Source organism: Girardinichthys multiradiatus, chromosome 6, assembly GCF_021462225.1.
Source record: "Girardinichthys multiradiatus isolate DD_20200921_A chromosome 6, DD_fGirMul_XY1, whole genome shotgun sequence".
Classification (NCBI taxonomy): Eukaryota; Metazoa; Chordata; class Actinopteri; order Cyprinodontiformes; family Goodeidae; genus Girardinichthys; species Girardinichthys multiradiatus.
In genome coordinates, this window is record NC_061799.1 from 7655377 (window position 1) to 7757218 (window position 101842).

The 101842-nt window shown below is 41.2% G+C and overlaps 5 protein-coding genes across 8 annotated transcripts; 2 read left to right on the top strand and 3 right to left on the bottom strand.

Moving 5' to 3' along the window:
• Positions 1–8923: 8923 nt before the first annotated feature.
• LOC124869697 (alpha-2-HS-glycoprotein-like) lies at positions 8924–10956 on the bottom strand. 2 transcript variants are annotated; one of them, XM_047367737.1, is made up of 7 exons: positions 10670–10956; positions 10348–10458; positions 10141–10222; positions 9907–10061; positions 9741–9836; positions 9579–9662; positions 8924–9504 (listed from the first exon to the last, which is right to left on the bottom strand). In XM_047367737.1, exons 1-7 carry the CDS (start codon positions 10865–10867, stop codon positions 9121–9123), a joined length of 1110 nt encoding a protein of 369 aa, XP_047223693.1. In that variant the 5' UTR covers positions 10868–10956; the 3' UTR covers positions 8924–9120. The 2 variants fall into 2 exon arrangements, with proteins under 2 accessions (XP_047223693.1, XP_047223694.1); XM_047367738.1 differs by having other exon boundaries at positions 9579–9647; positions 10670–10953.
• Positions 10957–13474: 2518 nt separating this feature from the next.
• LOC124869785 (sentrin-specific protease 5-like) lies at positions 13475–31378 on the top strand. Its single transcript, XM_047367908.1, has 11 exons — positions 13475–13502; positions 19500–19652; positions 21295–21360; positions 24062–24167; positions 24259–24406; positions 24523–24570; positions 25342–25419; positions 27165–27302; positions 27402–27485; positions 28514–28564; positions 30893–31378. Exons 1-11 carry the CDS (start codon positions 13475–13477, stop codon positions 31007–31009), a joined length of 1017 nt encoding a protein of 338 aa, XP_047223864.1. The 3' UTR covers positions 31010–31378.
• A 5-nt stretch (positions 31379–31383) lies between these two features.
• Positions 31384–50360, bottom strand: LOC124870283 (protein crumbs homolog 1-like). The gene is made up of 8 exons (XM_047368878.1): positions 50190–50360; positions 47650–48621; positions 43941–44491; positions 43702–43867; positions 41457–42363; positions 36804–36845; positions 36592–36714; positions 31384–33495 (listed from the first exon to the last, which is right to left on the bottom strand). The coding sequence occupies exons 1-8, from the start codon at positions 50236–50238 to the stop codon at positions 33243–33245; spliced, it is 3063 nt and encodes a 1020-aa protein (XP_047224834.1). The 5' UTR covers positions 50239–50360; the 3' UTR covers positions 31384–33242.
• Positions 50361–51478: 1118 nt separating this feature from the next.
• Positions 51479–67968, top strand: zbtb41 (zinc finger and BTB domain containing 41). Its single transcript, XM_047368195.1, has 11 exons — positions 51479–51803; positions 54326–55515; positions 55671–55878; positions 58360–58429; positions 58521–58668; positions 58833–58962; positions 61421–61516; positions 61619–61725; positions 61836–61941; positions 62060–62148; positions 66887–67968. The coding sequence occupies exons 2-11, from the start codon at positions 54348–54350 to the stop codon at positions 67510–67512; spliced, it is 2748 nt and encodes a 915-aa protein (XP_047224151.1). The 5' UTR covers positions 51479–51803; positions 54326–54347; the 3' UTR covers positions 67513–67968.
• Positions 67969–69813: 1845 nt separating this feature from the next.
• Positions 69814–80992, bottom strand: LOC124869939 (complement factor H-like). Of its 3 annotated transcripts, XM_047368196.1 has the most exons (9): positions 80891–80992; positions 80621–80812; positions 80182–80361; positions 79910–80101; positions 72781–72831; positions 72384–72545; positions 72143–72307; positions 70143–70168; positions 69814–69995 (listed from the first exon to the last, which is right to left on the bottom strand). In XM_047368196.1, exons 1-9 carry the CDS (start codon positions 80946–80948, stop codon positions 69984–69986), a joined length of 1038 nt encoding a protein of 345 aa, XP_047224152.1. In that variant the 5' UTR covers positions 80949–80992; the 3' UTR covers positions 69814–69983. The 3 variants fall into 3 exon arrangements, with proteins under 3 accessions (XP_047224152.1, XP_047224154.1, XP_047224155.1); XM_047368198.1 differs by lacking the exon at positions 72781–72831 and having other exon boundaries at positions 80891–80963; XM_047368199.1 differs by lacking the exons at positions 79910–80101; positions 80182–80361 and having other exon boundaries at positions 80891–80963.
• Positions 80993–101842: the final 20850 nt, after the last annotated feature.

Sequence of the window (101842 nt, forward strand, 5' to 3'; positions counted from 1 at the left end):
TAAGTTTCTGGGATTCTGTGGATTTTTACAACCTCCAAGTCAAAGTTTTGTTTTGCCACAGTGTCAACAAGGTGGTACTTGGAAAACTAAATATTTACTGAGGTGGTTAGCTGTAGTAAAGAGAACCAGTGAACGAGACAGGAGATAAGTAGGTGGTTATTAGAACATATTTAATGTTTCTGTCTAACCCATTCTGTTATTTTATCTAATATTTGTGGCTTCCCCTCTTATTGTTTTAAACCATTTTAGAAGGAACCATCCTAAGGTCATGCACCATATGGTAAGATGGGTTGATCATATTACATTTTATTGGAGGTCCAAAACAGGTTGCCAGATAAGCTTTTGCTTTCATTTTGTCTCATGCATCAGCTGTCATTTATTGGTAGATTGGTGCTAATTAGCACAATTGTCAACACCTGCAGCATTCTGCTGTGTAACAGATCATAATTAGGACTTTGGTATCTGCTGGGGTTTCAATATACCTGCTAGGTAAAGGGTTGACCTTATGTGGGACACTGCTGAGGCTGTTTGCCTGTGTGCTTTCTTTTTCCTTCGCTCCAATGGCGTGCAGAGAAAGCAAGGGGGGTGTAATTGTAGCATGTTTAGGTCTTCTTGTGTTTGTAACGTCACTATGCAACTGTACAAAACTGACAAGGCTTAAGGCATTGGATAAATCTAGAGAAACCTCGGTGCACACCAAAAGCCAACCTCAAAGAAGACATCTGCACCATGGAAGACTTTTAATTGGACAAAGCTCCCTGAAAAATGCTAAACTCAGTGGAACCAACTCTTCAGAGACAATGCTGGATATTGAAGCTGACTACCAAGCAGACATGGGTGTGTTGTAGAACTTGAAACATGTTTACATCTGTAAAAAAAAAAAAATCTGTTAAATGTGGACAAGCCTTTTAATCATTGTAGTATACGTATACTTGATTGAATTCAGTTAAACTTTATTTAAAGGCTGGCAGTTCAGGCCACTAGCTGAAAAAGGTGACTGGCAAAAGATGGCAATGGAAAGCCTTCTTAAAATGGAGTCAAAGGTTGAGTGCACACAAGACTCCATGAAGCTTCTTGTTCACGATGTTTCCTCTACCCCTGCATCTCTCATCTTCGTGGACAGAGGTATGCTTTTTTTCCTCTCTGCAAAGCTGTTCCTAGGTTCAATATAAAATACTGAAGCAACAGATGATAGCCATGATATTTTGCTTTTTCAGGTCACTTGTCTCCTCTGTCTCTGACAAAATTGCCCTCAAGCTGTGGTTACACCATCAGGTCAACCCAAAAAAATGTGGTCTTGGTGGCACCTTATGATGGTTGCTTTGTCATTATTCAGGTGGGTTTTGTGTTATGACTGCCTTCACATTTGCATTGTCTTTGCAGTGCTTATCAGTCTCTCTGGTTGCAGGAAAACTATTATGTGCTTCCATTGCTCTGGTGGGGCCTACCGGTGAGAATGTCATGTCCTTTAATGGGACATGTGCCACAAAACCCTCCAATGGTTACTTGTCATGCTGAGGGCATGGTTGTGAAAACCGAGTGGACCGCCTCTGCTTCAAAAATCAAAGCAAATGGTAAGTATTTGCCTCTTGCCTTCTGTTGTGTTGGCTGTGGTGCTGTTTAGATCTGATAATTTAAAAATAAATTGTTGCGGCTTCCCAGGAAATTGGCTGCAAATTTAATACTTGAGCCCAAGCCACAATAAAAATGTCCTTGGGGTATGGAGGACCAATCCTGCAATACATAAGCATACATATAGAAAAAAATAACTATACTGGTAGCTAGAAATATAAATTAGTGTGCCATTAAATGCAACAAATAATAATAAAACATTCACCCAATAATTGGTTTTATTTATTTATATAGATAGATAGATCTATAGATACTAATCTCAATTTTTATTTAACCTCTATGTTCAAATGTTTTTCTTGAACCATTTTCCTTTTCTTTTTTTTTTTTAGTCACCTCAACATGCAGCTGGAAATGTAAAAAGGGATTGGGGAGAGGCAGAGACAAAGGGGGTGGTCTTTGGAACAGCATTACCACCTCAGCTTCTCTCCTATTGGCTGAGGTCAGGCCTCTAGGAAGAAGGGGCTGAATTTCATTATGGCTGCCTGCCTGGTTCTGAAAAGGAGCTAGCAGCAGTTAACTTCTGTTACATTGTAGGAAAAAAGTCAGGAGTGTTGTGGATTTGGTGGTAGATGGCGCTGTTAGTTGGGATAATGTACTGTATCCTGTTGACTCTGAGGGAATACTGCATTAGAAGTACTTGGATGCATTCACATTTATGGACCTGCTTTCAAAATCAAAGCATTACTTGATGATGATCTAACCAGAGAAAATCTATTTTAAGAACTTCAACGTTAAATTAGCATCTTTAAACATTTACAATGATACTTCCTTAATATTCAGGTATACATTTTTCAAAAATAAAGCCTCATAAATGTGGCCAATAATATTCACCATATTAATAACCTTTTTTTAAAGTAAATTGTCATTCAAGTATTATTTCTGTCCTGATTAAGAGTTCAATTTCTATAGAAGCCATTGTATTAATTTTCAAGTGAGATTTCTAAATTAAAGCCTCACAAACATGGGGGAAATGAATTAAATCAGCATTTTCATAAAACAAATCTGTCTTTTATTTCAGGATTATTTTTGTCCCAATTAAGAGTAAACAATTTACACGTTACTCAAAAGTATTGTTCATTTATGGTGCGCAGTTCAACAATGTAATTTCTACATGAGGGTATTGACTGAGTCACTAGATTAATATTCTTTAAAGAAAATTGTCCATAATCGCAGGCTAATTTCTGTCCAGATAAAAGGTTTAACTCTGATGTCCTAGGCTGATTCTTCTCTGTTAAAAAGGGTTAGCCACATCTAATGTGAGATTTCAGAATTAAAGCAATACTAATATGGCAATATCTCTTAGTCTTTTAGTAAATTTATAACAACATTAAAAGTAAATTGTAGCTTTGTAAATGACTCAATTCCCCAATGAATCATCTGCAAATGTTACTTCATATATGATGTGGAAATTCCCAATTGCATCTCTGGAATATTCTAATAAACTATATTTACACTATAATTATCTTAAAAGAAAAATGTCTGCCAGAGACCAATTCCTGCTAAGGTTAAGAGTAGACCATCTATCTCATTAAAATGATGTAATATCTGCTGTCAAAATGTTAAATATGCCAATATATTTTTCAGCATACATGAAATATTTAATCCAGGGTGTAACACCTGTAGGGTACACAGGTTTGCAAACATGAGTTCCAATTGTACTTTGAAATACAGTACTCTCTACATGTAGGCCTACTCTGACTGATGCAAGTCCTTTTTTTGCCTTTACCTTTCCATGGGCTAGGGATGTAATCTTTGAATAAAATTATCATTAGACATCTTTGATGCTTTTAGAAATCCCATATGAAATGTAAATATAGTGGCATAGATGGATAAAGTTCTAGAAACCGAACTCCTAATCAGGACAGAAACCCTCCCTGAATGACAGTTGACTTTAAAAAGGTTATTAATATGGTGATTAATATTGGCCAGGTTTTATTTTTAAAAAATTGATGTTTTAATATTATTCAAGAAGTATCATTATAAATGTTTAAAGTCTCTAATTTAAGATTGAAGTTCTTAAAATGTTAGTAATGTAGTTCATCTGAGTCATGTTTTTTATTTTGAAAGGGAGTCCTTAACTGGACTGCTTAATAGTCAAAATTTAAGTATTGTTAGTCAACAGGATACCAAATCCACAACGCTACTGACCTTTTAGCAACAACATGACAAAAGTTGGCAGTTTCGCTGCTAGCTCCTTTTCAGAACCAGGCAGCCATAATGAGACTTGGCCCCTACTTCCCAGAGGCTTGACCCCAGCCAGAAGGAGAGGCAGAGTGGTGATGCTTTTGCAAAGACTGCCCCCTTCTGCCTCTAGGTTGAGGGGGGAAAAAGACAATATAGCGACCAGGGAATGTAAAAAAGAAAATCTGAAATGAATGGGCTCAGAAATTCATTGGATAAACTACAACAGGGATATATTGGAGGAGAAAATATATTGGTGTTTAACAACTAAAAAGTACTGTTAAAATTTGAAAACATTACTTATTTTTGAGGGGAAAAAACATGTTATAGTTGTTTAGTAAATATCAAAGGGCTATTTCATCAGATATCTTTACAAACAGCTTTGAAGATTTATAAGATTTCCTTTTGACACTGGTATTGTGGTAGTTTAGATGTAGAATGAAAAACTGACTTCTAACCTTCCTGTGTAAGAAAAAGAACAATTGAATGGATGTAGACCCTGGATTATCAGTCAACCTTGAATGTACTTTTTTTTTTTTTTTTACTTGCAGTAAATGGAAACTGGGAATCCCTATTGACAGCTGCACAGCGCTGTATATTTGGTATAGTTGAACATCCTGATGGTGTTGTTATCTCTGTACGCTATGCACCTTGCATGATGAAGAAGGTATAACCTTTTTATAATTAAACACGCAAGTCACTCTAAGGGGGGAGGGATGTTAACCCACTGGTAACCCACTCATTTGTTTGCAGGATGGAATGTACACCCTTGAGTTGGCTGCAGATGTAGAAACAAAGGTTTCATGTCCATCATTGTTGGCAGCTCAAATGAAACTGACAGAGAACCAAATAAAGGGTTCTGTGCTGGAAAAAGGCATTTCAGGCAAATGGCTGTATCCCTTTCCTACACCATCTCCAACACTTCCTCTTGCTCAAACAGCCTCCCAGATTCCTAGTTTTTCTCTGAACCCAAAGATCCCCAGCAAGCCAAATCAGGGTTCAAATCCTAGGCAGTTTCCTTACTACAATTATTTTCCAGGTTTTCCTTATGCTTACCTTCAAAATCCAGATGATACACCTAATAAACAGCCACAGTCCCCAACACATGCAAAATCTGTAGCTACTCCATCTGCAGAGCTCTATCTTCATCCATTCTATCCCCAATCACCTTTTCCTGTAATTCCACAAACGGCACCAGTGTCCCAATCACCACTATCTAAATTGGATGACCATCAGCTACCAAATAAATGTATTCTCTGTTTTGAGCTTCCTCAGAAACCAGAGTCACCTGCCAGCTACCCTGAGGTTCAAGAACAGCAAATCTATTACACAGGGGCTTTATTCCAGCCTCATACATATCCACTGTATCTTGAAAAATTGCCTGAGAGACCTGGGTCATCACATCCTACAGTGTCTGAGAAAGATCGAGGTGATGACATGCCATTCCGTCTAATCTGCAATCAACAGTCTGGACTTTCTCAGTCACCATGGTCAGAAATGTATAAAGGTGAAGTTCACCAGCTATTCCAACTTGTGTGCACCCACATGGAACCAACCTCAAAACCTACAGGTGTTTTCCAGCCACCACACCCTGAAATGCCAAAGGGCCAGGTATATGAGCCATTCTACCTCTTATGCACCTTGGAGAAATCTTGGCTGAAACATTCAAAAACTTCTCAAGGCCTAGTATACCACTCATTCTCCCTCCTCTGCAACCAGCAGAATCAAGCCTCAAAGAATGCTAAAGTTACAGAGGCATTGCAAGAACCCCCCAAGGGTCATCTATACCAGGCTTTCTACCCCTTATATTTTCAGTCGACTCAGAAACCCACTGGGGTTTCTGAGTCCCCACAACCAGTAACTACCGAAGGCCGGAACAATCCACCTTTTTTTCCCTTTTATCCCCGCCCAAAACCAATTCAAAAACCTGCTGCAATTTGGCCACTACAACCAGCAACTCCTCAAGCCCATGAATACCCACTGTTATTTCCTTTCCATGCCCACCCAAAACCAACCCAAAAACCTGCTGCAATTTGGCCACTACAACCAGCAACTCCTCAAGCCCATGAATACCCACTGTTATTTCCTTTCCATGCCCACCCAAAACCAACCCAAAAACCTGCTGCAACTTGGTCACCACAACCAGCAACTCCTCAAGCCCATGAATACCCACTGTTATTTCCTTTCCATGCCCACCCAAAACCAACCCAAAAACCTGCTGCAACTTGGCCACCACAACCAGCAACTCCTCAAGCCCATGAATACCCACTGTTATTTCCTTTCCATGCCCACCCAAAACCAACCCAAAAACCTGCTGCAACTTGGTCACCACAACCAGCAACTCCTCAAGCCCATGAATACCCACTGTTATTTCCTTTCCATGCCCACCCAAAACCAACCCAAAAACCTGCTGCAACTTGGCCACCACAACCAGCAACTCCTCAAGCCCATGAATACCCACTGTTATTTCCTTTCCATGCCCACCCAAAACCAACCCAAAAACCTGCTGCAACTTGGCCACCACAACCAGCAACTCCTCAAGCCCATGAATACCCACTGTTATTTCCTTTCCATGCCCACCCAAAACCAACCCAGAAACCTGCTGTAACTCGACCACCACAACCAGCAACTCAGGCCCAGGTATACCCTCCATTCTTCTATTTCTATACTCAACCATATGCAGCTCAGAAACATGCTGTTAGTCAAATGCCACATCAACAGTCCTTTGACTTCTACCCCAAGCCAAAGGCAACTACAAAGCCCAATGCTGTTACTCTGCCCCAACAGCTACAACTTCCTCAGGGTCCGACACTATCCCAGCCACTCTACCCTTACCACCTGCATACTCAACCAAAGCCACCTTTAAGACCCACAGATGAACCTCAGACATTGCAGTTAATAGATTCTAAGGGCCAAGATTGGCAACAAATGTGCTTTTATTCTCAGCTGTTAGCTGAAAATCAGCTAGCAAGCATCCCAACTAAAACTGCTGAGGGACAAGTTTATGGACCCTGTCAACAATTACAGCTACCAGCTGTTGATCTAAGTCGAGTGTCTTCTATGGGGACTCTCCAATTTTCACATCCTCCTGTTGCCAACTCTCCACAGAGCCAGGTTAAATACCCCTTCAACATTTTCCACTACTTACAGAAGCCCCAGTCTGCACAATTGTCCTCTGCTGCTGAAGCAAACGAACAGAAGATTGACTCTCTCAGGTCAAAACATGATTACCCTCTGTACTGCCCTCAGTATTGTCCTGCTGGTGTTTCTAAATGCTGCCTACAAATGGCTTTTCATCAGCATCTTCACATTTCTGCCCCTGGTGATGGTAAAGCTGAACCTCAGTTTTATACAAGTTTCTTACCAGTGCCATATTCTGGCTTTAGCCAAGGCTTGGAAACTGCTGAAATTCTCCAAAAGCTTTCAGCAGCAGCGGTTCTGCCGGCTGTAAGAACCAGTGCTCCAGCTCAAATTTTTCCTAGGGCACCTCAAACTGCTGATGCCATCCTACAACCAGATGGCAATGCTCCACTACCAAGGAGTGGTTTCACCACGATTGCAAGTCAAGAACAAGAACCAGTTCACCCTTACTTTGGAAGTGAATCTCTAAATCCCCAGTGGAGACATGTATCACCAAACGTCGAGCTACCAGGCTTGGAACAAGGCAAACCTGATTCTCCCAATGACCCCTTTAAACTGTGGGCTTCAAGCAATGGACAAGTCAAGGCAGTGTTGCAATATGAACCTTTTAAAATTCAGTTTCCTGAACATGCTATCCATTCTAGGCCTAATTACATGTCTTATCTTGGCCAACATGGTCTACATATAGGAGAGCAGGAAAATACACCTGCTGATGAGCAGCAGTCGTTGCACAAAACTTTATCACATCATAACTTTAAACGTGCAATTGACAGGTTTTTCTCTCCTTACTACATGTCTGGAGACTCTCCTGTGGCTAATTACTCTGTAGGCCCTAATAGCTCTCAAGAACAGCCTTCTGAGACGGGCTCCAAAAATTCCACTAAACTAGACAAGATGCAAAATTTACATTCAGAGCTACAAAGTTATGTATTATTAGAACATGGCCCACCAGGACGGGAGCCCAATCGTTTTAAGGATTCTCAAGTGTCTTTTAGAGAGTTTGCTCATGGTGCAAACTCAAAAGCCTTAAAACTCCCAAGACAAAATGCTGGTCCTCAAACTTCTGAGTCCTTCCAGGAAAAAAGACAAGAACTGAAGAGGCTGCGGGAAGGAACATCTAGTCATCCACTTGGTAATATCAACTATATGCAGAGAGATGGTGACACATCAAGTTCAACACATTTCTCTGACTCAAATTCAGTGAATTCCTACACTGAGCAATCTTTCAGTGCTGAACAATTAAACCCTGAAGTTCTAAAGTCATTTGAAAGCCTGTGGAAATCCGTGACTCCTTCAGACTTCAGCCAATTGTTTCTAGCCCATGTTCCAGGAAAAACTGAACTCTTCCAGGAAAAAAAGAACTCTGCATTGAACCAACTAGCCAAGGGTATGTCATCAATTTTTTATTATTTATGAAAGTCCTTTTCACCATTCTGTTTAACTAAATTTAATACTGTTTCTTGCAGAAATGGACAAACCTCTTCAGATGGAAGAAATTAGTTTTCTTTAATAAAATGTGAAAACTACTCGTGTTTTTATTTGTATTAGAAAACATGTGTGACATATGTGTTTTGTTTTTTGTAAGCTTGATGGTTTATATCCTAAACTGAAATTGCAGTCTGGGCACATTAAGTGGCTTAGCTGTCCAGTGCAATCTGCATTTAACCAAAATCTTCAAATTGTCTAGTTGCAATCAGGTATAAGTACCAGAATGAAGACATGATTGTTTTAAATGTTGGGATTGGATGGCTGACCTTTTGAACTACATGCCTCCCCCACATATTCACCTCTTTTCCAGCTATTGGAAATGCCCCTGGGTACAAAGGCATTCTGTTTGTGTGTCAACACACTTGACAAACAGGACTGTGCACTTTATCAATACATGTTGAGTGCCCTCATTGAACCAGCTTTTCTTTGCCAGCAACATCAAATGTGGCTTTTGAAGGGTTAAAAAAAACAACATGTTGAGTTAAAAACAAGGATTAATCTTTTTATTAAACAGTTGCATGCAAATCTAATTTCTAGTAATCTAAGCTTTTTCCAATGTTTGCTTTGCTTTAAATGCCATTCCTAACCTAAGACTCATGGGATATATCGAGACACTTGCAGTATTTCCTCTAGTACCAGTGTAGTTGAAACAACTGAGTCTTTAGGAGCTTAAGACATTTAGAAGAATCTGATCCTTCCTGGGCACACTTGCACTGGAGCAACATGATCTTTTTGAGCTGCAGAAGCACTGGCTACAATAGGTGCCTCTCTCTTCACCACAGTGATTGGGACCTCCATGCTGGCTGAAGCAACTGATGACGAATCGCCAGCAGGTGGAGAGGCACTGGCAGGCTCAGCAGCAGGGATAGTTGGAGCAGGAGCAACAGGGACCACTTCATCAGACTCTGAAGATTCTCCTGACAATAAGCCACTCGTGTAGGCGTTGTGGTGAGCGGTGAGTTTGTGGTGTCCAAAGCCGTGCTTGTGAGAAACACTACCCAGGTGGACGTGAACCTGTGGTGGCAAGGCAGGCCCTGTGGTGTTGGCATCCACAATTGGCATCTGAAAAGTAAAAACATCTTTTAGATTTCTGTAGTTTAGGTCAGCCAAAATTGTAAGGATTTATAGTATTTTACCATAGTGGAAAACATCTTGCAGTTCACACTGGGATCGTTTATACCTTCAGAAGTACAAATTCCACGTGCCTGGAAAAAGTCAAGCTTATCCTTTTATAGTGTCATTTACCAAAAACAAAATTTGCTATTTCTACATTCTTTAATAACCTCATTTATACTTACAGCCATAGTGTCATTCAGGGGCACACAGGTGTCATTGACACAACTGGCCTCAATTATAACAAATTCAGTTATGTACCTCTGCCCACCAGCCACAACCTGGAAGACATTTAAAAAGGTTGATACATGCATGACCTTGATCAATGTTTATGGATTTGTGGAGGCTCACCTGTGTAGACATCCTTCCAACCTCCAAAAGGGCATACGTTAAATTCTGTGTCACATTGTTGAGTTTTGTCAGTGAAGCTTGAACAAAGTTCAGTCCTTGCGTGTGGTTCAGAGGAAGGAGAGTAGAGCAGCCAAGACACATGTCCTCTGTTGATTCTGGATATCGACCGAAGAAAAAACGTCATAAATCCATGCTGTTTTTGTATCTAATGGGATGCGGGTGTGTTTGCACTACCTTCTGTTTTACATGTGAATGCTGTGACCGTTAGAACACCAGCAACCTTCTTGAGCTCCACATCACAATCCCCTTCAATCGCCTGTAGAAGCACAAAGAGTCAGTCCAAACAGCAGCTGATCTGTAACAAAGTCTTACTGTTTGATTATCACCATGTAAGGTTGTGTCGCTGTAACTGATCTGTGAAAGATGAATCTGAATCCTCACCGTAAGATGTTTGGGCCTGACTGTACAGTTGGCAACAGGTGTTGGGTCCAGTACATGACAGTCTGTCTCCAGCAATTCAATTTCCAGGACATGTGTATTATTTTCATCAGGCTTAGCAAATAAGACAAAATATTCTTTAATTTATTTTTTCAATGTGCATCAGTATTTTTCTTTAGTTCTTAATATGATGTGATTATATATTCTAAATCCAAAAAAATACACAATGATATGAAATTTAAACCCTCCAGTTCCCCAGCCATAAAATCTGAGAATCTGACCGTCTTTGACTGTAAAGAAGCAACATGTACACCGGCTGACCTACCACAGTGTAGATCTTGATCTCTTCGATCCTGTTCAGGGCATACTTGTAACCATGGGTGTGTTGGGCATTGAGGTAATCCCGAGCCACCAGCGCAGCCTCCTCAGCCTCGGGGGAGTCGCACTCGGGCCGCAGCAAATTTATTTGAGCCCATATGCCCCCCAGTAGTCCCAAAGCCACAGTGATGCCCAGGAGATGCATTTCTGTCCAAGACACAGTGAGGTATCAGAAAAGCGAGCAAAACAGACGATGGAAATAAGAGACAGAGCTCTAGATCCCTGTGTTGTATTTATCCTGAACTTTAAAATGAGTTAAACACAGTGATCCCCCCTCCTCCTGTGTCACATGTGGGCTGGACTCTGGATCAGAAGAGCTGCCAAGACAAATGGACACAAAGTCTAGGACGGAACAAGTGACCACCAGTTTAAATCAGTAGGTAGCACTTTACAATAGAGTTACAAATCATAAACTGTCTGAATCATGATGCAAGACATGGAATGATTTCCTGTCTCTCATCATGAGCTGAAGATCAATTCTCTACTGGATTGATGGAATTACTTCTCAAATAACAGATCATTAGTAAATAAATGTCAAGCTACTGTTACGTCCTATATTAGCAGAAATCAGTGGTCATTAGTGGCTTAATTGCCACTAATAGTGGCTAATGGCAAAAATGCATGAATAGAGAGAAGTAAAAGAAAGCTAAAAAGTGGTCAGTATGCCATCCAGCAGCCTTAGATTATAACCATATAACTACAAGGATAGCTCAGCATAACCTGAACAACTGTAACTAGGAGTTTCACCATAAAGACTAAGCTACTTCTAAGCCTCCTGATAACTAAAATACCTGCCTCCCTTTCTGATTTTAGAAGCTCTAGGGACCACCTGTTATATCAGATTTAATAAGCTCTAACTTTAATAATCCCTAGTTGGGGGCAACAGCCAACCGATACAAAGCATAGAGCAGATAAAAGATATATGCAAAAACAAGAAACAAAGAAATATAACAAATATTAAAATACAAGATTTATACACATCAGTGCCATTGAGGAGGTGCAAATGCTAAAGGCATAACAGCAGGGGTGTTCCCTCAGCTCAGAGCTGTTTGTAGTCCTCTGAATGATCTTGTGTGGCCCCCAGCCACAATTGTCGGATGGGGAAAATCCAGCGTGGAAGTGCATGCAGTTGATGCAGATGGATACTATTTTATATTTTTACAAACAAACAAAATCTTCTTGAAAAATGTTAAGTACAACAGTAACTGTTTATCATTCTGGTCCTCATTGCAAAAAGCTTCCATTCTGGATCTAACAGGGAGTCAATGAACAGAAGCTAAAATAGAGTAATACAATCTATTCTCATAATTTTCATCAGGACACTCACTGCAGCATTTTGGATCAGTACGACGCATAAAGAGATAATCACCCGCAAACTGTTGCTACATGTTTTCTTTGCTAATGTCGATATTCTTCTCTAAATCCATGATGAAAATACAAGTAATAAGTACTGATAAAATGAGTTCAAGAGTTTCAAGCTATATTCTGCATTAGTCAGTCTTTAAATTCTCCATAATCATACAATAACTCTTGTTTAGTAGTTGAATCCTGATTCCATGGTTCCACAACGGTCCTGTTGTGTAACCAGCTGTCTGTCTCCACCGAGGTCAGAGAGGAGAATTACGAAGCGGGGCCTCTCAGTGAGCGGGGTTTCAGCGACTGAACTCTTCAGAAGAGGATGTTTGTCAATTGCAGGGGGCATATTTGAGGGCCAGCGACATTCACCACTGCCGTCCTGGATGTTTGTTTTGTATAAGACCATCTGCACAACACACAAGTGTCACTCCAGGTCAGCAGCCGGCTGCAAACAGAGGTACTGATCCGTCTTTTCCTGGTAAAATTCCGGCCTTTTTCTCACACAGGCAAGCTGCTAGTAAAGGAGATGGTTTTAAAGTTGTCAACTGAAAGGACATTTCAGATGCAAACACCTGAGAATGCAAAATCTTGTTTTATCATCGGAAAGGGCGACATGTTTGAGGGCCATAGAAAAACTGATGTCTTCTCAGATGAGCAAGGGAAGTTTAAAATGTTCGCGTTGCATCCAAAACCTTTCTGAAATGAATGCCGTCTGTAATGATATGAAAAAGACAGCATCTTTCAAAAGTATGCATACCACTAGGATTTTATTCACATTTAATAATGTTACAACTGCAATCTTTAATGTATTGTATTGGAATTGTATGTGAGCCCAGCACCAATGAATACATAACTGTGAAGTGAAAGGGAAATAAGGCATGGTAAAGAATTTTTCAAACTAAAGAAAATCTGAAAAGTGTGCCATGCATTTGTATTCAGCCCCTGAGCTAGTACTTTTTAGTGCGTCATGTTGTGTACATAACTACTGTTGCCTGAAGCAGAGGAACGCGAGACAATAAATGTATACATGCCCCGATGAGTGGCTGTCAGACTCGAATTCTACCAGAAAAATAGTGCGGCATCTCCGACCCGGCAGAAAGATTAGCGTGAGCCACAGATGTGGCCGTCACATCCAAACAATTAAACCTGATAAAAGTGCGTGGTGATGACCATTTAGTTGCAGCTCCTATGTCTACAATAGAAACCCCTGTCAATAACGCTCATGAGGCAGCTATACCCCTGGTAGAGTGCGCTATCCCATCCTGAGGCAAAGTACAAACTACGGCGATGTGAGCAATTCATCGAGAGCTCCTTGTTTGGACAAGGATCTACTCCTGGCAAGGTTGGCAAAGCTCGCAGACAGCCATAAACTTTATGTACAGTCAGATTGGTGAGCATGGAGCTCACCAACCCGTTTCAAAGAGGTCAGGGCAAAAAGTAAGGCAGGCTAGTCTGAAACAAACTTCACATCAACAAGGTCGATTAGCTCAAATGGAGGACAGAGAGCATTTAGCACCATAGTCACATCCCATGACGGGATAGTGGGTTTAACAGGGAGGCCTATCCTACACACCCTCCTCTGAAGGTTCATGGCAGAGGGAAGGGCTCCTTGCATCACAATGTTATAACCCTCATGAAAAACTTTGATTGTAGAAAAGGAAAGACCTTCACCCTTAAACGTTTGCAGCAACGGAGCAGTCAAACAGGACCATGGATGTGTCTTTACAGCATTGTTCCAAAGCACAGTCAGGGTGCAGTGACTACCACCAGCAAGACCAAAGAAGCTAACTCCAATTCGCACATCCACAAACTAGCAGCACATAGTTAGTGTTTGAAAGGACTTCTTAGTGAGGTGAGGAGCATAAGAACTGAGGAGGAACATCGAAGATGATGTTCTTTGCAAAACCCTATGAACGTTTTATAATTTTCTTAATGTTTTATGAAATTTTTGCACCAACTTAAAATGTTTTGTTAACCTATGAAGGAGAATTTATAACCCTGCATTCATTATCATGTATCACAAGATACACGTTTCTTTGTAATCAGTAAAAAGAACTTTGGAAAATCTGCATTTACACTTACTACCCACTTTTATATACACCTTGCTGTTAGAAGCTTCGTCCTAATTTTGCCTTCAGAACTATCTTAATTCATCATGACAGATTCAACAAGGTTTTGGAAACATCCTTTATTCATTTAGGACCATGACATGACATCATCACACAGCTGTGGCTGTAACATCATAAATCTGTAATTCCACCTCTTCCCAAAGGTGCTCTTTAGGATTGAGATCTGGTGACTGAGGTCCTCTGGAGCACAGTTGAACTTCAGCAACTCGTCTTCACCATGTCTAGATGCCTAATTACATTTAGTTGCTGACATGTAAAAAACTATATATTTTTTTACCGAACCAGCTGTTTATTTTCAAATTCAGGTGCAAAATGCTCTGATGAAATTAGCTAGTATGAAAACTTTCCCTCTTCTGTGGGCTACCTCAGAAAAAAAAACACCTAAAAATGTAAGTTTCTATCAAGGCTTCACAAGGTTAAAGTGGCAGACCCGTCTGAGCATCTGCTGTTTTTAAGCAGGCCTGCCCAGCTGAACAGCTGCAAAGAGAGTCAAAGGGAGGTCAAGAAAGTGAAGAGAACTAATCAGGGGGGGAAAAAAACAAGATGTCAAACCAGTTAAAATTTAGAATTATCTGGCCTGTTCTGACACAAAATATACGCAAATTTTAACTCCCTCTGAGAAATCTAAATAAGTTCCCCAAACAACTGAAAAAACATAGTAGATTTATCTGTAAATAAATTATAGAGTACAAAATTTCAATAAATGATGGTAATGAGCTGTACTGAAGAGACATCAAAAGGAAGGTTTGTAATTTTTTTTTTTTTATTGAAAAGCTGAGCTTTTAGAAAAACAAAACGACCTTTTGCAAAGGAAACACTTTACAGGTCCTTCTCAAAATATTAGCATATTGTGATAAAGTTCATTATTTTCCATAATGTCATGATGAAAATTTAACGTTCATATATTTTAGATTCATTGCACACTAACTGAAATATTTCAGGTCTTTTATTGTCTTAATACGGATGATTTTGGCATACAGCTCATGAAAACCCAAAATTCCTATCTCACAAAATTAGCATATCATTAAAAGGGTCTCTAAACGAGCTATGAACCTAATCATCTGAATCAACGAGTTAACTCTAAACACCTGCAAAAGATTCCTGAGGCTTTTAAAACTCCCAGCCTGGTTCATCACTCAAAACCCCAATCATGGGTAAGACTGCCGACCTGACTGCTGTCCAGAAGGCCACTATTGACACCCTCAAGCAAGAGGGTAAGACACAGAAAGACATTTCTGAACGAATAGGCTGTTCCCAGAGTGCTGTATCAAGGCACCTCAGTGGGAAGTCTGTGGGAAGGAAAAAGTGTGGCAGAAAACGCTGCACAACAAGAAGAGGTGACCGGACCCTGAGGAAGATTGTGGAGAAGGGTCGATTCCAGACCTTGGGGGACCTGCGGAAGCAGTGGACTGAGTCTGGAGTAGAAACATCCAGAGCCACCGTGCACAGGCGTGTGCAGGAAATGGGCTACAGGTGCCGCATTCCCCAGGTCAAGCCACTTTTGAACCAGAAACAGCGGCAGAAGCGTCTGACCTGGGCTACAGAGAAGCAGCACTGGACTGTTGCTCAGTGGTCCAAAGTACTTTTTTCAGATGAAAGCAAATTCTGCATGTCATTCGGAAATCAATGTGCCAGAGTCTGGAGGAAGACTGGGGAGAAGGAAATGCCAAAATGCCAGAAGTCCAGTGTCAAGTACCCACAGTCAGTGATGGTCTGGGGTGCCGTGTCAGCTGCTGGTGTTGGTCCACTGTGTTTTATCAAGGGCAGGGTCAATGCAGCTAGCTATCAGGAGATTTTGGAGCACTTCATGCTTCCATCTGCTGAAAAGCTTTATGGAGATGAAGATTTCATTTTTCAGCACGACCTGGCACCTGCTCACAGTGCCAAAACCACTGGTAAATGGTTTACTGACCATGGTATCACTGTGCTCAATTGGCCTGCCAACTCTCCTGACCTGAACCCCATAGAGAATCTGTGGGATATTGTGAAGAGAACGTTGAGAGACTCAAGATCCAACACTCTGGATGAGCTAAAGGCCGCTATCGAAGCATCCTGGGCCTCCATAAGACCTCAGCAGTGCCACAGGCTGATTGCCTCCATGCCACGCCGCATTGAAGCAGTCATTTCTGCCAAAGGATTCCCGACCAAGTATTGAGTGCATAACTGTACATGATTATTTGAAGGTTGACGTTTTTTGTATTAAAAACACTTTTCTTTTATTGGTGGGATGAAATATGCTAATTTTGTGAGATAGGAATTTTGGGTTTTCATGAGCTGTATGCCACAATCATCCATATTAAGACAATAAAAGACCTGAAATATTTCAGTTAGTGTGCAATGAATCTAAAATATATGAATATAAAATTTTCATCGTGACATTATGGAAAATAATGAACTTTATCACAATATGCTAATATTTTGAGAAGGACCTGTAGGTTACAACATTGTGCAGGTACCATCATTGTTTGAGGAACAACCCGTCTTAATGAGAAAGGAAACACTGCACTTACATCAAAATATGGTGGAGGTACCATCATAGTTTGCTGCCTGTGGTACTGGAGCTACTGAATGTGTCACATGAATGATATCTGGTGTCCTTTAGATCAGTGTTTCTCAACCCTGGTCCTGAGGGCCCACGTGTTTGGCCCACACACGGTCCTTCATGTCCAAAATGTGTCTCTGCTTCAGCACATCTGATTCCGATGACTATATTACCTCCTCAGCATGCCCTCAAGTTCAGCAGAAGCCTGTTAATCACCCATTCATTTAAGTCAGTTGTGGCAGTACAGAAACACTTAAACCATGCATGACAGTGGGCCCTGAGAAGCACTGCTTTAGATAAAAGTGCACTATATTGCCAGAAATATTGGTTTCACCCCTCCAAATCATTGAATTCAGGTGTGGTGAACAATTATAAAATCCAGCATATAGGTAAGCAGACTTCTTCAAACATTTGAGAAGGGATGGGTTGCCTCTAAGGAGGGCAGTGAATTCAAGCGTGGTAAGGTGATCAGATAGGAACAAGTTCATTAATAAAATCAACAGTCCCTTTTAAATAACTGTGACTAAAATATTTGTTTTTGTATTTAACATTTTTTTACAATGAACTTCGACAAATAAAGTAATTCAGAACAAACTGTTTCACAGGGCTATAAATTTGACATAAGATGCAGGTCTGTTCTATTATACATTTGGTTTTACAAGTCCATTGAATCTGCTGATGATGTCTACTTCTGTCGTTTATCAATGAGTTTTCTGGCGGCTGCTCTCCTGGACCCACAAGTACTTCTGCATGTGTTGCATGTAAATATGGTAGTGTTGTTACTAGCAACCATAGGCTTATTTCCTCTCTTCAACCTTATCTGTTGTTTCATATCTGTGCTTTCATCTCCCAACCTTCTGATCCAGATGTCATTATCAGCAGTCATGTACTTCACATCCCCAGGCTTTATTTTGCACTTCTTCAGCACTCTTTTTTTGTTGATCTTTTGTACCCCGACAGAACTGATCTTGATATAATTGCTCATACAGAGCTCTGACAAGAAGCCGACCATTGAGCATCCTTATGGCATGTTCTAGACATCAGAGATGGTGCTTTGTGAGTATAGCCTCAATAGTTCTGCAGCCTGCTTTTCTAGATTTTTTAGAATGAGGTGTGCGGGCACTAGCGACCCCCAGGATGCGCTGACGGTAGGGTATATCAAAATGTTCCAGAAAAATGTTATGATAGCTATGAGTCATCCATGATTCACAGTCATACATGATGCCTATGATCAAGTTTGGTAGACACCCACTTTGGAATGGAGATGTAAGCTCTTGTTTTCAAGGACGTGATATCTAGTCTCCCTAAAATAGCTGATGTCTCATGTAGTCTGTTTCAGACCATTTTTATTAAATAGCTTTGGAGGGAATCCTGCCCAAGTATCTGAATAGTGAAACTACCACTGGGAGTGCAAACAGTTGGTAAAGGTTGGAGGTTGGCACTTCTTTGGCAAACCGTCTTTGTTTTTGAGGTATTGATAGTTAATCCCAAACCTTCTAGGTGCCCTCAATGGTGTATGAAGAACGAATTGGAGGTTTCCAAGAGTGTGACACTCAGTAGCACAGTCCTCAGCATACTGCAGCACATGGGTCTTCACCCTCTGCAGTTTGGCAGTTGCTTGCAGTCTTCTGATGAATAGTTTCCCATTAAGCCAATAGGCAAACAGATGGATGTCCCACAAAATATGAGCAACAAACACTCAAGGTGGATTTGGCATGAAAAGGGATACATATGTGGGAAAGCACCTCATGCCCACTGTTAAGTATGGTGTAGGATATGTGATGCTGCGGGTCTGCTTCTTTTCCAAACACTCAGGAAACTTTTTGGTCTTTCTGCAGAACAATTATCCAAAACAAACGGCCATCTTAGTTCCAGGACCTAAATCAAATTGAGAAACTATGGGCTGAGCTGAAGACAGAATAGCATCAGAGAGGACCAATATTTCTAGATGATTAGAAAGAATGTGAAAATATACAGTTTCAAAAATCCATCTCTCTGAATGTTTCAACCTTGGGAAATGTTACTAGAGAACACTAAATGGTGTCTGTCCTATTGGTGAAGGGAGTTGTACAAAGTATTGACAGCAGGGGTAAAAATATCTGTGCCACTAGTGATTTTGATTTAAAAAAATTTATTCGCCTGGGACCTTTGTTCTCAACTGAATAAATGTACTATAAAAATGTTGGATGCGTTTATGATTATGATATTGCAATGAAAGATACAATTATTTAGATTTTTTTTTTTTTACGCAACTTTACCAGGGTTGCCAACAAATGTCCATGTTAAGTCCTTACACTCCTAAAAGCCTACTCTGTAAAAGGCAAACTCTAAGCTAATTATTTTATTTAAGTTGGATACAATTGGTGTCATGCCATTGTTGATCATTAGTAAAAAGTATCTATCTATCTATCTATCTATCTATCTATCTATCTATCTATCTATCTATCTATCTATCTATCTATCTATCTATCTATCTATCTATCTATCTATCTATCCATCCATCCCTCCTTCCCAGTTGGTGGTGGTAATGCTTGCCAACCGCCATTAAATAACAAGAAGAACTTGTGACTGTTATTGAATTGGCGGTATCTGATTGGTTGGCTGAGGAACGACGCATTTTGTGTGCGACTCTCAAAGTGGAGACTCTTGTTGCTACAGTCGTCATTGGTTCAGATGGTCTAATTTGATATTTAAGAACAAGAACCAGACTTTTTTTTTTACTCACGGTCCTGCTGTGAACCGAAGTGCAGGTCCAAAGCTAGGTCCAAGCGGACGTTTCATCCACGCAGTCAGAGGAAGTGCAGGCAATGCCGAGGGTAAGAAGCTCCCTGAGAGCCCCCATGTTCTGCTGCTGTGTCGGGAGAACTTAGCTCTGCAGCTAGCTCAGCCGGGTTCACCGCTCGGTAACACGTGGCGAGCTGACAGCAGCGTCGGCTGACAACCTGGAGAAAACCAAACACTAGCAAAGCGTCGGAAGAACAGTACGGGACACGTGGGCTTTCACGGCGCCACGCAGAGCTTCGATTAAATACGAGCTCAGCTCATGTTTAACGCTGTGAGGCAGTGATATGTCACACAACGGGGACGAGGGAATAATAGACATTATTTGTTTATAGAAAGTCAAAAAGGAAAACCCAGTTTTAGGTGATAATTCAGTTATTAACATTATAATTCAGTTATTAACATGTAAGAATCAGTTAAACTGGAGACTTGAAGATGCGGGGCTTAACTATGAATATTAACAGTTTCATATGGAGCTCAACTGGAAAAAGTAAAAATGCTTTTCAGAAACACTGCAATGAAATTTAAAGTGGAACTAAACACATACAGGTATTTCAGTGAAATACCTGGTCTAGAGGGTGGAACAAAGTGAGCTGGTATACAGAAAGGTCAAATAAAACTGTAGGCGAGACAACAGTTAGATGATTCAGGTTGTTTCTTCATTCCTTCATCACATTCACTAGAAAGGTCATGCAGTTACCTAGTAGTAACAGTATTACAAACATCAATGTTAATGTGCTTTATTTTGTCTGATAGCCAAAAATATTAGTGAATAATTGGTAAGAGGACAGAAAATACCACAGGTTTTCTACCAATTTTGTATATATACTGATTGATTTTATTTTTGTCCATTCCTCTTTCCAAAATAGACATTCTGTCAAATTGGATGGAGAAAGTCTGTGACAATGATTTTCAAGTCTTACCACAGATTCCTAATTGGATTTAGGTTTGGACTTTGACTGGGCCGTTCCAACTCATAAATGTTATTTGATCTAAACCATTCCAATGTGGCTGAAACTTTTATGACGTTTCAGTGTCTCCAACATGGCGTGTGGCAAACAGCTTTTCTATGGCCTTCTTTTTGCCACTTTTCCATTTAAGCGTAGATTTGTGGAGTCTACTACTAATAGTTGTCCTGCCTCCCACCTGAGTTGGGAATCTCTGCATTGTCTTGGTCACTTCTGACGACAACTGGTTTCACTGGATTTTATATATGGCTATGAAAGTGAAGGGGGCTCAGCAAATACGCAACACGCCTTGAGATATTTGTTTTCAGTAAAAAAGAAAAATGTTGAAAACCAGACTTTTTTTCTTCCACCTCAAAAATACACACTACTTTGTTTTGCCTGTCACATAAAGTCCATTGAAGTTTGTGATTATAAAGTAAAAATCAGGTCACTCTTCTGCAGAGTGCACCACATACATGCTTTCTTGAGTAGTAAAACATTCTACATGGCCTCTGTTGCTAGTCAGTGGATCCAGAGTATAACAAGTCAGTAAAAGACCAGGTTCTGTTGGTCTCTGCAGATATTCTTGTAATTTCAATGGGTCTCTCTTAAAGTCAGAGTGGTTCTTGATAAGTAAAATGCAATAATGAGTAATTAGTGATGACATTATTTGATCTCTGGAACTTTTAACTGGAAAAAAAATCTGAGCAGTGATGAATTGTATTTTTGTCCTGAAATAATGGTTCTGTTTTGCAGTGTCGGTACCAAGGAAAACCCTTGAATTACTTCGGCAACCAGCTTTCACCCTGATCTGAAGCTGCTGTGATACCCCTGGGAGCAGCTGACCTGGAGCATCCAAGAGAGTCTGAGAATCAGGACTATGGTGTGAAATATTGGAGTCAGTCTGTTACATATAAGAAACCAGTAACTCCAGCTTCCCTGCTGCTGGGTGTGAGCTGCTCCTGTCACATGTGTCAGTCTCTCAAACAAAAGGCTCCCCCCAATTGCACGCTCACATGTGAGCCCACGTGGTTCGGTTCCTGCCAAATGCAGCAAACGCGGAACAACTGGAGGAAGGCAAAGTGCCTTAACAGGAGACGGGGATTTATGTCATCTGTAAAAGGGGTGTCCCACCTGTCCAGGCGAGACAAAAGACGCTTCTATTATAAGTTACAGTTTTGGCTGTGGAGAAAGCGGAGTGAGAGGTGCCGTTTTTGGATATTCCGAAGTTGGAGGCGTAGCTCGGGGATCCGTGCCGCCTCCAACCCTCACCTTAATTTGAAGTCTCAGAAAAATCAAGTTTTCACAAGCCACTTAAAGAACAATGAAAACTCAAATGTAAGAACCTCAGCTCCCGTCTCACCCCCTGGACATGAAGCTGGAGGTTCTCGGGGAGCCTTGAGGTGTCCGAATGGCCAGCTGAAGTGGAGCCAGTTGGACAGTCTTTCAGTGGCTCACTCAGATTCCTCTGAGTCAAATCTGTCTGCAGGGACCATCATCAGTCAGACCCCACCAACAACAGCACGGATGTCCCAAAGCATTGAACCTTCTGTACAGCAGGAATGTATTTCTTGCCCTTCAAACCTTTGTCCCACTGTACGGCCTCTTGCAAACAGTCCTGCGTGTTCAGGGAGTGAAGAGTTTGGGTTGCAGAGCGCGCAGAGGCTTCAGATGGGTTGTTCATTAGAACAGCACAGTCCTTGTCTTCAGGAAACTTGGAGTGAAAAGACAATATCCTGTCTGAATAACTCCTCGATTTACACTCTGACCAGGGAGATCCATGGTGAGTTCACTGCCCTCCTGATGGTATTGGTTGCGTTTTCACAGACAGCAATGGGCTTCCAGTTGAAGCGAAAAGAAATGCTGTAATATTCTCCTCTAGATCCAGAATACCAGAGCAGAGCTTCGGGTTTACAGCAGAAACTATCTGTGATTATATTTACATATTATATAGAAATATCATTAACACTTTGAGCTGGACATTGAGTATTTAAAATATGGCTGCAATCACAGCTACATGAGTCAAAATGAGGCATGTCTAACAGCTTTAGGGACCTACAGACTGGAACTTGTGCAAATTGTTTTGCAAATTAGCTTATTTGATGGATGTCGTTATCAACGTTTATCTCTAGCCACAGATTCTCAAGGATATTTAGTTGTGGACTTTGACTGGGCCATTCAAACCCATGAATATGCTCTGATCAGAACCATTCCAATAGGACTAGCTGTATGTTTAGGGTCGCTGTCCTGCTGGAACATGTACAGGGGTTGGACAATGAAACTGAAACACCTGTCATTTTAGTGTGGGAGGTTTCATGGCTAAATTGGACCAGCCTGGTTGCCAGTCTTCATTGATTGCACATTGCACCAGTAAGAGCAGAGTGTGAAGGTTCAATTAGCAGGGTAAGACCACAGCTTTGCTCAAAATATTGAAATGCACACAACATTATGGATGACATACCAGAGTTCAAAAGAGGACAAATTGTTGGTGCACGTCTTGCTGGCGCATCTGTGACCAAGACAGCAAGTCTTTGTGATGTATCAAGAGCCACGGTATCCAGGGTAATGTCAGCATACCACCAAGAAGGATGAACCACATCCAACAGGATTAACTGTGAACGCAAGAGGAAGCTGTCTGAAAGGGATGTTCAGGTGTTAACCCGGATTGTATCCAAAAAACATAAAACCACGGCTGCCCAAATCACGGCAGAATTAAATGTGCACCTCAACTCTCCTGTTTCCAACAGAACTGTCCATCAGGAGCTCCACAGGGTCAATATACACGGCTGCTATAGCCAAACCTTTGGTCACTCATGCCAATGCCAAACGTCGGTTTCAATGGTGCAAGGAGCGCAAATATTGGGCTGTGGACAATGTGAAACATGTATTGTTCTCTGATGAGTCCACCTTTACTGTTTTCCCCACATCCGGGAGAGTTACGGTGTGGAGAAGCCCCAAAGAAGCGTACCACCCAGACTATTGCATGCCCAGAGTGAAGCATGGGGGTGGATCAGTGATGGTTTGGCCTGCACAGTCACCAGATCTAAATATTATTGAGTCACTTTGGGGTGTTTTGGAGGAGCGAGTCAGGAAATGTTTTCCTCCACCAGTATCACGCAGTGACCTGGTCACTATCCTGCAAGAAGAATGGCTTAAAATCCCTCTGACCACTGTGCAGGACTTGTATAAGTCATTCCCAAGATGAATTGACGCTGTATTGGCCGCAAAAGGAGGCCCTACACCATACTAATAAATTATTGTGGTCTAAAACCAGGTGTTTCAGTTTTATTGTCCAACCCCTGTACCTCCATTTGCTTCTTGCCATTGTTCCATATAGGCCAGATTTGCTGAGTGCTCAATCATCAGCTGTCCTGTTGAGAGGATTCTTTGGGTTCTGCTGGGTTCTTTGGTCTTCACTAACCTCTGAGGTTTTCATGTAGCAGCCGTGCAATTGTTGAAGACTCCTAATCACATACACAAAGGTTTTTGGTTATAACATGACAAAATGTGGAGAATACTTCTGTAAGGTGCTGTCTGTCTGTTCCTCACAGCTTTTTGTGGGATGTCTTTCTGTGTTTCCCCAGACTTCCTGGAAGGCTTCTACAGAAGTTATGGAAGCTTCATCCCACTCCATCAGAGTGACGTGTTGAGACATCTGAATAGGAAGTTTAACTCTAATTTCAATGACAGGTAAAGGCTTGAATTGAACCAAAGAAGCAGTGTTGTGTTGATAGATGAGTGAGTCAGAGAAAGATCTAAAAATCAATGTCTACCTGTGCAGGAAAAACTTGATCTTCTCTGTAGTCGACAAATACCGAACTGCAATCATCAAGACATCTGCCTCCCTTTTCCAAGTCGTCCACAAGAAGCACATTCTGAGTCTGGAGGACTTGTTGACGCTGGCTGATGAGCACTGGCTCAATGACCAGGTTATTACCAAACAACCCCAGGAGGTTCAGTTTGTTATGTAGACTTTGTGTTGAGCTAAAATCTCCTTTTTATTCTACATATAACTGGTAAACATTTATTTTGGTCTGGACTGAAGGTCATGAACATGTATGGAGAGTTGATCATGGAGTCGTCCCATCACAAGGTAACCTACATTATAATCAGCATCAATGTCTTCCTGACTATGCCTTAGTTTGACTTTATTTTTACTTAAGAATATTTTTATTGCACCATTACTCACAAAGTATTGAGTTTAGTGAATGTGTTCAGCCCCAGCGAGCAGAATATGAATATGCCGCATATTCAAATGTGCATGCAGAATTACTCTTTAAATGTTCTGTTGAGCACTGTAGAACGTTCAGCATCTAAAGGGTCAGACGTGACCTGGGAGGTCTGGTTTGGGTGTCACTTTAGGTTTGCAGTCTTGCCTTGCTTTAAACTTCTCCACAACTTTCTGATACTTCCTGCACTAAATATACTGATCCTTAGAAGCCTGATAGTTAGAATTTGAGAGCTGCAACCACTTATCGAAAATCGTGGAGTAAAATAAATCTTTTTCTGCGCAACCGTCACATGGAGAGGCTTAAAACTATTCGATCTAAAGCTTGCAGCAAAACATGGATTTCAGGAGACAAAACAGAAAACAAAAATCTGTTGATTTCTATTGATTTTACTTTCAGTCTCTGCCTCAGAAATATTATTGATGGTCATGTTTACTTGTCTAGTTTTTGGACCTAATTCCTAATTGTTTAGTAAAATGTTCTATAATTTTCGGTAATTGTTGCAGGTACAGAATGTCATAATTTGTTCCCAAATAAATGTATGTTTGGGTGTCATAGTCAGTTAGGAATGTAGATACAAACCCGCTCGTTTTCAGTTTTTTTCTAATATTTTAACATGTTTTTCATTTTTTCAGGTCCATTTTCTCAACAGTTTCTTCCACCGGCAGCTCATGACCAAAGGTTATGATGGTGTGAGGCGATGGACGAAGCAGGTTAGACGTTACATAGAACTCCTACAATGGCAAAGTAAATAAAGGCAACATGCAACATTAAGTCAAATCTATGATATGAATCTATTTCGGGTTCATATAGAAGAAAATAAAAATGACAGCATGTAGACAGGAGGGGCTCCTCCAGGTTGACGTTTCAACCACATAAGACGCATGTATGGGTCCAATATGACCCGGTTCTAACATCACTGCTGGCTGGTAGTGTCATGTTTCACACATAACTCCAGCGACACTGTGCCATTCACAAACTGATCTCCTTGGTCATCAACTGAGCGTCCTCAGACGAGGCAGTCGGATTGGGCAAATATCTGCCTTATGTATCAGCTGGCCGATAAACAGGTGCTCACTAAATTAGAACATCATCAAAGCCAATCTGTTTCAGTAAGGTAAAAACTTATACAGACTCTATATGCACTGTGATATATTTTAAAACTTTATTTCTGTTAATTCTAACATTTATGGTTTACAGCTTATAAAAAGCTAAAGTTCAGTTCATCAGAAAATTGAAAAATTAAATATGCCCAACAAAAAAGCTTTTTGGATACAGAAGTGTATGCCTACCGAAAAGTATGGCCATGTACTATAACGGTACATGCCCTCAATACCGGGTTGAAGCTCCTTTTGCATGAATTACTGCATCAATGCGGCATGGCGTGGAGGCAATTAGCCTGTGGTTCTGCTGAGGTGTGATGGAGGCCCAGGTTGCTTTAAAAGCGGCCTTCAGGACATCTGCTTTGTTGGTGTCCCTCATCCTTCTCATGGCAATAATCCATAGTTTCTCTGCAGAGTTCATGTCAGACCAGTTCGCTGGCTAACCAAGCACACTAACACCACGGTCATTAATGCAGTTACTGGTACTTCTGGCACTGTGGGCAGGAGCCAACTCCATTCGTGTCCTTGGAAGATCTGTAAACATCTAGCTACTTTAGCAGTGACCTCAATGACAACTTTCAAGTCAGCATTTTCACCATGATTGTGTAGGCCATAGCATAACCATAGCATTAATGTTCTTGCAACAAAAACAAGTTTTTTGTTCAAATTTTCTAGGAAGCAGAATTTTAGGATTTTATTAGCTCTTAAGCCATTTTCTTCAAACTAACCTGAAATAGATGTTTGAAATATATGACGGTGTGTTTCATTTTTTGAATAGAATTCATGGAATAAATTGTTTTTACAATGATGCACAAATTTTTAGAGATGTACCTATATTGGCCCACCTGTAGATATGAAGGTATACGTCAGGTTAAAGGACCAATGGAGATGGCAGTCCATCACTCCTGCTGGATATACAATCATTTGCTATCATTTTTTACAAGTTAATAGATCTCTGACAACTCGGAGAGTATTAAAATATCTTAAGAATCATAAATTAATTAAATGAAATGACATGGACATCATACATAGGTAATCCATTGGCTGAGGGAGAATTCAGGCTTTTACTCCTGGAAAGCGGATTTGTCAACCGTTTTACAAAAAGGTTTGAACCGCTACATTTAGGTGGGATATATCTGGGTCTCACTGACTGTCAACTGGATTACATGCTGTTATTTGCCCACCAAACTAGTTGGGTTTTAGCTGTTCCTTTCTGAAAGATGGTGCATGTTCCTATATAGGTCACTTTTGCTATTTGATTTCAGGACTTTATGCCTAGCTCTTTAGCCCTTGTGGTTCTTACCTTCTAACTAATCAATGACGGGGGAAGCATTAATCCAGTCTTTCTGCCACAGGTAGACTTATTTTCTAAGCGTCTTCTTCTGGTGCCCATCCACCTGGAGGTTCACTGGTGTCTGGTTACAGCTGACATTTCCACTAAGAAAATCTGTCTTTATGATTCTCAAGGGCATTTGCTCCAGAAGGTTGCAAGGGTAATAAAACCTTTTTTACTCACTTTCTTCTTGTATGAATGTCTGGGAAAGATTCTGGTTAACTGTATCTGAGTGTGGAGCTTTTCTTTCTTTGAATAGAACATCCTGAAGTACTTGATGTCGGAAGCAAAAGAGAAGAAACAAGCTGCTTTTGAAGATGGCTGGACAGTCTCATCTGATGAGGTATAACAAGCTCAGCCACATTCTTCATGAAATATGAACCAGAGACCCGAGTTTGAGACTCCCAACTGCAAAAATAAAAGACTTTGGTGTCAACTTAAATTTGTGCCATAAAGGCCTAATACTTGACGTGGACTCCTGGTCTGAGACTCGAGTCCTAGTAACAGTTTTCATCTCATGTAAAGAGCAAAAGGAAGCCGGAATGTGAGCTACAGACTGCAGCTGCTTCTCATGTTTTACTGTGAAAGGACAAGCTTGATTATTTGCCACAGTTGTTGGTGGATTGCAGAAAGTTATTGGCTCATAACAATCTGTTCATGTTAGCTGTAGCTTCACAATAATGACCTCATGAATATCTCACCAAATGAGCGCTGAATGAAATGACTTTAGATTAGTTTAGAACAAAATAAACGTAACTTACCTCAAGCATGTGTTACTAGGACACTTGTGGCTGAAAATGTCCAAATAAAAGCACTTCCTGTTCTGGTCATTCAGAAGTTTAATGCTCATGTATTTACTTACTGCTCTTTGTCCCATTCGTTATGTTGTAATTTATACCTTAAATTTGAATAATCTTTACTAGTTAGAACTGAGAACAAGAGTTTTAAATATGGATTTTCAAAATAGTTTCCCGATATTATAAAAAAGGGAAGGGAAAAGATGCATAGTTGGACGGCATTGTATTCAATAACACACATTGAAGTTTGTGTTGTAATGGGAAAAATGTGGAAAAGTTCACGCGGTGAGAATACTTTTGGGATGTCCTTGTATGTACCCTGATGGATGCCCCAGTCCTGTCATATATCAAAGTGCAGCATTACTGTACAGGCTTGTGAAATGTTGTGTGTGCATCATTTGCATTCAGCCTAGAGGGATGTGCTCACAAGTCTTCGCTGGAAACATTTGACTCCTTTGCTCAATGCCAGGTGTGACCCGATATATACAGAGCTCTCCGTGAGGCAACACAAATGATGATGAGCAGATTCTCATGCTTTATGTGATGTTTTGTCTCCCCCTGCTGTTCTTCACAGAATATCCCACAACAAGCCAACGAGAATGACTGTGGAGTTTTTGTCTTAGAGGTATGTCCTGCTTTTTAAGATCAGCATACTTTTAACTTCTAGAATATGTGGAAAGGCAAGTTTACCCATTCTGTTGTCAGAGAAACTAAAAGGGCGCATCAAAGCTGGTTGCTGGTAATCAAATGCTTTGATTTTAACGATCACCAGCAAGCATGAACACCTCTGTAAAAGAAGCGGGTTTTCATGTGTGGAGTATTAACCCAATGCCACGGAGGGAAGACATCAGGGAAACAGTTGTCCTTGAACCTCGAAAGCAGCAATTGATGTTTTTATTTTAAATATTTGGATATTTTTTGTTTTATAGTGAAAAAATATAATAAAATATTTATTGTTATCACCGTTTTTCCCAATGTTTCAACTAATGCTAAAGGCTTTGTTTACCATAGAAATATTATGTATTGATGTATCTTTTCTAATTTTGTTTCATTAATTTTATTATTACATTCAGTCCAAAGAGTCCTCAGTTTTCATAAATGTTTTTTAACAAATGAGCTGCATGGTGGAGCAGTTGGTAGCATTGTTGCCTTGCAGCAAGAAGGTCCTGGGTCATGCTGTCTGTTTGCATGTTCTTCCCGTGCATGGGTGGGTTCTCACCGGGTACTCCAGCTTCCTCCCACAGTCCAAAAACATGATTGTTAGGTTAAATGGTCACTCTAAATTGCCCTTGAATGAGTGTGTGCATGGTTGTTTGTCGTGTGTGTGTGTGTGTGTGTGTGTGTGTATATGTGTTGCCCTGCGATGGACTAGTGACCTGTCCAGGGTGTACCCTGCCTCTCGCCTATAGACTGCTGGAGATGGGCACCAGCTCCCCGGTGACCCACTATGGAATAAGCGGTATAGAAGATGAATGAATGAATGTTTTTTAAATAGTAGTTTTAACAAGAAAATACTAAACAGCTGTTTTTAATGTGTCAAAGACATTTTATAGATTATTAAAGACATAAAGAAAACAAATCAATATTCATCCCAAATACACAACCAGGCTTGTACCATTTTATTATCCTAACTATAGTTACACAAGAATGAAAATGAATAAAAAAAATCCCACAACAATATTTATAGACCCCAGAGGGTTAACAGTCACGCATGAGTGGAGAGGCCAAATTACAAAACCTCCATGTCTGACTCTGCAAGCCTCAGTTGGCATGTGGTAAAGTTCAGAACAGGAAAGTCAGGAAAATGCTGAATTTAAAGTTTTATCTGAACAAACCAAAACTCTTCTGTAAGCATGTTGTTGGACCGAACCGAACCAAAGCGACCCAGCCAAGTTTAGACATCCTGAGTTGGTTAAAAGGCTACTGCAGGATGGAAAGAGAGCCGTGCTGGAAGAAATGGTTGGAACTCCAGTAATGTGAAGCAGGTAGAGCAGGAAGTGCTCACTCTATCAAAGGTTTAGTCCTCTGTAGTCATTGTAGTTTTAGTCGACTATTTCCTGTTGAGTGAAATAAGGTGTTGAGGAATGTTCTATAGGGGTGTTCTTTAAGAAAAAATCATTTCTTTACACCTAGAAAAACATTTTATTCTTATTTTATTATTAATTAAAGTTAAATTGTCCAATACAGGAACAATTAAACTTACTTAAAACAAATTCATTTGGATTTTATTTTCAGTAAAGTTTCCAAAAGTCAGTCAGTCATTTTCTACCACTTCTTCCATAGTGGGTCGCGGGGAAGCTGGTGCCTGTCTCCAGCAGTCTATGGGCGAGAGGCGGGGTCACCCTGGACAGGTCGCCAGTCCATCGCAGGGCAACACACAAACAACCAAGCACACACTCATTCATACACCGGGTTCCAAAACCAAAACTCCTAAATATGACGTGTGGCGTATTCAAGGGGTGTATCTTAGTTAATGTTTTTCCAACTCCTTCCGACTTTTTCACACAACTAAAATTAGATCGGACTGGATTTCATTTCCCTGCAATATTTTTCTCATTTTTAGCTGTCGAATATACATCATTTCCATCCTTTTTAGCCATTATTTTTCATTCTGTTTTCATCCAGTTTAGGATAGAAATTATAGCAAAACGTTTTTATTAAGAAAATATTATTATTATTAAGAAAAACAGAGTAAGCCAAAAATGCCTCAGCTTCAAGTTATTGAGGAATCGGGTGTCTCTGAATGGTTGTTTCTTTTTGATAAATAATGAAAATGTTACGTGATGTTCATTTGTTTCTTTTTAAGACCTGTTAGGGCTCATTTGTCCCTCTGTCTATATATCACTTGAAACCATGCTGTGCTTTTACTTTACTATAATGTAATTATTATACTTATTTTATCCAGCTTCTCAGTTAGAAATCCTTTCCTTTTTTCTTTTTTTTTTTTTTACAGTACTCTAGATGCCTGGCTCTGTCGAGACCGTTCCAATTTTCTCAACAGGACATCCCAAAGATACGAAAACGGATCTATAAAGAGCTCTGTGACTGTAAGCTTCATGAACAGGACTGACGAGGCTGTTGGAGGTGGAGGTGATGGTACAAGCACCTTCTGATCAGTTGATGAGCAACCTTACATGTCTGAGGTTGGCCCTCCATGTGAGGCTTTAGTTTTTCACAGCTGCTGTCAAATCCATAATTCTTGTAAGATATCAGTATTTATGTGATCACTAGTTGATCAGAAGCATCTCTGAGGTACACCAGAAAGCCTTAGTCTGTCATGGCCTTCCTGTATATCCTCTGTTTTATCTGTTAATACCTCACTTGCAGTTTGACAAGCTTGATTTCTGTTTAGGTCGTTAGGTCTTAATCTGGTTCAAAAAATGTATCTTGTTGAAGCTTTGTCTTTCAACCCGAAATGATTATAAAGTTTTACAAACAACTCGGTAATATTTCACTTTTATTTGATGTTTTCATCTCAAAAATCAGATACTGTATACACTGCATGTAGAACAACCTATACCAGTTTATATAAGTTTACATCAGTATTTGTGAATATGTTGTCCTGGCTTCACATGTGCCCCTGTCCCTGAACATAAGACAACGATGTTAAGAAAGCACAGCAGATGCAAGGTGGACGTTTAAGGCACACATGGAGCTCTCAGATGTTTGGTTTGAGTATCAGAACCAGATCTAAAGAACACAATGAAACATGTCAAAGAACACATTTCTGTTTTTGACTGGATAATACATAACAATTCGGTTCTTTGTGTGAACAAGTCATACAAGGGTATAACTTCATTAGATGGTTCTAACAGGTCTGCCATGTGCATATCAGACATGAGGAAATGATGGTTCTACATGCATATAAAAGAGGTGGTTCCCCCAATCAATTACAGTATCACTACACTATGTTTCCCATGCAAAAAGTAAAAACGCATGCAGAATAGTTGCACAAGGAGTGATGCATTTCACATGTTTATTTCTGATCATTTTTGAAAATTTGAATATTGCACGAGACCAACATTTTCTTTTAATACAGAAATGCTAAAATTTCTGTATTAAAATGTCCATGTGCTGAGAGAATTTGTGATCACGTGGTCAGGGCTCCTGTTGCATGGATTGCTTTATCAGCAGCGTGACCTGGAGATCAGTCACTGGTCCTGCTGAGGTGTTCAGGAAGCCCAGGTTGCCCTAATGGCTGCCTTCAGATCCATTGAATTTACAAAGCTCTATAGATTCTCTGTGAGTTTAGGTGAGGCCAGTTTGCTGGTGATACCTTGGTGTTAAAAGCAGGTACTTTTGGCAGTGTGGGCAGGTACTACATCTACATGATAAAATTAAATCAACGGAGGGAACCATAAAGTTCCCAAAAAATGCTTGTTAGATGGCAACTCTGACTTTGGATTTGATAAAACCCGGTGGACCAACACCAACAGATAACGTGACTCCCCAAATCATCTCTGACATGGAACCTTCACGTTGGACCCCGAGCAGCTTCGATTCGGTCTCTACACTTCCTCCAGTCTCTGGGACCTTGATTTCCAAATGAAGTACAAACTTTACTTTCATCTGAAAAGATCATTTTGGAGCACTGAGCCCTGGTAAGATGCTTCTAATGTAGTCTCTGGTTCAGGAATTGTTTAACACAAGGAATGTGATGGTTGTCGGCCATATTCTGGATGCGCCTATGGGTGGTAGCTATTGAAGCTCTGACTCCATCTGCAGTCCATGTCTTGGACTGTGTGAACTCTTGAATGAACTTTGCTTCACATTTCTCTCAAAGCTGCACTTAGTCTGTTGCACGTTTTCCTTCCACTCAACTTTCCATGAATTTGCTTGGCTGCAGCTAGCATCTTTAGCGATGACCCCTTGGTGGCCTAGCCTCATTGCAGAGGATGTCTTTGCCTGTTGGAGAGCTGTCACATCTCTGTGTAGCATATTACATGGACATGTGTTTCTGTATATAAAATCATTTTTAGTTGGTCTTATGTGATATGTAAAAGATTTTCCGAGAAACTGAACTTTGGGGATTTATTAACTGTAAGAAATAGTTATTAGTATTAACAGAAATAAAAGCTTGAATAGCCAGATTGGGCATAATAAATATAATGTATCTAACCCTTTTGAGTTGAATAACTGAAATATGTTAATTACTACATTTAAATGTATAGAAGTTCATATGGGTGTATTTCTGACAACAAAGTCATTCTAGCTGATGAAATATGTGGCCCGTCCAGTCTGTTTGTCGAACCATCTGATTTCTGAGTGACCGTCCGCACACAGTTTGGTCCCTCTGGTTTCGTCTAATCGTTGATGTGAAACCCCCACTCAATCTCCGGCTCATCATCGAGGCGGATGATGAGGTAGGACACAAGCTGGAAGAGGTTCTGCCACAGGCCCAAAAACAGGTACATGTAGAAGTCACTGACATCCATTTGGCAGTACACGCCTGAGTGATTCATGTCACACACGCAATCAAAGCTGTTCACGTAGTTGATGCAGAAGCCTCCGTTCATACACGGGTCTGAAGCACATTCGTCTATATCTTTCTCACACCTGAAAGAACAAAGAAGGTTTTTAATAAAAGGCATGCAGCCGTGATTGACCAGAGCCTGCTGTGGGAAGCTCTGGACCCACAAAGAACATCCACCCATCAACAATAGTGGGCAAAGCAGGTGGTGAAAGACATTTATTTTTTCTTGATTTACTGAATAAATTGGGCAGCATTTGACATTCTTCTGTCTCTGACGTTAGTATATGGAATTGAGTGTAGTGATGACTCAACTGCTTAGTCAAACCATCTGATCTGTACCACTGCAGCTGTCATGGAAGGTTTTTAGTCCGCTATTTGATTTAGGTTGTTTGGAGCAGGAACACCAGCCCTTAAGGACCAGACTTTCCACAAGGACATTTGTGGCAGTTAGGGGGTACAGGTCCTTCTCAAAATATTAGCATATTGTGATAAAGTTCATTATTTTCCATAATGTCATGATGAAAATGTAACATTCATATATTTTAGATTCATTGCACATTAACTGAAATATTTCAGGTCTTTTATTGTCTTAATACGGATGATTTTGGCATACAGCTCATGAAAACCCAAAATTCCTATCTCACAAAATTAGCATATCATTAAAAGGGTCTCTAAACGAGCTATGAACCTAATCATCTGAATCAACGAGTTAACTCTAAACACCTGCAAAAGATTCCTGAGGCCTTTAAAACTCCCAGCCTGGTTCATCACTCAAAACCCCAATCATGGGTAAGACTGCCGACCTGACTGCTGTCCAGAAGGCCACTATTGACACCCTCAAGCAAGAGGATAAGACACAGAAAGAAATTTCTGAATGAATAGGCTGTTCCCAGAGTGCTGTATCAAGGCAGCTCAGTGGGAAGTCTGTGGGAAGGAAAAAGTGTGGCAAAAAACGCTGCACAACGAGAAGAGGTGACCGGACCCTGAGGAAGATTGTGGAGAAGGGCCGATTCCAGACCTTGGGGGACCTGCGGAAGCAGTGGACTGAGTCTGGAGTAGAAACATCCAGAGCCACCGTGCACAGGCGTGTGCAGGAAATGGGCTACAGGTGCCGCATTCCCCAGACCTGGACTACAGAGAAGCAGCACTGGACTGTTGCTCAGTGGTCCAAAGTACTTTTTTCGGATGAAAGCAAATTCTGCATGTTATTCAGAAATCAAGGTGCCAGAGTCTGGAGGAAGACTGGGGAGAAGGAAATGCCAAAATGCCAGAAGTCCAGTGCCAAGTACCCACAGTCAGTGATGGTCTGGGGTGCCGTGTCAGCTGCTGGTGTTGGTCCACTGTGTTTTATCAAGGGCAGGGTCAATGCAGCTAGCTATCAGGAGATTTTGGAGCACTTCATGCTTCCATCTGCTGAAAAGCTTTATGGAGATGAAGATTTCATTTTTCAGCACGACCTGGCATCTGCTCACAGTGCCAAAACCACTGGTAAATGGTTTACTGACCATGGTATCACTGTGCTCAATTGGCCTGCCAACTCTCCTGACCTGAACCCCATAGAGAATCTGTGGGATATTGTGAAGAGAACGTTGAGAGACTCAAGACCCAACACTCTGGATGAGCTAAAGGCCGCTATCGAAGCATCCTGGGCCTCCATAAGACCTCAGCAGTGCCACAGGCTGATTGCCTCCATGCCACGCCGCATTGAAGCAGTCATTTCTGCAAAAGGATTCCCGACCAAGTATTGAGTGCATAACTGTACATGATTATTTGAAGGTTGATGTTTTTTGTATTAAAAACACTTTTCTTTTATTGGTCGGATGAAATATGCTAATTTTGTGAGATAGGAATTTTGGGTTTTCATGAGCTGTATGCCACAATCATCCGTATTAAGACAATAAAAGACCTGAAATATTTCAGTTAGTGTGCAATTAATCTAAAATATATGAATGTTAAATTTTCATCATGACATTATGGAAAATAATGAACTTTATCCCAATATGCTAATATTTTGAGAAGGACCTGTATGTACTTAATAATATCAAGCAAGTTGTCATAATGTTTAAACTGAATGGTGTCAAATTTTCATCATTTAAATTGATCCATCCGCGATCTTTTTTTAAATATTTTCCCAGCTAGAAGGATATGTTTTGGTAGTCCTGTAAAAACACATAGTACATTAAATTGTGTTTATCATTTTAAAAAGTTTTTAAATAGTACCTCAGAAAATACTTTTTTTCTATATATTTTACATTTTTCACACTGTGTCAAATATGTTTTGTAACATGTTTACTTTCCATGGAAGATCAAAATAAATGAATAATGCTTTACCGTTTTCATATGCTGAAAATGATATCTTCCTTTCTCATATCAAGACGAAGGGGTGGCTTATCTTAGGTATTTCTCATCATTTGCAAAAGCAGGAGGGGCTGCTGCATTTTGTTGGAAGATGCACAAAGTGCCTTGATTTTTATTGTATTTCTCATCGCTATCACTAATGAATTTGAAATCATCTTTCCGACAGATGTTAAATCACAATTAATTCATAACAGTAAAGGGTAGAGGAGATTATTTTTTTACATACAGTAGGTCAGGGTTGATTTATATAGATTTCTTTGCTTAAATGAATTAAATGAAACCATTATTTGAAAACAGTTGTTGCTTTCACTGAGGTTGTCCTTGTCTGATAATAAAGTTTGTTTGATGATCTAAAACTTTTAATTTTGAGGAAAAAAACAAACCCTAAGCTGTACCATGTCTTTTTATATTACTGCAAAGTATCACAATTACCACATTTTCATAATTTTTCCATAAAACGTTTAATGATATAAGTTATGTGTTGTATTGTTCTATTAAGAACCCATAAAAAAAACAAAAAACAAATCGGGACAAACCAATCACTTCCTGTCAAGTACCATCCCAAATAAAGGACAATTGGCAAAATTTGTGTGCAGCCATCTTGGACATGTTTCCTGTAGCACTTAGATCCTCCACCAGGGGGCAGAATACACATACATATACGTAGATAAAGTAGGATATTGAGGATAGTGATAATTTTGTTAAATAGCAAGATGTATGAAAAATTTGGTTATGAATAACTGATCAGTTTGGTTTTATATGGTTAAGCTGCCTTCATTCAGTGTTCCAAGAGGCAATAAACATCTTTGTGTATTTCCTACCATTGACCGGTGAAGCCAGGCAAGCAGTAACAGGTGTTTTCTGCTTCAGAGCAGTTTCCTCCATTAAAGCAGCTGTAGTTCCATCTTGTACCCACACAGGAAGAGGCAGGCAACTGAGGAAGTCTAGGCAGATGCATATGGTGTGTTAGCTTGCTTTTTAGTACTTACACTGCTTTGCAAAATGTGTTTATTTTTTATATAGAAGCACTCACGGATGTGTCTCAATGTACCAAGGAGTTTCAGGGATTTTCACACTGTAAGACAAACTGAGTCAGTACAGCTTGGTAATCTGTTGTTAGCTATTGTTTAAATACTGCTGTCACACTATTCCATTTCTGCCTTATATGTTGAAAGACATGATGCCGTAGTACAATTCCACTTTTCCACAATTCCAGCATTGCTTTTTATGTATTTGCCATTATTGATTAGATCATTTCGTTACCAGATACAAAGTCGAAGCAATTGCAACTCAAATACCGCAGCAATGACCCAATAATAAAATCTTAATCTGACGCTGCTTGCAATGATAACGATTCTCTTAACTGGCTTACTGTATGCTTTAAACTGAAGGTAGCACTGACAGCTTGCCCTACTTTCTGATCAGCTTGGCTAATAGTTATCGGACCACCTGGGATGAATCATAAGGCATAGAAATTTTACTCCTGGATAGTCAGCAGATCCATAAAAGAGGCAAAAAAGAAAGCAATATAGAAAAAACTGTGATGTCACAGCCCTTTTATGAATTTCACACATTTGATCCCAATATACCTGCACTATTCAGAACAAGAGCACATCAGAAGTGACACACCTGCTGTCATGTGAAAACATTAGGACATAAAGAACAATGGTCAACAGCCTGTGTGTTTATCATATTTGCATATATGGATTTTTAACATTAATTTTAACAGAAAGTTTTACGTAATATAACTAAAAACAGGAAAACCTCCGCTCAACTTGGGAGTATGGCAGGAGAAGCAGAGAGGAGAGACGCTGCTGTCTGGACTGGTGATGCTCCAAAGTTTGCCTGAAGAAGTTCCAATTTTGTTCTTTATGAGGAAGTTTTTGTCTCAGCCATGGCAATAATAAGGACAAGGACTTTAAAGCGCAAAACTGCAGACTACTGACCGCGGTGAAGTTAGCTGAATATTTGCGCTCCGGGGATACAGTGGGACTTCCTCCCGTTTGATCCGAGACAGACAGTCTGATTATGTGCAGCTGTTCTCTGCCTGCTCGCTCTTCCTGCAGAGGTTCGCTTAAAGGCCGTCAATAAAATTCCGAACTAAACATGTTGTTTCAAGGTGGTATTGTTTTGTGTGTTTTGGGGCGAATGTTTGTTGCTGATTTTATGATAAGCTGGTTTTGGATGTTATTAAATACAGCACTCTACCTGCGTGTAACTCAGAAAGGTGATGTGTGCTTTTTCTTTTCTTTCAGCCTTCAGGTGTGGTTTATGATTTGTAAATAGTTAATTGTTCCTTAGTCCCATCATAAAATATGTCACTATGTCACAAAGCTGAGCATCTGTAATTGGTTGACCCGCTGTGTCCATAAGTTCAGATTTACCAACTCTAGCATCTGCCGCTTTGGATACGTTGTACGCGCGTCAGTCTTGGGCAGGGACTGTGGTAATTCTGGGTGATGCCTTTTGGACTGTAATGCACCAGCAACGTTTGAACGACTAATGGAGAAGGTGTTGGCAGACATCCCTCGTTGCACAGCTGCTTTTAATCAGCTCAATACTTTTCTTACAACGGCTCCAGTTCTGGCTTACCCTGATTTCCAGAAGTCCTTCATCTTAGATTCAGATGCCAGTAATGTGGATGTTGGGGCTGTCCTCCCCCAGCATGGAGAAGATGGGGAACGTGCAGTGGCCTACTACAGTCGAACTCTGAGCCGGGCAGAGATAAACTACTGTGTAACTCGGCGTGAGCTGTAGGAAGTTGTCCTGGCAGTAAGACACTTCCAGTCCTACCTCCATGAAAACCACTTCACCATCTGCACCGACCATGCCTCCCTTACCTGGTTCTTCTGAGTTTTAAGCATCCTCAGGGCCAAGTTTCTCATTGGCTGAAAATCATGCAGGCCTATGACTTTGAGATCCACCACCGTCCAGGACGTCAACATAGCAATGCTGATGCGCTCTTCCGACGGCCCTGTGCAGCAGTGTCATGTCGCTATTGTCAGAGACAGGAGGAACGGAGCCAAGCTCTGGTGACTGTTACAGCCCTCCAAACCTCCAACAGCAGTGAAGAGCAGCTTCCACTGACTGTACAGCAGCTAAGACACCACCAAGAGAACAACATCACACTGAGACTGATGAGGGGTTGGGTGGAGGCCCAGAGATGCCCTGGGTGGCCAGAGATTTCAGCACATGGACCTGAAATGAAGTCCTACCACTCTCAGTGGGGCCGCAATGAGCTCCATGATGGCCTGCTCTACCGAAGGTGGCAAGCCCTAGGGAGGGGGAATGACATTCTGCAGCTGTTGGTGCCTTGTGAACTCTGTTTACTGGTTCTCCAGATGGTTCATGGTTCGGTGGGGGGCTGGACACTTTGGGAACACAAAGACCCTCCGTCGTCTCAGGAGCCGGTTCTACTGGCCTGGCTGTCAACGGGATGTGGAACTGCATGTGCACTGCTGAGACACTTATATTGCTCACAAAGGACCAACACAGCGCTCCCATGCAGCAGTATCTGGTGGGGGCCCCAATGCAACGAGTTGGAGGTGACATTCTTGGCCCCTTTCCAGTCACTGATGCTGGTAACCGCTATATCCTTGTGGCCTTGTACTGTTTTACAAAGTGGCCTGAGGCATATGCAGTGCCAGACCAGAGTGCCACCACCACTGTGGTAAAGTTGGTGGAGGAGATGTTGACTTGTTTTGGGGTACCTGCAGAGCTTCACAGTGACCAGGGGCAAAATTTTGAATCCCAGGTCTTCGGTGAGGTTTGTCGGCAGCTCAGGGTAAGAAAGACAAGGACCACACCCCTCCATCCCCAGAGCGATGGTTTGGTGGAGCGATTCAATCGGACCCTGGCTACACAGCTCGCCATCCCCACTGTTGAACAAGGTGGTGTACCGGGTCGCCATACCTGGTCACAGGCGTCCGGTGGTGCTACAGCAGAATAGACTGGCTCCATACTGCCCTCATGACCCATCTTCTGTGGGGTACGCAGAAGGTGCCCCTGTGTCTCCTCAGTCCTCTGGCTCCCATCCACCAGGGAACCATGCAGTCCAGCCTGCCAACGACGTCAATCTAGATATTTGAGAGACTATATGTTAAGTGATGGGGCTGTCGGGGACGACTAACCCCTTAGATGGGGGCAGATGGGGGCTATGTAGCAACCCATGGGTGCTGCTGCTGTATTTTGAGGGTTTTGTTATAGTAGGACTGTTCTATTGGCCTCCATTTGTCAGATTAACTTATTTTCCTACATTTCTATTGGTGCAGAGTTGTTGAGGGGTGGAGTTAGATGGAGAGATTTCTGCACTATGAGTTACGTGTGTGTCCCATTTAGTGAGCTCCACAATGTGTTCTTTGTTTTTGTCAATATAAACATGTTACTTAACAATCAGGAACAGTATTTTAAGCACACCTAACTAGAGTGTGTTTTATTCTGCATTCACCATGCAGATCACCACACAGTTTGCCACAATTTTTTAGAATTAGCCGTTCCATTATTTCCAAAATACCAACTAAATGCACATACGACTAGATGGACATTTAAAACAACAGCCAACATTCCCAGGTCTGGCCTTCTAGGCAAGTTCACCCTGAATGCAGACTGCAAGATACTTGAAGAAGTATCCAAAAAGCCCTAAAATGTCATCACGGGACCCACGGAGGTTGGAATGAAAATGCATGCCTGTAAGATGGGAGACCGCACAAGTTGAACTTTCTTCGGAGGTATGAAAGGAGGAATCCTTTTTCTCTCCAAGAAAAACACGAAGGCCAGGCTGATGTTTGCCACTGAGAATGTAGACAAAGATCAGGAGTTTTGCAACAATGTGCTTTGTCTTATAGCAGACAGAAAACATATTTGGAACAAAACAAATGCAGCATTCCAGGAAAAGAACCTCATGCTAATTGTGAAGCATGGAGCTGAAAGTATCTTGATTTAGGGATGCTTTGCTTCAGCACAACATTGCCTGCTCACAATCAAAATTTACTATGAATTCTACCATGTATTAGACGGTGCTTGAGGAAAATGTGTGGCCATCTGTAAAACCATTAAAGCTGAAGCAGAGCAAAAACATCCCAGTAAATCCACAAGGACTGGTTGAGGATTAAGAAATGGAATGTCCTGAGCTGAGTCAAAGCCCAGATTTTGGTCTCATTGAGGTCCTGTGTGGTGACTTCAGACAGCTGTAAATGTAAGAAACCCCTGACACCTAAAAGTGACGAGTGGGACAAACTTTCTAATTTTAGAGATGGTAGATGGCTAGAAGAGGTTTCTGACTGAAGTTAGTTTAAAGTAGTTTAGCTAAAGGGGGTATCACTAGCTGTTAGGGCGTAGTTGTCTCTTTACTTGGCTACAAAATGCTTTTTTGTTAACATCTTTTGAGTAAAACAAAGTAAATTTCTTTTACCGTTTTAATGAAATCATTTTATTTTCCAGAGATGTAAATAAGATTAAACAACAATTTGTAAACAAATTTCACCGAACAACTCAAGATTTAACATTCTAATGCTCTAATTTTTATCACATGACTACTTCAAAGACACAACAGGACTTGATGTTCCACAAAATCTTCTTTGTTCTTCACATTTAGACCTATGTCTAACGTGTATTTTGATACATCAGCATATATGGCAAAATAGGAAACAGTGTGACAGCAGCCCTTATTTGATTGTATCAAACTCACTTGCAGTAATGGCCTGTCATGTTCCGGGGGCACAGACAGGTGTAGCTCTGGAAGCCTTTGAGGCAGGTGGCACCATAGCTGCAACTGCTGTTTTCACACATATCGACTTCGACCTCACATTGTTCACCAGTGAAGCCCACCTCACACTCACACTTAAAGCCCTTGGGTAAGTTTGTACAGGTACCATACACACAAGGGTGGGAGTTGCAGGTGTCTGTTTGATCTTGGCACAGGGATCCTGTCCACTCAGGGCGACATGTACACTGATGCTGGTCGAACAGGTCCTCACACGCACCACCATTCTGGCATGGGTTTGGAGCACACACACTGGCTCCCCAACATCCATACCGTAGTGAATTATTGCTGTTACCCCTAACAAACTGCTCCTCCTGAGGTCTGGGGAGGTTCAGCTCTGTGTCTTGGTGGAACGGTAGATAAAGACCCCCAATCTCCACTGGACCTAAACACCCTGAAAAGGTCATTTCTGATTCCTGGCTTAGGCCTCCCAGGAAAATGTCTGTTCCATCCCTGAGAAAGTTAAAGTCCCCAACAGCTGCTTTTGAAACACTGATATACTCTTTGCCTCCATCTACAGCCATGATCCACCTGGATGTTGACTCCTTGCTGATAGACACAAAGTGCCACTCACCATCACTGAGTGGAGCCAGGCTTTGAGCTGTCACTCTCAGAGAGTCTTTATCAGTACCGGCCTGGAGCTTCATAACCAAATAAGAGTTAAGGAGAGAGACTGTTATGTGGTCAGAGTCTCTGTGAGCATGAAGCAAAATGGCCGCCGACTCTCTGGTGCGGAAGCTAAGGGAGACTCTGGTGAGGCTTCGCTTTATCTTCCTGTTACTGTGGTACAACAAAATGCTGTTTTCAAGCCGCAAAGTCACGTTGGACAAACCTAAGGTAGACAAAAAGAAAACAATGTAAGAGAAGTTATTCCATTTTAAGTATGTTAATTTTCAAACATTGAAAAATTTTGTGACTGCAGTAACAGATTATTTTTTGAATCTATTCATCCTATACCAAGGAAGAACATACCTCCGTCCAGATGGAAGCAGCTGTGACAGGGTGATCCTGTTGTACTAATTTCTATTTTTCTTTTAGAGTTGACCTAATCTTGTATAGGTGAGTGAGATACCTCAGGTTTGTCTCAGCAATTTTTGTGCATAATATATTTGGTAGTCTATTCGTATCTTTGACAGCTAAGTCCAAATCAGCAGACAATGTTAAAAGTGAAAACAGACTCAATGAAACAAGGATAAAACATGCACAAACAAGTAGAAAACCACAAAGCTTACAATAGAAGAACATCTTCGGAACCTTTTTACATACAGAGTCCACATGAGGTGCAAAGGTCAACCTTTCATCTATTACTGTCCCCAGGTACTTGGAATTATTTGTAACTTTGACTTTTTGTCAGGAATTACTACAGGTTATGGTACTGGTTATGGTTGGTTTAGAACAGGGACAATGACAGAGTCCTTCCAAAAGCCGAGGAACCTTGTGAGTTTGGAGTGACATATTAAAAAGAAAGAAACAGATATCTGCTAACTGAAGAGTGAGGTTCTTCAAAATAAGCCCTTCAATACCATCAGGGCCAGGACTTTTCCTTTCTTCAGTTTTGTAAAAAAGAAAACAGTGCTACTATCAAGGTGCTCAGAAACATCTAAAGGCGGCGAGAACCGAGAAGATTTACTCTAAGCATCTACTATAAAAGATGGACTGGCAACCTGTCCAGGGTGTACCCCACCTCTCCCCCACTGGCCACTAGAGATGGGCACCAGCCCTCATTTGATGGATAGATGGATGGATTTATTTTCTTCCACTTCACAATTCTACTTTTGCAAGTACTTTACCAATAACTGATAGAGAAAATCTCATAGATTTTCTAAAGTACACCTGCTTTGACTTGTTACAATTGCACTGTCAGGTCCCATAGATCAACACCATCTTCGCTTTCCTGTCAAGAACACGTGACAAAGAAATCTTGTCATCTCACACTACCACAGACATGTGCAGTAGACCTAATCTGGGATTACCAAGGATTACCACGTTTTAGAGGAATCCTGCATAGAGACTCAATTAGGCACTGAAATTAGGCACATGGTAATAAATAAATCTATGTTTACCTATGAGTCCTAGTCAAGTTAAGGAATAGAAATTCTGGCTTGAAGGAGTACATGTATTTTAAGACAGTAATGTTGCAACAGGAGATCTTTGAGGAAAGGGTACTTACACTCAAAGCCTTGGGAGAGGGGCTGACAGATGGCTGTTGCAGGGCATGGTGACAGCTCACACCATTTCACCTCCTCACATCTTTGCCCTGCTGTGTTGGAGGGGCAGCTGCAGATGAAATCATCCCACATGGAGTAACACTCCCCCCCATTGAGACAGGGGTTGGCCTGATGGGTAAAGACAGCAGTGTCAGTGTGAAGCTGAAAGAAGTTGAAGTTAGTAGCATTGCTTTTAACTTACAGCACAAGTGTTGTCACTGCTGCATCCTTCTGCAACAGATTCAAGCTTCTCCAGGTTGTATGACTCCACAGGAGTTGATACTGGATAGAACTGCAGGTGTTTGCTGTTAATCCTTAGATCCTGGATGCATCCCTTGAAATAGCCACCAAATGAGGCTGAGGCCCTTAAATCTGGTAGCCCCCCAACATAAACCAAATCGCCAGGATGGACTTGGACCCGCCTGATGGCAATAGAGTTCTGGATCTGAGCTGACTGGAACAAAGTGGCTGCTGTTCCTTCCAGCTTCACAGTGAGCAGTTGGAAGTGGCCATTGCTGACAGTATTCCGACCAACAAGGTTCTCATAGTTGTTGACTTGAACTTTGATCCTGCCCTCCACTAGCCAGAGTCGTAGGTACTGGCTGGTGGTGTTGGCCAGGATGAGAAGCAGGCCGCTGGACTGTCTGGTGCGAATGAACATGGTTATAACCACAGAATCACCTGGGTCGTTGTCTATTGAAAACATGGCATAGCTCTCAAGATCTTTGTTTCCAAACCTGGCAATGATATACTCTGTCATGAAGGAATAAGAAGAGATAAATATTATTATTATCAATAATTATTATGATTAAGAACGATGCATTTTATTTACAAGCCCCATTCATTATACTTAAAGCTGCAGTAGGTAACTTTTGTAAAAATTTATATTTTTCCATATCTGTTAAAACTGTCACTATTTCCTGACAGTAGAATATAAGACAGAAAATTTGTGAAAAAAAAATCAAGCTCCTCTGGCTCCTCCTAGTGGTCCTGCTGCCATTTGCAGAAATACACTGTTCCCAGTCAGAAAAAAACCAATCATAGCCAGGAGGAATGTCTTAGCAGTATAAATCACACTGGTGTACGCGCTGCTCACAACCCTCCCCCGCACTGTTGTTCAAGCTAAAAGGTTGCTGGTGTGCTGCAGTTGTGCCAATGGCACTGTGCTAATGATTTGAGGACCACGTTTGTAGTCAAAGTATGGGCAGGCCATAGTCAAAGTAACATAGTTGATGTTTTCGTCCACTGAATGTGCCATAGCTGTTTATCCGCTGTCATCAGTGGCCCTGCATACTGGCCTGCTCGTTCACGGCAGGGCCCTCCGTGGGGAGAGGGCTGCAGCACAGCAGACAGCAAGAAGGTACCTGTAGGGTCTACTTGTTTTCAGGCTAAGTCCACGTTTTCTCAGAACTCCCGACTGCAGCTTAAAGGTTACTGTACAAATGAAAACTTAAAAAAAAAACATCAAATACATTATACAGAGCAGTGTAATAACATCGGGTAAGTAGTCTTGAACAGGTTGCTTTTAGGTCTGGATTTGAACAGGAAAAGAGTGTCAGTGGTTGGATATCTGGTGGAAGAAGGTTCCAGAATTTGAGAGCAGAGTGGAAGAAAGCTCTGAAAGGTAAAGTTTTACTTATTTTACATTTAACATTTCATTTTACATTTAATTCTAGCGTTGTGTGTATCAGGACACTAAAAACAGTTCTGGTCAAGTGCTAAAAAACACAAGAAATATCAAACATTCATTATTAATTAAAGAAAAAAAGCCTTGCTTTGTGGTTAAAACCAACTACACCTCATGACCCAGCAGCTTGGAGAAACAGTTTTAGCAGCAACTTTGCAATTTTTCTGTCTGACTTAATCATCTCATTTTCAATCCGCTCAGCAACATTGCTTCAGTTCAGATTTGCAGTTGTTTGGTCATCAGCAACCCACCAATGTGTGTGTGTGTGTTAGCAACTTTTTGGAAAAAGTTACAGATGAATTCTTGTGGATTTGTTTTTACCAGAGGTGTGTCTTAGACCACCGCAGAATCCATAAAATGTTGGTGGTGATCAGGATCACAATCCTGATTCGGGACTTTTTTTTTGCTATGGCATCTGTGTCCTTATGTTGGGTGGTGGAGGCATACAGCCTCTGACGGACATGTTTCCAATCATTCTATGAATTTTCAAAGCTATATTGCTTTAGGTGAAAAAGCAATGTATCAGAGTTACTGAACACATGATTTTCATTATTTTCTAAAACATTTTTTTTTGACAGGCTGTTGATTTTATGATGGAACAACACTATGGTGAAAGAATTGCTGAATTTGCCAGAAAAACGTCAGTGTGTCCCAGACGTTTAAGACTCCCTGATCTGGCAACCTAAGAGCATTCCCGGTCAGTTAGTGAAAGCCACGTTTTTTTAATCCACGCTGCAGGTGTCGGTAAATAGTTTCTAATTTGACGTCTGCCTGACTGGACTTTGGGATATTTTGATCTACCCTAAGCTCCTTTAAAATCTGCTGTCACTTTACCCTAGTGGTTGGCTCTATTTAATGCGATTCATTGATATTTCTGCTGTGTCACCTGCTAAGTCTGAACCTAAGCTTTACCTTCTTTAACAGCCTCAAGTTCTGCTTACAGTTGGCTCATTACTAAAGGTTAGCATGCTGGAATCACATGCACACACAGTATTTAAAGGGTCCATCCCATAAAAAAAACAAATAACATCGACATTGTGAATGGCCTCAATACCAGGTTGAAATATTGTGCCGCATTTTGTGAAAGTATTTGTACACTTTAAACTTTCTCACATTTTTGTCACATTACACCCAGAAACTCTTAAAAGATTTTGTTTGACAGGCCATCAGAAAAGGGCACATATCAGTCAATTGGAAGAATAATCATATGTGATTTTCAGGTTTTAAAACAATACCCCAGGCTTTGAACATCTCACAGAACTCTGTTTAATTCACCTTGCAAATATAGTGTGGCACAACTGCAAACCTACCAAGACATTGGCACCCACCTAATTTACAGGAGTTAAGGTGCCACAAAAAGGGCATTGGTAATTGTGGAGGAGCTGGGGAGATCAGCAGCTTAGGTGGGAGATATCTGTCCACAAGACAACTTTTAGTCCTGCTCGGAATAAATTTGACCTTTATGGAAGAATGGCAAGCAGAAAGCCATTGTTGACAACAAGCCACAAGGAGTGCTGTTTGCAGTTTGCCACAAACCCTGCAGGAGACACAGCAAGGTGTGGGATGGTGAACACACCATCCTGCATGGTGGTGTAAGTATAATTTGTCTTCAGCAAGGACAGGACTGCTGATAAGAGTTGATGGAGCTAAATACAGGGCATTCTTGGAGAAGCTGCAAAAGATTTCAGACTGGAGCGGAGGTTCACCTTCCAGTAGAACAGCGACATTAAACATACAGTCAGAGGAATGGTTCAGTTTAAGCTTAAGCTATTTTGCAAAGAAGAATGGACACAAATCTTGTTCTCTAGATAGGTAAAGTGACAAGGCCCCCCCAAAAAGGTTTTCTGCAAAGCATCAACTTTTCAATATTTTATTTAAAATAACTTGTGTTTTAAACCTATGTATCAATTTCCTTCCACTTCACAATTATGCACTACTTTCTGTTTTTCTGCCACAAAAAATTCAACTACAGCACATAAAAATGTGTGGCTGTATTGTGATAAAACATAGACAAGTTCAAAGGGTGTGAATACAGTCGCAAGACACTCTCTCTTTTCAAAACCGACCATGTGAGATAAATGTTTTAGTTAGGTGATGTCAAAGAAGAGTAAGAAACATCTTTATTACCTGCTGTGGTAGGAGTGATGTTAAAGGACATGCTCGAATGGGCTGTTAAGTGCTCAATTTAGAACAGTATAACCTGATTGGTGTGTGTGTGTTTTACCCTCTGTACAGTTGTGTCCTTCATAGGGCCTGTGGCATTTACAGATGTACCTCCTCCAGCCCTGGCTCACACAGCGCCCTCTGTTCTGACACGGGTTGTCCTCACATTTGTCTTTGTCACTGCACCCAGCTATGATATTCACCTGGATGTTTGAATCTTTCGGCACTTCAGCAGGCAGCACCAGATGTGAATCTACGAAGACATCCCTAAAGCAGCCCAGAAAGGCAGGTGGATGGTCTGCACCGTCCTGTGCTCTGCCTGAAACCCACTTCCCACCAATGGCTCCAACAAAGAGGCTTTGACGAAGAGCTCCTGGCTCAGGCAGATGGGCAGCTTGATCCATCAGCTGGATTTCAATACTGTAGTCTCTGGTGCAGCTCCTTTCACTGCAGAGCAGCCTTATGAGACTGACCATGCCATCCAGCGATGCTTCAACTGTGTGCCACTTGTTGTTGGACAAATACTCTGGGAGTTCTTGAACCAGTGTGCTGGTACCTTGATCTCTCAAGCTGAGAAGGCAGAGGTGTCCATCTATCAGCTCGATGGTGAGAAGCAAGTCGTCCACTCTACGCTGAAATAGGGTGCCAGTTGGATTCTCTGTCCTAAAGCTAAAAGTTACATTAAGAGGAGTTTCAGGGTCCAGTTGGTTTGTGTCCATGTACATGTAACCCTGAGACTCAAATGAGAAGGTGGTGGAGATCTGGCATTTAGGCCCTGTATAACCCGGAGGACAGATGCACGTGTAAGTCTGTTGGTCATTCACAAGCAAGGGGGAACATATTCCTCCAGTCTCACACTGGTTTTCATCACAGCCTGAAAGAGGAACTGTACAGTTCGCCCCACCATACAGGCGTCCATTTCGGCTCTGCTGCGAACAAAGGCATTGGAATCCTCCCGAGTGGCTCTCACATACTCCACCATTTTGGCATGGCTGCTGTTCACATCCACTGATGTCCTCACTGTAAAATGTTCCTGCAGATATTTAAAAAAAGATCTGTGTGTTCTTACAAAATATAAATACAATGCAAACAAGTCAATTGTGCAAGTTAAAAATGTCTTTGTATTTTATATGGACTTTATGTGATAGACCAAAACAAAGAAGTGGATTATTTGGGAGTGGAAGAAAAAGTATTCATGATTTTCAAAATGTTTTGCAATAAAAAATCTGAAAAGTATGGCATGCATTTCTATCCACCCCTCTTTAATCTGATACCCTTAAAAATCCAGTGCAACCAGTTGCCTTCAGAATTTGTATTAGTAGAGTTCATGTGGATGTAAATTAATCTCAGTATAAATGCTGCTGTTCTGTCAAGGCCTCAGAGGTTTGTTAGATAACATTAATGAACTAATCATGAAGACCAAGGAACACAGCAGAAAACTAAGGGAGAAAGTGGTGGAGAAATTTACAGCAGGTTTAGGTTATAAAAACAATATCCCAAGGTTTGAACACCTCATAGTGAAGTGTCGAATGCACTATTTCAAGACCAAAAGATAATGGCCCAGCTGTAAACCTACCAAGACATGGCCATCATTCTGAACTGACTGGAGTTAAACAGAACAATCAGGAGGCCCATGGTAACTCTGGAGGAGCTGCAGAGATCCCCAGCTCAGGTGAGAGAATCTGACAGTTGTGTACTCCACAAATCTGGCTTTTATGGACGCATGTCAGGGAGCAAACCAGAGTTGAAAGAAAGTCATAGGAAGTTGTTTAGGGTTTGCCATAAGTTATTTAGGGAACATAGCAAACATGGAAGAAGATGCTCTGCTCACAAGAGCAAAAAATGTAACTTTTCTGCTTTTATGCAAAACATTCTGGCTAGTAGAAAACTAACACTGCAAACCACCTTAAACCATCCCCATGGCAAAACATGGCGGTGGTAGTATCATGCTGTGGGGATGCTTGTCTTCCCCAGAGACAAGGAAACTGGTTAGAGTTGACTGAAAGATGGATGAAGCTAAATACAAGGCAATCCTGGAAGAACACTTAATAGAGGCTGGGGTTGAGGTTCCAACAGGACCACAGCTACAAAAGAATGGTTTAGATGTTTGTGTGTTTGATCAAATCCCATTATGGAAAGTATTGCAAGACTTGAAAATGGGTGTTCAAGGATGTTCTCCATTCAAACTGACTGAGCTTGAGCTTTTTTCAAAGAAAATTTTGATGAAATTTCATTCATTACATATGCAAAGCTGTTAGAGACACCCTACAGGACTAGTTGATCTAATTGCTGAAGGTGGTTCAGCAAAGTATTAATTTAGCAAGACTGAATTCAAATGCACACCATTTTGAAAACTATTCATGCTTTTCCTTCCACTTCATGTGTGTGGTTGTAATATGACGAAGTTCAAGCAGCATGAAGACTTTTACAAGACACTGTACATAGTTGAAAACGCACTCACAAATACAAAACTCTGGCCGATTTATAATAAATGCAATAATTTACTACATCCCTTATGATGCACCTGGGCTGGCTACAAAATGTTACAAATATCAGCAGCCCACAATAAGCTCTGGGCATAAATGAAAGACTCAACATTACCTGCAAAAAGCAACAGTAGGATCCACGCACGCATGTTGAATCTCAACATTGTCCTTTAGAGGTCCTCCAAATTGTTAGATGTTGGCAGAATATTCATGTTAGATTAGACATCGGAAGAATACCTGCTCCACCGTCATCTGCTTCCCTTAATGCCTGTATGTGTTTACTGAAACATTTCCATCGCTGCATGTTAGATAGAAGAGATTAAGCTAATGCACTTACACAGTCTTGAACATTAAACATGTTGGAGAGGGGAGGGGTGCACCTACGATGCTAATTTCAGCAGCTCCAAGTGTGTTCCTAAACACAACTGAGATATGCTGTTATATAAGTGACAGCCACACGATATGGGATTCGTGTTGCAACAGAGTCACAAACTAAACCTCATCCTCTGTGTAAGATTAATAAGCCATGTTAAACTATATGAACTTCAACTTAGAATGTTTATTTAAAGATCCACAATGTACAAATAAAAAAAAAGAGTTTTACCAGATTATAGCTTTTAGCTAAATCACATCTTCAGTCCCTTGGCAGGTCAAGATTGGAAATGAAAGTTTAAGAATAGGTTCATAAATGTATCAGTCTCATAATTAAAAATAATTTGTCAACAAATTGTCTGATGCATAAATTATTAAAATAATCTGGTATAATTTTAAATATGAAGATGTTTTTTTGTGTTTTCTGAAAGGATATATGTCAAGCAACAATAAAAAACCCCACCAAATATTAATGTAGTCAAGGATTATATAAGGAAAACTTTGTTAACTTATAGTCATATTTGTACTCCATTTCTAAACAGAAAATGCAAGTTTTCTAATTAGGGAATGAATGTTCAAAAATATTATTGGGGTGATTCAAAATCCAGTTTATTAGTCTTTTAGGAGTTTAAAGAAACAGCTTTCAGACAATTTTTTTGTTTTAATCTTTATTCAGACAGAGGGCAAAGAAAAATTACTTGAAAATCTGAAAAATAAATTAACATTTGAAATGTTATCTATGCTATAAATCTAAAAAAATCAAAAATCTAAAAAATAAACTTTTATCAGACATTTATTGGTCTGGCAATAATCCAGTCAGTGTGGTGACTTATTTTTTTTTTTATCATGAATTAATAAAAGGGAAAGGAGGTGGAGAATTTGGAGAACTATGGAGCATCATTCCAAACCTTTTAGTCAGCTGGAAATCAGTGAATTTGGCGTGACGTCATTCCCAGATTGAAGTTCTAATTTCCGAGGTAAATGGAACGCAGCATAACTTCGAGTAGTCTGAAATCGTTCAGACTACATTACCCATGATTCTTTTGTTTCACCGAGTCTTTCTTAATGTCAGCACAGTTGAGCTCGTCAGCAGTAGCCTAACATGCTAACTATGAGTTGCGGCAACCAGTGTTGGTATTCTTATAGTATTTAAAAGTTTTATTGAGCTTTACGTAACTTTAAGTCTGCATTGGAGGACAATAGGCGCAGCAGCCAAAGGGGGAGTGCTTTGTTTCGGTGCCCGACGTTTCTGGTGGGGCGTTACAGCTAGTTGCTCAGGAAATTATGCCGTCTTTATTTTCCATTATTTGACCTCTGTGCTAAAAACGTCAATATGGAGGCCTCTCACCTGTATTTGGTAAGAATATTTTTGATACGTCTCGATAAAAACGTGAGTTCATGAGGGAACGATAAAGGTCGTTTGTCGGCGCTCTCCTCGGAAGGGGCCCGCCCGTCTCGCTGATAATTTGATGTTAGGGGGGTCCTTCAGGTGGTGGGGGAATTGTAAAGCCAATCATCTTGACTGTGAAGAATGCAGCATGTTCAGTGTTGGTTGCTAATGTTCTTCATTCTTCGAGATTCTCGACAACAATAAACTCAAAGAACGTCTAAAGCGTCCATGTTGCATTGTTGTTGAGCAATTTGTACATTTTACTTAATCTTGGCCACAGTGTTACACTTCTGCTGTTGATACCATCACTGTTTTGCTCAAGTAACCATTTTTTTAAGAGTTGTGTAAAAGCTTCTGATGCAGTGACAGCCAGGGCCGGACCGAGGTTGTCTGGGGCCCAATGCGGAATTTCATTTGGGTGCCCGGTAAAAGCCATTAAATACCAGCCATCACATTTCATCCCACCCAACACATATTTAATGTGTTATGTATTAACGTAATAATACCGCATGATATGTTTTCCCATCATTTTGGACAGTTTGCTGTATTTATGAAAAAAAATTATTCCTGGGATTAGGTATGAGCTGATATGAGATTCCCAAGGTGTGAAAACATTGAGTAAAAAATACAAAGTTTTCACAGTATGTACACAAAAAAATATTCCTGGCTAAACTAACACGTTGATTATTATAGTTAACAATTATATATGGTACGATCAGGCTTTGAAGCCTGACCTGCTGATTTAGATTTTGACAGATGCTGATTTCAGGACTAGTAGATGACGCTCTTTTAGTTTTCACACTTTGACTTTCTGTTCTTTTTACTGAAACATTGGCAACCTCCTGATTTTTTTTTTTTTTTCCCCTTCTTGTACGGACGGAGAAACCAGAGTACCCCTTTCTCAGTCTGCTGACCTGCAGTGTGCAGCAATCCATGGGGAACGGACGCTTTCTGTTATTCTACGAGCTATAGAGCATGAGAAACCTCGGCTCACTTTCTCTGACGTCTCATGAGAAGGACCTTAAACTGTACAACCTGTGTGACAGAACATTTGATCAGTTTTGAATAATAAAACGTGACTGTTTGATGACCTCATTATACCTTAATAACGATACACAGCCAAGCCTTTATCCTCAGGTTTTCACAAATACAAGTACAGGTCAGGCCAGTTTGCTGGCCAATCAGGCAAAGTAACACTGTGGTCAGTGAAGCAGCTTTTGGTATCTTTTGGCAGTGAGGGGAGGTACCAAATCCTGCTGGCTTGAATGGATTTTGCTTGCTAAACCTGTCAAGACTGACGTTATCCCTGTTTCCAGATGCAAGCTTTTTCTAACAGGCTTTTTTCTTTCACTCAACTTTCTAAGAATATGCTTTGATACAGCACTCTGTGAACAACCGACTTCTTTAGCAGTGACCCTTTGTAGCTTATCTTCCTTTTTAAGAGTGTCAATGGCTTTCTGGGCATCTGTCCAGGCAGCAGTCTTCCCCATGATTGTGTAGCCTACTGACCCAGGTTGAGAGACCATCTAGAGGCTCAGGAACGGGTGTGACACCATGAGTTTTCATTATTTAACTTTTTCACAATATTTTACGTTTCTGAGCCAAAGCATTTTGGATTTTCATTATCTGTAAGCCAGAATCGTCAAAATAATACAAAATAAAGGTTTAGAATATGTCACTCTGTGATGAAGCTATCTAATATATGACTTTTCTGAAATGATAAACAAGAAATATATTACACTTTCATGGTATTTAATTTTTTTTAGATGTATCTGTATAATAAACTACATTGAATCTCTATTTAGTGTAGAATTATCCAGGTCAGTCCAGTTGTCCAGATGCAGTCCACAATCATTAGAAAGTAGGAAACAGCCCTTAGTTTTATTTAGAAATTAGTAGCTAATTGTTTGTCAGTCTTGGTGTTTCCACTGTTTGCGAATCATTTGTGTCTTGTCTCACATTTGTCGCCCTTGTACCCAAAATGTTGTTTAAAAATGAATAAAAAACGTATTTTAAGCCTTCACTTAAACTTAAGTAAAGGCTTCTTTAATTCTGTCAACGACAGCAAGAGCTGCTTCCTTCTAAACTTCAAAATAAGAGTCTCAAACATAGATACATACTGTTAAGCTTAAACACCCACCTTCAAATTTGGTCCTCATAAGAGATTATTTGCAATACAAAGTAACATGCTAGCATATTTTCACCAGACTTTCTTAATATAGCAAGATCTTGCTGCACAAGATCTCAATCTTAAAATCCAGTTTAAAATATTTTTCATTTGTTAGCATGTTCAAATTTATGCTTGCCTGACCCACAAATAAAACTGTAACATCTGTAGTCTTTTTGAGATTTAAAAGGCCCATGGGGTCCTTAACAGTTGCTTAATTTGTTTCTTTTTAGCCTCTGGTCAGTTTTGCTCGGAGCCATCAGAACTAAACCCTAGTATTAACTCCTGTGTCCAGTTTTACTGCATTTCTTCTGTTTTCCAGCACTGATCTATCAAGCTCCGTGATGAAGAAAAAGCCAAACAGGGTGGTTCTTCCAAAGCATGGGATGCTGGTCACCGACACATCCACCACAGAGGGGTGCAGTATCCCGTCAAACTCCAGATCCGTCCAGGAGTCACCCCTTCCTCTCAGACACCTCAGTATGTCACTGCACAGTGAAAACCTCCTTGCGTTTCTGAATGAGGACCGGACCCGGCAGAAGTTCTGTGATGTGTCTGTGTGGGTGGGTGGGAGGGTTTACAGAGCCCACAAAGCAGTCCTGGCCCATGGGAGCAGCTACTTCAATGCAGAACTGTCCAAGAGCCCAGCTACAATGACTCACGTCACTCTGGACCATGTGGAAGATTCAGTTTTCCAGTACCTGCTGGGCTTTCTGTACACATCAGAGTGTGTTGTTGCAGAGACGGACCTTCCAGCTCTAGCAGAAGCAGCCAGGTTCTTGGATATGATGGACATATTAAAGCTGTTATGTGAGGATGGTAAAGCTAAAGCTACCCCTTCCCAGGCTGAGATGAGGAGGCATTCTGAGTTGGAAGTTCCTTCGTGTGACTCTCCAGGGGCAGACACAGAGATCCAGAGCACCCAGTCAAGCAGCACAACCTCTCTGCAGTACAGTGTTGCTGAGAGTACGAATACAGGACAGGTAAATTCAAGTGATGAGGTGAGGACATGTCAGAAAAGTGCCACAGCGCGGAGATCAGCTCGTACAAGAAGAACACCCACTAAATATAAGAAGGATGATGGAAAAAAAAGTGTCAGCAGTCTTAAGGAGCAACAAAGATCTGAATCACCAGGGAAACAAGATGACACCAAAGTGTACAAAGTTTCAGAGGTTAATCTGTATGTGAAGGAGCCCTCCAAACCATCTCAGGGTGATGACGTGATGGAGGAGGAAGCAGAGGAGGACGAGCACGGAGATGTTAGTGCAGGTGCTGTTTCGCAGAAAAAGATTTCTGAGGCTTCTGGAACTGACAAGACTGGTGGAGAGGAAGATTCACCCACTGAGAGAACAGAGACACCATCTGGGCGAGATCAGGAGGTTCACACGCCACCAGCAACAAGCACTAACCAGAGTCCAGAGTATCCTGAGGGTCTGGCTCCAGTCATCATCCAAACATCCAGCAAAAAGACCCTTAAGTGTCCCAAATGTGAGAAGACTTTTGATCGTGCAGGTGAGTTCCTTCAGAGCCAGATCTTAGTCAGATTTAGAATGTTCCTCATGTCTTTAGCCTATACGTTTCCGTTTAAGCATCTCTAATGACTTGGGTTCCAACTGATAATTGTCTGAAATAATGTTTGGCTTGATTCCCTTTCCTTACGTGTGTAGGGAAATATGAGAGCCACACCAGAGTCCATACAGGAGAGAAGCCTTTCCAGTGTGACATATGCCTCCAGTGCTACTCCACCAAGTCCAACCTGACTGTGCACAAGAAGAAACATGCAAGTGATGCTCCCATTCCAAAGAAGGAGCACAAATGTCCCTTTTGCAACAAACTTCATGCCAGCAAGAAAACCCTGGCCAAGCACGTCAGAAGGTAAGAAACCAGCATCATCATTTCAGTAGCTCAGTTCTGCTGAGGTCTTATGGGAGTTTAGGGAGGTATGTCCAAGCAGAAGGCCTCTGCTTCCCTTCGGTTGTGAGAGTGAGGGGCAGTTCTTTACAGCTCCGCTGCCCATCAGTGAAATATTTTAAATGAATTTATCTATCATGTCAAATGATTTGTACTTACTTGACACACTGAAACCAAATTCTAATTCCTTGTTCGTGTGCACAAACCTGGCTGGTAAAGCTGATTCTGATTTATGTCAAATAAAATCAAATGTTACACATCTATATATTGAATATTCTCTTTATTGAGTTTAAATGAACATTTCAAGTGATCTAAACAAACCTTTCCAACTTAAGAAAAGTGCTTTTAAAAATGTTTGTTTGGTGAAAATAAATAAAACACAATTTCTGGTGTGGAGAGATTAGGACACCCCACTTCTGTTCCCACGTTAAATGGGTGAGATACTCAGATAGCCGTCACATCAGGTGCACATGATTGGAATATTGTTACCCTGCATTTTGAACGAGGTTTGTCCTGTTTAGGCTTCGTTTAGTTTGGTGCTGCTGACTGTTGAAGTGAGAGTGAACACCATAGAGCTGCCTGAGGCCTTCAGAGATCAAAGTAGGGAGAAATTCTGAAACTTGCTGCGCACAAAAAATTCTGATTTACGCAACTGTGCGTTGACACGTCACCACACTTGTAGCCTTCATATTTCCCAATTTGCTTTGAATTCTGTGCAGCTGCATGTAGCGCAGCTGCACGTGGTGCATCACAAGTAGGTTGCACATATATTGAATAAAGATGCTTTCTATTCACAAAAGCAGAGGGTGTCCTTATAGCAGTCCATAGCTCTGATTACATTTAGAAATTGGCAAATAGCTGCAAATTGCAATGTAATGTTTACCATTTTGGCCACAGTTTGGGGGAATTTAATATATATCTGAGCAACATCTGAATGAGGCTGTCCCATATGGCTGGCATGGCCCGGCTCAGGGATGACCGTTTAATACCCGACCTGTCAGTCTGCTCCGTCTGAAAAGCTCCAGTAAAGGAGCGCAGCGTAGGGAGAACTGGAACTGGCACCGACGACGCACGGTTCCTCCTGGTTTCCCTCTGCAACACTGAGTCCTGCTCTGTGCAGAGCTCCAAAATAACTGCCCTGGGCAATGTAAAGCGGCTGATAAGCCAAGCATCATCATGTGCCAGCAGATCAGTATGATCCCTGAAAAAAACGCTCCCTCCAACTTCTTTTATTGGCGATGTCCTCCACCTGAGCCAAAGCTGCCATTATTCCACAATAACACGCAACTTTAGCAGCTATTTTTGAACATGTGATTATCTCCAGCTTGTCCACCTTAGGAATCATCACTGCTGACTGGTTTGGAGTTCAACTGCTGATCCGACACTGTTTTCTTTTTCAGTGAGAATGAAAGAGCCCCTTAGAGGATTCACATGCATTTTATGTTCCTCAGCACACAGACTGATGCACTATTACATCTACAGGTGACAAAAACAGGACGTTTCCCAGTTTACATCCAACTGAGGTTGTTTCCATCATTTGTTGAGGTGTGTTACATTATTGTATGAGGTTAAATATTATTCTGGGTTACGGGTTTAAACCATAAAAGCTCAAACTCATGAAAAAACATCAAGTTTGATGCTCCATGAATTAAATAAAACTGAATGGAGTCATATTTCAGTGTATCTAGCTGAGATTTAGTTCTCTATAGTTTATTATACTCCATTGAAAAAGTTTGCATGACTGCTGCACATTTTCCCAGCAGGTCAAACGTTTGCGTGGATTACCACACACCTTCACGCAGCGTTCATTTTTGTACATTTCGACTTGTACGTAAGATCGCTTCGTGCATGAGGCCCCAGGACCTCTGGAATAATGTTCATTGATAGATCAATGGATCTACCAATGCTTAGATAAATGACTAACTGGATGGATGGGATAAGTGTAGATATATCATTATTTTTTCATACTCCTTATACTTATCCAGATGTGGAAGATATTGAAAAGACATTGTAAGCTTTATGAAAACATGCTTTTAAAGATTAATCAGGCAGGTACGCCTGCGGACGTTACATTTCACAGAAGTTAATCAGAACACCTTCGTCTATTTTTCTTATAAACTAGTTCTTCAGTGGTGCCTACTTGGCGTCCTGTCGGCTTTATGGAAACATCGCACGAACATCCAGATCATGTGCAGACAAAAACATATAAAACTGGTTTGTGAAGTTGACTAGTGCAGACTATAAAAACGTTCACCTTTTTTGACATGAACCCCAGTTCCATGACTAACTGGCTGTAGTAGTTGATCAATTTAAAGAAAAAAAGATCAGCTGTATGATCTATCTAAGAAAAACCAAAAATGCCCCTTTTCCCCTGAAATGACTGATAACAGCTGCAGCATACTCCCGCAGTATAAAAGTTTTAACTGTGTTGCCCAATTGTTCTAGGTTTCATCCTGATCACACGCAGGAGTTCTTTGCTGCGAGGAAAAAGAAGAGCGAAGGCTGGAAATGTGCAGTAAGAGCCAGCAACTAATTTTATTGATCCATGTTTTCACATGTTGGCACTGACAAGTCTATTAGATCGTAATAGAACAACTGTTCACCAGATATGTTCAAAGACGTTCAGCCGCAGGCCTCATCTGCAGGAGCACATGATCCTGCACACCCAAGACAGGCCCTTTAAATGCTCATTCTGCGACGAGTACTTCAAGTCCAGGTTTGCAAGGCTGAAGCACCAAGAAAAATACCACTTAGGTGAGATGCATATCAAGAACGTTGTTGTTTTTGCTTGACCAAATCATTTTCCATAAAACAAAAAGCATAAAATAAGTTCTTATGTTAAAAATGACTCTACAGCTGACGTCGTACCAACCCCTCATGTTTTTAAATGCTTATAAAAAGTTTCGTCCCATGTGCAGGTCCTTTTCCCTGTGAGATCTGTGGACGCCAGTTCAATGACACCGGCAACAAGAAGAGGCATATTGAGTGCACGCATGGAGGCAAAAGGAAGTGGACTTGCTTTGTTTGTGGGAAATCAGTGAGGGAAAGGTACACTTTTATCTCTGCACAGTATCAGGAAAATGTGAGAAACTGTGATAACGATATTGGTTATGATTAATCAACATTTCTTTTTGACTCTTTTTCTTGTTTACTCTAACACAGTGTCCCCACCACTCTCTTTGAGCTTTGCTATGCATCCTGCTAAAAATGTACATCAGACGTTGGCTTTGTGGGCAGTTAGAGCACATCCATCAGGCCAAGTATACTATTGATATACAGAGCAGGAACACATGGCACTTGAAATCTAATATCCTACCAGATACCTATCAATTGCATCTAAGCACTCCATATGCACACAGTGAAATTTTAATGTATAAAATTATGCAGCTCAAGTTTCTTGATTTTCAGTGCTTTAAAAAAGTTGTTTTCTTTTTTATGCTTATAATCAATGTTATTGGTCATTGATGTGATAGACCATGAAATGCCACTTTAATGAGAAGAGGAAGGAAAAGGATTCATAGATTTCATGTTTCAAAAAGAACGTCTGTGCTTTCACGCGTATTCATCCACCTTAAGCCGTAATAGAAAACCGATTGACTTCAGAACATAGCCAGTTCCATCTGTATGTCATTGAATTTACTTATAATGGGTGTTTTGTGACTTCTGAAGCAAAACTGGTTGGGATGGATTTTCTTTAGGGGTGTCACAGGAAAACTGGCTGATTACAAATGCACAAACAAAAGGTTAAAAGTTTTGCACCCTTTTTCTTTCTTGTGGTTTTAACTTGACAAAATGTGGAATGAATATACCGGTCCTTCTCAAAATATTAGCATATTGTGATAAAGTTCATTATTTTCCATAATGTAATGATGAAAATTTAACATTCATATATTTTAGATTCATTGCACACTAACTGAAATATTTCAGGTCTTTTATTGTCTTAATACGGATGATTTTGGCATACAGCTCATGAAAACCCAAAATTCCTATCTCACAAAATTAGCATATTTCATCCGACCAATAAAAGAAAAGTGTTTTTAATACAAAAAACGTCAACCTTCAAATAATCATGTATAGTTATGCACTCAATACTTGGTCGGGAATCCTTTTACAGAAATGACTGCTTCAATGCGGCGTGGCATGGAGGCAATCAGCCTGTGGCACTGCTGAGGTCTTATGGAGGCCCAGGATGCTTCGATAGCGGCCTTTAGCTCATCCAGAGTGTTGGGTCTTGAGTCTCTCAATGTTCTCTTCACAATATCCCACAGATTATCTATGGGGTTCAGGTCAGGAGAGTTGGCAGGCCAATTGAGCACAGTGATACCATGGTCACTAAACCATTTACCAGTGGTTTGGCACTGTGAGCAGGTGCCAGGTCGTGCTAAAAAATGAAATCTTCATCTCCATAAAGCTTTTCAGCAGATGGAAGCATGAAGTGCTCCAAAATCTCCTGATAGCTAGCTGCATTGACCCTGCCCTTGATAAAACACAGTGGACCAACACCAGCAGCTGACACGGCACCCCAGACCATCACTGACTGTGGGTACTTGACACTGGACTTCTGGCATTTTGGCATTTCCTTCTCCCCAGTCTTCCTCCAGACTCTGGCACCTTGATTTCTGAATGACATGCAGAATTTGCTTTCATCCGAAAAAAGTACTTTGGACCACTGAGCAACAGTCCAGTGCTGCTTCTTCTGTAGCCCAGGTCAGGCGCTTCTGCCGCTGTTTCTGGTTCAAAAGTGGCTTGACCTGGGGAATGCGGCACCTGTAGCCCATTTCCTGCACACACCTGTGCACGGTGGCTCTGGATGTTTCTACTCCAGACTCAGTCCACTGCTTCCGCAGGTCCCCCAAGGTCTGGAATCGGCCCTTCTCCACAATCTTCCTCAGGGTCCGGTCACCTCTTCTCGTTGTGCAGCGTTTTCTGCCACACTTTTTCCTTCCCACAGACTTCCCACTGAGCTGCCTTGATACAGCACTCTGGGAACAGCCTATTCATTCAGAAATGTCTTTCTGTGTCTTACCCTCTTGCTTGAGGGTGTCAATAGTGGCCGTCTGGACAGCAGTCAGGTCGGCAGTCTTACCCATGATTGGGGTTTTGAGTGATGAACCAGGCTGGGAGTTTTAAAGGCCTCAGGAATCTTTTGCAGGTGTTTAGAGTTAACTCGTTGATTCAGATGATTAGGTTCATAGCTCGTTTAGAGACCCTTTTAATGATATGCTAATTTTGTGAGATAGGAATTTTGGGTTTTCATGAGCTGTATGCCAAAATCATCCGTATTAAGACAATAAAAGACCTGAAATATTTCAGTTAGTGTGCAATGAATCTAAAATATATGAATGTTACATTTTCATCATTATATTATGGAAAATAATTAACTTTATCACAATATGCTAATATTTTGAGAAGGACCTGTATGTTAAAGGCACTGGTGATATAAACCAAGGCAAATCTTACCAATCTGAGCTGCAAAATCAAGTTTATTTTTTGTGCCTCCCTTCAGGACAACGTTAAGGGAGCACCTGCGTATCCACAGCGGAGAGAAGCCTCATCTCTGCAGCATTTGCGGGCAAAGCTTCCGTCACAGCAGCTCCTACAGGTGGGAGATTTTAGAAAGTCCTGTCTGTTCTCTGGTTATGAATGCTTAAGACTGACTGGCTGGTAGTGGTACTGATAGCCTCGCCTGCTTTTTCTTGGAAAGGCTTCACCTCAGAGTCCACCATGATGACAAACGCTATGAGTGTGACGAGTGTGGGAAAACCTTCATACGCCACGATCACCTGACCAAGCATCAGAAAATACACTCCGGTAAGAGACGGCAGTCCTCAATCAGGTTTTGTCTCATCCACACAGATTTTTGGTAAAGGTCTCGTTTCCATCCAGTGTTGAGTTCAGTGCAGACCGTGTTTGTTTTTTAGGTGAGAAAGCACACCAGTGTGAAGAATGTGGGAAGTGCTTCAGGCGACACGATCATCTAAGTGTCCACTATAAAAGTGTTCATTTGGGAGAGAAAGTTTGGCAGAAGTATGTTATAGAAATCACAGGTCTCTTTGGTTTTGCACTAGCAATGTTATGCTGGTCTTCTTCTTATTACCATGAAAGTTTTATTTCTGCTTTTGTCTCTGTTGGGTTGTCCTTTTAGATATAAGACTGCTGTGCATCAGTGTGAGGTGTGCAAGAAAGAGTTTAAAGGAAAGTCCAGTTTGGAAATGCACTTCAGGACTCACTCAGGTAACAGAACCTAAAAGTAAATGATTAGTTTTCCTTCAACATATAAAAGCTGCACAGTGGTGCAGTTGGTAGCACTGTTGCCTTGCAGCAAGAAGGACTCCCAGCCCGGGGTCTTTCTGCATGTAGTTTGCATGTTCTCCCCGTGCATTCTCACCGGGTACTCTGATTTCCTCCCACAGTCCAAAAACTTGACTGTTAGATTAATTGGTCTCGCTAAATTGCCCTTAGGTGTGTGAATAAGTGTGTGTGTGTGTGTGTGTGTTGCCCTGCGATGGACTGGTGACCTGTCCAGGGTGTACCCTCTAACCATTAGACTGCTGGAGATGGGCACCAGCTTCCCTGTGACCCACTATGGAATAAGCAGTAGAAAATGACTGACTGACATATAAGAGACAGGGAGGGTAAATAAAATATTCCACATTATTATAGTGAATAAATGAAAATGAGGTGTCCTCACAGGGTTTTCCTCTCCCAGCATTGCTGCTTGACGGCTTCTTGTGGGGGTGGAGGTTTGAATCTTTTTGGACGGGTTGTGGCTGCTCTACAACTTTATGACTGAAACAACATGAGTCTTCTTTTTTTTGGAAAATTGAATTATTTGCTCCACAAACGGCATTTAAACAAAAGTTTGAGATGTTTACATCAACTCCTCTAGGGTATTTATGACATTTTTATAAGGATTTCTTTTTACAGAGAGAAATTATTTTGTATTGTACATTTTATTATTACATTATATATGATTATACAACAAACGTATACATACAGTACATACACTTAAATCCTATACATTGGATTCATTATGATTGACTGAACCAGAAGTTTCTCTTTACCTGCAAAAATTGGATTTGTTTGACATTACTGATCGGACTGACTGATACTTAGAGCAATATGAAGGTCCAAGGAACTTGAAGGTCTAGTAAGTCCTACAAGCTAGGCAATGGTTTTCAAGCCGTTTCTACAACCGCACATCGCATCATCATCATTTCAGACATCCAAAGGTTTTTGGCACAACATCACCAACTCCGAAGGTGTATGGAGAGGGGCAACAATCTGGTGAGGTAAAGACTCCAGGAACACTTGGAGTACTGGGAAACAACTTTATTAACAGACCAACGCGTCACAACCCTGGACCTGATGGAGGCCACAAGCTGAAACACGTTGCTCTGTTGCTGGAGTGTTTACCGAAACCATCATCATTTTAAACCGTCTTTCTCCAGATGTGTCAATACTTTTATCTAGCTCTGGAAGAACTGAATTGTCACTGATTTTGGTGAAAGGAAAACCACCAAGGTTCAGGCCTGCTAGGACTGCTGGAGATTTAAAAAAGGAAAGGTGAGGCTTTCAAACGTAAGACTATGGTACCAACTGTCAAGCATGGTGGTGCTACCATTATGATATCGGTCTGCTCCACTGCTAGTGGTTCTGGTGCATTGGACAAAGTTGATGGTAAAATGAAGCAGGACTACCTCCAAATCCTTTAATTTAACCTCAAATCAGCAGCTAGATCAGGCATGGGTAAACTGCGGCCCGCGGGCCATATACGGGCCATTTGGGTTTTTAATCCGGCCCGCCGAACATGAGTTTCTGTACTGTGTTGTGAAAAATTGCATTTGGAAAATAATTTGAACAATAAGACTCGCATATCCATGCTTTACTTTCTATTAAAGGACAGAACCTTTTTTATGTTATGGCTTTTACATGTCAATCAAATTAGTTCACACAGATACTACATCCATCCGCTCCTGGCCCGGCCCGGCCCCTCTGTCCAATTTTAGAACCCATTGTCAAAAGGTCTTGACTGTCATGTGCCCACCCCTGAGCTAGACGGTAAGAACCTGAGCACAGTTTGGTGTTCTAGTTGAACAGTCATCCCAAACCGGGTTTGAAAAGATAAAGCAGGACAACATTCTGCTTCTGGAATAACCTCCTCAAAGTGGACTGTGTTTAAAAGCCGGATTGGTTCCAGGGAACCAACCACTTTACACTTTCCCTTCCCCCAATAAGGGACACACCTACAGATAACTTTAAACTTGTGTTTCTAAATATGTGTGAATTATAAGGATTCCTTCTAGAAAAAGAACATTTCAAATAAACGAGTAAAAACACCTCACACCCTGATGAGTGATTGTAAATGTCTGGCAGTAACAGGAAGTGATAGTCCTTTTTTGACAAAGTATTAAGATACCTTTAACAACTAATGTCTTAGCCCCCCTATGGAAGTGTCACTGTTTTAAAAGTATCAGTGTTGCTTGAAATAACTACAATTTATTTTGAAGTTTAAATTACTTTACTTTGTACATAGAACCAATAGTATTCCACAAAAACTAGCAGGGTCAGAACTATTCGGCTCACTGATGCTGTTAGACGGTTGACTGTCCTGCAGATGCTTGTTGCATGTTGTTCAGAGCTCACATTTTTAGAGAACTTTAAACTGAACGAGCGAACTACCAAGGCAACCATCCTTGTGCCATCTTGGATAAATGGACCATGCTGTTTGAGCGAGGAACGTGAGGAGAACTTTGCTCTTCTTGATATCATGTAACAGCGCTCTGTTTGGGGGGGGGGGGGACAGAGGATTTACACATTTTATGGATATTTCAAAGCATCTATTCTCAAATTGTGCCTGCTAAGTGTACGGGACATAACGATATTAACTAAAGGCTTGAACCCTTATGCTTTAAACTATCACTATTCAAATTTGTGAATGAGATCAGCTGTTCTGGAAATCCAGCCATTAAAAAAATACAGTTTATGTGAGCAAAGACAATAGGAGAAAATAAAAAGGATGTTAGGCAATGGGATAATTCTGCATGTCTTCCCCCTCTCTCCACCCTGCTTCCTGGTAACTTATTTTAGAAAAATAACAACAGTAGTTATAATGTCTCCTGAGGAAGCCCTGTCCAATCCTCTTTGGTTAATCTCTCAAGCTCCTTTTGTTTTTAATGGGATTCAAGTCGAAGCTTTGTGGAGGCCAGTTAGTAATGTTCACTTTGGTCTTCTGGAGGTAGTTTGATGCCAGCAGCAAACATACATTATGTTGGAGGACAAAGCTAAGACTCATACCCAGTTTTGTTGCTGACTCCTTTAGACGTTTGTTCAGAATCTAGTTCCATCTCATCTGACCAAAGGTGATGTCCTTAGTATGGACAATGTTCATCCAGGCTGTCCTTAACATGCTGCAGTCAGGCTTGAAAGTGTCTCTTAGGCAACCATGCAGGTCCTCCTCCGCTGAGCCCTTGTGATCGACTTCTTTGAGGATACAACCCCTGACTTGGCCAAGTCATCCATTTGTGCTTTGGCAGTTGTTCTGGGGTCTTTAGAGCAACGCTTCTCAAACCTTTCAGACTGAGCCCTACTTTAGAAGAGAAAAACCATTTTCAGCCACCAGAAAGTCATTCTTTTTGTCATTACAGTATTTGGTTTTCCAAAGTTTCTTTAATTTAATTAAAATTTTAAATGTCAGAGCTCAATATTTAAAACGATAAAGTGAGATTTTGGCTTTCTAAAGAGAATATCCATGTGTGCACAATTACTTAGCAAAAATATTATGCAGCTAAATGAAGAAATTAACATTTTTGAGTCTCACTTATTCTCATTTTTATTGTGAGGGGGTTTTTAAACAAAAGATCAGTTGCCAGTAAAACCACCCTTCTATACCAGTCAGAAGCCTTCCAATCATGGAGTTTCTCAGTTTCTTGATCTGTTGATGTCCAGTTTTTTTGTGGCAGCAACCACAGCATCCCAAAAACTTCAGAGAGGTGGGCTGTTAAAATTCTCAGCGGTGTGTAGGTGATGATAGGGGTCGTGTCATTACTCTGTCATCTTAAAGGCCCTACACTGCTGCATTTGATGGATAATTACCGTGCAGAAAAATCATGGTCTTCTAAAAAGTTGCAGACTTTTTCCTGTACCACCAATTGATATGTGTGTATAAAAAAGAAGTAGATTTTACGTCCATCTTCAACCTGAAAAGTTCTCACTAATTCATTCTACCAGCCCATACCAGTATACCACCTCCACCAGCAATTTTCCCTTGTTTAATAATTGTGCACATATTGTATCTTTGGCGATGAGCTCCATGTCTTTCAGGTTGGAAGGCCTCCTTTCCATCACCCTAATCTTATGTCCTCTTAGATTCAAGTTTGGACTCTGGCAGGGCTGCTTCAAAACGATAATTCTACTTCCTGTCAGAAGAAACATGTTGGAAAAACGAAAAGATTTCTTTAAACCTAAAACCTTGTCTTTTTAGTTTAGGTACTTCTTCATGAAATATCTAGAATAGTGCTAAAACTAGTCACATGATGTATCATTTAATCTAACTTTATAGCATTTTCTGAAAAAGTGTTATAAACATACTTTATTAATATTAAAGGGAAATTAGGTAATTATTTCGCCCTATTTTTAATGATTGTGGATCTGATCCCAGTATTGGCCAGTTGAGTACTATGGAACATGACAGGTTAGAACCCGTGATCAAACCCAAAAACCTCTGAGGGACATTCAGCTTGTAGATGCTATTTATAGAAATCATAATACCACATTTCACACTGATCAATTAAAAGCAATCTTTAGAAAACAGATCTGAGATGCCCTGTTATGAGTGTGTAGTTGTGTGTTTTTACTTGTCCTGCATGTTTAAACTACAGATCACTGGATGGTTGGGCTGAAGGAACAGTGCTTAGGAACAGGGCACACAAAACTGTTCTTTAACAGTGTGAACATATGTTTTGTGCTACAGGTGAGAAACCACACAGATGCCCAGAATGCCATCAAACATTTCGGATCAAGAAGACTTTAACGAAGCACATGGTTATTCACTCAGACGCCCGTCCTTTTAACTGTCAACACTGCAGCGCCACCTTTAAAAGAAAAGACAAGCTGAAGTACCATGTGGACCATGTGCACAGCGCCAGATTTACTGAGCCACCCCCCAGCCAGGACAAAGCTGTCTCTGCTCCTTTTGATGTTACCTCAAAGACATACAACTCTGAATCCAAGTCAGCCCCACAGAGCGCCTCCAACCCAGCAACCGTCTGCATACCCATCACTTTAGTCCCTGTTGCCATGGCAGCAGGAGGTCAGGGGGACCTGAACCCCCACAGGGCTGCATCTCTCTCGTCACAGACTCACAGTGTCGTAAACATTCAGGCTCAGGGGCAGCAGCAGAACCCAGGCTACCAAGCTGCAACAGATCTGGCTTTCTTAGAGAAGTACACCCTCACCCCTCAGCCTGCTAACATTGTCCACCCTGTAAGGCCCGATCAGATGCTGGACCCTCGAGAGCAGTCGTACCTGGGCACACTACTGGGTCTGGACTCGGCTTCCTCTGTGCAAACCATCTCTAACTCTGATCATACTCACTGATGACTCACTCTGTAGAAACGTGCAGATTCAGGACATGAACTATGGTTTGATTCAACAGGCCAATGTCACAGGATAGAGATGTAAAAACATTTACTAATTTATTACTGTTTCTGTCTACTCTTTTATATAATTTATATCACCATAATCATTTTAACAGATTAACAAATGTGATTTAATGCCAGATATAAAGTTAACAAATATTTTTAGCTGCCAAACTGTGATGAAATAACTTTGGTCTATTAAACAGATACGTTCTTATCTCCTGTCTTGGTCCAGGACTGTATTCGTTTACCTGTATAATACTAGCTGAAGAAAACCTAGTTTAATTTGCAACAGTCAAAGCAATTAGACAATCCTGATATTTTAATGCATAGAATTTTTTATTTATTTAGAAATGATAATTTTTTTAACTGAAAAGTACACCTGTAAGATAAAAATCATAAAAGATCAAAATCCTTTGACAGCTCTGATCATTTTTTATTGTTTTATATTTTTTTATTGAAGTGTTTTTATTATAGACATACAAACATCCCAAAGTTGCAAATGGGAAAACCAACCCAAAAAAAAAAACAACCCAACTTAATAAACAAACCCAGTCCTCACTGTCATTTAAATACTATACAAACAATACAAAACAGTGTACATTTCTGCACAATATCAGACCAACTGCTATGACTAAGTCATCTATTCCTGAACCTGTGTCGAGGGTTGATTGAAGAAAGAAAGAAAAAGTTTCTAAATCTGGTAAAATTTCTTTTCCAAGCCTCTCATCACACATCTGACCTTCTCCAATTTTAAATTTGATAATACATCCTTAATCCAGTATGTTGCTGTGGGTGGGGCAGCATCTCTCCACCTCAACAGGACCAAGTGGTGCACCAGCAAGGTTAAAAAACCAATAACTTTGTGTCTCCCAACAGGTAAGAACAACCCCAAAAAGCAGCATGGTTGGATTCATGGTGATTTTAACTGCAAGAACAGCAGAAAGGGCTTCACAAACATCTCCCCAAAATTCTTGTATTTTAGGACAGAACCAAAACATGTGAATCAAAGTAGCTTCCTCAGATTTACATCTATCACAGGTTGGATCTATTTCTGGATAAATCTTAGCCAATTTGGATTTATGAAGTTGCACCTGGTAAACTAAATTGAATAAGGGACTCCTTGCACACATGGAGGAGTGGATTCTCTTTAAAACTTTAGCCCAAATTGCCTCACTGATTTTTGATTTGCAAATCTCGCTTCCAAGCTGCTTTTATTGCAGGGATGGGAGGGAATTGCAAATGAAAAATCAGTCTCAAAATGGCAGAAATCGCTCCTTTCTTACTTGGATTGAATGATTTCAGTTTATCAATTATAGTGTCAGCTGGCTTATCTGGGAACCCTGGGATGGAACCTGAAACATAATGGCTGACTTGTAGGTACCTAAAGAAATGAGATGTGGGGAGGTTATATTGGGAGGACAGTTGTGCAAAGGGGCAAATTTACCTTCAATAAAAAGATCTTTAAAATACCTCAGGCCCTTTTTAAACCAAATGTTAAAAGTGGGATCTTGCATCGATGGGGGGGACATTTGATGATATTGTATTGGAAAGTCTCATCTTTAGAAGGCCAAAGTATTTTCTAAATTGTGAGTAAATTCTAATGGAGCTATTAACTACAGGATTGACAATTATCTGGTTCATAGGAATGGTTCATATTACTGATGATAGAAAAGGAGAGTCACAAGACTGTTTCTCCAGTTCTCCAGTTTTAACTGAGTAATAGTATACCCAGAATGACAGACACCACAGATATGTTGCCCAATAATACTATCTATGATTTGGGAGAGCCATTCCACCATCTTATTTTGATTTTTGGAGATGGTCTTTTCTCAAGCGTGGCTTTTTCAAGTATAAATAAATAGCTGGGGAGCACAGACATTTTAATCACATTCACTCTCCCTATTGATCACTTTTGTCAAGTATTTAGTTATGGGTGTAAAACTTCTAATAAGGCATTTAATAAGCAGGTTACATATTTTTCTTCCTATGTTCCTGTAAGGAGACATGGGTAGATTTAAGAAAACTCTAACAAGGGAAAATATTTTGTTATGGGTGTTTAAAAGGTATTGTTTTCAACAAGTAGAAATTTGCTCTGATGGCGTTTAGGTGTTAGCTGCTTCTGTTGTGTGATTATTAGAGTGAGCAGGTTTGGATAAAACACTGACTGCTTTGACAGATTTTATAAATCTGGGGGTTTATTCCCAGTGAGGATTTTGTTGTTTTACTTTCTATCTTTAAATACAGACATAGACAGATATGGACAGAAAAGACTGAACTTTATTGGTATGTTAGAACAGAATGTAAAGCCAGTATTGTGGTTAGCGATGTAGTCAATCTGAAGTTGGTACAAATGGGTCCATGTTCACATTTCTTCCTAGTCCATCTGCACACCTGAAGAGAGCCACATCTGTTCCTAATGGTACAATCTCAGCATATACCCTGGTTATAAAACAGACAAACATATAAATGAAGTGTTTTTGATGTTTAGGCATAGAAAATATCATTTTGATGGGGTCACTGAGATGCAAGAAATATTAATTACATATATGCAACAAAACTGTTTTTAAGTAAAAGACAAACACTTACAGTCTGTATTTGGACCCTGTTGCAACCTGAAAAAAATCAAAAATCCATGAGAATTTCAATATATTTTATTTCATGTCTGTTCCAAGGGTGGCCAACTCCAGCCCTAGGGAACCTAGATTTGTGTGGGCAGACCTTGTGTGGCCTGGCCTATAGAGGAGTTTTTAGGTCATGAAAAAATTCAATATATTTTGTCACTCATTTCACAGACTGAAACTCAGATATTATATAGATACATTTCAAATAGAGTGAAATATTTAAGCCATTTACTTCTGCAAATATTGATAATTATGGCTTAGAGATATGCAAACCAAAATTCAGTGTCTCAAAAAATGTAATATTGTTAAAAAGTGAAATACTGGGAACTCCTGATGTCACACCCTAAACAGTCAATGAACTCAAAACAGCTGCAAAGGTTTCCTGAGCCTCTAAATGGTCTGTCAGTCTGGGTCAGTAGGATACACAATCATGGAGAAGACTGTTGACTGGACAGATGTCCAGTATCAATATCTATAGGAATATGTGAGTTTCACTTTCTGAAATCAGTAACAAAACATATTGAACATTTTCATGATATTCTAACTTTATGTGCTGTACCTGTATGTTTAGCATGTACCAGGGTTGCAGAAGTCCAGTCTTCAAGAGCTATTCTACAACTCTTAGATGCGTCACTTCTCCAACACACCTGAATTAAATAGCTGAATTCCCCCATCCGCATGTCATTCAGCTCTGCAGGAGCCTGGTGATAAACCATTTATTTGATTTAGGTGTATTATAGAAGGGATGCATCTAAAAGCTGCAGGATGGTAGCTTTTAGATGCACTTTCAGATGATTTTTTTAGCACAGAAGCACCACAGGGGACTGTACTCTCACTATTAATTTTCACTCTGTACACCTCAGACTTCCAGTACAAGACCAACTCCTGTCATCTGCAGAAATACTCGGATGATTCCGCAGTCGTGGGGTGGAACAGAGATGGACAAGAAGCTGAGTACAGGAAGGTGGTGGACCGCTTTGTGGCATGGTGTGGAAACAATCATCTCATTTTGAACGTGACTAAAACAAAGGAGATGATTGTAGATTTTAAGAGAAACAGGAATGAGTCAAAAACGATTTCTATCATGGGAGAAGAAGTGGAGGTGGTGGAGGACTATAAATACCTCGGTGTTCACCTGGACAACAGACTAGAGTGGAGATGCAACTGTGAAGCCATCTACAAGAAGGGACAGAGCAGACTGTACGTCTTGAGGAAGCTTAGGTCCTTTGGTGTTTGCAGCAAGATGCTGCAGATCTTCTATAAGTCTGTTGTGGAAAGTGTGATCTCTTCTACCATCATCTGCTGGGGAAGCAGCATCAGAGCCAGGGACTTAAAAAAGCTCAACAAGCTGATAAAGAAGGCTGGCTCTGTTCTGGGGACTCCTCTGGAACCTCTGCAGATCATTGTGGAAAGACGGATTCTTCATAAAATGAAGAACATTATGGAGAACCCTGAGCATCCTCTTCATGAGACTGTCCTACAACAACAGAGTGTCTTCAGTCAGAGGCTTCTTCAGATCTGCTGTAAGACGGAGCGCTACAGGAGATCCTTCCTGCCCACAGCCATCAGCATCTACAACGGCTCTTTGAAGAAACCTTCATAATATGAGCTATAACAACATTTAATTTCCCTTTGGATGAATAAAGTATTTTTGAATTGAATTGAATTTTGAGGACTGGGATTGGCAATATGTTGGCTCTATGTTGCTAGAGACAAGGATGCTACTGTTGGATGATACCATGACTGCAACAACTGGCTTTACATCTAAATGTAATACATTGTTAATATTTCTTGAAAAGTCAGATGATATATTTTTAGGCACTTCATTCAGAATGTATCAGACAATAAGCAAATACAATTATATATTTAACTGCAAACTCTAAGAGATGTTGTTCATGACCTTCTGGTCTATCTGCTCCATGTTTTTACTATCTAAGTATATGGTTCCTGAAAACTGAAACTTACATCTGGATGCCTGCAGCTCCCCATTAATGCACCGGACCTCAGAATAATTTGGAAATGACCACTTATCAACACAGTCCAGCCACTGTGCCTCCCCATTTCTGAAGTATTTATCGATGGTTAATATCAGGTCAGAATGGTCTCCAGCTCTCAGTAAACAGAAGTCCTCTGCAAAAAAAAAAGAAAAACTAAACTTTTTTTCTATTTTTTTTATGTAACACTTTTAGTGTTGTCTTCATTTTACCTTTGCATCTGGGGACTTCAGACCACGTGCCATCACTGTGACACACCACTGTATCAGAACCCACTAACTTGTAATAATCTCGGCACTGGTACTTCAAATAACGTCGTTCCTCTTCCACAACAACCCCGTTTGGAACTTGAGGGTGGTCACCACAAATATCGACTGAAAAGGAGAGATAGCCTTGCATAAAGTTGAGTTTCCTATTTTAACACTTCATCTCATATGTTCTTTTCTTCAGCTTTACAAACAAATCAACAAATTCTTCTGATAAATAAGTTTTCTTATTGACTCTGTGCCCCAGGACTCATAGGAAATGTGTTTCACTTAAATAGTTAGACTGGTTAATATCTAGACAAGAACATGTCATACAAATGGAGAAATGAACGTGCTTATTTACTGGATGCAGAAGAAGGTTGAGTCTCCTTTGTTCCAGGCTTGGCAGAAGATGCTGGAGGAGACAGAAGCAGAGGTTGCACAGTGTGTTCAATGAAACATCAAATATTCAGTCAGTCATTTTCTATACCGCTTCTTCCATAGTGGGTTGCGGGGAAGCTGGTGCCTATCTCCAGCAGTCTATGGACGGGAGGCAGGGTACACCGTGGACAGTCCATCGCAGGGCAACACACAACCACACACACACACACTCATTCACACACCTAAGGTCAATTTAGAGAGACCAATTAACCGAACAGGCATGTCTTTGGACTGTGGGAAGATCCCGGAATACCCGGAGAGAACCCACGCATGTACGGGGAGAACATGCACACTCCATCCAGAAAACCCCTGGCCGAGAGTTTGGACCAAGGAGCTTCTTGCTGCAAGGCAACAGTGCTACCGACTGCCCCACCGTGCAGCCCCATCAAATATTAATTTGAAATATTTACAGTTTTTCCCACTTTGAATAATATTTTTTCTTCTCCACAAGTAAGTCTTTGTCCCATTTTTTAGTCGTTTCCTAGTTGCCTGAACCCACTAATTGAAGCAGCCACTCTTTTGGCAAAGACATGAACACTCTTCCTTGGTTTAGACACAACGTGCCAACACATTTTCATTGTGATGCACCTTTGTTGCATAATGGTGAGCACAGGTGGCAAAAGTCAAACACATTTAAGGCACAGGTGTCACTGGTTGAACACAACAACTCAAAATTGATCACATTTGTGGACAGTGATGTGAGGGAACATATATATAAGCCAGTTCAGAGAGCACTGGTTTGTGAGGCACTACAATGGATAGAAATCTGATGGAGGGTTCAAACCGACCACAAATGACGCGACAGGAGTGAGTGATTTTCATCTTAACCCTATATAGAGGCGCGTTCAGGAGCGAAGCGATGCGAACTGGGCGAAAAGAGTGAAGCGAATTCCCTGGAGATGAAAAATTGGAACTTTTCTATCAAAACGTGTCGTGTCTTTAGCCCTCTTTTTAGCACAAAAACCTAACAGCAGTTGCTCAGGGTACATCTATGTTCAAGTAGGAAATTATATTTTATTCAGAAGTATTTATTTTTCAGATGCATATGGCAGTAAGCATGATTTCTAGGTTGTCGATCAGCCGTTATTACATACAAGGGTGTAACTTTGGCTCTATTGGGGGAGCTCTCTGCCTGGTAGTTTATTTATTGAATCATTTTCTTTTGTAAAAGGAATCAGACTAATTTTGCATTCCTGTTTTAGAAATTCATTCTAATGCTTTTACTGTGATTTACATAACTGTCCTGTTTTCTTTGTATTTAATCTGCAGTTTTTCTGTTCCACATCAGTTCAGCAATTAATAAAAAGCTTACTTTACTTCATCTTTTTCTAACACAGAACCAAACATTTTTAGAGCACCTTCATATTCATGAATGCTGCATTGTGGTGTTTCAAAAGCTTCACAATAATTTGACTTTGTTTAAATTTTTTGTTAGTTTAAGTGAAGGATGAAGATTAACAGTTTAACTAATGAACAAAACATTTGGCTGAAACAGATAAAACATTTAGTTATATTGAGAAAAAACTTTCTGCTCAGTCCATCCAACTAAAGTTGTTCTTAAACTCAGAGAAACTGTTCACTGTGGCTTAAATAAATGTGCTTCTTTTCTCATCTATGTAAATAACTTTTTTAAATTTTACTCTCTCACATCTGAGGCTCCATTGTCATAATGTCTTACATTTCTAAAAAGAAAACTGGTATAAAATTGATTTTCTCAGATTTTAATTGAATGGTAATCCCCTAAAAACACACTTATTTATTTGAATTATGCTGTGAGCTATCCCAACATTTCATAAAAATATGTTCCTCCTTTCATGAACCTTTTGACTAAAGATCAGATATTTTTCCCATCATGATGCAGATCCAGGCCATTTAACTTCACCTGTAGTTCAGGTAAAGGTCCCTCATCATGACCCTGATGAGCCTCATCATGACCCAGATGAGGCTCATCAGTGAACCTCCACCTCATGTCTTACTGGGTGAATCAGTGATTAGCGCTAGCTTACAATTAGTCCATTCTGAGCCAGCTCTCAGGTTTAACGCTAACAGTCTGGGTTAAGCCGCTGTGTCTCGACATGTTCCTGGGCGAACACACCCACCAGGCACCCACTCTCTGGTTGGCTCCGCGGCTGCTGTGAAATGAGCCATCTCCCCTATTGATTCGCTCAGTGTAACTTTTCTGGTAAATAGTGAGGTAGGCCTACGTTCCTAGACCGAACAGCTGTTCTGGACTTTTCCAGAATGGACAAATTGCCAGTCCGCCTGAGCCTGTGCGCGTAATTGCGCAGTCGCGGTACCACGTGTGTGCAAATAACCACTTTTTGCCCTCTTTTCCTTCCATTGTCAGGTTAGGCAGAACGGGCAGTGATTATTTGGCAGCAAGCAGGTGGAGACTGCACCTGCTGCCAGGTTAATTGCCCGATCAACCAGTAACATTAGCGGGCGGATAAGCAGATAAGTGTCAGTATTCATCTCCATGGCGGATTGTGGGTGAAGTGGTTCCTGCTGCCAGCGTGCCTTTCTTGGTGTGATTGCAGTGATCAGCACAGATAGATGGAGGGATTCAACAAGTGATTGAGTTCAAGGGTGTTTGCAGTGACTTATGATTGGAAGCCTTCCATCAGGGACCTGGGTAAGCCTCGTTAACTGGGTTTTATTTTTTTGTAACCTTTTATCAACATACAAGTATTTTATCTCGTTTGGGCTTAATAAATATTCATTATAAACTCGAAACCCTAGCTGTGTCCTGCTTATTGCAAAACGAACTTGTGTGCTAATTGATTTCCTGAGTGAAAGTCCCAGGTGTCGTTGACACAAAATCCAATCTTTTTGTGCATGTTAAACCTTCAATCGCCACAATTATATGGAACACAATAGAAACAAATCTGACTGTGATTAATAAAAATTTCATTTTGAGGCTTAATGCATCTTTTGAACAGACATGAACTCCTAAATCTCTTCTTTCGTGAGATTCGGGGCTGTTCTGTAAACATCTGGAGCTTCAGCCCCAGAGGTCCAGGTGACAGGTCTAACAAAGCACCTGGGTACCACTGTATGCTAGTCTACATGCACCGCCTGTCACGATGTGGTTTTGGATCGAACCAAAATGCAGACAAGAGCTCGGCAGGATCATCTTTGTAATTCAAAGATTTATTTACAAGGTCAAAAAAAACGTAGCAAAATCACTGCAGGGTTCCCAAGGCAAGGCGTGGCAAAAAACAAAGCATAATCATGGACGAGAAACGAGGTGTGACGAACACAAGCAACCAGCCACGAACAGAGACACCAAACCAACTAATATACTGGGGAAAGACAAAGGCAGGTAATCAAGGGAACTGAGAACAGGTGCGACAAGGAGGCAGGGAAGCAGCAGGAACAGGTGAAACAAATAAACAATAAAGAGAAACCAAGACCTAAGCAGAATAGACTAAGATAAAATAACCAAAACATAAGAAATCTAGAATAACCAAGAGGTAAAGGAAATAGAGGAACTGGAAGGAACAGAAGAATAACAAGAACCTAAGGCCTAAGCAAAAGGAAACCCTGACTACAAGTAAACGAACAAACACTAATAGAAACAAACTGAGAATGAAGCAGAGGACTAGAATAAAAGTCAACAATAACTCAAGCTGACCTAACAGGAATCAGAACTGGAATACTAGAAACTAAACATAAAGAACTAAGCTAGACAGAACAGAATAAGAACACAGAAAGGGAATAAAGACAAGGAGGAACAGAAAACAGACTAGAAAAACAAGAAGTGTGCAAGGTGAAAATGAATACCAAACCATAAATAAACACAGAAATATTAAAAGAGGAGCTAACGAATCCAGGAGAACAAAGGACCCTAATACAGACACTAATCAATAATAGAACCATACAAAGTAATAAGGAAACAACCACAAGGAAACTTAATGAGGGAGGAGTACAACAAAACACCAGGAGGCGGTAGAGGGAGTAAAACAAACTAATAAACTTAATAGAAACAACTAGACAAAATAAACCATCACAAGAAACCATAAAACAATGTCCAAAATGTCACTCCGTGACACCGCCATTCAGTGTGTCTGCATGTGTGAGTGGCATAGGGAAAACTAACTTAACATTAAAATATTGAGATGATTACAGAAGCTGACACTGAGGTCTGCAGAATATATGAAATCCATCAGAAAAAAAACCCCCATCAGATCTCTTTTCAGCACGTTGATCTGTAATGAATTAGCGGGGTGTACAGTTCTACTTGCCTTATTGGGTGGCTGGAGTTTAAATGAATCGGATAAGAGTGGAGACAGGGCCCTGCTTAATCTGAGAAAACGCCGTTTTAGACCGCGTAAAAAGTGTCGCCGTCGAGCGTAAAAAGCGGCGTTTATAGCAAGCCAACTGTGCCACAAAACGCCACTTTTACCAAGCGTCCGGTTAAAAGGTCACGCAAAAATAAACGAGTTTTTGTGGTCACTGAACGCCGCTTTTTACGCGCAACGGCGTTCAATGTCCTGAGAAAACGCTGATTTTCTTTTGCCGCTTTGTGACGCTTTTTACGCCATCTAAAACGGCGTTTTCTCAAATTAAGCAGAGCCCTGCCCACACTCTTCTTATCCAGTGCATTTAAACTCCAACCACCCAATAACAAAAGAAGAATTGCAGACCGCACTAATTCATAACAGATCAACTGTGCTGAAAAGAGATTGATGTTTTTTTCTGATAAATGTCATATATTCTGCAGCACTCAGTGTCAGTTTTTGCTTCTGTAATCATCTCAATATTAATTTGAATGTCTTTTAAGTCAAAAGTAGAGAAAAAATACACAATAACGGAAACTAGTGTAGGTGTAATCTAAGTAATTAAAGTTAAACACAGCAGTGTGTAACTGGTTCACACAGAATTAGGCCTTATGAAATGTGTGTTTCATATGAAAACATAATATGGTTTACAAAGGTGTATATAGTTTTTACAAGAGTTTCATTTTGCACAGGATCTGTGGTGTTCTGCATATTGTGTGTGTGGTTGTGCTTATTGTGTGAAGTGTTTTAAAATTCCGAGCCCTGTTTTCAAAATCGTGCTTAAGCAATCGTAAAAAACTGTAATATACTGATGATTTTTGATATTTTTGGCTTGACATGGTATAGTAAAATGTCAGGCAAGTGACAGGACACAAATAAGGTGAAAAATTCGCTGGAATCGGAGGTGGTCTGAACGCACCATGAGAGGAGTTCATGTGAGAGGTGGTCTAGGTGGTCAGTGAAGATAAAGAACAGTAATATCTGATGAAATCAGAGCTATTCCTGGTATGAGCTTGAGGGAGATGTGGCTGAGTGATGAACTTCTCATTTTTATATTTTTGTACTTTCTTTTAATAAGGCTTACTGTATACAAGTGCTAAATACACAGGTCTTTTTGTTTTGCAACGTGTATTTAGCCTACAGTGAGCAATAAACATTTATTTCTACAGCTTCATGTCCCGACCGCTGTATTTTAAATATTTCTATGTAGTGTTTAGAGACTGCTCAGTAGTATTTTTAAATTTGATTGACTCGAGGCACGATCTGACAACATAGTTACTGAACTGTTTTGAGGTGAGAGTTTGGTTTTGCAAGAACAGTCTGAGGTTTTGTGAATGCAGCTTTCAAGAAATGTGTTTTAGCAATTGAGAAAAACTGTAAAGTACGCATAATTATCAAAATATCACAGCGCTGAAGGATTTTATTCTATTTAAATTGACCTTTTTGGCTAACTTTTATTTTGAAATGTCTTTGTTATTTTTATACATTATGTGCACTTAAACACTAGCATCACCTGGGAAGCTTTAGCCAATAAGGAAGCAACAGATTTATAAAACGTGGAGGGCAGGATCCAGATTTAAAACATGTTAAAACAAGTGAGGGTCTGTGACATAATAGGTGAACGAGCACAGAAGTCACACCACATTACTTACTGCATGCTCCAATAAGAAGTCAAGACATTTAACAAACTCAATTCAATTGAATTATATAGATTCAAAGTCAAGTACACATGTTCCATTTGGTCTTTGTTATCAAACAATCCAGTCAAATTCAGTTTATTATTCAAATTGGTTAAATATCTAAGGACACCCAGCAGATTGCAGTCCTGGATGAGCTTGTAGTGACAGTGGACAGTAGCTTGCATTGTTATGCTTACTTTGCTGCAATCCCTCATACCGAGCATGTATGTAGGGCCAGTGGAAAGAAAAACTCCCTTTTAACAGGAATAAACCTCCAGCAGAACCAGGCTCAGTGTGAGCGGCCATCTGCCACGACCGACTGGGGGTTTGAGAGAACACAAACCTTATTTATAGTTTATTAATGACTAGACCACGTTATCACCTCTTTACTCTTTGCAAACTGTTTGTACTGCATTAACACACAGACACACAAGTGTCACCCCTTATACTGGCATAGAGAGCCTATTTGCATGGTGCTTAAATAAGTAACTAGACATGTATTGCAGTTCATCCAGTTCTTTACAATATGCATAGTGCGTACACTGTTATTCGGATATTAAACATTTCTGATATATTGTGCAGCCGTACTTCACGTGGCCTTCAGATTAGCTCAAAAACAATGTGCAGAGAGCTTAATGAAATGTGTTTTCTTGGCTGAGCATCTGCATCCAAACTTTACCTTACCGAGTGTAATGCAAAAAGTTGGTGTTTCAACATGACTGTGCACCAGTGTACAAGCCAAGTTTGCTCTGGAAGAATTTAACTGGGCTGCACAGAATCTTGACTTCTTAACAACTTACGTATGAATTAGAGCAAAGACTGGAAGCCAGGTCTTCTCGTCAAAACAATAGTGTCTGCCCTTACAAATGCACTTCTGGGAGAATGGTTGAAAATTCACATAAACACACTCCTTAACCTTGTGAAAAAGATGATCTTCAGCTCTACCCAGAATACCTGAAGATATTATAGCTGCAGAGAATGGACTGCCATCCTAATAAACCAAACTGATTAAGAAAAGGATTCCACGGAATTTCATGTGTATGTGAAGGCAGACAAGTAGATACCTTTGCATGTCAGCACAATATTCACTTACTGCAATTTGGGACTTCACTCCAGCGTCCAGCTTCACACTTAACAGATTTCTGGGATTCTTTATCCTCTGTAAGAAATCCATCTTTACAATGATAGTTCACTTTTGACAACTCAGGAAACACTTCCTTGTATTTCTGATGAATAATGACTGCATTGGAGACCTTTGGTGGTGGGTCACATGCAAGGGGATGTTCTGGAATAAAATGTTGCAGTTTATTGGAAGAGAAAAAGATACTCTTGGACTGAAAGGATCAGGACACTTAAAGGACTTACTCTGACAGACCAACACAAGGGACCATGTTCCATTGGCACATGACACAGTATTCCTCTGATTGTTTAATGAATATCCTTCAGCGCAGTTTATTTGTATTATACTTTCATTCTCATACCATTGCTTTGAGTTGTGATCGAATATGGCATTAGAAATAGCTGGACGAGGGCAGGCTGTCATCACTGAGACACCAGCAAACAACAGACAGACATAGTTGTTTGACATTAAGTTTATAATAAAGGGTTACTTTTTAATCAGACTGGAAAGGTAGAGTATCAAAACCCAGGTTAATATCATCAATAAGCCATCAAGGTTAAAGCAAAAAAATGTTTCTATTTCTAATATGCTAAATAATTGCTCTTATAACACTTTTTCAACTTTTGTAAATGTGCATGATTAAATAGGACCGGAAGAGTTATTTATATATTATGAAATTCTCACCAACACACTGTGGTTCATCAGACCATTCACCATTTTCACATTGGCTTGTTGCCCACCAACCTTCCACTGTGGGTTTATATCCCGTATCACAGCTATAGTTTATCAATGTCCCATGAGGATAAGAATCTTGCACCGGGACAAAATACCCATCTTTCAGGCTGGGAGTGCTGCAAGGTCCCTCTCCATGTATAGCTGAAATAAGCCAAAAAAACAGACAAAAATTGTCAGCAATAATATCAGCCGCTTCTCTAATAAATTTACTGCACTTACCATGCAGCACTCCAGGGCTCCAAACCAGGAGAGCTAATCCCAGACCCCTCAGCCACATGTTGTCAGGAATCAAATCACCCCGAGACTGCAGAGTTAGGATCTTTGTTCAGATCAGAGCCTGTTAATAATTAAGGCATTTCCCCGCTTAGAGATAAGAAGTGAAGAAAAATAAACATTGCATAGAGCTGTTGCTTTGCTGTCAATACTAATTGTGCAAGCAGGGACATTTACTTGCTACTGAAATAAGAAAGAAGGAACATACACACTTATATTATACACAGCTTTCCTGTAACTTATACTAAGTTATTAAGACTTTATGATGGAAGAAACTGAAAATCAAATAAAAGATTATATAAAACACAAATAATGCCAAAAAAATCAGACTTTGTTTACAGTCCAGGTTTGACCGTGATTTCCCAACAGTGTGATAAAATGCCAGCCTTACGAAATACCCGAACATATTGGTGTCAATAAACAGTACACTAATATGGCATACTTTACATTATATCTTGTTCTTATATGGGTTATACCATGCTTTTTACAAGTACCACCTCAGGCAATACCCAGTTTTCCAAGTCCTTCCTTGACAGATTTTTAAAAAAAAAGTAACACGACAGGAGTTGGACTTTTTTCATTTGCTATCGATCATAAAACAAAAAACAACCCACAAATATTTTTATAAATTGACACTGCGTGATTGTTTGAATGATTCGATGCAGTTATGTGTTATATTTTTGTTTAGAAGGTACAATTTCCAGGTTTTAAGTAGAAAAAATCAACAGAAACTATTTGAAATGAAGAAAATATAGCAGAATATATTAGTACACCAAATATACTAGCAAAATTAAATCAGGAGTTATCATCCACCCTGTGTGTTCGGTACACATCTACATCATTAGAATAAGGAGGATAATATGAATAGATGTAAATTGAATACATGATGCTCTCTATTTATTAGAGAGCATCATCATCATGAGAGTCGCTGTCAGACTCATCAGAGCAATCCATGGGTTCTTTTACACCTGTGAGGAGAGGCATCTGATATGACCTAAAGGAGTCCTCCTTTGACAGAGCTGTAGTGATCAATCTGTTAATTAGAGCGTGCAGACAGGGAATGGCACAACATCCACAGCAAATGAGAATACCTGTAAAGATGGCAAAGGAAGTCATACCTGGAATAATAAAATCCTTCCATTTACCAAAAGTGTCAGCAAACCAATCAGGTAAAGAATCTACAGGTCCTTCTCAAAATATTAGCATATTGTGATAAAGTTCATTATTTTCCATAATGTCATGATGAAAATTTAACATTCATATATTTTAGATTCATTGCACATTAACTGAAATATTTCAGGTCTTTTATTGTCTTAATACGGATGATTTTGGCATACAGCTCATGAAAACCCAAAATTCCTATCTCACAAAATTAGCATATCATTAAAAGGGTCTCTAAACGAGCTATGAACCTAATCATCTGAATCAACGAGTTAACTCTAAACACCTGCAAAAGATTCCTGAGGCCTTTAAAACTCCCAGCCTGGTTCATCACTCAAAACCCCAATCATGGGTAAGACTGCCGACCTGACTGCTGTCCAGAAGGCCACTATTGACACCCTCAAGCAAGAGGGTAAGACACAGAAAGAAATTTCTGAACGAATAGGCTGTTCCCAGAGTGCTGTATCAAGGCACCTCAGTGGGAAGTCTGTGGGAAGGAAAAAGTGTGGCAGAAAACGCTGCACAACGAGAAGAGGTGACCGGACCCTGAGGAAGATTGTGGAGAAGGGTCGATTCCAGACCTTGGGGGACCTGCGGAAGCAGTGGACTGAGTCTGGAGTAGAAACATCCAGAGCCACCGTGCACAGGCGTGTGCAGGAAATGGGCTACAGGTGCTGCATTCCCCAGGTCAAGCCACTTTTGAACCAAAAACAGCAGCAGAAGCTATTTGAAGGTTGATGTTTTTTGTATTAAAAACACTTTTCTTTTATTGGTCGGATGAAATATGCTAATTTTGTGAGATAGGAATTTTGGGTTTTCATGAGCTGTATGCCACAATCATCCGTATTAAGACAATAAAAGACCTGAAATATTTCAGTTAGTGTGCAATGAATCTAAACTATATGAATGTTAAATTTTCATCATGACATTATGGAAAATAATGAACTTTATCACAATATGCTAATATTTTGAGAAGGACCTGTACACCAGAGTCTTCTGTCATATGATGAGCCAGGGTGCGCAATTCATCTAGGGCTCTCAAAGTGGAACAATGTTTAGGTGAGGGAGTCATGTGTAGAGCTAACGTGCAGTCAAACCCAGGGCGGTCTGTGTTATATAACAAAGGAGCAGGAGTAGTGAAAAGTTGTGGTCTGGCTGAAGAACAGGCAATACACTCTGTCATGTTATTGGTTTTTGCAGTAAATGTTATCCATTCTAACCAGATGTTTTTATCAGAAAATCCAGTTTCAACTTGTAACATTACTTCAGGTGATGAGACATTTAAGTAAGTGACCAATGCTTGAGGAGGTGTGGTTGGGCTAGGAGAAGTGCTAACACCATAAATATCTAGACTTTCATCAGGAGGTTTAGGCTGATCCACAAACTGAATCCGAAACAATCCCTGTGGGTCTCTTCCAGAAACATCAGCTCCTAGTGTTGTCAGCTTGTTGAGTAGATCTGTCTCTAATCAAACTGATGCGTTGCCGCAGGCCCTGTGGAATATAGTTAGAGTTCAGGTTGACATAACCTTTTGGATTTGAATTCCAGTACACATAAGTCCAGTCCAGACACGGGTTGAGACCCCACTTTCCAAATGCTAGGACACAAATGTACACATCTGCATTCTGAGATCAACTGTCATGACCTTCACAGGGGACCACATCACAGAGGTCAATCCTCGCTGCCACTGTGGTATTCTTATGCCTCATTCTCATATAAGTGAGCACAATAGGCAGGGCCTTTGTCCAAGGTAAGCCAGTTTCTTCACAACACTTGGCTAATTTTAATTTCAAAGTCCCATTTTCACGTTCCACTGCGCCACCACTCTATGGATGGTATGCACAGTGTGTCCTTAGGTCAAACCCCAGGAACTTACTCACCTCTTTCATTGCTGCATTCACAAAATGAGTCCCATTGTCACTAGAAATCTTTGAAGGAATGCCCTATCTGGGAATTATTTCTGTTAAAAGGGCTTTGGTGATTGCGTGGCTGTCTGCATTTTTGCTTGGAAATGTTTCAATCCATTTGCTAAACATGTCAACAACAACCAACACATACTTTTTCCCTTCAGATGGAGTGAGTTCAATGAAGTCCATCATAAGATGTTCAAATGGCCTATCTGGTTGTGGATCTGCAGCTTGAGTCATCTGTAGTGTTTTGCCTACATTGTATGCTGCACAGATCATACAAGATTGACAGAACTTATGAGCATAAATACAGAAACCTTTTGTTGACCACTGAGATGTTAAAGCAGCTATCATTCCCTCTTTTGAACAATGATCCAAACCATGTGTGAGCTTTGCATAATGTGGAAAGAAGTGTTTGGGAAGACATGGTTTATCGGTCGGGCCCATCCAAACATCATCAGTGCATTTCGCTCCTGCAGAAGCCCATACGCGCCTTTCCCCCACAGAAGCAAAACTCTGTAGCGCTTTCAAGTCATACAGGGGTGGAAGGGGAGGAGGGGTATCCTTGTGTGTGTGCAAAGCAGTGAAAAGAGGAGCAGAAGAAGCTGCTAGTCTCGCTGCTAAATCCGCTCTGCTGTTCCCCTGTGAAACATCTGTCGAAGATGTGTATGCTGCGCATTTACACACAGAGATGGCTTTTGGTAAAATAATTGCTCCGAGCAGGTTAGAAACCTGAACATGGTTCGAAATGGTTTTTCCATCGCTTTTAAGAAACTTTGTGTTTCCACAGTGCCCCGAAATCATGGACTATACCAAATCCGTATCTTGAGTCTGTGTAAATGTTTACAGTTTGATTTTCAGCTAATTTGCAAGCTTCTTTCAGGGCCACAAGCTCAGCAGCCTGGGCAGAAAAGTGTTTTGGCAGTGAGCCTGAAACAAGAGTTTCATGGGAAGAACACACTGCAAAAAACCCACCTGATTCCTACCAGTATCAGGGTTTCGAGAAGCCAAACCATCAACAAATAAAATCATCTCTGGATTCTCCAGAGGTATCTCAGAAAGGTCAGGCCGGGGTGCGCAAACTTTCTCCAACACTGAAACACAGTTATGAGGCTCCCCATCTTCTGGTGTGGGGAGATATAACGTTAATCATTTGTGAAGCATGAATAAAAAGAATGAAGTGATGGTTTTGTAACTGTGTTTTAAAGTAAATGCTGAAAGCTGAAGAATGAAATGTGTAATACTGTGTAAAGTTTAAAAGTGAGCAGATTAGGGAAAGAACTGTAGGATGACTAGGAGTGACGAGAGCCGGCCACATGCTGACAGTGAACCTTTTGAAGGCTAATGGGAGGAAGGGAGGATGTGACTGCAGCCAGCTGCGTGGCTATTACTGGTATCTCCAAGGCAAAACAGCATCAGTAGGTCACATTGACCATGACTAAAGTATTGAGCAATAACCAAGAAACTGAGCTGAATAGGTTGCGCAATAACTGAGAAGCCTAATAAGGGGCTGACTGGTGAAAGCATCAAGCACCATAAAAACAATGCTGAAGGAGGGAACTGCGGTTGTTTCCTGGCAGAAGACCAGCGAACAAGATCGGACGGAGAAAAGAAGCTTAGATGGAAAAGGAACAGAGACACAGCCCCACTGATCGACTGCATTAAAAAAGAGGATCAACCCGTGGGCCCAGAAAGGACTGTGCCTCAAAATTAAGAATCTGATTTCATCTAAAGCCTTTTTATCCAGACAACAGAAGTGAACTTGATCGGTGAACAGCTGATTGCTCGAAGTTTCAGGCTTCTGGAAGTCCTGAACCAACTTCATTTATGTCTCCGGGTTTCCTTCAACTCTTCAGCCTCTGGAAACTACTGTCTTCGGAGACATATAACAACAAAGATCCTGTTTAACCATCAAAGTCTGGAGCATCAGTGCCTGCCACTTAAAGGAAGACAACTGAAGATTAAGTCCTAGTCCCTTCAAGAAACCACTCGTTACCAGAAGAATCTTCTCCATCAGGTGCATGGATGAGCCTCCGTCTTCAAAACCTCTCCAAAGTCACTAGTTTCAGCCACAGAGTAAGACAGGTTGAGTTGATTGATTCATTCTATTATTGAAATTATATTGTGTTGCCAAATTTAAGCTGTTACTGACCCCTGCAAAAGCGTTACTAATTAAAGAAAGCATATACAATTCTAGTTAAATTGTGGACATTCAATTATTTGAGTCACTGTATATTTGGTTTTTCATTGGTGGTAAAAAGTCTTGTTGCCTGGTTCTAAGATATTTTAGGAGGTTTTTATAGGTTGCCTTAGTCAAGTTTGTTAAAACAGCGCCCTTGGGACTCGTGCCGAGTCACTAAAATTAAACTAGCCCATATACCAAGAGCCAGTTGTAAAATTAGGGAATGAGCAGCCGTGAACAAAAGTGACTGTTGAAAGTGTGGATGACTGCGATAGGCTACTCAGTCGTCCAGACCTCCAGTTGAAGAAGGGCGAGACTTTTGCATGAAGGCTGTCAGAGGCTAGGCGAGTCATTTCCCGACACCAGCTTAAACAGAACTTTCAGTAAACCCGCTTAGTAAGACCTTTCAGGTTTAGGGAAGTCCGGACCCATTGGATGGAGAGCTGGATTGAGCAATCCCTTTAGACATAAGGAAGTAGGAGCGAGGGGTTAGCTCATCGGACAACGAAAAGCAATAAAGTTTAAATCAACAGCTTGCATACAATCACAGGAGGGATTAACAACTGATCTAACCTCCTTCAGCAACTGCTGTGAACACAATGAATTTTGCACTTTTCACTCATAAGCATAGTTTAATGTTTGTGGACTGAACTGTACTGCAGTAAACACTGTGTCAGCCTGAGTAGAGACCCTTACCCCCTCTGGGGTGGACATTAGAATGATCCCTAGCTTGCACATCAAATCTCTACCCATCAAATTTACAGGACACAATGATGATAAGAGGAAACAATGTTTGAAAGTAAACCCATCAGGTGTTACACATGCGATGGGCTTTGTAACATGTTCCCTTGTCGTCTGTCCTGATGCTGACATAGAAATAACATGGTGTCCGCTGAGTTTTGGGAGTGTTGAAAATTCTTCTGCCTTAACAACAGAAGAAGTTGCTCCTGAGACTACCATAAATGATATTTTCTTTCCTGAGACTATAAGATCAAACACTGGGAAAGCTTTATATGCCTCTGAGGTAAAATGAGCATAAGTTGGTATATATTTTTTCTCAAATTTCTTTTCCAAAACAGTAATAGCATGTTGCACTTTAGTCAAGTCATCACAGTCATTGCAAAGCAGCTCTTCATTGCTTGAAATAGGAAGAGAAGGAAAAGTGGATTGAGCATCTGCATGTATATTTGTGTGTGTGTTGTTGAAGCCGTCTCTGCTTCCCCGGGTCTGTTGATTTGGGTACAGGTTTCAAAGAGTGAAATAAACACAAGTACAATCTACTTATGTTCGCCTCTGCAGAGTGAGAGATGGAGACTCCAGCCAAGTACCTGTGAGCCCAACTCTGATCAACTCTTGCTTCCAGCTCGTTTTATTCAGTCTCAAGGGTGTGTTCAACATATACATATATCATGTCACACATGTATAACATAACATAACATAACATAACATAACATAACATAACATAACATAACATAACATAACATAACATAACAGTCCCTTAGGTCCAAATAAGGAATACTTCTGATTGTAACATGCAACTCATCCTCCCCTGTCTCTGGCCTTCCCTGTCCTCTTCTAATTTATGACCTTGCACTCTCTATGCTTTTCACTCCCTATGTTTTCACTCCCCTAGGCCCCTTCTATGCTTCACTCCCTAAGCTTGACCCCCCTATTTCCACACATTCCAGTTACACACATAGAAAGTTTATATTCTACAATTCCCCTTTTGAACTCTCATAAAAGAGTTCACAATCTAAAATGTCCTTCTAAAAATAAGTAGAAATAATATTACTGTACCACCTGTAAAAGAGAAAATCATTAAAAACATGAATGCATCATATTATGCGTCCATGAATTCACACTCTGAGTCCTCATCCTGGTTATAGTCCATTTGCAACAGTGGCATCGTTATCTTTGGATCCTTCTGCTCAATTGCAGAGGTGATGAGGCGCACCATCAGAGAACGAATGCATGGGACACAACAACATCCACAGGTCATCATTATAGCTACAAATACTGCAATAGAAATCATCAAAGACATTATCAACCCCTTCCAGTGTCCAAATATCCCTGACATCCACTCCTCCAGGGGATTATCAATTCCAGAATGTTCATGCATGGTGGCGGAGAGGGTTTTAAGTCCCTCTAAGGCCCTTGACACTGAACCGTCCGGTGCAGTGTTATTGGGAACAAAAGTACAACACATATCTCCAAACATGGCACACACGTCACCTTTTTCAGCTAATAACATATCCAATGCCATCCTATTTTGTACTGCCATGAGAGAAGTTGGGGCCAATTGTTCAGATAAACCTTCTACAGCATCTCGAGATAGATTTGCCAGATGCAAAACATTATAATGAATATAATTAATGCGGTCTACGTTTTTATTGGGAGTTACTGGGAACAAGGCAGCTATAATAGGGATGTTTTCAAATTCAGCTGATATTTGATCTGCAAGTTTATACTCATTTGGAACTCCTCGAGGAACTCCAATTGCATCTATATAGGTGGGGGAACCCTGACTCAGGTCAAAAGTGGTTGAAGTGCTTCTTTTCATAATATGACTTCTCCTCCTGCGAGTGAGTGCCAGCGCCTTATCTTGTTGATATGTCACAGAGGTAATATTAAAACCAATTAAAATCAACGGGGCCTGCAATTTGACCATTGCACATACTCCTATGGTGTTATCTGGTATATTAGTGAGAAGTCTATATCCTCCGCAGTAATAATATAATCCTGATCGTGCCCAAAGTCCAATCACTTTCCCAGACGTGGTGGTATTACACTAGTCCGAGGAAATTTGTCCTACAATCACCTTTGGGGTGTTTGAGGTGAACTTGAAACCAAAATATGTCCCATTCAGCCTCTGACGAGTGAATGGTCCTGTCTTAGTATTGTTTGGAATGGGTGGAAAGATGCTAGCTAGCGTGGTACAGTTGCCTGGGGTGGCTTCTTTAGTTAGTTGTAACATGCAACTGTACCCCCAAGCATCTTCCGGATATAAAGGGGCTGGGTCAGTGGTTAAGTGTGGCCTTGCAGATGCACATGCAATGCAGTCAGACCTACTTTATTCCTTTGCAGTTTGTGTCATCCATTGCAGCCAAAGATTATCATCTGCATAACCTGTGGCCATCTGGATTATTTCTAGAGGCTGCAGGGTGGAGTAATCTACTGTCATCACCCCTTCTAGTTGATCTTCTGGTTCTGGAACTGTAGGAGTGCTGGTGGCCTGCACCTGAGGAGTTGGTTAATTTAAATTGACTTTGATTAGTACCTGGGGGTCGGTCCCTGTTACCTCTACCCCTAGAGTGAAATACATCACCTCGTCCCACTTGTGAGAGGCGCGATGCAAACCTTCTTGTAATGATTTTATGGACAAAAATAGTGTATTGACACCCCCAAGTGTGCTATGCGTCAACGCCTGTACCAGGCTGATTGTTTGGCTTTTTCTCTATTCCGTAAATTTATATATGTCAGGGTTGGTGTCCACCTACCCGTGTACCCCACTGCATGATCCCAATTTCCGCAAAGCTCATTTCCCCCATATAAACTCATAGTCCTGCCTGCAGCGCATTGGGTGGACACGTCGACATTGGCACACAAATACACATTATACCCCAACCAGGCAGTCGGATTCTTCCCACACTTTATAACATCACACAGGTCAAACCAAAAAGTGGTAGTTGCTCCTAACGTGTAATTTAATTCTAATCCCCCATAACGCTTAAGGCATACGTCCTCGGATGGAGTTACCCTAGACCTTTTGGACACCTTCCCGGAGTGGTTTTCAGAACATATCTGGAATGGAAGTTCACAAAAATACCATAAGATAAACGTAACAATGAATACTGAGATTAACACTCCACCTATGATAAAACACCTAGAGAGTCTAATTCCCTTTCTTTGGGTACTCTTAATTTTTTTAAAACTTATAAAACTTAAAACATAAACATAGAAAGTTAAATCATAACCTGAAAAAAGATACAAAAAATCAAAATGTAGTATAAAATATAAAATGTTCGCCAAACAGTGTCTTCTGGGGTGGGAGGGAAGCTCCACCACTCCCAGTGAGAGAGAAACTCAATCACTCCCGCCTCTCCGTCTGCTGTTCTTTCTTCTCTTCAGCTCCCAGGTGCAGACTGACCTAGAGCTAATTTCTCTCACCTGGGGATTATTCTGCCCCTTCTTGGGTGAGAGAAGTGAGATTGTCTTCTCCTGTATTTTTGCTCAGATCCTCCTGGACCTGAGAAAGGGATCGTTGAGGTGGTTCTGCTCCTGCACACTGGCTCCAGTGATACCAAGTAGCGCCTTTGCCCTTCAGCCTGACTGCATGGGTTGTCCTCTCTGTGACCTGAAATGGACCGGTCCACCTTGGCTCTGACCACTTTCTTTTGATGACTTTCAGGAGGACCCACTCAGCTTCTGATGTAGTAATTCCAACCCTGGTCTCTGGTTCTGCTGGGATCTGTTTGGAGAAAGCTGTAACAAGACTGTGGAGAGATCTGTAAAAATCACGATGAGACATAGATTGTTCACACTCAGTGAGAAACGGTAACCTTGTTTGTGGACCTGGGAATGGCCTCCCCGTTTGCAGCTCATGTGGGATCAAACCATGTTTCTGATTTATAGAACTCCGTACAGACATCAGAGCTAATGGCAAAGCCGTAACCCAATTCATTTTGGACTGTGCACAGATCTTAGCCAATTTGGTTTTAAGGGTTCGATTCATTCTTTCAACCTTCCCCTGTGACTGTGGATGATACACAGTGCCAAATGAGTGTTTTAGTCCCAGAAATCTTTCCACTTCCTGGAGTTCCTCATTTTTGAAATGTGTTCCGTTGTCAGACCTTATTTTATCTGGAAAACCGTGTCTAGGGATATAATGATTTATCAAACACTTTACCACAGATTTGCTGTCTTCCTTTTTTGTAGGCCACGCCTCCGGCCATCCAGTAAATGCATCCACACACACCACAAGATATCTGAATCCATTTACTCTCTCAGTCATGTCTGTATAATCAATGATAACCTCTTTTCCTGCTATTGGGTCTACTGGGAACGTTCCAGGTGCTGGCTTCAAGGTTGGTCTGGCATTGAACTGCCTGCACATCTCACATGAATTAATCCAATGCACTCCCATTGGTTTCAAAAAAGGAAGCCACCAGTGTTCAAGATTTTTCAACATTTGCATTGTTCCCACATATCCTACTCCGTGTGCTTCTTCTAGAGCTACTTTGGTAAGACCTGGTGGCAAGATGGGACGTCCATCTGGGCTTCTCCAGAGACCATTCTGGTTTTGTGAGCCCCCTCGTGCCTTCCAAACTGATTTATCCTCAGGAGAGGCCCCCTTTTGTAGTTTCATTACTTCTTCCAGGGTGGGTTCTGGTGTCCACCCTGCTTCTGAACACAGCATTATGTGCCTGGGCTGACATCCTGCACACTGTTTAGATGCCCGGTCAGCGGCCTGATTACCTTGTGCTACTCTGGTGTTACTGCTGTCATGTCCTCTGCATTTAATGACGGCTACTTCTTGAGGGAGCAACAAAGCTTCAGCCAACTTTCTCATTTCCTGTTCATGTTTAATGGGTTTCTGTCCTGCAGTTCAAAATCCTGTCCTGAGCCACTGTTTAAGTTCTACATGTACTGCTCCTGCTGCGTATGCAGAATCTGTGTAAATGTTAACCTTCTGTCCTGTTCCTAGTTCCAGAGCAGCTATTACTGCCAAAACGTCTGCTCTCTGCACTGATTGTGCATCTGTCAGTTCCTCTGCCTGTACTGTGACAAAATCTGTCCCTGTGTCTTCCACAACCGCGTATGCTGCCTTAAGTCCTTCTGTGTCACGTCTGAAGCAGCACTCGTCTGTGTACAGGTTTCGGGCGTCTGTTAGGGATGTACTTTGTAGATCTGGTCTGATTTTTTCATTAAACTCCACTTTTTCTGCGCAGACATGTGGTGTACCGGTAGTTATTCTATCTGCCATGTTTATCCCTTCATGTGTGTATGTGATGTTTGGGGCCTCCAGCACCTTACTCAGCCTCTGTTGTCTCAGTGGTGAGAGTGTGAAAGCCTGAGAGTTCACAAAGGCCACCATGCCATGTGATGTTAATATGTTAAGAGGGTGTCCCATCACTATATGAGCTGTTTTTTGGATTATTTTAGCCACCCCTGCTGCATGTCATGTGCACTCATGATGTCTTTGTTCCATGTTGTCCAACATTACACTTATATACATGAGGACTGTCTTAACCCCCCCTTTTTTCTGGAACAGCACACCATTGGCTGTGTGTGCTGTGACAGAAACATCCAAGTGGAAGGGCAACGTGTAATCTGGATGTGCCAAATGTGCAGCTTGCGAGAGGCTGGTTTTTAAGTTAATGAACGCTTCTTCAGCTTCTCTGGTCCATTCAAGCGGGGCAGTGAGATTTCTCATGCCCTGTTTTTTGACAAGCTCTCTAAGGGGTGCAGTGAGGTTGGTGTAGCCGGGCAAAAAAAGATCTGCTATACCCTGTGAGTCCTAGGAAAGACAACATGTCCTTAACCAGGAGTGGTTTTGGGTGGGACAACACTGCAGATTGGTGAGCTAGGGACATCCCCGTGCCAGGCTGGGAAACAACTCTGCCCAAAAAGTCAACCTGGCGTCTGCAGATCTGGAGTCTGGCTTTGCTAACCTTGTAGCCTTTTTTAGCCAAATGTGACAGGACAATTGCTGTTGCCTCTAAGCATTCAGCCACAGTGGGCGTTGCAAGGAGGATGTCATCCACGTACTGAATCAGAGTGGTGTTTGGTGGTAATAGGCAATCTTGGAGAGAGTCTATTAGAACCTGATTGAAAATCCCTGGAGAAAGCGCGAATCCCTGCGGCAAACGAGTGTATCTATACCTATGAGATTTATAGGTAAATGCAAAAATGTCCCTGCATTACTCAGCTAATAGAAGGCAGAAAAATGGGTTGGCCAGATCAATGCAGGTAAACCAGCAATGGTCAGGGTTTTAGATTTGTCAGAGCCACATAGGGATTGGGCACGGGAACGGTAGGGGTGGCCAAAGCTGCATTTATGGCCGCAAATCATGTGCCATGCGCCATTTACCTGTCCCTTTTTTCTCCACCAGCAGAATAGGTGTGTTCCATGAAGAGGAATGTGCAGACTCTAAAACACCTGAGTTCCAGAGGCCTTCCACTGTATCTTTAATGCCTAGTTCTGGGCTTCCATATTGGTTGGTCGGTGGTCAACTGAAAAGTAATGGGGGAACATTGAACCATCTGTCTAACTGAACATGCTCCAGTGTGCCCACATCCATAGAGTGGTTGAATATGCAATAAGTGTTACCTGAGGGTGAATAAAAAAGGTCAGGGGTTGCCAAAGGCTGCCAATCCTGTAGATTCAGGGAGCGTTTTAACACACCTCCAAGTTCACGTGCTTCATGACCTGGGTGCAGAGCCAAAGAAACATGAGGCACGCCATCAGACCACATCCTAAATCACACTTCCTGCTCTTTAGTCAAATGAACCTTGGCCACCACTCCTTCTGGTGCTACATGGCAAATGGACTGAACTTATATAGCGCTTTTCCAGTCATACAGACCACTCAAAGCACTTTACACTAGAGCCACATTCACCCAATTGCACTCACTAATGCTCACACATTCATACACAGATCGGTAGGCAACTTGAGGTTAAGTGCCTTGCCCATGGGCACATCAACATACAGCAGGAGGAAGCTGGAATTGAACCCACAACCTTCGGATTGCAAGACAACTACTCTTCCTACTGAGCCACAGTCGCCATAAATGTCTGTGGTGACAATGTCCCAGTGTGTACCCTCTAACTCGTCAGCAAAGCTTTCCTGGTAGCATTCACAATTATTTCTATCATAAAACAAGGTGATATGCGGGGGGTCAGGAGGAGGTACATAGGGCGCCAGAGTGGAGACCCAGGATTTCCACCGATGGAAAGCTGAGAGAATGCCTCTGTGCGCGGTGTTTTCAGGTTGCACCAAAACCCAGTATATATCAGCTACTGAGTCCTGCAGTGGCTGGAGGAGGTACTGTCCATGTGAAAAAGAAGTGTTATTGTCACAAAATAACTGGATGCCATTGGGCAGGTGAACCTGCAGTCCATCAGTCCCACATAAAATGGTTGCTCCCAGTTTTATTAACATGTCTCTACCCAGTAAATTTACTGGTGTGTCAGTGGAGACTAGATAACTGTGATTCAGTATCTGTCCACCAATTTCAGTCTTTAAAGGCTTGGTATATGGCAGGACCTGCTTTGCCCCCGAGAACCCCATGACAGTTGTAGTCCTGGTGGAGAGTGTGTTTGGAGGAGCCTGTTTGATGGTTGAACATGTGGCCCCAGTGTCCACCAGAAAAGGAAGGCTATTTCCGGACACAGTCACAGACAGCAGGGGGTCCGCAGTCCCGCTGTCTTCTGGGGTTGGTGGGGACCTTCAGTGGTGCTCAGGCCAGCAACTAGGCTCGTCCCAGGCCGGTAATTGGAGTTGTGGTCCGTATGCACCGCGTGCTGGGCCACCTCTGCTTCTGTATGGACGGGCCGGAGGAGCCATGGTGGGACCATAACACCCATACCCTCCGGGTGGACCATTCTTATGGGGGCAATCTCGGGCCCAGTGTCCAAGCTCATTGCAGTAATAACACACATCAGCATTACTCAGCCTCCTCTGTGGTCCTCTCTGAAATCCCCTTGCTCTTGGCCCTCCCCGTCCTCCAAAACGACCAGCATGTCCCTGATATGGGACCGAGGCCTGATGCCACTGTCCTGCTGTTTCTTGATTTCCAGGAAATGGAGGAGCCTGAGGGGGCTGAGACACTGCACCTTCGTACATAATTTTAGATGTTTTACCCTCCTTTTTCTTTTCCCCGACCTTCTGTTTAGCTTCTGCTAATTGCATTTTCAGGAGCTGAGTTTGTAACGTTTTTAATTCACTCTCCTCATCTTGTTTTGCCTCTTTGAGTTTAGATAAATGATGTATCAGGTGGCGATCCCATACTGCAATTTCTCATCCAGGCAAATCTGGATTATCCTCAATGTTCGTTTTAACCTGCAGCGGTAACCCTCGTAGGACAGCATCCCGGAACCAGTCCCTTTGGAGACCAGCTCTGTCTGGATTAGTTCCTGTCTGTGTTTGCCACACAGATTTGCATTGATCTAAATATTCTCTAGGATTTGTGTTTACGTTCCACTCAAATTTTGGAATGGTACGTTCTCTGGATACTGGATACATTTGTCTAAGAGCTGTGCCTATATGAGTGGAATATACAGTAAGTGGGACCTCATCTGGTACTGTTGTTGTACCTGCAGCAAGCTCTATGTCCCTACAGCTGTGTGGCTTCATGCATCGTCCAGCAATGGCCCAATAGTCACCTAGAGCTAACGTGGTACCTGCTGTCAGGGAGTCTAGAGTCTGTAACCATATAGACGCTCCTTCTGAGATGGGAGGCAATTTCTCACACAAAGTGGTAAGATCTCCCAGTGCAAAAGGTTTGTATCTATTTGCTCCAAATTGTTGTTGGAACAGTGGACCCATATAAGAAGATTTGGACTGAGTTCGGGGTCTCATGTTATAGCCATGTCCAGCAGGGGGAGGCATAGCCTCAGGTACTAGTGGCATTGGGGTTGAGGCAGATAACATAGCTTCCTCAATTTCAATTGGTGTCTGATTCTGTACTGTATATGATAAGTTACTGCAGTCGGTGGTTCGTCTTTTATCCATTTCCCTGAGACTGACATATTAACTGAGCCCTCAGTTACATCGGCTTTCAGAGGTGTGACCAATTCCATATCACTAGATGAATGGGAAATATACGGGGTGGAACACTTTATTGGGCCAGAAACTGGCCGCAGTTTGTCCCGTAATACCCGGTCAGCAAATGGATCAGTTTGTGGGGCCTGTGATATGAATGATCCTCCAATTGACAATACAGACCCATCAGTGGAATGTGAGGAGAGAAGAGAGGTGGGGGCCGAGCAGGGGGGTTCAGGAGGAGCCTGAACAGTTACTGGCGGTAAATCACACACGCTTACTTGTCCCCTAGTAACTTGCAGTGTAGGATATAAACCAGTAAGAGGAGAGGTGGGGGCCGTGTGGTGTGATAAAATCGGCTGATTTGCTAAAAGTTCATATGATGGCGGCATTTCAACTGTACTGCTATCCTTAATCTGTTTACTTTTCCAGTCTCTGTTCTCAGTCATAGCATGATCACTACTCTGCCACAAGAATCTCATTGGTAACCAAAACTTTTCGTCTTTTTCTGCTTTATTTACCAGGTCCTTCCATTTTCCTCTGCTCAACCAACTGCTGTCTCTACACATTTTTTCAGCCAAATCTTTCTCCTTTCTTGCATTTTTTTCCTTCAAACTAAACCACTTGCCAACACTCTCTTTATCTGTCTTGCTTTTTCCATCTTTTGACAATTCTTCATTTATTTTAGAATCCATCCGTTTAACCAACTTCTGTTCCTCTTTGTATTCAAATGTTTTCTTAATAGCAGTTTTCATTAACAGCTGATTTTCTATGGTTTTCCATAAAACATTCTGTTCTTTTGCACTGATATCCATTTCTCTATTAAATTCACTTTCCATCTTATAACAACGACTATCCTTTTTTTTTTTAAATATATAGTTGTAATGCGTTATCTCAGTCACTCACTCATTCAATTCTGACCAACTTTCAAGACACCAGAACACATTCAACCCCCAGAAGGCTGTTTTTAGTGGCCAGTGTGTGTGTGTGTGTGTCTCACAGCTTATGGACTTAAACTATAAATCTTGTCTAATGTTTGCCGGAGTGTATGTGTGTCCAGCTTATGCACTTTTCTAACCCTAACAAGTCTGTTGTTGGTTATTTATCCAACTAACAGCTCATTCTTTTACTCCTAACAAGTCTGTTGTCGGTTTATGTATACCCAACTAACAGCTCATTGCCGGTCTTACAGTTATAAGAACTGCTGTTCACGGCTCTTTAAGAAAAACATGTCAAACTCACAGAACTTTCGATATCTTACGGTGTTATTTCCACCGCCTATATTGTTCCTTCTGTGTTTATGCAGACGTCTGTAATCTGAGTTTTCACAGAGAAATATTTCGTTACTCATCAAAAGCAGCAATCAGCAGTCTTATCTTTCTGTTGTCACCGTAAGGTTTCCAGATAGAAAACTGCATTCAATCCCTTTCAATGAGAGAGCTGCTCTCCACAGCTGCTTCTCCAGTCACACACAAGTTTGCACTCACTCCGCCTATAATGTCTGTAACACAGATTATTTCCTCTGTGCACAGCTCATGAGTTTTTTTTACCAAAAAGCCTGGTCTTGCTGAATTTTATGTCAGCTCACACTTCACAGGACTTACTCTCAGACTATGTGTTTGTGCTTTTATTACATCTGTAATCCGGTTTTACTGAGGCAGAACTCACGTAAAGCACAGCATTCACACCCAAGTGTTTGTGCCTGATCTCAGTGTATTTACTTTTCTATAGAATTTGAGATTTCTCACTTCCTCGGGCCTCTAACCCAGTTAACAGTAGACCTCCGTCGAGGGCGTACTCTGAACCGCCACGTTCGAGAAACTACTATATTTTTCCACACAATACCACCACTAAGTCTTGTAATTCTCTTAAAACAACATCTTATTCACCAGTTTAAAACAACCTCCCATTCACCAGTTTAAATCCTAGTCAACATTTATGACACTCTTTTTCTTAAGTTTTGGCTGACTCAGACTTACTTAGACATCAGACACAATATTAATTTAGCCTATCGAAAATCCAAAAGCAGAGTTTTGATTAAACAGGTTTCTGCTTACCTGTTCTGTAGTTTTTGGCTAGCTCGTGTCTGATGTCTGTTGGTCATCGTCAGTGGTCCGAATTTCTTTCGCCTGTTGTTCCAAATCCCGGACGAGCCTCCAATTGTTGAAGCCGTCTCTGCTTCCCCAGGTCCGTTGATTTGGGTACAGGTTTCAAAGAGTGAAATAAACACAAGTACAATCTACTTATGTTCACCTCTGTAGAGTGAGAGATGGAGACTCCAGCCAAGTACCTGTGAGCCCAACTCTGATCAACTCTTGCTTCCAGCTCATTTTATTCAGTCTCAAGGGTGTGTTCAACATATACATATATCATGTCACACATGTATAACATAACATAACAGTCCCTTAGGTCCAAATAAGGAATACTTCTGATCGTAACATGCAACTCATCCTCCCCTGTCTCTGGCCTTCCCTGTCCTCTTCTAATTTATGACCTTGCACTCTCTATGCTTCTCACTCCCTATGTTTTCACTCCCCTAGGCCCCTTCTATGCTTCACTCCCTAAGCTTGACTCCCCTATTTTCACACATTCCAGTTACACACATAGATAGTTTATATTACACACATAGATAGTTTATATTCTACAGTGTGTGTCTAACTGAGAAATAGGACAGCTAGGAAAAGAGTGTGGAGCAGTTGGGTGTGTGTTAAAGAGGTGTGGTGTGGTACCGCTTTGATGAGACGGCTGTCACTGTGGTGGGTTGCGCTTGCCCTCCTCTGCCTCAGTTAGTCAATCAGCCTGGTAAGATGCGGCCTCAGCTGGGTAGGGACATTGCTCCCTCCAATGTCCCTTTCTGTCACACTTGAAACAGGTGTCGGGATCACAAAAACGTCTTCCCGGACCTCTCCGTGGGCCTCGTTTTCGTCGATATCCTCCCTCCCTATTCCTTCCGACATTTTGGTACATCGTAATTGTGGCTCAATGCAGTTCTTTGTCAGATGCTTCTTTTTTACTCCGCTGCCATTCTTCAAACATGAGTTGAGCATGTTTGGCATGTCTGCGAACATCAGCAAGGCGAGGATGATCAGCCCAGCCCACATATGCCCCCTTAAGATATTGTGCTAAATGTGGAAGCATTCCTTTTATGACCGCATCACAAACAAGGGTCTCCCAGACCCCTGCTTCTGAACCCACTTCTGTGGGTGTTTCTATTCCACTGTACTTGGTCACTGCTTCGATCACTCTGATGATGAAATTGTTAGTGTCTTCATCACCTTTCTGCTTGCAGGCATATATGTTAGTCATATTGATCTTTCGGAGAAACTCTTTCTTTATGGCAACTGCCAGGACATCAACGGCATTCCTGTATTCCATATTTGAATCATTATCTCAATCCTAATGTTTCAGACATAGGTTTGGAACAGGGAGCTTGTTATGGATTTTTGCAATGTCAGATGCAGTTATTTTACGTGTCAGGATTCTGCGTATTTTTGCACCAGTAGGACGATATTCCTTGCAAAAATCAGAGAAATTGGTGGAAAAAACGTCACTTGACTGAGATAGGTCAGGGAGAAGTTTTGTGCACTCTTCGATGTCATGAGAAGTGCAGGACCGGAAAACCAAGTTAGGTCCATTTGGACCCATTACTTCCACCATAGGTGCAGTAAGAGTGTGTCCCTGAGCCTGTCCCTTCTGTCTGGTATGAGAAGATGGAGGGCTGGAGCTTGGACCTGGCAGTGAATCAGAAGGATCTGAGGAACAGTGCAGCTGTGCAGATGTGGTGTTAGAGCTGTCTTCCACCTTCAGTGACTGCTGTTGCTGCGAGGCTGCAGATGTGGATGATTCTGCAGCTGGAGGTCTGGAGGTCGCTGCTGCAGAGGAGGAGCTGTCAGGCTGCTGTTCGTTTCTGATGGGTTGGTAAACATATGAGTCCAGATCGTGGTCCACCACAGCCGCCAGAGTCGTCAAAGCTCGTAGATCAGGGTATAGAGAGTGAGAAATAAGAGAAGAATTGACAGAAGTGCCAGACTTTACAGTTGGATTATAAGGGGATAGGGTTATTTTGTGTATTTTTGCATCAGTATTAGGACCAAAGTTGGTACAGGTACAGAGATAGAGATTTTTTTTTGTCGCCCACCCATGTCTTTACTGTCATCCTGATTCCCTGGCATCAATTTAGAGTTTTTTTTTTCTTTTGGCATCACTCAGCTTAATCTTTCCAACATTTTAAGCATGCCTTATATTTTTTCATATCCTGGCAATCTTTTTGATCTATTTTCTTTTGTCCCTCTAATTTTTCCTCCTTTTCTTTTATAGCTTCTTCAACCCTCTGTAAAACTGTAAGATTGCATGAACCCCCTGCAGGAAAGTTAAATTCTTTAACCCATTTATTTATGCACTCAGTGCTTTGTGGACCATATTTTTTTTACCATAAAATCAAACGTTTCTCCCTGGGGAGGAGGAGGTAATCCCTTAGAACTGAACTGCTGTCCCATACTGACAGCCTTGCCACACCCTTTACTTACTGGTAAATGGGGGAATATTCCTTTAAAACCTGCAGACGTCTCCACAAGAGTTTATAGCTTTATGGCACCCTAATTGCCTTCCCCCTAACTTACTGGTTAGGGGAGCCTCACTCAACCGTACAGGGAGGGGTCTCTACTGGTGAATTACTGTTCACCCGCGCGCAGCGTGGCATCAACTGCGTCAGCTAGGTCCGTACACCTCGCTCCTGTTCCAAGGAGGGAAAAATCCCAGATCCCCTTTGTCCCCAGTAGAAAACTGTTACTTTTAACCTTTTAGTTAAAATTTAAGAAGTCCTTATTATTATTAAGCCTATTATTATTTTCTATATTTTTGCAATTTCATTTATAGGCCTTTGTTTTCATTTGTTTTTGTTTTCCTAATATAACCTAATGATAATGATTATTAATTGTGCTGATTCAAGATCTCACCATCTCTGGGGAAAAAATGAGGTTCTTTCTGGATTCTAGTGCTGAGTCTCCCAGGAACCTCGACACAGAAGTCGTCTGTCCCTGTAACACTAAGCGGCGTAAAGGCAAGGAATCTCTTCCAAGGCTGGCGCCTGGCACTTCTTTGTTGATGTCCCCAGAGTAAATTAGTCAAGGAATCCTGTTGGTGACGCCAAATTGTTGTAGACAAATTTGCATCCAGAGACTGATGATTGTCACTCAGAATCAGCTTTATTTTAATCTTGCAAGAGAGAAGGATTTTACAGCATTGTAGATGTGCTCAGTAGTGCTGCCAAATCATTCTGACGAGACAAAGTAAAAGTTATCCTATAAGCTACAACAGTTTTCAAGGTGCCTCTCATGAGACCTGTTGTCCTAGACATAATCTTAACAGTGTGGCATACATATCATCTCACACAGCTGCATGCAGAAGGCTGAGAAACCATTACTCTAAGACTAAATAAGAGAAGAATGGAACAACACCTGAGGGGTTCTAATACTTTTGTCAGTTCCTGTATAGTATCAAGGAGCAAGGCATTAAATCTCCATAACACTTGTCTTCAGCAGGAACATAAAGCTAGTCAGAGATGATAAGAGAGATGGAAGTAAATACAGTATAATACTGAATGATTACCAATTGAGACTGCGAGACAGAGATTGTTTAAGGGTGAAATATTTTAGAAATGAGTTCAGAAAGCTTTACCATTAGCGGTTGCATAGGGTGAAAGGAAGCAGGAACAGACTCAGCGCATGTGCTACAGCCAACATAAAAACCACACAGAGGTCAGTCAAACGGCCATTACACTGAAATGACCTGGCGAGAACCCTGTACTCTCTAGTAAACAAGCTGAGAAATGTGACTGCTTCTTATGACAGTTAAAGAACTCCTTTCCACAAATGTCCAGTCTTCTT

Bases quoted from the DNA above. Each gene is read 5' to 3' on its own strand.
- LOC124869939 (XM_047368196.1), bottom strand. From the start codon at position 80,948: ATGTGGCTGAGGGGTCTGGGATTAGCTCTCCTGGTTTGGAGCCCTGGA. The intron at 80,813-80,890 runs GTAAGTGCAGTA...GGCTTATTTCAG, and splicing joins GAGCCCTGGAGTGCTGCATG to CTATACATGGAGAGGGACCT. The intron at 72,308-72,383 runs GTAAAATGAAGA...TTTTTTTTGCAG, and splicing joins TGAAGTCCCCAGATGCAAAG to AGGACTTCTGTTTACTGAGA.
- zbtb41 (XM_047368195.1), top strand. From the start codon at position 54,348: ATGAAGAAAAAGCCAAACAGGGTGGTTCTTCCAAAGCATGGGATGCTG. The intron at 55,879-58,359 runs GTAAGAAACCAG...CAATTGTTCTAG, and splicing joins CTGGCCAAGCACGTCAGAAG to GTTTCATCCTGATCACACGC. The intron at 58,963-61,420 runs GTACACTTTTAT...GCCTCCCTTCAG, and splicing joins GGGAAATCAGTGAGGGAAAG to GACAACGTTAAGGGAGCACC.
- LOC124869697 (XM_047367737.1), bottom strand. From the start codon at position 10,867: ATGCATCTCCTGGGCATCACTGTGGCTTTGGGACTACTGGGGGGCATA. The intron at 10,459-10,669 runs GTAGGTCAGCCG...TTATTTGCTAAG, and splicing joins AGATCAAGATCTACACTGTG to CCTGATGAAAATAATACACA. The intron at 9,663-9,740 runs GTAAGTATAAAT...TAAAAGGATAAG, and splicing joins CCCTGAATGACACTATGGCT to CTTGACTTTTTCCAGGCACG.
- LOC124870283 (XM_047368878.1), bottom strand. From the start codon at position 50,238: ATGTTGAGATTCAACATGCGTGCGTGGATCCTACTGTTGCTTTTTGCA. The intron at 42,364-43,701 runs GTAAGTACCCTT...TGTCTACCTTAG, and splicing joins CCTCTCCCAAGGCTTTGAGT to GTTTGTCCAACGTGACTTTG. The intron at 36,715-36,803 runs GTGAGTGCTTCT...GCATCTGCCTAG, and splicing joins TGGTACATTGAGACACATCC to ACTTCCTCAGTTGCCTGCCT.
- LOC124869785 (XM_047367908.1), top strand. From the start codon at position 13,475: ATGGAGCTCACCAACCCGTTTCAAAGAG. The intron at 27,303-27,401 runs GTAATAAAACCT...TTCTTTGAATAG, and splicing joins TGCTCCAGAAGGTTGCAAGG to AACATCCTGAAGTACTTGAT. The intron at 27,486-28,513 runs GTATAACAAGCT...TGTTCTTCACAG, and splicing joins GGACAGTCTCATCTGATGAG to AATATCCCACAACAAGCCAA.